Source organism: Sorex fumeus, unplaced genomic scaffold (genome assembly GCF_029834395.1).
Source record: "Sorex fumeus unplaced genomic scaffold, SorFum_2.1 ptg000063l, whole genome shotgun sequence".
NCBI lineage: Eukaryota > Metazoa > Chordata > Mammalia > Eulipotyphla > Soricidae > Sorex > Sorex fumeus.
In genome coordinates, this window is record NW_026606120.1 from 15307395 (window position 1) to 15451573 (window position 144179).

The 144179-nt window shown below is 45.1% G+C and overlaps 2 protein-coding genes and 2 pseudogenes across 2 annotated transcripts; 2 read left to right on the top strand and 2 right to left on the bottom strand.

Moving 5' to 3' along the window:
* Nucleotides 1–13940: 13940 nt before the first annotated feature.
* LOC130036141 (putative serine protease 47) lies at nt 13941–74147 on the bottom strand (annotated as a pseudogene).
* Nucleotides 74148–74555: 408 nt separating this feature from the next.
* LOC130036143 (NUT family member 2G-like) lies at nt 74556–81606 on the top strand. The gene is made up of 7 exons (XM_056128127.1): nt 74556–75073; nt 75653–75781; nt 76160–76262; nt 76693–76971; nt 77627–77743; nt 78158–78297; nt 81393–81606. Exons 1-7 carry the CDS (start codon nt 74556–74558, stop codon nt 81604–81606), a joined length of 1500 nt encoding a protein of 499 aa, XP_055984102.1.
* On the bottom strand, nt 81603–100657 carry LOC130036144 (putative serine protease 47). The gene is made up of 4 exons (XM_056128129.1): nt 100522–100657; nt 87922–88156; nt 86232–86493; nt 81603–81818 (listed from the first exon to the last, which is right to left on the bottom strand). The coding sequence occupies exons 1-4, from the start codon at nt 100655–100657 to the stop codon at nt 81603–81605; spliced, it is 849 nt and encodes a 282-aa protein (XP_055984104.1).
* An 8801-nt stretch (nt 100658–109458) lies between these two features.
* LOC130036145 (patr class I histocompatibility antigen, A-108 alpha chain-like) lies at nt 109459–117966 on the top strand (annotated as a pseudogene).
* The last annotated feature ends 26213 nt before the right edge of the window (nt 117967–144179 follow it).

The following is a 144179-nucleotide window of genomic DNA, read 5'->3' on the forward strand; positions in this document are numbered from 1 at the left end:
CACCCTACCTGCTGTCCAATCATTCTCGTCCCCAGACCTAATTTTTTATGTTTGCTTAACTCTTACACCTCCTGCCACCTTAGGTACCAACTGCACCATAATTGGGCATTCAGGTAATGATGATTTCATTACTCTTAGTCAACAAATCTGTTTCATTTACTGAAAAGTGCTGAAACACAGATATGGGTTTCTAATTCTTTTAGGAAAAGAAAAGCAAATTTATTTGAAAATAAATTGTCTTTCATTCATGTTGGGAACGGCATCTAGTTCATTCTGGAAAGCAGTGTCAAGATTCCTCAAAAAAGTAAACAAAGAACTTCCATATGACCCAGTGATTCTATTTCTTGGTATCTACCCCAGGAATACAAAAATATTAATTAAGAAATATACAGGCATACATATGTTCATTGCATTACTGAGGATAATAGCCAGGATATGGAAATAATTCAATTATCCAATAACAGATAATTGGATAAAGAAAATATGATATGTGTGTATACCTCCAGCCCAAGAACACAAAAAATATTAATTCAAAAATATATAGGCACACCTATCTTCACTGCTGAGTACAACAGCCAGGACATGGTAATAACCCAGTTATCCAATGACAGATGATTGGATAAAGGTTGATATATGACCGATTTGGCACAAAAACAATGAAAAAAAATCCTCAACAAAATCTTATGAAATTGAACAATCCATGTTCATGAATTGGAAGAATCAACATTGTCAGAATGACCTTTCTACCTATTGTGTGGAGTCAATGACATTGTTATACTATTACTGTTGCTTCTTTGTTGTTTCATTGAATTAAGCCCTTCTCCAAAATTTCCTTTTAATTTGTTTGAATTTAATTTGCTCCATCTTCCCAGCTTTTTTTTTTTTTTTTAAGGGAGCCCATCAGCAGTGCTCTCCTTTGGAAAGAGTACAAAAATCCTAACAGCAATTGTTCTAATTTGTGGATAGTATCTTTTCGTTAGACCTCTCCAAAACTTTTTGGAGAGGTTTTGGCTTATTCAGCCTAGGTGTTGTATTGTTATGTTTTCCAGGATTGACCCTGATTTTATTGCGAGATGATCTTCTTTGTCTCATGTCACCATTTTTATTGCGAAATCTACTTTACATAATATTAGTATTGCCATTTCAACTGTTTACCCCTTGCATTCCCCGTCTTGTTTCAGTTTTTAAATTTCAATTTCTACATATCTCTGCGTTTGAATTATGTAACCTGTAAGTAGCATATGGTTACATCGTGGTTTTTTTTTTTCTTTTTGGGTCACACCCAGCAATGCTCAGGGGTTACTCCTGGCTTTGCCCTCAGGAATTACTCCTGGCGGTGCTTGGGGCACCATAAGGGATGATTGAACCCAGGTGGGCCGCATGCAAGGCTAACGCCCACTGTGCTATCTCTCCGGCCCTCGTGGTTCTTTTTTAATATGTTGATCTCTGACTTTAAATTGGAATGATCAGTGTATCTACTTGATTTTAGTTTTGGTTTGGGGCCCACACCCGAGGTGTTCAGAGGCTACTCCAAATGTGGGGCTTCGGGGATCCCTCCCAGCAGCGTCAGAGGGACTGCGCGGTTCAGGGACCACACCTGGGAACTGAAATGCAGTGGACACCGCCCTCCCGGTGTAGACACACCCCGAAGTGCGCACCACAGTCAGGGGCTCCAGACACGGGTGCGGGGTGTAGAGCCAACAGCGCGGACAACAACGCAGGGCAGAGACCCCTCCAGAGATGCCACTACTTGTCTATGTGCATAAGGGACCAGGATGCTGCCCCACGAGGCCGGGTAACTGACCTGATGTCCGTTAAGGCTCCGCGCTTGGCAGTTGTGCACGTGACATCACGCTGACTTTGAGGGGGGTGGGGGTAGGAAAGCCTTGAAGGATTCTGGGAGACGTTGGAGGGCGATTGTACCGCGAGACTGGGCACGGGGCAGACTGCAAGAGGGCCCAGGAGCTCCTGCAAGAGAGCCAAGCAACGGACTGCTGAGGGTGCCCGGGAGCTCAGGCCCTTTCACGCGAGCCTCAGTGCTGGCCCTCAAAATCAGCGCTGGTGGAAGGAGTCCTCTCGATTTTAAAATGAGAAATGCCCGTCCCACGCAGCTATCGTGAGCGTTTTGGAGCGGGCTGAGGAAAAGACACTAGCCCTAAATGGGGACAATTACTATTATGATTTTTGGGCTCACTAGCAGTTGCAAAGGTCCCATAAAAGAACAATCCTGGCAAAAAACTCTAGACCCTATAAACATTCTTAGAAAGTACATGTCTCTGACTGTATTCAGAGTTTCCCCCAAAGCATTTTTGTACTTAGAGTATTACTGTGAAAAAACAGTATTTCTCTTACAGCATTTGTTTAACACTTGGAGTTTACTATGAATTCTCATGCAACTCGCTTTAAATTCATATTCTTGTTCTTGTTTTTTTTTTCAGGGACAAAACACTTTCTAAGTACCAACAAAAGTCCCTTTCAGAGAATGTTCACTAGGAGGAATGCTCCAAATCATTCCCCTCTTCCCACAAACCCTACTTTCTGTAGTAGCTCTACTTCTGCAATATTCAAGAGGAGAAATGTCTGCCATGAGATTTGGTCAAGCTCCTCTGAATCTGAAACACCTCCCTGCCTGTATTCTTACTGCAAAACAAAAAACAAACCCACAAACATGCTTCCACATCATTGGACATCAACGATGGAAGTAGATGAAGGAGAAGATTAGAAGATGAAAGTAAGGATCAACAAGTCTCTTTAGGGGGCTGGAGCGATAGCACAGCAGGTAGGGCGTTTGCCTTGCACGTGGCCGACCCAGGTTCGATTCCCAGCATCCCATATGGTTCCCCGTGCACCGCGAGGAGTTATTCCTAAGTGCAGAGCCAGGGGTAAACCCTGTGCAATGCCCGGGTGTGACCCAAAAAAGCAAAAAAAAAAAAAAAAACAAGTCTTTTTAAAGATTGCTACATAGATTCCATAAAGATAATATCACACACAATGATACTATGGATTCTAAAGAGCATGCATATGTGACGCCGTAAGGAAATACACTACACTTATTAAGGACTAGAGTGGCAATACAGGGGATAAGAGTCGACTTGCATATGACTGACTCTGGTTTAATCTCTGGCGCCATATGTTCCCAAGGTAATACAGGGAGTGATACTTGAGCACAGAGCCAGGTTTGCAATGCTGGAAATGACCCCAAAACAAACTAAATCGTGAAGAATTAACTAAATAACAAAAAAAATCACTGAGAATATGAAGATGTGATTTCTCCTTCAAAGCTTTGGCTTCCTATGTGGATCAGAGATTATGTTCTGAATTTTACTAAGAAGAAGTAGACTTTGTTGAAGTAGGTCAACAGGGAGTGAGAATTTAAAGAGGTTTGAGGGCCACACAACTAGACTGGTACTAGATTGGTGAGTAAAACATTGAGGTACAGTGAAGAGCAAGTTAAACCTGTGTGCTGAGAATCTGGAAAGTTGCTAGAAGAGGCCATGTCAGCTGTGCTACCAACTGACCAGTTTGAAGGAAAGCTCTGGTTCTGGCCGTCCAATCAGAGCCCTTCATGGAATGTTTCCCCAGCCAGGCCCTCCTGGCCCTCCCCTCCCCCACGGTGGAATGTCTTGGGTCCGACATTCTGAGGTTTGAATTCAAACTTCACCCTCACCCACTTGGATCCTGAGCATCTGCGTGAGCAGTTAACTCTCTCATCCTGGTCCTGACTTTTGCCATTGTGAAGGCTGATAAGCTGCAGGGGCCCTGGCCTCATCTACATGAACGATGTCAGAAACAGGTAAGCCTGTGAGGGTGTACTTGTATGTGGTGTGTGTGTATTTGAGAGGAAGTCTCAACCAACCTTAGATCCTCGGGATTCAAAGGGTCACACTCACTGGGGACTCCATCTTGTGAAGGTGTAAGAAGGGAGAGAGCCCTGGGCTACATGGATGTCTCACCTGTATATTGGGGAGAGCCCAGAAGAGCCTGAGCGGGTATTCAGGTTCGGAGATAATAACAATAATCATTATTATTTATAATTATTTGTTCTGTCCATGGAGGTGGGTCAGACTGACTCAGGGGAGAGTCAGAGTAAGGCAGCAGGCACATTGCTTCTTCATGTATGTGTCTGTGCATGATGGAGGGAACGGAGCAGTTTTTCATGTGTTTGTTGGAGTCTTGGTGGCTGAGTCATGATTTTAATGGTGACATAGGGAAGACCCAAGGATGCTGAGCCGCATGACATTGCCTCAACCCCACTGTGACTGTCTAAAGTATCTCAGCTAGGGTGAGCTAGACCTGATGGTGTGTAGTGTGTCCTGTGCCCATCACCGGGAGTGTGCAGTGTGTCCTGTGTGTCTGTCACTGGGAGTGTGTAGTGTGTCCTGTGTCTGTCACTTGGAGACCTGCTGGGGGCATCTCAGCAGAGATGGTCTGAGCCAGAAAATGATTGAGACTGTTTGTGTCCAGTTCTGCCATGAAATGTCCTCTCCGGAGCCGGGGCCTGACTCTCTCTCACTCCTCCCTTGGCCCAGGCAGCTGTCCTGGGTGGGCAGGGCTGGCAGACAGGCAACTTCAGCCTAGTTAGTAGGACTTGAAATTCCGAGTTGCTCTGGATTGTTCTCCCTTTAGAGGAAATTCACTCTTCCTGTCTAGCATCTCGTGGTGCAGTCCCAGCCTGCGTTTCAGCACTGAGGGAAAGACTGATTGAATTTCACATTCTCCGTCACAGACAGAGAACGTGTGTGTGTGTTTGTGTGTGTATGTTTGTGTGTGTGTGTGAGAGAGAGAGAAAGAGAGAGAGAGAGAGAGACAGACAGACAGACAGAGAGAGAGAGAGAGAGAGACAGGCAGACAGAGAGACAGCGACAGAGCCAGTGCGGCGTTGGGGGGCTGATTTTCCCAAGGAAACTCTGTGAAGGCCAATTTGTTAGAGAGCAGGTGGAGTGTAACAAGGCATAAAGACCATCTTCGGCAGTAGCAGGAATGTCAGGCCGCTGTCCTGACCATGATGTCCACAGGCTCTGGGTTCTCTCCTGCTACGCTCTCCTAGGCTCCTCAGCGCATGGATGGCTGCAGACGACATTGTCTCTCCTGGCAGCTGGCTGATGCCTGGTGTTTAGTGGCCCGTGTCTGTCCCTGGGAGCTTGTGGCAGGAGATCCACAGACAGTGTCACTTCATGTCCGATCTAACATGACAAGCAGTTCCAAGGAGTGTGATGGTGTATTCTCTGGCCTTTTCCATCCCTGCTGCCATCATGGGAACCCAGGGCCCCAGAACCACTTTAGAGATCCCTCTCCTGTCAAGGGGACTTCTGAGGTCAGGAGTGACTCGGTGTCTGGGACAGTGTGGCAGTACCAGCCAGTGTGAAGAGTTTGCTGTGGGTCTGATAGCACAGGGCCGGGAAGTGAGTGGTGTGCACGTATCTGAGCCCTGAGCTCTTCCTGAGTAGGAAATATCCCCGAAGAGTCTCGTCTCCTTAGTCTGGGAAGCAGGAGGGTCAGCACTGAGCCCCAGAAACTGCCTCTCCCAGCACAGTGTTTTGGGCTCAGGGTCATGATGAATAAGAATCCAGCCGGCAGGTGAGGAATTCCACCTGGGGTCGGAGACCGAATGCTGAGGACACTGCGTGCTGCCCTGTGCCTTGTAAAAGGGCCTTAACAGGGACCATCAGGACTGATGGACACTGGGGAGTAGAGGGACACGGGCTGCTACGCCTGTACATTCTCCCTCTCATCCCTCCTTCCTTCCATTTCCACAGCATCTCCAGTGCTGACCCCGGAGATGACCATGGACCTTGGGGTCTCTGGCTCTGCTTTCGGCGACTTCTTGCCCTTCCTCAATCCAGGACTCCCCCAGTCACCACCCTGGGAGCTGATCCAGACGCCCCCTCTGGTGACCTCGGCCATTGCTCCTCACAACCCTCTGGTGCTGTCACCTTTCCCCACAATGCCCGTGGTGGCAGGAACTGCTGGCCATGGCCCCTGCGACCCTGGACCTTGCAAGGTCATCATCCAGGTCAGTTCTGAAGGGAAGATTCTGGAGTCAGCCCAGAACCAGTCTGTCACCCAGACACAGGCTCCACCCAACCAGGGTGCAACAGAGGCTCCATCTGGGCATCCTGCACCCATCTACTTGGCATCCTCTGTGCCAAACACCGTTACAACCACCCCAGCTACTACTGTCACCCAGTCTGGTATGGGAGACCATCTGCCTCATGCTCCACCACCAGAGGCTCAGATAGTTCCCACTCTATTCTTATCCTCTGGTGGGATACAGCCCCAGTGGTTTTGTGGGGACAGTGATCCAGTCCCTGCTTGGAGCCAGGCCCCTCCTGAAGCCTCGCGCAGGCCCAACAGTGTCTATGAGAACTTCCAGCGCTGGAAGCTTTTGAAGGCTCTGACCCGGAGGTACCTTCCCAGGACTCCTGACACTGAAGTCCTTTCCTGCTTCCTCATGTGAGTCTTTCAGTGGTCATCGGGTTCATGGAGCTTCCCAGGAGGGGACTGGGGTGACCCCCAGGGTAGGGTCCATGGGACAGATGTTCTCAGGGATGCCATCCCGGGATTCTGGCTCAGGAGCCCGTAGTGACCAGCCATGTCCGAAAGTCTCACCTCAGTCATCTCATCAGGGTTGGTCCTGATATGTGGTCTGAGGGACAGACATTCTGTTCCTAAGACCAGACACAGCACAGATGTGCCAGGGTTCAGACAGGCCGTGACTTCTCGGCCTTGGCATCCCATGACATATCCCCAGAGCTGAGGGTATACGCCAGTACAGCCACCAGGGTAGGGTGTGGTATGCAGAGTCTACTCTGGGAGGGGAGACCAGGCCACCATTGGGGGTCATGGAAGTCAAGGTATGGGTGTGGGGCAGTGTGGGCTCCTGGCAGATGCAGACCCTGACCAAGCCTGTCCTTGCAGCCCGGTGTTTCGCACTCTGGCCCGCCTGAAGCCCACCATGAGCCTGGAGGAAGGCCTGCGCCTGGCCCTTCGGGAATGGCGGGGCACGAGCAACTATGACCGCATGATCTACTCCGACATGGCGGCCAAGTGAGTCAGGCCTGGGCAGAGAGTGGGGGTCAGGGTGGCTGCAGGCCCGAGCTTCAGGGGCTGCTCCCAGATGGCCGAGGGGCAGGGAGGGCTAGGCAGCCCCAGGAGACCCTTCCCCTGCAGAAACTTGTTCCTCCCGGAGCCCGGACACTTTTCCCCAGCCCACTCCGGGGCTCCTGACCACAGTCTGAGGGTCACAGTCCCTGACCTGCTGTGACCCTCCAGGGCCAATGTGGGGGATCGCTGGGGGTGCTGGGGTCCGTGTCCACCCCATTCTCTACCCTCCTGGGGACTGGGCCATGAGCATCCCTTGTCCCTTACTCATCCTGCTCAGTCCCGTTCAACCCGACTCATCAGGGTCTGTGTTCCCCACACCAGGTTCATGGAGTTCGAGGCCGAGGAGGAGATGGACGTGCAGAAACTGCAGTGGACGAACGGAGCGCAGGGCCTGCCACTCCCCGCCCCACCCAGGCCTGGGTCTCAGGGGACTCCAGGCCCACCGCCAGACCAGCAGACAGGTACGGACCCTGCTCCCAGCTAAGGGCCACAGGACCTGAGAAGGCCCTCGTGGGTTTTGACCTGCTAAGGAGCCTTCACTCTCCCGATGACCCCCAGACCTGTGCTCAGCGGCCCCCTGTTCACGGGTTTCTCCCTCTCCTAGCACATCCCATGCTGCCTCAGGCGTCAGACTCACCTTTGAAGTGGGGTCGGAGACCCTGGGGACACAGTTGGTCCCTCTTCCCATTGAGGGCCACCTCATCCCTCACGCAGCCACTGGATTCCAGGGCCCTGATCCAGCCCACTGGGACCTGTCCCCAACTCTGTGCTCAGTGCTGTGTGTCTGAGGGCATGGACGCGGGGTCCCCTCACATCCCTCTCTTCTTCCTTCCTCCTCAGCCTGTGTCCCCAAGAAGGCCAGACCCCAGGCCCAGGCAGCTCGCCCCAAGACACACAAACCTCAGCAGCCCCCCAAGTCCAAGGCCCCCGAGGAGATCCCTCCTGAGGCCGTGCAGGAGTACATGGACATCATGGACGAGCTGCTAAAGGCCCCCGACTCAGTCTGCAGGGCGCCCCTCGGCCGACGGGCATTGGACAGGGAGGAGCAGCAGGAGGAGCCTGGGACCTACCCTGACCCGGGGCTCTTGAGCTATGTGTACGAGCTGTGCTCCCAGGAGGACTTTGTCACCAAGGTGGGGGATTGGGTGCTGCTGTGGGGTAGGGAGGGTGCAGGGCTGCTTCTATCCAGGGCATGGCAGTGATGTGCAGTCTTTGCTTTGAGCTCTCTGTGTAAATGCACACCTGTGTTTGCATATTTCTGCTTGTGTTTGTACGCATGTGTGCACATGTCTCTCTCTGAACACAAACAGTGGCCCTTGTTTGTGCATTTCTGAGTTTGGTCAATGTGTGAATATCTCTGTGTGTCTACATTTGTGTGTAATGTGTGGGCGCAGTGCAGACACGTGCAGAATCATGTACATGTACCTAGAGGTGGAAGAGAGTGTATCATTTGTATCAGGTGTGTGCTTGAATCCATGTGTGCTCACATGTGCTACTCTGTGAGAGTAGGTATATAGTCCGTGTGCCTTTGTGAGTGCGGGTGTGTACATGTCTCTGTGTGTGTGTGTGTGTGTGTGTGTGTGTGTGTGTGAGCATTCCTGGCTTGTGTCTGTGTGAGACTGTGCAGCCGTCCAAGGCTGTGCAGCCGTCTAAGCCCCTGAACTGTGCTGGGGACAGGAGTGTTTGCTTCCTCATTCCCTCCTTTTCCCTATGAGTACCCTCACCCCTGCTTCCCTCTCCCAGGTTGAAGCGATCCTTCATCCCAGCTTCCTGGAGCTCCTGCTCTGCCCAGAGTCCCAGCTGGATCTCCTGGACCTGGCTGAGGAGCTGGAGAAGGAGGAAGGACTCACCCCCACACAGGTGAGGGCAAGTGGACCTCTGCAGGTTTGTGTCAGGGACCGGGGCGTTCAGGTAAGGAGGTGAGCAAGGACCCTGGGCAAACAAAAAGGAGTTTTCTGGGTTGGTTCAGGGAAGGAGACTCTACGGGGAGACGGTTACTAAGCCTGGGAACTCAGATAAGTGGGGCTGCATGGGTCAAGGAGGGGCGCCCCAGAAGCGAGTCCCAGCAAGTGCGATGCCCCCCAAGCCCCCTTCATGTGAGGCTTCAGGGAGAAGAGGATATGAATACTGGGTGAAGTCAGGATGATGGAGGGTGAGAAGGCTCTAAGGGAGCCACAGAGCTCAAGCATCTTCTGCTGAGAGGAGTAGGAGTCACTCTCTGTCCCACCCTGCACCCCCACATGCCCACACTGTCCCTTCTCCCCCCAGATTGTGGACAAGCGTCTGCAGGCCTCAAAGGCTAAGGAGGTCATGAAGGCTTGTCCCCAACACCAGGTGACAATAAAAGACTCCTGCCCCCCTGAGACTGACTCTGGACATGCCTCATGGCCTGGGCAGGCCGAGGCCACTGTGATGGCACCTGGAGCCTCTGCCCCCTCTCTGGGGAGACTGCAGTCCCCACCCCTGCAGGCAGGACCAGCGCCCTGTCCCAGCCTCACTGCCCCCACTCTGGACAGCAGGCCTCCCCGCATGCTGGGAGAGGCCCCTCCTGGCCGGGGGTCGCTTGGGGCATCAGAGGGCTCCAGTGAGGAGAAAGAGAAACTGACCAGCCAGGTCTTCCTCCAAGCCACTCACAACAGCCTGCTGCCCTGGGGCTTACCCAAGAGCCCTGGCCCTGACACTGGCCCCCACCTGCCTGGACGTCAGGGGTATCCCGAGCTTCCATCCACTCGCACAAGGGCCTTCAAGTCTAAGGCCCCTACCAGGAAGCATCCTCTGTGTGGGGGCCCAAGGCGGGGCACTGCTAAGAAGACCCCCTGTCCCAGGGAGCACCCCACGGTGTCTAGTGGCTCAGCTTTGACTGAGAAGCTGGAGGGCCCCTCCCTGCCCCCCAAGAGAAAGTTCCAGCCTGCCATGGCCCAGAGGAGGGGGAGGGGGCACAAGAGACAGTAGGATATCGGGGGGCTCCTCCTGACCACCTCCCAGGGTCTGGCTGCACCCAGAAGCCTTGTGTTCCCCATGATCTTCAGCTAAGACTGCTCTGGAATGGGGGGGGACTGTACCTAGAATGGGGGGTTTGACTGGAGCAGCCTCTTTGTGTCATTGTGTAAATAGTGAATAAAATTCAGTTCATTGGAAACATCTCAGTGTCTGTCCTCTCACTTGTGCTCCTTGGGAGGCCTGAGAGCAAAAAGGGTGAGGGGAATCACAGGGGAGGGGGGAACCCTGAGAGTACTGTGCTCCCTGGAGAGTGGAGGAGTCCTTCCCATCTGGAGGAAGATGTGCTCAGTCACCTGCAGGCCCACACCATCCTGAGGGCATAGACAAGGCTCACATCTTGCTGCATTAGCCTGGACCAAATAAAAAATTAAAGCTCATTGGGTATTTGCATATCATATTCTTCACTCACATAAAATGTACAATGCTTTGATTTGACATCATAGAATTTAAATGTTTTTGTAACCAGACATATTTGAACATTTGCCATCACTCTTAAAAAATATGTGGGAGGGATAGTACAGCAGATATGTCGCTTGCCTTGCCCATAGCCAATTCCCAGCACCCCATATAGCCCCCACACTGTGATAAATGAGTCTGTTCCGAGATCCAGGAGTAAGATGTGAGTATACCAGGTGTACCCCCAAAACCAAATAATCATATAATAATAATAAAGGGGGCCGATTTAATGTACTGATTTCATTGTTAAGTGTTTTACCATTTAAATATGGTCCTGGTACCTGTAGAGAAGGTGTTTGAGAACCATTCTTCATTTTCACTGACAAGATATTTGAAACTCAGGACCTTAGAGATTCTCAGGGAATTAGACTACTAGTTTTTAAAAACTAGTTACAACTCTAATTATTGAGAAACAGTAGGAAAACAACTCTTCAGTGTTAAACATTTTAATTCTCTGCACTTATCACTATTAACGGGCTGGAGCAATAGCACAGTGGGTAAGGCGTTTACCTTGTAGGCGGCCAACATGGCTGACCCGGGTTCGATTCCTCCGCCCCTCTCGGAGAACCCAGCAAGCTACCAAGAGAATCTCGCCCACTGGGCAAAGCCTAGTAAGCTCCCCATGACGTATTCAATATGCCGAAAACAGTAACAACAAGTCTCACAATTTGTTGTGAGACATTACTGGTGCCCGCTTGAGTGAATCGATGAACAACGGGAGGACAGTGCTACTTTTAATGAGGGCTGGAGCAATAGCACAGCGGGTAGGGTGTTTGCCTTGCATACAGCCGACCCAGGTTCGATTCCTCCGCCCCTAGTAGAGCCCGGCAAGCTACCGAGAGTATTTCGCCCACATGGCAGAGCCTGGCAAGCTCCCCGTGGCATATTCGATATGCCAAACACAGTAACAATAAGTCTCACATTTGTTGTGAGACATTACTGGTGTCTGCTCATGCAAATCGATGAACAACGGGAGGACAGTGCTACGGTGCTATTACTAATGAAAAGTTAAGTATAAAATGTGTTTCTTAAAATATTTAGTGAATTTGAATTCACGTAAAATTACATTGCAGAGAGGGAAGGGACGAACTAGAAATTACAAAAAGGCAGTGGCAGAGGTGTTTTGACACGTTAGTGGGGATGAAAGTGAATAACATGCACCCCCCAAACAGAATTATTAAAACAATTTGGGGGCAGTTGGGTCACACCCAGAAGTGCTCAGGCTCCTCATGGCTCTGTACTGAGGAGTCACTCTTTGTTTCTGTTTGTTTATTTGTTTGTTTTCTGTTTTAAGGAGAGGAAGCTTTTTGGGTCTCACACGGCCATGCACAGGGGTTACTCCTGGCTCTGCACTCAGGAATCACTCCTGGTGGTGCTCAGGTGACCATACGAAATTCTGGGAATCGAACCCGGGTTGGCAAACGCCCTACCCGCTGTGCTATTGCTCCAGCCCCACTGAGGAGTCACTCTTGACTGCTCCAGTGAACATACGCTGTCCCGGGGACCAAACTTGTGAGCTTACCCTGCACTGCTGCTAAACCCTGGCAGACGTCTGGGGCCTCCTGGGGCCTTATTGCCTCAGAAGGTGCCCGTCTGCTGGTCCATACAGGACTGCCCCTCTGTGGGTGCTGCGCCTGGGCAGAGGCCGGGGCACCTCGGCTGTGCTCCCCTGGAAGGCTATGTTGGCTGCTGGGCCTGCAGGAGGACAGGACACCCCCCTGAAAGTGGTTCTGGGCTGGGCATGTGTCTGGCAGCACATGGCCTTTGCGCCCCTCAGTACGCATGTGCAGCCATTGGGCTGGTTTCAGGGTCTCTCTTGGGTTTGGTGGGGGGGGTCTTCCCAAGGAATGCTCAGGAGGTCTGGGGGCACCATGAGGGATTCTTTATATTTTTAAAACATTCGGTACCATGATTTCTAATGCTACTGCGATAGGGTTTCATGGACAGAGTGTCTCTCCACCACACCAGCACCAGAGTGCCCACCGCCCTCTGCTACAGTGGTGGAGGTCCATGAACACAGTGTCCTACACACCAGCACCAGAGCACCCACTGCCCACTACACACTGCTACAGTGATAGGGGACCATGGACACAGTGTCCTACACACCAGCACCAGAGCACCCACTGCCCACTACCCACTGCTACAGTAATAGGGGACCATGGACACAGTGTCCAACACACCAGCACAAGAGCGCCTGTCTATCTGTCTGTCTGTCTGTCTCCCCCCCACCCCCTCTCACTTCCCTTTTAGGCAGTGTGGTTTGCAATACTGTTACTGAAAGGGTATCATGAGTATCCCTTTACCTCCTTTCAGCACTGCCCACTGCTACAGTGGTAGGGGTCCATGGACACAGTGTCCCTTCACCACACCAGCACCAGAGTGCCCACTGCCCTCCCCAGCCATGGCTCCAGTCCCCTCTCCCCCAGGCCATCTTCCCCTGCCACCCAGGAAACTCCACTCTCTAAACTCTTCCTTAGTTTTTATTGTCTCTGGCATTTATTATTTCCTTATTACAACTCTTTATATGCCACATCTGAGGGATAGATCTATGCACACCTATGTAAACTTCATCACTGGCATTTCTTGGCCAATTCAATGGCAATTCAGTGCCAGGGTGCCTCCAGGGCTGCACCCAATGATGCATGCTGAACATGCTCCCAAACAGCTCTAAGAGCTCCCAGACCCATGGAGGTCAGTTCTTTCAAAGGGGTGATTAACAGGAAAGAGATCACTGATATATACCCAAACCCAACAGGACTGGTGTCCTGATGAGAAGAGACACGGACTCACACAGAGGCACCCACACATGAAGTGGAGAGGCCTTGGGTGCGATCAGCCCTGCTGCCCCTGCATCTCAGACCTCCAGGTTCCAGAGATGTCTCCATCATTTGCGTTATGGGCCTGTCCTACCGTTTCTGAGAGATGGCAGAGATTGATCATCATCTGGGAAGATATGCTCACCTTCGACACAGAGGAGAGTCTACCAACGTGGACACAGACAACTCTTTTAGCAGGTGCCAGTGGCCTTAGTGGCCTGCCCTCCTGCCAGTCAGCCTTCCTGCCAGACCTCTTTCCTTGACCAGGGGTTCAGATGACCAGTCCACAGGAAGGGACATGCACCAATTTCAGAGCAAGGTGAGCCTTTATTTGGTTTTGCTTTGCTTTTCCAGGCTTGGGTTTGGGATCATAACAGATGGACAGAACCACAGAGATGGTGGCAAATGTGAGGCTCCAGTAAGAATGCTGAGGACTGGGGCAAAGAGCAGGGACAGAATGTTCTTCGGTCACTGCAGGTCCTGCCACAGGGCCTTAAGCACTAAAAGCAACATTAGCCAGAGCTGTAGAGGTCTGAGGGTTAATATCGATGAGCTGGAAACTGGCTAGGATTCATATAGAAATGGGACCTCAGGAGGAGCAGACAAGGAAACAGGAAGAGGCACAAGTCTCTGGATCTGGACGATCCACTTGATGAAATGGGCAACACTGGTGAAGACACTGAGGGATATGGGACGCTGGCAGTCCAGGCCCCAACTGGCCAACCCCAGAAGAACCCAACTCTTGGAGAAGTTAAAGACCAGAAGGCCTCCAGAATCACCCTAAAAAAAGAGAGGGCCATCAGTGTGGACAATTGAGGTGGGGCTCAGAATTCTAATTATAAGGGCAGGTTATTGGGCACGGCTGTTTGGGTGTTTTCAGTGGTCCCCTGGGATGATCCTGATGCCAGTGTCCTGATATAGTTCTAGAGTCAGCGGTCGGAACTACCATCCTGCACTAGGAAGCTCCAAATTGATCCTTGGGACAGTCACAGTTGGAAATCTATCAATCATGCAGTTAAACTTGGCCACTGGCCGAGGACCTTGTACTAACTCAGCATCAGAAGTGATGGTTAATGAATAAGGGCCGAGACACTGAGTCTGTGAGAGGCACTGGGTGTCTGAAGCCACTATAGACCCTAGGCTTTTCAGAAAGCTGATTACAGCAATATGCACCACCTAGAATCCTTACTCTCAGTCACTTCAGCCTCTGGGTTTCTTAAAAATGTTCAGACTCTTTGGAAAATGCTCCTACCTAGGTGTGGTGGAGAAACTCTATAATGCTGGGGCCTGAGGGGTGGGGGCCTCGTCACCACAAAGCATCCTGAAATAATTGCAGGGAAACCAGTGTGGGCAGAAAGCCTCTTACTGCATCAAAGGGAAAGGCTCATCTAGGCAGGGGAGTTGGGGAGCAGGAACTATAGCTCTGAGGCTCCTCTAACCACACTGCAGACAAATGCTCCCTGAGTACCCTTGTGTGATTCCTAGTACTGGAGCTTTAAGGCACACAGGCACATACAGAGAAGACCAGAAACCTCTCTCAGATTCACACGTGCAATCAAATCTCATAAGAGAAGGGAGCTGTCTAGAAGGGAGAGGCGTTGCTCATTGCTCAGCTGGGATTCCAAGCAAGAAACTGAAAATGACCTTGTGATCCTGGAGTCAAGGGAGCAGAGGGTACAAAGAGGAGGGTCCAGTGTGGTAGGAAAAGCAGAAGCATTGTGGGGAGCAAGGAAGGCAGTTAGGGATTATACTGGTCAGCCAACCATGGAGAAGTAGATCTGCAGCCGGGCGGGTCTTGAAGTACTATGAAGAAAAGACAGCACTGACTGAGAATTCAACAGAGGGGCTAAAAGAGAATGTCAGACATCATAGATGAAGGAAGAGTTCCAAAGACCTGAGATTTGGGAGAATATTTACAGAAAGGCACTATGAGATCTGTGGGTTCTAACCATTCTCACCAGGGGAAGATAAAATCAGGTCCTGGGGTCTTGTGATCCAGTTGTTAGCAGGGAGGAACAAGGAGAAGAGCAGAGAAGGCCAGTGGCCAATCCTATGACAGGAAACAGGGCCAACAGCCCTCCCTTATATTGGCGAGAAGAGTTGGGGACTCTTGCAGCCTGGGCAAGATCACAGCTGCCAAGGAAACAGACCACAGAGTGATGGGGGCAGAATGGAGACACAACTGGGTGTGGGGATTGAAGAAACAAAGGGTGAGTAGGGGGAGGAGACTCGGAAAAGGTAGAGCGAGGGATGGTGGCAGCAGATCAGAAGCTAATGGTATCTTCAAACATGTCACGCCACTGGCCAAGCAAGTGAAAACAGAGATAGACAAATGGGACGATCTTAAACTAAGAAGCTTCTGCACCTCCAAAGAAACAGTGACCAAAATACAAAGACAGTCTAACAGAATGGGAAAGAATATTCGCCGAACACACATCTGACAAGGGGTTGATATCAAGGATATACAAAATACTGGTTGAACTGCACAAGAAGAAAACATCCAACCCCATCAAAAATGGGGCAATGAAAGGAACAAAAACTTTCTCAAAGAAAAAATCTGAATGGCTAAAAGGCACATGAGAAAATGCTCTACACCGTTAATCATCAGGGAGATGCAGATCAAAACAACAATGAGATATCATTTCACACCACAGAGATGGGCCCACATCCAAAAGAACAAAAGCAACCGGTGCTGGTGCGGATGTGGCGAGAAAGGGACCCTCCTTTACTGCTGGTTGGAATGCCGACTGGTTCAACCCTTTTGGAAAACAGTATGGATGATTCTCAAAAAATTAGAAATTGAGCTCCCATTTGACCCAGCTGTACCATTCCTGGGAATATGTCCCAGAGAGGCAAAAACGTATAGTCGAAGTGACATCCGCACTTGTTTGCTCATTGTAGCACTCTTTACAATAGCCAGAATCTGAAAAAAACCCGAGTGCCCGAGAACAGATGACTGGTTGAAGAATCTTTGGTACATTTACACAATGGAGTACTATGTAGCTGTTGGAAAAGATGAATCATGAAATTTACATACAAGTGGTAATACATGAAAAGTATCATTTTAAGCAAAATGAGTCAGAAAGAGAGGGATAGACACAGAAAGATTGCATTCATCTGGGGAACATAAAATAACAAAATAGGAGACTAATACCCAAGAGTGGCCGAGATTAGTGCCAGGAATTTTGCTCCCTGACTTGGAGGCCAGCCACACGTGCTAGGGGAAAAGAAAGCTCAGATAGAGAAGGGAGCACCAAATAAAGGGTGTTAAGAGGATCCTCCCAGGATGGGAGAATCATGCTGAAAGTAGACTATAGACCAAACACAATTGCCACTCAATGCCTCTCTGGCAAACCACAGCACCCAAAAGGAGACAGAGAACAAAAGGGAATGCCCTGCTACAGAGGCAGGGTGGGATGGGGGGGGGTGGGGGATGGGAGGGATACTGGGACCCGTGGTGGTGGAAAATGGGCACTGGTGGAGGGATGGGTTCTTGATCATTGTATAACTGAAACCCAAACACAAAAATTTGTAAGTCTATAACTGTGCTTCAAGGTGATTCACTAATAAAGTAAATAAATAAATAAATAAATAAATAAAGGCCGTTAGGGGTTGGAAGGCATTTGTCTTTCACGCGGCTGACCCACATTCGATTCCCAGCATCCCATATGGTCCACCGAGCATCGCCAGGAATAATTCCTGAATGCAGAGCCAGGAGCAACCCCCTGAGCATTGCTGGATGTGACCCAAAAAGAAAAAGAAAGTAAGAAAGAAAGAAAAAAAGACAGACAGATGAAAGAAAGAAAGAAAGAAAGAAAGAAAGAAAGAAAGAAAGAAGGAAAATTCAAAATAATGGTGGTGGGAAGGTCTATGGAGGTGGGATTAGTGTTGGAATATTTAATGTAATAAATTATTGTGAACAAATTTATAAAAATAAAAAAAATTTAAAAGGCAAATAAATATTTCCTTTTCCCTAATCAGTATGCCATCAACATTTCACTAAAATATAAACATACTTCTCTGAACAAGTTCATGTTTATACTCAATGTTTATATTTCTCATTTAACTGAAAACCTCCACAAAGTTTTGCCCTGTATTCACCCTTTATCTCCATTCACCTAACAAATCCAAGAGGCAGATAGGAGACACAGGTTAGGAGAAGAACAAAACTTAGGTGATGGAGCTGAGATAATTTCAGGCCATGATCGTTCTTCCCCGAGGTTCTTCAAGAGCTTTTTTCTTACTTTTACGTGTTCCTTCTGGAGCAATAGCACAGTGGTAGGGCGTTTGCCTTGCACGCAGCCAACATGGCCGACCTGAGTTCAATTCCTCCGCCCCTCTCGGAGAGCCCGGCAAGCTACTGAGAGTATCTCATCCGCACGGCAGAGCCTGGCAAGCTCCCCGTGACGTATTCGATATGCCAAACACAGTAACAACAAAGTCTCCAATGGAGACGTTACTGGGCCCGCATGAGCAAATCGACAAACAACGGGAGGGCCTTTACTTTACTTTACGTGTTCCTTCTATGGCCATGGAAAAATTAAGGTATTTCACAGTAGAAAGAGAAACACTCAGACAAATTAATTTCACAAAGTCATGTCTGATCTACATCAAATTGAAATATTAGAACCAAGGGGCTAGAAGCTAACAGAAGTATGAAATACATGCTTCTCACAAAATCATTGCCAGTCATATCTCTGTCATGACATGTTCCCTGAGCATCAAGATAAAGCCTTACAGGCCCTTGAGCACAACCAGACGTGGCCCAGAGGTTTCCCCAGCATCAGTGGGGTGGCCTGCAGGACCGAACAACACTGCATCCTCAAACTGAGAAGGTAGGCCATACACCAATAAGAGGAGTTCTCTGGCCACCTGAAGAGCATTTTTGAGAAACCCTAAATCAATTAATTTATCAGTTAAATTTGGACACCCAAACCAGAGAAACTTTGAGATCCAGATTCCTGACTCCAAAAACCAAAGGACCCCAGAATTTCAGTATCTTCAACTTGAGTACATTTGAAGCTTTCAGAAGGACACATTTTTCACAAGAGGAACTAGAAGAGTCCAGCTCTCTGGAAATGAGGCACAGAGGGACAAGGTCCACTGGCCTCCATGCTAATTAGAGATTTTGATGAGCTAGAATCCCATTCCCCATCTCCCACCCACACCCACACCATAGCCACTCACTGTTCTCGGTGAGCTTTCCCCAGCCAGTTATCCAACAAGATGTGCCAAGGGGCAGCTCCATGCCAGGGGTTGGAAGGCAGACAGGAATGATATAGGAGCTGAAGTTCACAGGTTGGTGCAGTTGTAACACCGTTGCAAAATGGTGAGCTTCTTAAAGTCTGGATGGATGATAATGCAGCTCACAGTCACCCTCCTGGCATATTGGGTGTCCTGGTAGAGCTGCGTACTTCCCCCGAACCCCCAGTAATCTTCAGGGGCATGAGACTTCCTGCAGGAGGGAAAGTGACAGTCATTATCTTCTGCATATGGCAGCTTGCGCCTCTACACCATCATCTGACCCCCAGCACTGCCTTGTCTGCACCACCCCACACGACTCTCCCTTTCTGTCATCCCTTCTCTCTGGAGACCAGCGGCGGTTTTAAACAGAACTCAGCACACACCCATTACTGGAGGAAGGGATCACAGAGGTCTGGAGGCCCCCATGAGGCTAGACAATCCTGACCTTCCTTGGGCACATGCAGAGAGCCCTGACTCCGTCTTGGCTCTTGACCCGCCTTATGACCAAACTGCTCTAGCACCACTCCTTTCTCTCACTTCCTTCTTTTTTATTTTTTATTTTTATTTTTATTTGATTTTTGGGTCACACCCGGCAACACACAGGGATTACCCCTGGCTCTGCACTCAGGAATTACTCCGGGCGGTGCTCAGGGGACCATATGGGATGTTGGGGATCGAACCCGGATTGGCCACGTGTAAGGCAAACGCCCTACCCACTGTGGTATAGCTCCAGCCCCTCACTTCCTTCTTGGTACTCACCTGTTCTAAAACTGCACAAAATCATTGGTCAATGGGAGACCATGTGTGCAGGATGTCCTGTGTTCTGACCATGAGGGAGGAAACATCCCACCTTCCACTCCACCTGGAAATTCCTCCCCACACAGTCGGTGACCAAACTCTTGCTTCCACAAGCTAACCTATGCCGCAGGAGCCTACCCATCTGACTTCCACACTCCAGTGGTGTCAGCCCTGCTCATCCACAGGGGGAACTTTGGCTCTGACTAAATGGAGACACAGTGAGGTGGGTCAAGCCAACCTAATCCATAGTGAGTCTCAAGTGGGACACAGCACAGAGCAGATGCTTGTGGTTCTCTATGTACCGAAGATCCAGCTCCTGGTTACTGACCTTCCCAAACCTATAGGAACAGCCAACCAGACCCAGGACAGAGAGCAGCTCTGTTCTTCAAGGTCAGGGACTCCATATCTAGAGTCCATGCAGCTGGCCAATAGACATGTGGTGAGCAGAGACCCCAGGCCAGAGACATGCCGAACACCAGCATCTGCCCCTGCATCCCAGGTTCCAGCCTCTCTCTGCCAACCAGGATTGCAGGGACATTGAGGGAAGCCCTGGTGTGAGGTGACAAAGAGCCAGCTCTCATTGCACCTGGGAGGCAGGATGAACACTGCCATCTCGGGGGCATACCTGTGTCGGGGGAAGGCACAGGGATGAGGATGGAAGATGAGCAAAGTCAGGTGAGGAGTGAGGACAATACAGGAGAGGACAGGTCACAGGCAGAAAGACTTGGACTAGAACGACACAGATTATCCCAGCACACAGCCTTGAGGACTTCGGAGCTCTAATCTCTTAACCCTCTCCCCCTGCCAGCCCAGCTGCAAGGAGCCAAGAAACAACTCACTTTGTAAAGCAGTGGGCGGTAGAGAACACCCAGTGGGAATCAATGAGCACAGCTCCACAGGGATGAATGTCCCGGTACTGCAGGCTGGCCTGCCATGGCCACTGGCCTTCCACGGCCTCCTGGCCACCAGTGATCATCCCTACGCCCCTGGGCTTCCCGCACACTGTGGAGACCAGCCCGATACCGTGTGGGAAACAGGGAGGTCCCGTTTCCTCTCCGGTAGACCCTGGACCACTTCTCGGTGGGAAAGTCAGGAGCAGGGCTCAACCAGCCCCAGAGCCACAGGGCAGCTTGGGGTCTGATGTCCCTGCCCGCTGCCTGGGCAGCAGGAACCTGGACAGCAGAGCCGCGTGAGCAAGCCCCGTGGGAGGACGCGGAAAGGATGTGGTGGCCACAGCTGGTTCCAGCCGCATCCCGGCGACCCCATGCCCACAGCGCCCCCCCACCCCACTCCCACCCCGGGCCCAGACACCAGCTTTGTGTGAGGGGCTGTCCTAGTATCCCGCCTCCACCTCCCCGCTGTCTCGGGAGGGGCGGTGGTGGGCCGTGGGGCCTGGACAGGGCGGGCCGGGTGTCCCAACGCGTGGACGCAGTGGCTGGCTGCCTGTACGAAGACTGGGGAACACCGCGAGGAACAAACAGGCTGGGCCAGTCCACTCCAGGCTGTTCCCTGCCCAAGGCCATCCGCTCACCTGCGCCCAGGGCGCCCCAGGCACCTCCTGGGCCCGCGGGCTTTGGGGGCGGGACTTCCTATCAGGGGTTTCCTGGTTCAGTGCCAGGGCCAGAGTGGCCCCGCCCCTCTGTCCTCTGACCCACCCTGACAATGCCCCCTGACCCTAAGACATACATGACCTCTCTAATCCCACCCTCCTCCTTGGACACAGCTCTCTCCTGAGCCCTCCTTGACCTCGAACCTGCACCTGCAATGTCCCTGCCCTGGCCCCGCCCTGACCCCGCCCTAATCCCCTCGGACCCGAGCTCTCACACCCCACCTTGGCCCCACTCTGACCAGGTCAGGCCCTGGAGCGTTGGAGCAGGGTCCACGGAGCAGCTGAGTGCTTCTGCTCACTCAAGGGAGGGACCTAGGGACTCCAGGTGGCTTTTGGAAGAGATCTGGGCTGGAGAGGTCGAGCTCCGAGTTGAGTCGGGGCCTCAGGCGCAGCTGGAGCTGCGGGATGGATCCATCCTGAGATGAGAACGTTGGAGCAGAACGGGAGACCCCAGGAGCGAGCCGAGAGGAGGGACCCAGGGAAGCAGGATTGTACGGGGATGCTTCAACCCAGGAAGGGCAAGCCACACTGCTAGATAAGGGATAGGCTTCTCAGCTTGTTACAGAGTTCAACTGAGATAGAATTCATGTCATAAAATTCACCCATTAGAAGGGACAATTCCATAATTTTCAGTATCATTTAGAATTTTTCAGTAATGACTTTCACTGGAAATAATCTGAAAGATCCTTAGTGAGTGAATCATCAGGGAAAACAATATAATCCGTTGTAACAAATACTAAAGTCCAATATAAGAAACATTGATTCTATAACTGGATGTCAAGTGGATTTTGCTCAGTCATTTAGTCAGTAGTCATTTCTATAACATTTCATTTTCATAGCATGTATAGTCCCGTTTGGAGAATATCATTGTCAATAAGACGAAGTTATAAAGATGGAAAACTGTGGCATGGTGATCACTTACCATGAAAACCGTCTTACTCAGAATATGAGATTTAAATATTGATGAAGTTCAGTTTATTCATTTTTAAGCTTATTAATCTGGTGTTTTCTATCATCGCTAAGAATTTTACTTTTGCACCTTTGTCAAAACCAATTTTGTTTTTCTGTTTATGTGTCTGGGATTGGCAGAAATTTCTTATAAATTGCTAAGTCTGGAAATTAGATTCTTCCTCCTGGTTTGCTTGGCTTACTGTAGTATTTTTTTCCTCCCCTTTTGAAATCTACAATAATATATATGCTGATTTGGAGATTTTTCCAATTCGTTGTTGATTTTCTGTCGCAAAGCCTATTCCTTGTCGTGTGTAGTCAGTGATGTTTCTGTTCTTTACTTCATGTCCTCCCTGTGTCCATCTGAGCTCTCAGCTCCCTGAAACCCATTATAACACTAGTGAACAAGAGACAAGAAAATGTAATTCACATTTTCCTCTGCTGTGAAATGTCTCTTCTGTCAGATGAACCTACAGGAGAGATCAGAGGCAGCTGATGTCAGAAAGACCCTGTCTTTCATCTTCTCTGCTGAAACCTATGTTAAAACGCAAAGAAGTGGGGCTGGAGCAATAGCACTGCAGGTCGGGCGTTTGCCTTACACGTGGCTGACCCGGGTTCGATTCCCAGCATTCCATATGGTTCTCTGAGTAGCGCCAGGAGTAATTCCTGAGTGCATGAGCCAAGAGTAAACCCTGTGCATCGCTGGGTGTGACCCAAAAAGAAAAAAAGAAAAAAGCAAAGAAGAGCCAGAGATAGGCACAGAGTTAAAGGCTTGCATGTGACTAAATCGTGCTTTTTTTTTTTTATAATTTATTTATTTATTGAATCACTGTGGGAAAAGTTACAGAGCTTTCGGGTTTAGGTCTCATTCATGTAGATACCGAACACATTTCCCTTTACCAATACTCATTTTTAACCCCGAACCCCAATAGACCCCCACCTCCCACCCCTCCCAATTCTTGTGAGGCAGATGAGTTCTAGTTAATACTCTATCTACTTTGACTAGATAGATTATTTCGATAGAAGATGCACAATTATTGTTTAGAGTTTACGACCCACCCCCCACAATCAGACATGCTGAGACAGCGTTGTGAAATGATTTGCTTTCTACAACTTGGTTTAAGAATAGAATGATGTCGTGCGGCCGCTATTGCGGCCGCGCGGTTTTGAATTTCTGCTATTTTACTTATTGGCCCTGGAAGAATTTCTATTAAAAGTTAGCTAGTTAAGAGATTGGTTTCTGTGCCCTGGAGTCGTGGCCGTGCCGGAGAGCCGCTCGTGGGGGGTAGCTGGCGACCTCGGTGGGGCGTGGGGGACGGCCCACAAAGCCCCCCTTCCCATGAGGTCCCCGCCGCTCCCCCGAGCCCGGCTCAAACCTGCTTTCCACAAGGCTCCCGTGCGGCCGCCATCTTTCTTTCCAGAGAGGAGCGGGCGGGCCGGTCAATGCCCTTCCCCCTCCGGGCCGGCTTGGTGGCGCGGTTCAACACAAGTCCATTTGCTTTTCTGCTCCAAGCGGCTGGTTCTCTGTGCTAAGTCCTTGTGCCTCCGGGGCCGTGGCCGTGCCGGAGAGCCGCTCGTGGGGGGCAGCTGGCGACCTCGGTGGGGCGTGGGGGACGGCCCACAAAGCCCCCTAAATCGTTCTTTGATCCAGGAAACATTTATGGTCCTCTGAGCACTGCCAGGAATGATTTCTGAGCACAGAACCTAGAGTAGGCCCTGAGCACCACTGGGAGTGTTCCAAAAGCCAAATGGGAAGAGAAAAAAATAACAAAAAAAGTAAAGAGAGAATATCTCAGAAATTTACAGTCAAAGGCCCTTACTTTGTCATTTATGAGTTCCTAGAAAAAGAAGAATGCCTGAGATAGAATTTCTTTCTGCATCACATCCACCAGACACTTTAGGAATGAGATTCAAATAATTTGGGCTCCTATGTCATTTTAATTTTTGTTCATTTATAATCAAGGTCCTATCATTTCCTTCTGCTAATTTTTTCTTTCCGTCTCCATATTCTTCACATGTGACCTCAAATTGATTATTTGAATCTTTCTTACTTTTTCTTTTCTTTTTTTAAAAGTAGGCCTGTATCGCTTTGATCTTCCCTCATTCCCATCACTTTCTTTGCTGCATATCCTAGTTTATTTTTACTTTGTCTCCTGTTAATGTTCATACATCTTATTTATTTCCTCATTGTTTCAAGAGCTATTCAGAAGAATCTTGTTCTGCTTCTGTATAGTGTGATTCTTACTGTTTGCTTTTGGGTTGATTTTTTTTCCTTCATAACTTTGTAATGGGAAAAGATGCTTAATTTCACTTAAATGTTTATATTATTATTGATACTTTTGTAGAGATCTATGATTGAGTTGAACTGGACAACGATCCACATGCACTGAGAAAAATGTGAGTGTTTCCTCATAGGTTCGTTCATTCTCTTGAAGCCTTGCTAGCTTGTGATTTCTAAATCGCCTCTTTTTCCAATACCAGAAGGTGTCGCTGTGACCTTACTTCTGGGTTTCTTTTGGGTCCTGTTGGAGGAGGGGAAAGGCAAGCCAGAGACAACTTCCCTTAGCCATCCACAGCCCTGGGCACATGGACTATTCACCTACTCTCACAGAGAAGCACGTGTGAACACACATGGATTCATGCACACACCTGACATAAAGACACACACACTTCCACCTCTAGGTACGTGTACATGTATCTGCACATGTCCACGCAGATCCCACACTGTACACACAGATGTTGACACCCAGAGATGTTCACACATCGATCAAACTCAGAAATGCACAAACAAGGGCCAATGTTTGTACACAGAGACACAAATGCACATATGCACACAAACACAAGTAGAAATATTCAAGAACAGGTGTGCATACATACACAGAGCTCAAAGCAAAGATCACATGTCACTGCCAAGTCCTGACAGAAGCAGCCCTGCACTTTCCTACCCCACAGTAGCGCCCAAACCCCCACCTTGGTGACAAAGGCCTCCTGGGAGCACAGCTCTTCCACGTAGCTCAGGAGCACCGGCTCAGGGCAGTTCCCAGCTTTCTCGTGCTGCTCCTTCCTATCCGATGCCAGTCGGCCGAGATGGCCAACCTGGGTTCCATCTCAGTCATCCCAGATGGTACCTTGAGCACGGCCAGAGTAATTTCTGAGTGTGAAGGAATTACTGAGCACAGCCAGTGTGGTTTAAATCCAAAACAAAAGAATCTCAAAATAAAACAGCAATAAAACAGCAGGAGCAAACAAAGCCCTACTACCTTGTGGACATTTTCTTATGATGCAAAAGCAAACATAAAGTGTTTAGTTATTGAAAACTTTAGCCCTTGAACGTGAAGAAAGTCAGGTCAGTTGTAAATGGGGAAAATGGGAAGCTCTAACATATGTGAAAATACATACATAGAAAAGTTTCACCTTTGTTTCCCAAAACGGTTTAGAACGAACAATTAGGTTCCATCACTATTCCCTCATCAATAAATGAAACAGTATTCTTGACTTAAAATAATGAAAATAATCCTAAACTGACATCCAATTGTTGTGCAATTGGTAGCAGGGTTCGCAGGAGATGCAAGAATTAAGCAAATATCAACAAAGACATGTAAGGTTCAGTTGAACTTACAAAATTGACAGTGAAACTATGTTTTTGTATATTTTAATGCCTTAAAATATTTAAAATGTGCACTCATCATCTGTAATATTTTTGGACACAGACACTTCATTTATAGAGAACAGGTAGAGGTGTTCCAGCCATTGTCAGCTCACAAGTACATGGGTGTAATGATGCAATCCCAGATCTGTTTGAGTTTAAACATCATGATTACCAATTCCAAGAAAGCAGTAGGAGGGCCAGATGACAAGACATGGATTTCAGGTTGTTTACTTAAGGAAGCAGCCAGTGAGATTTTGGGTCCAGCAGGGCAGGCTACGCATGGTGACCCATGAAATATGAGGAACCTGTGGTGGTGGTGGTGCTGGTATCACGACTAAACTAATTCAGTATCCTTCATTCCACGAAGAATTTGTTAGGATGATAAATATCTGCTGTTGAAAGGGCAGAGCAAAGAGCAATTGGAAAGAAACTTGAGAAATCCCAGGGGGAAGAAAGACGGTGTACGGGGCAGACAAGGCATCAGCTCACTGAGTGTGTCTACTCTCTCCTGGGAGTAGCCAGTCATGGAAGCTTTTATGGATTCTTCTCCAGGACACAGAATGAGGGGTGTCCTTCAATTTCCCCACGAGCAGCTTCGGGAGCTTAAGTTGCTTTGTGTAGCTGAGGAGTGAAGGTCCAGTGTTGGTGTGTTTGAAAAATTAGGCACATGTGTAGTGTTCATGGGATGTAGTTTTCAGCATGTTATACGTGCATCGCACAACTAAGGGCATATATGTTTGTCATCAGTAACTCTCGACCTGGTTGCCTTTCCCCACCATTGTCCTCAGATCACTTTCAGTCTGCTTCCTTGAGTGAGGTTTTCTCAGTGTAATCAAAAATCAAGACTTTCTCTTCATTCAGGATTTTTTAACTACCTTCTTTTGTTTAAATAGCACGTTGAGATCATACAATATTTGTCCTTTCTCTGAATTATTTTGCTTGTCAGGATGCCCTCCATCCATCCATCCATCCATCCATCCATCCATCCATCCATCCATCCAAATCGCAGGAGTCTGCAAGATTTTACCTTTTCTTGTAGCTGAGTAGTGTTCTCTTGTGTGTGTTTATACTACAACTTTATCTGTTTGTGTGTCCATTTGGGGGTTTCCTGAGTATTGTACTTAGCACTGCAGTGAATATAGGAGTGCATATATCCTTTTGATTTTTCTATTAAGGGGTTTTGGAGGTAACATGCAAATGTGAAATCACTAGGTCTTTTGGAACCTATATTCTTGCTCCACTACCCAACTGCTGCCACAATCCAGGCCGCTTTCCACACGCTTGGGCCAAGCCTCACATATGAGCGAACATATTCCTGGACAACACATCATAAGACACTCCCATATGTGTATATATATATATGTATACATATATGACATATATATGTATATATATATATATATATATACACATTTCCACGAAGCCAACATGGCCAACCCAAGTTTAATTCCTCCACCCCTCTCGGAGAGCCCGACAAGCTACCCAGAGTATCTCGCCCGCACTCCAAAGCCTGGGAAGCTCCCCATGGCGTATTCGATATGCCAAACACAGTAACAACAAGTCTCACAATGGAGACGTTACTGGGCCTGCTCGAGCAAATCGATGAACAATGGGAGGACGGTGACATATATATATATATATATATATATATGTATATATATATATATATATATACACACACATATATATATTATATCTCAGAGAATCCGGCAATCTACTGACAGTATCCTAGTCTCCTGCCCACACTGCAGAGCCTGGCAAACTACTCATGGTGTATTCGATATGCTAAAATCAGTAAAAATAATGAGTCTCATTCCCCTGACCCTGAAAGAGCCTCCAATCGTTGGGAAAGACGAGTAAGGGAAGGCTGCTAAAATATCAGGGCTGGGAAGAATGGAGACGTTTTTCATATATATATATATGTATGTATATATATATATACTCACACACATATACGTATATATCAGTTATATTTAGTTATACATAGCTAAAATATATGTCTTTCTGACTCATGTGACTTGAAATTCATTGCTTTTTAATTTTTGCTTTGCATTTCTTAGATAACAAGTGACTAGTAATATCTTTTCAGATGTCTGCTGGCTTTACTTAGCCATTTTGGGAAAATGGATACTCATCTCCAGTTTTTTTTTATATTTATTTATTTTTTAATAGTGAGGCACCATGAGGTACAGTTGTAGACTTACACATTTTTGTGCTTGGGTTTCGATTATACAATGCTCAAACACCCATCTCTCCACCAGTGCTCATTTCCCACCACCACGGATCCCAGCATTGGGATTCATTGATTTTTAATTTTTGCTTTGCATTTCTTAGATAACAAGTGACTAGTAATATCTTTTCAGATGTCTGCTGGCTTTCGTTAGCCATTTTGGGAAAATGGATACACATCTCCAGTTTTATGTAATTGTTGAGTGTTTCTAGTTGAGCTTTATAACACTTTATGTATATATAATATTTAACCCTTTACCAAAAGCATGGCTTTCAAATGTTTTCTCCCATTTCATAGGAAGTGTTTTAATTTTAAGAAAGTCTGATTTTGATTTTAAGGAAGTCTGATTTTTTTGGCATGCATAAGCTTTCAGATGTAGGCCCATTTGTTTATTTCTGGTTTTATCTTATGTATTTTTTTCCTGAGTCAATCCTGTTTAGATTTGTTGGTGTACCATTGTTCACAGTAGCTGTATTCTTCTTTGTATTTTAATGTTGGTTTAAATGTTCACTTTTCAAGTTTTATCATTTTAGGCTATTTATTTATTTTTCTTCTCAATTTTGTTTATTATTCCAGAACCAACTGGTAGATTGGCTAATTTTCCCTTTTTCAAGGGCCTTTTTCAAGTTTTATCATTTTAGGCTATTTATTTATTTTTCTTCTCAATTTTGTTTATTATTCCAGAACCAACTGGTAGATTGGCTAATTTTCCCTTTCATTTGAGAATTTTCTTATATTTCTTTTTTTTAATTTTATTTTTATAAAGTAGTTCACAATATTTGATTACATTTAATATTTGATCACCAATCCCAACACCATTACACCTTCCCACTACCATATTTCGGATGTTTTCACCCCAAACCCCAACCCCTGCCCCAAAGCAGAACCAAAATAATTTATTTTGTGTTGTTTGTATGAATAAACCGCTGAAAATGCTCCGAAAAAGTTTCCTTAGAGAAAAGTGTGTGACAATTGTTGTATTTCACCCAGGACCCACTAAGTCCTTCTATAAGACATTATGAGATTATGAGCATGTTGTTAAAGGTTGAGCCTTGTGTGTGTGTATGTGTGTGTGTATATATATATATATATATATATATATATATATATATATATATATAGCTGGAGCGATAGCACAGCTGTAGGGTGTTTGTTTGCATGTGGCCACCCGACCGTCCCGAGTTAAATTTCTGCATCCCTCTCGGATAGCCCAGCAAGCTACCGAGAGTATCTCGCCCGCACAGCAAAGCCTAGCAAGCTACCCATGACGTATTAAATATGCCAAACACAGTAACAACAAGTCTCAAAATGGAGACATTACTGGGCCTGCTCAAGCAAATCGATGAACAACAGGAGGGCAGTGACAGTGAGATATATATATTCATTTATATTTATATATGTGTAAAAATATATTTCCCTCTGGGATTGGTTGCCTTCTACTTTAAACCCCATCAAATGTGGTGTGCCACTCTTGGAAGATGAGTGGTGTCAGGTATGAGATGCAGCCGCACGGTCCAGGAATAGGTTCACTCATGGGTGAGGCTCGGCCTGAGCATGTGAAGAGCGGCCGTGAGCATGGCACCTGTTGAGTTCTGGAGGTTTTTGGCTGCCACGGCTTGACGTAGACCTTCAAAGCTGTGAAATTTCTCTTAACTATGCAGCATGTCATGTGTTTTAGAAAGCTGTGTTTACATTTTCATTTGTTTCATTTTTTTCCCCTCTAATTGCCATTTAACTTTCTTTCTTGTGCCATTGGCTGTTCAGAGAGTTGTTTTATTTCCATGCATATATGTAGTTCTATTTTTTCTTTATGATTAATTTCTACTTTCTTGCCATTGTGTTCACATCAGTTACTTAGCATGATTTAGATCTTCTTAAACTTCCTAAGAAAATTTTTGTGGTCTGATAAAAAATTATCAGACCTAGCAAATGTCCCATGTGCACTTGAGAGAAGATTGTGTTGCATCGAATGCTATATATATATATGTGTGTGTGTGTACTAAATATGTATGCATGTATATTTTTCCTTCATTGCTTTAACTTTGATTTCTGATTCTCTAGCTCTGCTGTGTTGGTTGTCCTCTGGATTATTTGCACTCTGACTCTGTAGGTAGAGACCCCAGATAGATTTTTGTGTTCCCTTCCGCCCATTCCAGGCTTGAATGAGTCCTAAATACACCAAGAGACCAGCACCCACTGAAACCTAGCTCCCAAGTGGGTTGAACACCAAAGGAGTTTATGGATGTCTAAGATAGTTAAAATAATAAGCATAGTGTGTGCATAGTGTGACTCATGTGAAAACAAGAGAGAATTTTTCTCATTGGAAACCATCACTACTTCAGTCCGTAACATTTCAAGTCCTCATAAATGAGGATGATGAGTGACAGGTCTAACTTAAATCTTTGCAGATCATGTGTGCCTTCCCTGTTAACATAGAATTAATAACCAACAGTTCTAACCACTGCTTTGTTGGGGGAACAGTGTTTATTATTACAGTTGTTGCAATTCATACCACCAAAATGCCCAAGACTTTCCACCACTATCCATGTGCTACTTCCAGTTTCACCTCTTGTTTCATCCCAATCCTCCCCCAAGTGCATGGTAATCTCAGGTTTGCAATTCAAGGTCAAGGGGGTGCCATTATTTGACACTATCTATTTCCTTGTTTTCTGACTCCCAATATCACAGATGAGTGAGATTTTGTGATTTTTGTCTTAATCCCTCTTACTTATTTCAACTCCAGTCACAGATTTCATTATTTTTTAATAGCTTAGTGAAATTCCATTGTGTATGTCTGCCTGTGTGCACGTGTGTCCTAACTTCTTTATTCTTCCAACATTGACGTTTGCGTTGTCTCCATATCCTGGCTATTCTAATTAGTGTTTCAATGAACACAGGTATACATATATTTTTCCAAATTAATATTTTTTGGTTTTACGGGGCAATGCCAACAAGTGAAATCTCTGAATCATATGGAAATTATATTTTATTGCAATTTTTGACAAAGTGGAATAAAGTGGAATAATTTCCCCACAGACCACATAGAGTGGCAGGGTAAGCGTCATAGTTAGGATGCAAGGACCCGATGGAGCACGTCTATGCTTGAGCCCATTTCCGTGGTGTTTCACGTGTGACTTGTGGACATCATCTATTTCTCAGGTAATATCAGTTGTGTTCTTAGATTCGGCAATATTTATTTCCGTCACAACTTAACATACGGCATTCAACATTTTGGAATTAACTAGTATTGTTATAACTAGGGGCTGGAGTGATAGCACAGTGGGTAGGGCGTTTGATTTGCATGCGACCGACTTGGCAACCTGGGTCCAATTCCTCCACCCCTCTTGGAGAGCCCGGCAAGCTATCTCACCTGCACAGAAAAGCCTGGCAAGTACCCATGACGTATTTGATATGCCAAACACAGTCACAACAAGTCTCACATTGGAGACGTTACTGGGCCCGCTCGAGCAAATGATGAACAGTGCGAGGATCGTGCTACCCATTTTGGTGAAATCTCTGGAGTGTTTTCCCTAGAAGTTGAACTAGATCGTATCCTCAGTGAGGGATGCTTTTTCACATTGCTGCCAACAGTGGTTCTTTCTACTCTTTCTGACATATGCCATTCTCACTGGTGTGTGATAACATTTCATTGTTTTGATTTGCAATTTCCTGGTAATAGTTGATACTGAACATGTTTTCATACACTTATTGATCATTTGTATGTCTTCTTTGTAGATGGGTCTCACCTCACATTTTGTGATGTGATGATTAATGTTTTGTTGGGCTTTTGCTTGCTTTATACATCTTAACATTAGTCCTTCTTTTGATCTACGTTTGAAAATATTTTCTCCTGCTCAGTAAGGCAGTTTTAAAATTTTAGCCCACGTTTCTTTTGCTCTGTAATCACTTCTACATTTGCTTTCATCCCCTTTGTATTTTTATTTCTTTTACCAGTGAAGTCAAACTATTGCAGACACCCATGAGGTTCCTTTCCCAGACAGGTCTGCGTATGCTTTCGTGAATGTATTGTATGGATTCTGGTCCAATCTCAACATCTATAATCCACTTTGAATTAAGTTTAGGTGGATATGAGATACATATTTCTTTGTTTTTTTTACATTTTATTTTTCAGTTTTCCCAATATATTAGTTGAAGAGGACTTGCCTGCCCCACTTTATGTACCCAGCAACTTTGTCACAGATTTTCAATAAATATGTGAGTTATATCTGTGTGTTGTCAATTCTACCCCATTGCCCTGAGAGTTTGCTTTTCTTTCAGTAGATCACAATTTTGATCACTATGCTTTGCAACATTGTTTCTGACATTTTCTTTAATGTGCCCCCTTCCAATCTTGATTCTTCCTGTATCTCCCTATCTTATTGGTTAACCCTATAGTCTCATGCTATCCCCACAACCACCTCCTCCAGTTAACTAATTTTCACCCCGACCCCTTTGGGAATTGCTGGGGTCTCACTGAGAACCATACATTCTATAATGAGAAAATTTACTATAGTACAGTGTTAAGTCAGGAAATGCAATACTTCCCTCCTTTTTTCTTAGAATTGCTTTTAGTTCTCAGGGAGTTTTATGATTCTGTATTAATTTCACGAAAAAAATTTCTAAATCATTGATGAATGTCATCAGAATCTTGAACAACTGCATTAAATATGTATAATTTGGGTATTATCATTTGGGCAATGTTATTTTTTCAAATCCATAAACATGTAATATTTTCCCATTTCAGGATTTCTTTCCTTTTCCTTTGTAAAATGACTGATAATACTCGTGTAAGTTTTTTACATTTGTTGTGAATATTAGGTTGATTTCTAGGTTATTGGGTTTTTTTTGCATCACTCCCAGAGGAGCTCAGGTCTTACTGCTGGCTCAGTGATCGTGAGTGACACCCTTGGGGCTTGGGAAAACATATGGGTACTGAGGATTTGGGTTGGTTGCATGTTACTGAATCCATTCTGGATCTGTACTTTTGTTTGGGGAGGTTTGTTACTGGTTTTTTTTCATTTTAATTTTTTGTTTGGGGTCTACACCAGCAGTGCTCAGGGCTTACTCCTGGCTCTGTACACAGAGGTCACTCCTGGTGGAACTTGGGGGACCCTGTGTGGTGTTGAATATTGGATCCAAGTCAGCCTCATGCAAGAAAGAACCTTACCTGCTATACTATTGCATTTGTCTCTTTACTGTCCTTCTATAAATTCTATAATTCAGTGATTGTTTCTCTTCTGTTGTCAGTTAAATAGCTTACATTTAATTATTTAAAAATTTTCTTTTCTATATATAACCTCTTTTTTATTTGTTTGTGGGCCACATCCACAGGTGCTCTGGGTTCTGGGCTTACTCTGACTCTGACCAAATCCACTGCTGCTCTGGGCTTATTCTGACTCTGCATGCAGTGAACAATCCTGGCTGACTAAGCAGACCATATGAGGAACAGGGATCAAAAAGATCAGTCATGTGCAAACCTACCTGGTTTGCTATCTTTCTGAACTCCATCTCTTACTTATTAATGAGAACATGTGTATTGTCTTTTAAAAAATTGTTTTTATTGAATCACTGTGAGATACAGTTACAAAGCTTCCCTGTTTGAGTTTCAGTCATACAATGATCAGACACCCATCCCTCCACCAATGCACATCTTCCACCACCAATGTCCCCAGTATCCCCACTTCCTCACCCCTTCCCCTGCCTCTATGGCAGACAATCTCCCCTATATTCTCTTTTGTATTGCTAGTATGATTTGCATAAGATGTCATGTGGCCACAAGAGCGGCTGCATTCTCCTGGAATTCTAAAATTCTAGATAACTAGGGTGTGGAGAAATCTCTGTAGCAAGCTGCTCAATTCAGAGATTTTTTTTGTGTGTCTCTGGATCATGGCCATTAAGGAGCTTATGTAGCAGCCGGAGGCAGTTTGTGGGCATGACATCCAGAGTCCCATCAGAATGGGGGAAGAGAGGGATCGTCCCATCCACTATCTCTTGATGCCTGGAGTTTGTCATCTCTGAACCCACATACCTGTACTTCTCACTGGGTTCTGAAAGGTGACAGCCACCGGGGGGGGGGGGTGTTTAGGAGAAAGGTGGAGGGACAATGCCTGCCACCCTCCATCTGAGGCATCCCAGGTAATCTGGCCTGGCTTGAAGACTGGAGGCATCTCTGCAGTGAGCTGCTCTGTTCGGAGATTCTTTTGTGTCTCTGGATCATCGCCCTTGTTTCCATCTTTTCAAGAGAAATTGGCATTATGCCCTGCAGGGCATGCCCACTCTCCCACAGTGCACCACTGGCCTTAACTATGGCTTTTTATCTCTTTCAAGATTTATGGGCTGGAGCGATAGCACAGCGGGTAGGGCGTTTGCCTTACAAGCGGCCAACATGGCCGACCCGAGTTCGATTCCTCCGCCCCTCTCGGAGAGCCCGGCAAGCTACCGAGAGGATATGCCAGACACAGTAACAACAGAGTCTCCAATGGAGACGTTACTGGGCCCGCTCGAGCAAATCAACGATCAACGGGAGGGCCTTTACCTTTACCTTACCTTTACCAAGATTTATGGATCTCTGAAATAAGTCCAATAAATGAGCCTGTATAGCTGAGCCAGTGGTAGTTTGTGGGTGTGGCTCCCACATACCTAACTTTTGGCGGTTTACTTTCTTGGTAAACTTGGCCCCAAGTTGTTGGGGTCCGACCAAAGGCACAGCGGCAATTTGGGGGTATCAGGAAGTGTGAAGGCACCATCAGGCTGCTAATGCACTCACCCGAAGCTACAGGTTGACCTGCTGGCAGCACCATACTCCCCCCCACCCAACACGTGTGTCACTAATTCAATTTTGGCTTGTTCCATTCTAATGCTGAGTCTTACTATTGTATTCTTTACCTCTTCTTTTTAATTATTTATTTTTTCTCCCCTCCAGTCTTTTTGCAGGTTCATTGACTCTTGTGATGATTTCGTAGTTCAGTGATTATGAAGAGTATTTTGTTGCTTTAGGTCATGTCACTCAGTGTCAGAATTTATGAGGCACTTGAGAAGTGTTCTGGGCTTCTGGCCCTGTCCAGAGAATGGTCGAATTTCTTAATTTTTTCATTGTTACTAATGCATTTTGTGAAGTTTGGGTTTAACCCTGGGATCAAGGTGGTCTGAGCAGTGATCTACTGTTCCCATTGGTGTATCAGGCTAGTAAGGGTTAAATTGTACTTTTGCTCTGCTTCTGCTGTACCGCTTGAATTAAGAAATGCGTTTTCATGATGTATTCCTATAGTGACAGCAAAGTTAGAAATGTGAGCAGGAGCTAAGCACAGGTAACCAGGAGACAGCCAGAGGCAGGAACTCTGAGTGGCTCATTCTAGGAACCTAGCAAAGATGAATAGGTCATAAGTAATAAGTTATGGTTCAGAATGGAGTAGAAGGACCCAAGCCCACCTGTTACCCAGGTGGAGAAGTAGGCAAGGATCACAGAAACAATTAGTAAATTAATAGATGTCTCTATGGAACCTAAAACAATGTGTCTGTAACAAAGATTTCCAGCAACAAGAGTCCCACTCTAAGTCCCGTGTTGAGCCCATCCTGCCTCAGTGTACCTTAGTGTATTGTCATAACACAACCAATTGAGAAGCCCTATTTATTTGCTCTTCTTCTCTTTGGCCCTCGTGAGTGGTTTCAGGAATGTTCCTGTGTATAGTGCTCAGTGCCCCTGCTCTGGCTGCAGTTCCAGGAGATTGCCTGGTTGCAGTCTGTCTTGACATGAATTAATTCACTCTCCTTGTTTAATGTTCTAAAGTTTGTTTTGGTGTGATGGATTAATCGAACTGTCACATTTGGAGACCCTGGTACGATGTTAAGACAACTTGAACTCCTGACTTGGTGAGTGAAAGGAGACCTAGGTCCTTATAGAAGGTGCCCGAGGGTACCAGCCTTCCTTAGCAGCCCACAGACTCCAGGAGAAGTTTGGCAGGCGGGCGAAGGAACAATGAGATTCACTGAGAACAGGTACCTTCCCGAACACCTTCTTACCTGGACAGACTTCCAGGAAAGCCCTTAGCTCCTCTCCCAGGGAGAGTTTGGATTCCAAGTCCTTTTCAGAATGTGAGGAGTGAATTTCCCTTCTGGATGGAGTTTGACTCTCAGGTGCCAGGACTGGCCCCAAGCGGCCCACAGAGTGCCTGGTCTGAACAACGCTTTGACAACGGTTTCTCACTCAGTGGCCAGGGAGAGACTGATCACCTACTCAATGTAGGGAAGGGTTAATCAGCCACCCATGTATAGTTTTTGTCTTTTTTTGTTTGGGGAATTCCCAAGGATCTGGTATTCATTTCCCTGCTCACCATCTTTTTCTCTTTCCTGTTACCCCACTTCATCTGGTGAGCTGAGACTTTCTTTTCGTATCACTCTGCATGTGGAGGAGTGAGCAACTTTTCTGTCTTAGGAGGCTGGGATGAAATATTTTGGAGTTACTCATCTTTCTTATCTATCTTCAGGAGCTCACCATTATTTTACCAAGATTTCCATTCCCCAGGAAGCCAGGGGTTAATAACTTCCCTGTAAGAAAGCATAAGAGATCCCCGACAGTTTGATTTTTAGTGGCAAGAGAACCAAGAACTCCTTCTCTCTATTGGTGTCATACAAGTTGCTTTGGTTATTTCTCTGAAACTTGTTAGCTGACAGGTTCCTACATGGAACACTGAGAAATCCTTCTTAAAATTTTTTTTTTAATTTTATAAGGTAGTTCACAATAAATGATAGCACAGCGGTAGGTCATTTGCCTTATGCTCAGCCAGTCCGACCGAGCCGGGTTCGATTCCTCCGCCCCTCTTGGAGAGCCTGGCAAGCTACCAAGAGTATTCAATATGCCAAACACAGTAACAAGAAGTCTCACAATGGAGACGTTACTGGGCCCACTCGAGCAAATCGATGAACAACGGGAGGGCAGTTTGTTTGTTTTATTTAATATTCAAACACCAATCCCATCACCATTACACCTTCCCACCACCCAATTTGGGATGTTTTCATCCCAAATCCCAATCCCAGTCCCAAAACAAAACTGAAATAATATATTTTGTATTGTCTGTTATGAAAAAACTGTGAAAATGCTACAAAAAATATCCATAGAGGAAACAGTGTGAAGATTATTCTATTTTGGCAGGGACCATTAAGATATTCTTTAGGATATCACTAACAAGTGCTAATACAGAGGATTCCAACACTTGAGCTTTTGAGCTTTTGAGTTTGTTTTGCTTGAAAGACTGATAAGACCCAAGGAATAGGGTAAAAATGAGCTAACCTGAGATGTGAGATAAAATAACTAATTTTTGGCTTCCTCTGTCTGGAGAGAGAGGTGTCTTTTTTTTTTCAAATTTTTTTGAATCACCATGAGATCGTTACAAGTTTTCACATTTGGGTTACAATAACACAATGATCAAACACCTGTCCCTCCACCAGTGCACATTTCCCAGCACCAATATCCCTGATATAACTCCCTTTCCCACCCTCTCCCTGCTTCCATGGTGTTGGTGGCACCCACCGCCCTCCTTCTTCTTCAGCAGGCTGTAGCCCCTCCACCTTGTCACATAAGCTGCAGAAAGACTGCCACCTTGAGACTCCTTGCTTGCTGAGAAAAAGCCTCTATCAGAACTAGAAAAGCTGAGAATGGTTATGTACCACTGTCTTGGTTTTGTAATCACTTGTTCATGATTTATCTTTGCCAACTTGATGCCAAGAGAGCTCTTTCATGACCTCTTTCCCTAAGAGACAGACGGGGCGGAATGGCATTTGAGGGGGGGTGTGTCTGAAGGGACACTGGATGGTCTCAATAGGCCAACAGGTCTCCATTTGCCCTGGGGACCATTCTATCTTTCTTGGTCTACCCCGAAGTCTTATGGACATTTGTGGAAGGGGAGGGATCAGAGAAACAGCAAAATCAATCGATGGCCTATGAGTATGTATGTGTGTGCATGTGAATTTGCACATGTTTGCAGTCAGTTTGTCCAATTGTCTGTGTGTAAAAGGCTAGAAAGTTAGGGCGAGGATGAAAGCAGAAGTAGAAGTCCCTCAAGGAAAGCCGCATGTGAAGTCATGAGTATCAGCAGCTTCTAATTTAGATTGAAGAAAAGAAAGTAGACAAAATGTTAAAAATATTTAGAACTATTTCAGGTTTTTGGCAACTTAAACTTTAACGATTGCAGGTTTACTGGATTAAGACTCAACTTTGATGTTTAGTGTTCTCATGGAGAAAAATATATACTCTGAGGACTTCTTATGATTCACTGTGAGCAGATCTGGAGCCCGTGCTAATTAGAGATGGTCACTCTAAAATATCAGCAGCCTGCAAGTGTGCTTCCTTTGCAGTTTTTATTAACAAATGAAGACTAAACAGTTAAGATAAATCATTCTAATCAACTAAGTTCAATTATGTATTTTGTTGTTAGTTTGATTAGTATGTATGTCAAATGAACTAAATAAGCTTTAGTCTTTCTTGTCTTTCAGAAAACCAAGTTTGTTTTGAAAGTTTTTAATTGTGTTGAAATAAATAAATAGGTATTATTTTGTGGTAACTTTTGGAAAACAGGGCTTCCCAGAACTAAACTCTAAAGAAAAATTTGAATTGGAAGAAAATAAAAGGGGGTGATGGTCTGAGAAGAGTTTCTAAGACAATCCATGAAATTTGCTATTTATAAATTCAGACCTGTTAGGAGTTTCATGGGAGGCATTGTCATTTTAAAAAAGGGGTGGAGAGTTTAGAATTATGTAGCTATAAAATAAAGTTATGTGTTAACTAATTTCAGTCAGTTTCCCTTAGTTGAAAGGCAAACGTATAAACCAGAATTGACCATACTTAGAAATATTTTATTTTTGAGATTTTCTTGTAGTTTAAATTTTAGTGTTATTGAGTAAATTTAAAAGTAGCTCTGTTCCGTACTTTTCTCCACTCCTGACTGGAAGTAGTCTGCAGCTTAGGAATTCATTGTTTTCTACTTAAAAAGGAAAAAAGTACTAACCTTTTTAAGCTCATTATCTACTTAAAACGTTACTACTTAAAAAGTAGTAACCTTTTTAAGACCATGATCCAGAGACTCACAAATAAATTTTGGAAGAGAGCCAACATGCTACAGAGATGCTTCCGAACCCCAAACCACCATCCAGTTAAAAATGTAACTTCAGCTCTAGCACCCTATTTAAAAATTTAGAATTCCTGGGCATTTGATACTGTATGCCACTGATATACCAAGAGTAGCACAGCACATTTGATGGATGTAAGGTAGAAGGCCTCTGATGACATTGTTTTAATAACACCAAACATCAGCCAAGCGGCACAAATGCTGGCCGACTTTGACCGTGAGTGTGGAAAGGTAGGACTACAGCTGAATCTTACGAAGACAATGTTTATGAGAAACAGCCTTGTTCCTGACGCCCCATTCGCTCTCAATGGAACGACCATCTCCGAATGCAACAGCTATGTGTACCTAGGTCGAGAGGTCAACATGACAAATGACCTGGCACCCGAGCTGCGCAGGAGGAAGAGAGCGGCTTGGAACGCCTTCAAGAACGTCGAAGAAATAGCTAAGAGGACGAAGAACCTCCGGCTCCGGGCACATCTCTTTGATTCCACTGTTCTTCCTGCATTAACATATGCCTCAGAGACCTGGGCCCTATGCAAACAAGATGAGAACGCCATTCAGGTCTCCCAAAGAAGAATAGAAAGAGCTATGCTTGGAATATCACGTTTCACTCAAATGAGAGAACGAATCCGGAGTTCTGATATCCGTCGACGATCAAGGATCAGGGACGCTGTCTCATATGCCAAGGTGTCGAAAATCAGATGGGCTGGTCACGTAATGAGATTTAAAGACGACCATTGGACTAGAGCTGTTACTGATTGGATTCCACGGGATGTCAAGAGACTGCGTGGCCGCCCACCTACCAGATGGTCAGACTTCTTTGTCAAGATCATGAACGATCGGTTTGAGGCCCTCCATGTTCCCGGAGCGAAGAGATGCCATTGGGCTACACTAGCACGCGACAGGGACAAATGGAGACGTTACTGGCGCCCGCTCGAGCAAATCGACGACTAACGGGAAGTTAAGTGATTAAGTGATTAAGTGAAGGTAGAAGGCAACTGATGGTGATAAAAAAGTATATATATATGTATGTGTATATATATGTGTATATATGTGTATATATATATATATAAATATGTATATATATATGGGCTGGAGCAATAGCACAGTGGTAGGGCATTTGCCTTGCACACAGCCAACATGGCCGACCCGAGTTCGATTCCTCCTCCCCTCTCGGAGAGCCCGGCAAGCTACCGAGAGTATCTCGCCCGCACGACAGAGCCTGGCAAGCTACCCGTGACGTATTTCGATATGCCAAACACAGTAACAAGAAGTCTCACGATGGAGACGTTACTGGGCCCACTCGAGCAAATCGATGAACAACGGGAGGACCGTGATATATATATATATATATATATATATATATATATATATATATATATATAGGCACAAAAGGCTCAACCTGTAACAACATGTTAGTGATCTCCTAGGCAGTATAGCACTGTCCTCCCATTGTTCATCGATTTTCTCAAGCAGGCGCCAGTAACGTCTCCATTGTGAAACTTATTGTAACTGTTTTTGGCATATCAAATACATCACGGGGAGTTTGCTAGGCTCTGCCATGCAGGCAGGATACTCTCGGTAGCTTGCCAGGCTCTTGATAGAGGGAACCTAGAAAGGTAAGCAGAAATATCAGGAAAAAATGATTTTAGTCACTAGCAAAGAAAGATTAATTCAGTCTTAAGAAGAAAATAAACACATTACTGTGGACTGAGTTCACAAAAAGGCTCCAGTAGTAGAGAACATGCCTTACACGTGGGAGGCCTGGGCTCATTCCCAACACCTCCTGAAACCACACACTGCCGGGCCAACAGGTGCCTCCAGCACACGGTTTGAGTACCACTAGGTACCTGGGCAATGCCAGGGACGGTCCCCATAAAGAAACTGGTTATCACCAGCCCTACCTAGATCTTTCACAAAGGTATTTTCCCTTTTGTAGTTTAATTTTCTTGTGCATTTAAATAAAAGCACTTATTCTACGTAAAGGAACTAGAGAAATAAGAAAACCGGGGCAATGTTCATAACAAAAGGAGCCACAAACTACAAATGAATAATAGCAAATCACCAACAGTCACAAAACCTGCATGTAAATAGAGGTCTCAAAAAAGAAGAAGCCAGAGAGAATAAAAGGCTGCATCTGGTAGGGTCTGCCACCCCTTCAGAAAAGGAACTTTAATGAAAAATACAACCAGCCAGTTTGAGAACAGTTATTGGCACTGCAACAAGTGTACGCATCTCAAGATGACATAAGAAATATCCAGGATTAGAAAGACTTCAAAGAGTTGGTCTAGTCTAGCCTCATGAACAGTCAAAAGTGACCTACCAAAGATCCCGTCCCAGACAAGGGCTCACATGCTAAAGTAAAAGTGCTAAGGATAAAAACAAAACTGAATGGGATGGGGGGAATAAAGACAAAGAGAAGGCCCACAACAAAATATATGAAGAAAAAGAATGAGAGCATTTCAGAAAGCATCATTTCTAATACTCAATAATACCAACTAAACTAGGAAGCTGACCTGAACCTTGCCCCATTCTCAAAGTTCAATGCAAGTTACCTCCCATCAATATAAGGAACGAACTTCAGGGAGATGGCTAAGGGGACTGCTGTGCATGTTTTACATATGTGAGCCCTCGGTTCTATCCTTAGCAACACATGGTTCCCCAATCACTGCTGGGAGCTACCTGAACACTGAGCCAAGTACCATCAGTTGTGGCTCCAATAAATAAAGAAGTCAGAGGGGCTGGAGCAATAGCACAGCGGGTAGGGCGTTTGCCTTGCATGTGGCCTACCTGAGTTCTATTCCCAGCATCCCATATGGTCCCCCAAGCACCACCAGGAGTGATTCCTGAGTGCAGAACCAGGAGTAACCCCTTAGCATCGGCTGGGTGTGACCCAAAAAGCAAATAAATAAACAAATAAATAAATAAACAAGTCAGAGATTTACATTTGATGAGATGTAAGGTAGAAGGTTAACAGATCTTTTTATGTATTAGCTCACAAGGCTCAACCTGTAACAACATGTTAGTGATCTCCTATACAGGGGCTTAATGGCTGCAAGGTGAGATACAACAAATTTCACACACTTTTTTGGATAATTTTAAGTCTATTATTCATAATAAGCAATACAAAATAAATTATTTAGCATCTGCCTTTGGGGCAGGCTTGAGTGGTGGTGGGAAACTTCAAAATAATGATGGTGGGAAGGTGTAATGGTGGTGGGATTGGTGCTGAAATATAGAATGTAATAAAGTCTTGTGAAAAACTTTATAAAATAAAATTTTTTAAAAAATAATTGAGCAAGAAATTTGGGAAATTATTGTAATCAGTGTTACAGATTATATTGCTAATTATTTTGCAAATGACCTGAAAGTGCCCCCTCTTGGTGAACCCGGCAAGCTACTGAGAGTATTCAAGATGCCAAACACAGTAACAACAAGTCTCAAAATGGAGATGTTACTGGGCCCGCTCGAGCAAATCAATGAACAACGGGAGGACAGTGTGACAGTGTGACTTGAAATTGCAATATATGAAGATGATTTTATGTTGTGTCAGCTTTGTTACCATGTCCTAAACTAGTCTTGGTTTTTTATTTTGTTTTGTTTTTTTTTTTTTTTTTATGTATTTTTGGTTTTGTTTTTCCTGGCTTTTGGGATCACACCTGGCAATACCCAGGGTTACTCCTGACTCTGCATTCACGAATTACTCCTGGCAGGAGACCATATGGAGTGCCATAGATAAAACCCGGGTCAGCCACATGCAAGGCAAATGTCCTACTGCTGTACTAGAGCTCCAGCCCCAAATTCTTGCTTGTTTATAATCATCTAAGTGAATGCTTTAAACCCTTCAATATTTGTCTTCCAAGAAATTAAACTTTGAAGGCTGGAGAGTGTATCCCGGTTAATTTACAGTACAGAGCAAACTTTCTGCCTAGTTTACTCTGTATCATAAGATATTTAATTGTAAGTAAAATCATTGATCATTTGCAAAAGTTATTGTGCCTATGTTTAAGATTTAAGCTTTGTCACATTGTAAACTTGGTTTTGTCTCTTGATTTACCACAATGTTGTCTTGTCTGTGCATGTGTTAGAATTTGAGAAAATGTGATTCTTAAAGCAGGTTTCTAAATACGTTTATTATTCTACTATTAGAACTATGTTGTCAAATATCTGGTAAATGGCATGAGAGACCTTGTGACCAGGTTTTCATGTTATTTCATAACACCATTGCATGCGCTCCTTGTGGAAGGGGTTGCACTGCATGAGTAGAAGGGGACACAGCATTGTCCTGTAGCAAGCATTATGCTACCCTGTCTTTGACATGAGATGGCCTACTCACCCACAAGAAATAAGTTTTTTTCTACAAAATTCTAGTGTAGAATTTCTATGTAGTGTAGAGCACAAGAAACCCTTAGCAACAGCAAGTATTTTGACAGAGCCAAAATAGATTCTTACAAATATCTGCAAAGATCATTCTTATGGTACTTGTAGTTTTATACTTGATAAAAGTTTACATGGACAAAAAAATTAAAACAGGGCTTTTATATTAGAAATACAATAATTTAGCCCTTGCTAAAGGTATTCAGTAAGAAAGTGGAGATATTTTTTAAATATTTTTATTTATAAGTTAGTTCACAATATTTGATTACATTTAATATTCAAACACAAGCCCCGATCCCTGTCCCAAACACAACTGAAATAATATATTTCATATTGTCTTTTATGTAGTACTGCTGAACATGCTTACCAAAAAAAGTATTCATATAGAAAACTGTGAAGAAATATATATATGCATATATATATTTCCCTCTATGATTTGTTGCCTACTATCTGAACCCCATCAAATGTGGTGTGGTAATCATGAAGACTGGGTAGGGGGTGTCTTTTGATGTGTCCAGGAATATGTTCACTCATATGTGAGGCTCCGCCTGAGCACGTAGGGAACAACCTTGAGCGTGGTGGCAGTAGGTTGTGGAGTTTTTTTGGCTGCCTGAGCTGGGTCTCTTGGGGCGGGGAGGGCTCTCACCTGCCCCGCTCTAAGGCGTTCCGTGTGAAACAGCCTGGCACGGAGTCCAGTGGTACGGTTATGGGGGCCTCATGTTATGCTCCCTTTTGGGAGAAGCAGCCGTGGGATCTGGCCGTGGCCGATGAAAGTGGAGATATTTTTATTCCCAAGTAACTTGGTTATTTTTATTCCCAGATAACTAATAGTTGATTCTCTCTCTACTACTGCTTTGATTCTCTACTACTGCTTCGTCGTCTGTCATGAGAACTCCTGTCTTCTGAACACTTGTCTGTTGAAGAAATATAATTTGTCAAGAGTACAATCATGGAACAGATTCTAACTCAAAGGAACAAGTGATAAGACTTTATGGGACAGGAAAAGCTTAAACAATACCGACCTGAAGGTCTGTTGTATGGGAATATGACGGGATGTCCCCAGAAAAAATCACCCTGCTCTAAACTTTTACCCTGTTTCAGTTTTAGATGAAAGGAATTTGTGTATTACTTACTGTGTTTATGCAAAATAAGTAGCAGTATTTATCAGAAGTAAACGTAACCCATTATTTTGTGGATTATTTAGTGAATTACTAGTAGAGGAGAAGAGAAAGCAATGTTTCAGTCACTTCCCAATTTTTGTCATATTTAGAGCTTGCATTCACCAAGTGTGTGAGTGTGTCTTAGCAGGTTTACTTCAAGGAAACCCAGCAGACTCACCACTCAGGTTGAGGAAGCTACTCCTGAGGATTTCCAGGTGACTGAGAAGTTCTAGTGCTACCCCAGTCACATCCTGGGGACTATCTGGCCAGCAGTGCAGAAGCCAAGGAATGCCGTGTTGACCAGAGGTCAAAGTCTGTTCCCTCTGTGCAGTGAGCTGACACTGAGTTTGGCTGTTGCTGGTGGGCATTAGCTCTGCTGCTAGCACAGAGCTGGTGGCCACTGCTCCTAAGGATTGGGACTGGACAGAAAATACTTTATTAGAGGCCTTATTTATTTGGTACCCTAATTTTCAATAGATGTTGACTGGATTAGCATGACCCTTATTTCTTAGGTTCTTAATCAATGATAGCTCATTGGTCCGTGGTGCATATTTCGCAGGTGCTGAACCTGACTTTGATGTCGGCACTGCATCCCCCTCCCTCAACACTGGGAGCTAAATAGACTTAAGAGTCCCCTGACCACCTCAAGGTGAGATGCTGGAGGCCCAAAGAGCACTGGAGCACTCTAGGTGTGGCCTGGTGTTCCCCAGCACCATAAAGCCTGAACAGCTCTGCATTTGGGGGGTGGAAAAAGCAAACACTGTGTTTCAAATCCCTGAAGTTAGGCTGGAAAGGCAAACAAGGGTTTAGACATTTGCCTGGCATGTCACCAGCTGCAGTTTATTCCCAGGCACCACATATGCTCCCTGGAGAGTGCTCCTGAGCACAGAGCCAGGAGTACCACCTAAGCAAGGTAGAAGTGGACCCAACACCACCCACCTAAAAAAACTGAAATAGACACAGTGGATTTCAGTACAAGGAATAATACTAGATATAGTTAAGCCGGCATGTTGGAAAATGACCAATTAATGGAGACAGCAATTTGAATATAAAAAAATGTTAAATATTTATTGTTAAATTTTATTTTAGCCACTGTTTGATCCTGCACAGCAGAGTCTGGCAAACTTCCCGTGTCGTACTCAATATGCCAAATACCAGTAACAATGATGGGCCTCATTCTCCTAGCCCTGAAAGAGCCTTGAATATGGCTCTTTTAAAATCTCAGGGCTGGGAAGAAGGAGACGTTACTGGTGCCTGCTCGAGGCAATGATGAACAACAGGATGATCGTGATCGTGACTGTTTGATAATTTTACAAGATTTTTCAACAGTAAGGTTTCATACATAGAACATTCCAACACATATCAACAGTTTCCCCACCTGATAATGTCTCATTTTCTAATTTTTAGCTTTTTATTGAATATTCATGAGACAGACCATTACAAAACTGTTCATGATTGGATTTCAGTCATATTATGATCTAACACCCTTCACTCTACCATTGTACTTTTCCCACCACCAATGTGCCCTGTTTCCTTCCATCTGCCAATGTATACCCCCTCCAGCCTCCCTCTATGGCAGACCCTTTTCTTCTCTCTCTCTCTCTCTCTCTCTCTCTCTCTCTCTCCTTTTGTGCATTATGATTTGCAATACAGATACTGAGGTCATCGTGTTTGTTCAGGGCATTCAGTATTTTTATTGGGAAGGTAAGGATGGAGTAGCTTTTTTATTTTAATTTTTTAAATTTTTATTAGTGAAACACGATGAGGTACAGTTGTAGACTTACAATTTTTTGTGCTTGGGTTTTAATTATACAATGTTAGAGTACCCATCCCTTCACCAGTGCCCATTTTGCACCTCCAATGCTCCCAGTATCCCTCCCACCCCCCATTCCCCCCCCCCCCCCCCCATCCCACCCTGCCTCTGTGGCAGGGCATTCCCTTTTGTTCTCTCTCTCCTTTTAGGTGCTGTGGTTTGCAAAAGAGTCATCGAGTGGAAATCATGTTCGGTCTGTAGTCTATTTTCAGCATGCATCTCCCATCCTGGGAGGATCCTATCTTAGTTTAAGATAGTCCCATTTGTCTATCTCCGTTTAACACCTTTATTGGTACTCCCTTCTCTATCTGAGCTGCCTTTTCCCCTAGCATGTACGGCTGGCTCCCAAACCATGGAGTGAACCTCCTGGCACTTATCTCGGATATTCTTGGGTGTTAGTCTCCTATTTTGTTACTTTATGTTCCCCAGATGAGTGCAATCTTTCTATGTCTGTCCCTCTCTTTCTGACTCATTTCGCTTAGCATGATACTTTCCATGTATGTATGTAAATTTTATGACTTCATCTTTCCTAACAGCTACATAGTACTCCATTGTGTAGATGTACCAAAGTTTCTTTAACCAGTCATTTGTTCTCGGGCACTCAGGTTTTTTCCAAATTCTGGCTATTGTAAACAGTGCTGCAATGAACAAACAAGTGTAGATGACACTTCAACTATACTTTTTTGCCTCTCTGGGATATATTCCCAGGAGTGGTATAGCTGGATCAAATTGTAGCTCTATTTGTAATTTTTTGAGAATCGTCCATACTGTTTTCCAAAACGGCTGAACCAGTCGGCATTCCCACCAGCAGTGGAGGAGGGTCCCTTTCTCTCCACATCCGCACCAACACCGGTTGCTTTTATTCTTTTGGATGTGGGCCAGTCTCTATGGTGTGAGATGATATCTCATTGTTGTTTTGATCTGCATCTCCCTGATGATTAATGATGTAGAGCATTTTCTCATGTGCCATTTTGCCATTCGGATTTCTTCTTTGAGAAAGTTACTGATCATTTTGTTGCCCCATTTTTTGATGGGGTTGGATGTTTTCTTCTTGTAGAGTTCAACCAGTACTTTGTATATCCTTGATATCAACCCCTAGTCAGATGGGTATTGGGAGAATATCCTTTTCCATTCTGTAGACTGTCTTTGTATTTTGTTTATTTCTTTGAGGTGCAGAAACTTCTTAGTTTAAGATAGTCTCATTTGTCTACCTGTTTTCACTTGCTTGGCCAATGGCATGACATCTTTGAAGATAGCATTAGCTTCGATGTCGTGGAGGGTTTTCCCAACTTTGTCTTCAATGTACCTTATGGATTCTGGTCTGATGTTGAGGTCTTCAATCCATTTTGATCTTACTTTTGTACATGGTATTAGGCAGAGATCTGAGCCCATTTTTTTGCCAGCACAATTTGTTAAAGATGTTTTCTTTGCTCCACTTCACATTTCTTGCTCCCTTGTCAAAGATTAGATGATCATATGTTTGGGGGAGATGTCAGTATATTCAACCCTATTCCATTGGTCTGCAGCTCTGTCTTTGTTCCAGTACCATGCTGTTTTAATTATTACTGCTTTGTAGCAGAGTTTGAAGTTAAAGAGATTGATTCTTCCCGTTTTCTTTTTTCCCAAGGATTACTTTAGCTATTCTTGGGGGTGGAGTATCTTTTTTAACTGGGTGGCAATTTTTGGGCATGGACATGAATGCCGAGGCCTTCGAAAAGGAGGTGAGAAAGGTAGTCCATTCAGACCCCGAGAAAGCTTGGAGATTTCAGTCACAAAAAACCACATACCTGAATTTTCCGCAGATCATATCTCAGTGAGATCCATCCTGAGATGGTGATGTCTAGCCCAGAGCACGGTGGTGATTTTGGATTGTGGCAGCAAGCAGTTGGCAGGGGTTCTACTGGGGTGGGCATCAGGCTGACCCTGATGTAATATATTACATATATCCCTCTGATTTACTATATTTATTGTTCAGCTACATACAGGTCCAAGAGATTAACTGTGGCTTTTTAAAAAGTTGTTTTAATTGAGTTACCATTAGATAAGAGAAATACAAAATTGTTCGTAATTGCGTTTCATTCATATACTGTTCCAACACCCATCACTCCACCACTGTAATTTCCCTGCACCAGCGTCCCCAGTTTTCTTCCCACCCTTTCAAGCCATACCCTACCCCAGCCTGCCTCTATAGCAGGCACCTCTCTTCTCTCAATCCCTTTTGTTTTCTCATTTTAGGCACAGATGCTGAAAGGTTATTACATATATCCCTTTACCTGCTAACAAGATTTAGTTCTTGTTCAGAGTGATAATTTTTAACTAGTGTTGTCATAATGGATTCTCCTTTATTTTAACTACCATCCCGTACCATTAACCAACCATTGATCAATCCTCCTGGCCTGTTTTCCCTGGCACTGGGCATTAGTGTCATACTACTGTCTACATATTTATATATATTTCTATTTTTATATATTTTATATATGTATACATATATATCTCACAAATAAATGCAGTAATTCTATATCTGTCCCTTCCTTCTAATTTCACTCAGTATGATACTCTCCAGGTCTCTCCATCTATAGGCAGATTTCATGACCTCACTTTTCCTAACAGCTGTATAGTATTCCATTGTGCAGATGTACAATTGTTTCTTTATCCATACGTCTGTTCTCAGGCATTCAGGTTGTTTCCAGCTTCTGGCTATTGTGAATAGTGTTGCAATGAACACAGAAGTGCAGATGTTGTTTCTGCTGTGTGTCTTTTTTTTTTTTTTTTTTTTTTTTTTATTAGTGAAACAACATGAGGTACAGTTATAGATCTACAAATTTCGTGCTTGGATCTCGGTCATACCACGATCAAATACCCATCCCTCCACCAGTGCCCATTTTCCACCACCAGGATAATATCCCTCCCCCCCATCCTCCCATCCCCCCATCCCCCCCTGCCACTGTGGCAGGGCATTCCCCCCTGTTCTCTCTCTCCTCCTGGGCGCTGTGATCAGCCAAAGAGGCATTGAGTGGCGAACATGTTCAGTCCAGTCTACTTTCAACCTGCATCTCCCCTCCTGGGAGGATCCTCCAAACACCCTCCACTTGGCGTTCCCCTCTCCATCTGAATTGTCCTTTCCCCTAGAATACCCAGCTGGCCTCTAAGTTATGGAGTAATTCTCCTGGTGTTGTGGGTATTAATCTCATATTTTATTATTTTATATCCCCCAGATGAATGCTATCTTTCTATGTCTATCCCTCTCTTTCTGACTCATTTCGCTTAGCATGATACTTTCCATATTGTACCACTTGTATGTAAAGTTCGTGATTTCATCTCTTTTAAGAGCCACATAGTACTCCATTGTGTAGATGTACCAAAGTTTCTTTAACCAGTCATCTGTTCTTGGGCACTCAGGTCTCTTCCAGTTTCTGGCTACTGTAAAGAGTGCTGCAATGAACAAACAAGTGCAGATGTCCCTTCGGCTACACGTTTTTGCCTCTCTGGGATATATTCCCAGGAGTGGTATCGCTGGGTCAAATGGGAGCTCAATTTCTAATTTTTTGAGGAACGTCCATACTGTTTTCCAGAAGGGCTGAACCAGTGGACATTCCCACCAACAGTGAAGGAGTGTCCCTTTCTCGCCACATCCGCGCCAGCAACGGTTGCTTTTGTTCTTTTGAATGTGGGCCAGTCTCTGAGGTGTGAGATGATATCTCATTGTGGTTTTGATCTGCATCTCCCTGATGATTAATGATGTAGAGCATTTTCTCATGTGCTTTTTTGCCATTCGGATTTCTTCTTTGAGAAAGTTTCTGTTCATTTCATTGCCCCATTTTTTGATGGGGTTGGATGTTTTCTTCTTGTGGAGTTCTACCAGTATTTTGTATATCCTTGATATCAACCCCTTGTCAGATGTGTATTCGGCGAATATTCTTTCCCATTCTGTAGGCTGTCTTTGTATTTTGGTCACTGTTTCTTTGGAGGTACAGAAGCTTCTTAGTTTAAGATAGTCCCATTTATCTATCTCTGTTTTCACTTGCTCAGCCAGTGGCGTGTCATCTTTGAACATACCATTAGCCTCAATGTCATGGAGGGTTTTGCCAACTTTGTCTTCAATGTATCTTATGGTTTCTGGTCTGATATTGAGGTCTTTAATCCATTTTGATCTTACCTTTGTACATGGTGTTAGGCAGAATTCTGAGCCCATTTTTTTGCATGTAGCCGTCCAGTGATGCCAGCACAATTTGTTAAAGAGGCTTTCCTTACTGCACTTCACATTTCTTGCACCTTTATCAAAGATTAGATGATCATATGATTGGGGGGTGATGTCAGTGTATTCAACTCTGTTCCATTGGTCTGCAGTTCTGCCTTTGTTCCAGTACCATGCTGTTTTGATTATTACCGCTTTGTAGTAAAGTTTGAAGTTCGGGAGGTTGATTCCTCCCATTTTCTTTTTCCCAAGAATTGCTTTAGCTATTCGTGGGGGTTTATTATTCCATATAAATTTCAGGAGTGTTTTCTCCATTTCTTTGAAGAATGTCATGGGTATCCTTATAGGGATTGCACTGAATTTGTACAGTGCTTTCGGTAGTATTGCCATTTTGACAATGTTAAGTCTTCCGACCCATGAGCAGGGGATGTCTTTCCATTTCCTCATGTCCTCTTTTATTTCCTGAAGTAGCGTTTTGTAGTTTTCTTTGTACAGGTCCTTTACTTCCTTAGTTAAGCTGATTCCTAGGTACTTGATTTTCTGGGGCACAATTGTGAACGGGATTGTTTTTTTCATGATGCTTTCTTCTCTCTCACTGTTTGCATATAGGAAAGCCATGGACTTTTGTGTATTGATTTTATAACCTGCAACTTTACTATACAAGTCTATTGTTTCTAGGAGTTTTTTGGTGGAGGTTATTGGGTTCTCTAAGTATAGTATCATATACTTATACTTTGGACTTCGAGGGTATATTCCCAGAAGTGGTATTGCTGGGTCAAATGGGAACTCAATTTCTAGTTTTTTGAAAATTGTCCATATTGTTTTCCAAAAAGGTTAGAACAGTTGGCATTCCCACCAGCAATAAATAAGGGTCCCTTTCTCCCCACAGTAGTGCCAGCACTGGTTGTTCTTGTTCATTTGTATGTGTGCCAGTCTCTGTAGTGTGAGATGATATCTCATTGCTGTTTTGATTTGCAACTCCCCGATTATTAGTGATGATTTTTAGAGCATTTTTCATGTGCCTTTTGGCCATTAGAATTTCTTCTTTGAGAACGTTTCTGTTCATTTCTTCTCCCCATTTTTTAAGTTAACTGTGGCTTCTGATCTCTTTTGAGATTTATTGCTAGCTCTCTGAAGCATCGCCGATAAATGAGCTTGTATAACTGAGCCAGAGGTGGTTTGTGTGTGTGTGTGGGGGGGGGGACTCTGGTGTTTACAAGAGTATAGGGAAGTGGGGGGTAGCCCATCCAGAACCTGAGAAAGTCTGGAGATTTTAGTCACAAAACCCACATATCGGAATTTTCCTGGGATACAGGTGGACATGCTAGGGACACCTGACCCACAGGTCTCATTTTCTAAACCATTGTCCCTGGATCCTCTCTCAGCCCTCTCCTCTTTTTTTCTCCCCAACCCCACAGGTTTCTCTACTATGTAGCTCCATTTCTTGGATCAATTCATCACTGTATCACTGTCATCCTGTTGTTCATCAATTTACTTAAGCGGGATCCAGTAACATCCCCATTTGTCCCAGCCCTAAGATTTTAGAAGCCTCTCCTTCCTTGTCTTTCCCAATGCTGCCATATTGGAGACTCTTTCAGGGTCAGGGGAATGGTACCCGTCATTGTTACTGTTTTGGGCATATCGAATATGCCACAGGGAGCTTGCCAGGCTGTTTAGCTTGCTAGGCTCTGTTTGGATCATTTCATAGGTTATTAACTTGATCCTTTGTTATTCCCTTACTGTGCTTCTGTTTTATCCCACAAATCAGTCAGATCATTCTGTGTCTGTCTCTCTTTGACTGACCTTTAGGAGAGAAGTAGTGATGTCTACACTCCAAAGCCACCACCCAGTTAAAAAAGGTATTCCAGCCTTATCTTCCCGATAAAAATACTGAACACCCTGAACAAACATGATGACCTCTTAGCACCTGTACTGCAAACCATAATACACAAAAGGAGAGAGAAAAAGAAGAAAAGTGCCTGCCATAGAGGCAGACTGGTATACTGGTGGTCAGCAGCGGGCGAGGGGGTTGGTGGGGGGTGGTGAGAAGGAAACAGTGGACACTGATGGAGAGATGTGTGTTGGATTCCTGTATGACTGAAACCTAATAGTGAACAGCTTCGTAATGGTCTTTCTCATGGATTTTGAATTAAAAGTTATGTACAATAATCTTCAGGATGCTTTTCCATGCATATAATTTCTTCTCCCCATTTTTTAAGTTAACTGTGGCTTCTGATCTCTTTTGAGATTTATTGCTAGCTCTCTGAAGCATCGCCGATAAATGAGCTTGTATAACTGAGCCAGAGGTGGTTTCTGTGTGTGTGTGGGGGGGGGGACTCTGGTGTTTACAAGAGTATATGGAAGTGTGGGGGTAGCCCATCCAGACCCTGAGAAAGAAAGAAAGGGAGTTCAAGATGCCGCTCTGTCTAACGTTCATTGATTTAAAGAAGGCCTTTGATTCTGTTGAGACAGAAGCGGTCATGGAAGCCCTAGCCAATCAGGGCGTACAAACTCAATACATCAGGATCCTTCGTGAGCTCTATTGCGGATTCACTACCAAAATCTCACCATTCTACAAAGAAGTAATCATCCATATCAAGAGAGGGGTTCGCAGGGTGAAACCATTTCACCAAAACTCTTCAGTGCCACCCTCAAGAACATCATGCGACGACTGGAATGGGAAAACATGGGAGTGAAGATAGATGGTCGGCAACTACACCACCTCCGCTTTGCTGATGACATCGTTCTAATAACACCAAACATCAGCCAAGCGGCACAAATGCTGAACGACTTTGACCGTGAATGTGGAAAGGTCGGACTACAGCTGAATCTTAAGAAGACAATGTTTATGAGAAACAGCCTTGTTCCTGACGCTCCATTCGCTCTCAACGGAACCACCATCTCCGAATGCAACAGTTATATATACCTAGGTCGAGAAATCAACATGATGAATGACCTGGCACCTGAGTTGCGCAGGAGGAAGAGAGCGGCTTGGAATGCCTTCAAGAGCATTGAAGAAATAACTAAAAGGACAAAGAACCTCCAGCTACGAGCACATCTCTTTGATTCCACTATTCTTCCTGCATTAACATATGCCTCAGAGACCTGGACCCTACGAAAACAGGATGAGAACGCTATTCGGGTCTCTCAAAGAGGAATCGAAAGAACTATGCTTGGAATATCACGATTCATTCAAATGAGAGATAGAATCCGGAGTTCTGATCTTCGTCAATGCTCAAGAATCAGGGACGCTGTCTCATTTGCCAAGACATCAAAAATCAGATGGGCTGGACACGTAATGAGGTTTACAGACAACCGCTGGACTAGAGCCATTACTGATTGGATTCCACGGGACATCAAAAGATCACGTGGACGCCCACCTATAAGATGGTCAGACTTCTTCGTCAAGACCCTAAATGATCGGTTTGAGGCTCTGCATGTTCCTAGAACGAACAGATACCATTGGGCTACGCTAGCACGCAACCGGGATGAATGGAGACGTTACTGGCACCCGCTCGAATAAATCGATGAATGACAGGGATTAATGATTAAGTGAAGTGATAATTCCAGCAACATACCCATGACTAGTGAACCTCCCTCCCTCTCCTAATGTTCTTAGTACCCTCCCTTTTAATTTTGCACCCCACCCAAATAACGCATAAAAGTGGGACTAGTTCTCCCACTGTGTAACCTTTGGACCCTGATGATAATTTGCTGTGTATCTTTACACCCCACACATGAAAGAGATCATTCTGTATTTATCCCTATTCTTACTGACTTCACTCAACATAATAGCCTCTGGATCACAGAAAACTGCACAATCAAGAATATACTTTAGATTCTAAGACAGAAAAAGGTAAAAAATAAAAGGATAAACACATATAGAATATAAAGTGAATATTGAAGAGAGCTTGCATGCCGATGCTAATATGTCATAGAGAATTAAAATTAAACAGTGACTTGAAATGAAGAACACCTTGTAACACAATTTAAAATAATTTCTTTTCTATCAGAGAACCAAAAATATTGTTTTATCTGATCAGTGCTGTGCACTGTGCCCACCACCAGAATATACCTTGATTCCAAGAGCCCCTCTCACCCCCCCCCCCCCCAGCACCCTTGGTATATCACTGCTATGCCACTGATTCAGAGAATCCAGTGACATTAGGTATTATGGTCCAAGTAGGGAAATAGACAGTACACGTCATCTCCAGGGCTACAGTGAGAACCCTATAGGGGATCCATGAGACCACCAAGCCGAAGGTTGCGGAGGTATCTCTTTTAATTCCTGCTCTCAGAATGATTGAAGGTCAGACCATAAGGCCTAAACTAAGTGCTAAACTATGATGCTGTTGAATCACGATAGTAAACAATCCTTGCCTCCACCAGGCAATATGGTGGTGCCCTCTGGGGGAGTGCTGGACGATTTGGGGCTCCTGAGAGGTATATAGGCTTCATGGGCCATATTCGTAAGTTGTAGCTTAGACAACAGAAGGGCACACAGAGTGCACAGAGTGCATTTCTTGCTTAAATGGGTGAAACAGTTGAGAGGAGCAGCCACAGCTGCGGCTCTGGGAGATGAAAATGCAAACTCAGAGTCCCTGGAAGATGAGCAGGTGTGCGACTACTGCCACAGGAGCATCTTTCCAGACCTTCCCTATCACACAGCTATGAAGATTGCGGAAATCAAGATGGAATGCTCCATCTTCTACACACACAAATGTGATAAGAGACAAAAATCGCTTTATAAGTGGTCTAAGACTTATGGTTTGGTGTACTTTCTGCACTAGCCATGAGTTTTAATTATTCAGGGCTGTCATAATGAAGTGGCACATGCTTGAGGGCTTAAAGAAATAGATTTTCTCACAGTTCTATAGTTCCTTGTGCTCAAAGTAAAAGCCACTGTGTTGGCAGGTTTTCTCCATCCCCCCCCCCTTCCCACGTGTCTCCAGAAGGTCTCTTGGCTGTGTGTGCTTTTTTTAAAAATATTGTTTTCATAAAGTTCACAATAATTGATCATATTCAAGATTTCAACACCATTCTCAGCACCATTACACCTTCCCATCACCATTATTTTGAATTTTCCCACCGCCATTCAAGCCTGCCCCACAGGAAGATGCTAGATAATTTGTTTTGTGTTGCTTGTTATATGTGTGTGCATTCTGCTGCCTCTCCTTATCCTAGAAGAAAATTATACTTATATATACTACTTAGGACACCTCACAATGACTCAAAACATTTACCTACTAAAGACCCTGACATGTAAAAAGTCATGTCATGGGGACTATCTTCAACACAATGAATTGGGTTTGGAGGGAAGGAGTGAATCCTCTGGTCTCTCAAAATTCATATTTTAACTATAAATATTCACCTTGTCAGTCCCACTCCCAAGATGTAACTCCACATTGAAAATCTCATTTAAATACTCTAAATCAAGCGTAGTGAGACTAGAAAAACATTTTATCCTAAAACAAAAAATCCGGTTCAGATAATGTCTGAGTCACTTACTACAGTGGCAGTACAGGCACAGAATTCTCATTCACATTCCTAAAGTGGAAAGAATCAATGAACGCAAAGTAAACTTATGACCTAAAGTGGAAAATTTGAGGATTTCCAATAATCTTCCTGAATGCTGTGACACCTGGTTCTGTGGGTTGGGGCTGGGGTGGCAGTGGATCCTGGTGCCCTGAGATTATCTGAGAGACCTACTGGTACCTTCTGCTCTCTGAACATGCTGAGTCACACCTGCCTGCTGACCTCTGGGTCATCTTTGTGAGACATTATTTCTTCTTGACGGGTAGCATGCTCTCCTCCCCTTGCAGGTTCCCAGAAATCTGCCAGTCTGCCGTCAAGTACTGTCCTGCCTTCAGTCCAACCTGGAAGAGTGTGCTGAGATGGTTCATTCATTCCAAACGAGACTTTATTTTTTTTTCTTAGAGTTGTGATGCAAGGATTGAACTGAGGACCTTTGTGTGACCTCCCCAACACTGAACTAGTCTTTCTGGTCTCTGTTCAGCCATGCCATTGTTCTTCAGAATAGACTTTTTGCTTTCCACAATATGGGCAGGGATGCTAACTAGTCCCTTCAATATCTTCTTCCTCTCATGTTATACTTCAACAAAGAAGGGGAAAACAGGCCTCACCTTTAACAGCCTGCCTATCTTTTCATCTAAATATTTTCACTTATGTCACAAGTTCATTCTTCTGTGTAACACAGGGACTCACAATTTGGCCAGTTTCTTCAAAACCTTTAAAATGAGGATTATGTTTCCTGAATTTTTCAGTAACATCCAATACTAAACTAGAATTACTTTCAATGTTTACTTTCTTACCAACATACTCTTAAAGGCAATCCAGAACTATTAATGAAAATGCCTTAAAACTTTTCCAGTCTCTACCTTACTTGTAATTCCAAAGCTACCTATTCTATTTTTAGGAGTGTCTTATAATGTTATCTGCCTCTCAGTTCAAGAATTATATCTTCTAATAGAGTTTCCATGGCAAAACAACACATGGATCTATGAATTGAACAGAATAAATGAATTTTTTCATGTTTGTGGAGACTGGCAATCCATGATCACGGTGCCAAGGGCTTGCTTTCTACTACAAATATTTCCTTGGCATGCAGACAGATGTCCTTCTCTGTACATGTGGCAGATAGAGCAAGTGAGCTATGGTGTGTCTTACTTTTGTATGGACACCACCTGATCAAAACAGCCCAATTTTCATTAAGTCTTCCCTACAACTATATTCAATAATGTCAATGTTGAGCTTCTGCTGTAAACGTTTGGGAGAAATCCAATGCATAAAACATTGTGCTTTGAATCCTGCAGAATTTACAGGGTTGCTCTGACCTTCCCTCCATCCCCTTCATGAATATGAAGATGAAAGAATCACTAGGAAACGTCCCACTGACCTGAAAAAAATGGAGAAACAATTGCTTTCTTTCAATGTTTGTGAGAGTTTTCTAAGTTTCAGTCCTTAATTTACTGTTTATTTTACTTTATTTATGATGATATTTTATATTAACAACATGGGATTGAGGTAATTATTAAAATTTGTAATTAGTAAAAATACAAATAAAAATTATGTAAACCACTTCACACCTGAACATGTATCTTTATTTGGCTACCACCAACCTTGTAAGAGGTATGGGCGAGTCACTGGGTACTGAGTTCTCCAATGCTGGTCTGTGTGAGAGGAGAGCACTAGAAAAGCCTTCATCATCATCTCTTCCAAAAGTCTGAAGCTAGTCCCATTCATCCCCACCTCTTAGACACATTAGTTTAAAACCCTTCATCATGAAGCTCCATCCTTTCAGCTAATCAGAAGCCAGAACATAGTTCAAGTCCATCAGCTTCAACCCTTGTCAGCAGTGTTCCACTCATAGATCTGGAACACCCAAATTGGCAGGAAGGTTGAGGAATCACCACTTGTTTCTCTCTCTGATATCCAGAACCCAAACGTCTCAGAGTCTGATTGCTCTTGAGGCCTAAAATGGTCATGTCCCCTTGCCTGCCGTGACCGACCACTATACGATTATTCTCCCTAAGCTCAGAAATATTCCTGTGGTAAAGTATAGAGGCAATAAACATTCATGAATTTCTTATTAAAGTCTACTTTTTTTTGCTTAAGGGCCACACCAGCAATGCTCAGATTCTATCCTGGCTTTGTGCTCAGGTATCACTTCTGGCAGTGCTCAGAGGACTACATGCACTGCTGGGCATCCACCTGCAAGGCAAATGAGCTACCCACTATACTATCTCCCTGGCCCCCATTCTGTCCACTTTTTTAAAAAAGGAAGCAAGAACACACAGTAGCAGTTTTTTCCCCGTCTTTATTACATTGAAGGTAATGAATTATATGCACTTTTTTACTCTTGTGTTTTAATGTAATAACATTTCCTTAAATCACCACATACTAATTCATTTTCTTCACCCTCATTTTTTTATCAGATTCATTTTACTCTGTTGTGTGCACACACCAGTTTATTCAATAAGTTAATTCACGTAGCATCTAGATCTTACTCTTTAAGAATTTTTATGCTCTAATGGGTTCTCCAGCTTCTGGGACTACAGCTCTTTTCAATTTAGGGGGAAATGTGTATAAGGTGATCCTAGAATACCTTACTGGACCTGATAATAGGGAAGTGTAAAAAAACATGATGGAACAGTGGAGATATTTCAAAGGAGTTTTGACACACTGGCCAAATCTGGGAACAATTAGCACTAAACCAAACAGTAAGCAAACGACTTTGAACAACTGGGGGCACAGAAAGAAACTTGTAATTCTATAATGAAATTATACAAACGAATGAAATCTCTATTTGGTCGGATAAAAACAACAACTGTTAGTTTGACATTTTTCTCTTAACATTAACATCTTACATAACTGCATTTATCAAAATTGGCATTAATTTGAGATGACAGTACGGGTAACTTCAGATGCAATTTGTATTCGCAAGTTGTCCTTGACCAGATTTGAGATTTCAGATTGCAGTCAATCATATTGTTTAAATCTCTTTCGATCTGTGATAGATTCTTGGTGTACATCTTTGTGATCTCAGTATTTGAAGAGAAACCATGCTGCTGGACCCCGTGTCAGGCTGTTTCATTTGGGTCGCCCCAGAAGGGGGTGGAGTGAGACCCCTCCCTGCCCCAAGGGACCCAATCCCAGCAGCCAAAAACCTTGAAAACTCAACTGCCACCATGCTCTCAGCCACTCTCCACATGCTCCAATCAAGCCTCACCCACGAGTGAGCCGCCCCCAGAAAACCCAGGTATGCGGGACTCTGTGACTGAGAACTCTGCGTTCAATGGGACCAGGAACAAGGATCCTTCACCCATATCCCCCTGTCTCTGGAAAATCAGCAGTCTCACCCATAAGCCACCTCTGGCTGGCACCAGATAATCTCCTCATCAGTCACCACACAGTCACATGTGCTTCTCTCCCAGAAGGGAGCATAAAATGACACTCAACATAACCATGCCGCCAGACCCATGCCAGGCTATTTCATTCGGAGCACCCCAGAGGGGGGCAAGTGAGACTCCTCCCCATCCCGTCAGCTAAAAACCTCCAGAACTCACCCTCTACCATGCTCACGGCCACTTTCCACATGCTCGGGCAGAGCCTCACCCACGAGTGAACCTATTCTTGGACTGTGCGACCACAGATGCATACTTGACACTTCATACCACACAACCTACCCATACTCCAAGAGTACTGCACCACATTTAATGGGGTTCAAAGTAGGGGACAACAAATCTTAGAAGAAAATTTTTTATAATTTATTTATTTATTGAATCGCTGTGGGAAAAGTTACAAAACTTTCAGGTTTAGGCCTCTGTCATGCAGATATCAATCACATTTCCCTTTACCAATACTTATTTTTCACAACAAAGAACCCCAATAAACCCCCACCCCCAACCCCCTAATGCCTGTGGGGCAGGTGAATTCTAGTTAACACTCTATCTACTTTGACTAGCTTCATTGTTTCGATAAAAGTTGCACCATTATTATTTAGACTTTACCCCTAACCTCCCCCCCCCAAAAAAAAACAGCCATGCTGAAAAAGCATTGTGGAATGATTTGCTTTCTACAGCTGGGTTTAAGAGTTAAATGATGTTTTGGATTTGTTTTGTTTTTGTTTTGTTTTGTTTTTGTTTTGGATTTGATGTTTTGGATTTCTGCTATTTTATTTATTAACCCTGGAAGTATTACTACTGAGAGTCAGATAATTACGAGATGGTTTCCGTGCTTCTGGGGCTGTGGCCATACCGGAGAGCGGCTCGTGGGGGGCAACTGGTGACCTCGGTAGGGCGTGAAGGACGGGCCGGAGCGCCCCCCCCTCCCATGAGGTTTCAGTCGCGCCCCCACCCAGGCTCATACCTGCTCTCCACCAGGCTCCCGTGCGGCCGCCATCTTTCTTTCCAGAGTGGAGAGGGCAGAAGTGAGCAACACCCTTTCCCCTCCGGGCAGGCAAGACGGCACGGATTAATGCATAGTCCATTCGCGTTTCTGCTCCAAGCTGCTGGATTTCTGTATTAAGTCAAGAGGAAAATTTTTTACACACACACACACACACACACACACACCCACACAAGGCTCAACCTTTATTTTTATTTATTCTATCTATTTATTAATTTTGTTTTTTGGGTATCACCCGGTGATGCACAGAGGTCACACCTGGCTCTGCACTTAAAAATTACCCCTGGCGGTGCTCAGGGGACCATATGGGATGCTTGGAATTGAACCCGGGTCAGCCTCTTGCAAGGCAAACGCCCTATCCGTTGTGCTATCGAACCAACCCTAAGGCTCAACCTTTAACAACATGTTATTGATCTCTTTTAGAAGGACTTAATGGCTCCTCAGTGAAGAACAACAATCTTCACAGTCTTTCCTCTAAGGAAACTTTTTTTGTGCATTATCAGCGGTTTTTCATAACAAACAATACAAAATATATTATTTCAGTTCTGCTTTGGGGCAGGGGTTGGGGTTCAGGATGGAAACCTCCAAAACATGGTGGTGGAAAGTTGCAATGGTGGTGGGATTGGTTTGAATATTAAATGTAAGCAAATATTGTGAACTACTTTATAAAATAAAAAACATATTTAGAGAGAATATGTCAGGTATTTGATAGAGGGCACCAGATTTGAGATTATGTGATGTCTTTTCATTACTAGATTTTCATTATTGAGTTTGGGAGAAATATCACAGAAGTGACTTTCTAAGACCAAGAGATACAAGACATGAGCATATAATAGGCTTAGCTATGGAGCTAATCTCAAAGAGGCACCAAACTGCTGAATAATCCTAGTTCTACAGTTCCTGGAGCACATATGCAAATGTGACACCTCCAAATCTCACAGTGCTAACAGCCCAGTAGGAGCACAGCAAAAATGGGAAGGTTGCTGAGAAGCCCACAAAGGTCAATGAGCAAAGACAATAAAACAGAAGACTCAACTGACATATCCCTGCTTAGTAAATCCTCAGAGTATGACTTAGCAATACCATTGTGGGATATAACAATTTTCACAAAATTTCTGTTATTGGGATATTTTTTGATACTTTGCCATTTTGTTCTAACAAGCAATATAAAGTCAATTATTTTGTGCCTTCTCAGGGGGCAGCCTTGGGATGAGTGGGAAACTGAGAACATAGGTTGTGGGAAGGTCATACTTGTGGTGGGATTGGGGTTGGACCATTAAATTCCTGAAACAACTGTATTATGAAAAACTTTATGAATTGCAGTGTTTAAATAAAGCTTAAGATGCTAAAAATACTTCAAATAAATGAGATACCTGAGAGAATTCCATTTCCAATTCAACCTGAAGCCAACTGTTCATAGAGAGCTTCACAGATTTCACATACTTGCTTCACAGACACTTCTTAGGACACTGTTAACCATGAATCTATGAAGAATAGATCAAGCATCTTATAGAATCAAAAAGATATGAGAAAAAACAAGAAATAAAGTAGGGATCAAAGTACACTAAGTGGGGACTGGAGCAATAGCACAGCGGGTAGGGCATTTGCCTTGCACTCGGCCAACCTGGGTTCGATTCCCAGCATCCCATATGGTCCCCTCTGCACCTCCAGGGGTAATTCCTGAGAGCAGAGCCAGGAGCAACCCCTGTGCATTGCTAGGTGTGACCTAAAAAGCAAAAAAAAAAAAAAAGTACACTAAGTCACTACATCTACTTTACTAACTGTAATATAACTTTAGTCTGATAAATAGAAACAAATAGTTTTAAGCAAAATGAGGAGATATATATATCCCAAAAGAAAGATTGAGATAAAACATCAAAAAGTGAACAGAAATGATCAAAATTCATAAAATTTATTCATAAAATATCAATAAAAATTTCAAATGCCCAGATAGTATCTGTCAAAAACAGGACAAAAATGAATATAGGAAGAACATCAATGCAGATACAAAAATAATAAAGTGTCAATCATAGATCAATGCTGATGAAGAATAACTAAACAACAGAGGGTTTAACAGCAGACAAAAAGAATGGATAGGTAAAAGGAATGAATAGGTGATTTCTAAAGAAAGTGTCAAAGGAAACCACCTAAATAAGGCACCAAAGGTAGTTAAAAATATATTGGGTGGTGACATGTGGTAACTTAACACTATTGTAAACATATGACTTCAACTGCTCTAATTTAAATTTATGTTTCCACATATATATGCATCAATATAAATATATGTAGTTTGTATGATATTTGGGAACACATAAGGGCCCCACATTTACACAGTAGGGACCTCTGGGGCAAAGAAAAATAACTATGAAAGTACTTGGTGGAAAAAAGGATGGAAAGGTTTCCCTGAACAGGAGAAGGAAACAGACACTTCACCCTTAAGACACACACACAAACTGAGGGTAAATGAGGGAAAAGATGTTTTATTCAAACAAGCAAATCCCACAAATAGCTAACATTAAATTATATGAAACAATTTTAAAACGCTAAAATTAGAACAAGGAAATCATTATACATAAAGGGGATAGTAATTACATAAATAGAAATATTTGGAATTTTTGTCTTTTTGGGTCACACCCTGCTATGCTCAGGGGTTATTCCTGGCTCTGCACTCAGGAATTACTCCTGGTGGTGCTCAGGGGACCATATGGGATGCTGGGAATCGAACATGGATCAGCCATATGCAAGGCCAACGCCCGACCCGCTGTGCTATTGCTACAGCCTCTATTTGGAAATTTTTATTTTTGCAATTGTATATTTTTATATGTTAATCATCAAAGCACTTATAGAGGAAAACTAAATATATTAATAGTTAAGAGCTTCAACAATGATCAGAGAATCATAAAATATATTTAAAACACTGTAGCACTGTGCTACCATTGTTCTTTGATTTGATCATGCAGGCCCAGTAACGTCTCCATCGTGAGACTTGTTACTCTGTTTGGCACATTGAATACATCACAGGTAGCTTGCCAGGCTTTGCCGTGAGGGCGAGATACTCTCAGTAGCTTGCCAGGCTCTCTGAGAGGGGTGGAGGAATCGAACCTGGCTCGGCTGGGCCGGCTGCACGCAGGAAAACACCCTACCGCTGTGCTATTGCTCCAGCCCGATTTAAAACACTAAAGAACAAAAATACACGTGTAAACTGATATAGTACACATACACGCACACACATATATAATGCTATATATATATACATATATATATATGGCATTCTATGCATCACAATCTTCTCAAGTGCATTTGAAATACTTCCCAAGACTGACCACACATCAGACCACAAAAGATTCTTAGAAATTTCAAGAAGATCAAAATTACGTCAAGTATCTCATCTTAACACAGTGGCAAAAAGTATACATAAGAAAATAAAAATTGGAAGTTCACATACACATGTAAATGAAACCATTCTTCAGAACAGATAATGGAACAAAAAGGTGAAGTAGAAGTTAGGAAAATATATTGAGACAAATGAAAATGGAAACAGAACACTGAGATGCTGTACAGTGAGAAAGTTTATATGGGGCAGGAAAGATAGTACAGTGGGTAAGGTGCTTGTTTGTTTTACTTGCAAAAACCTGGATTTGAATTCCTGGCACCACATATAGTCCTCCGATCTTTCAAGAGAAATCCCTGCGCACAGAGCTAGTAGTTAGTCCTCAGTACTGCTGGACTAACTAATGTATGAAGTCTCCATCATATATATGTTCATTGTATGATGATGAACTGTCACTGTCACTGTCCTCCCGTAGTTCGATTTGCTCAAGCAGGCCCAGTAACGTCTCCATTTTGAGACTTGTTGCTACAAATATTTACAATTACAAACATTTTTGCCCCCCCCCCCGCCAAAAAAGTGTGTAAACTCAAAAAAGGGGCACAGCACAGCGGCGGTGGCTCTATATCTCCCTGCCACCCACGTTCGGTAGTCTCACGCAGCTTCCCCCACCCTGGGGAGGTCGATGCCGATGGGCAGGCAAGGGAAGGAAACGAGGGCCAGGCTGGTTGGTCTTAGTCACAGTTTATTCCAATCCTCTCTCCATGCACACCAGTCTCTCTTCTCTGCCTCTGCCCCCAGTCTCTCTTCTCCGCCTCTGCCCCTGCTTCTTCCTTCCCCATGCCACTTCATTCTCCTTCTCCGTCCCCCTTCATCCTCCTTTTCTGGAGTCTGGATTCTGATGCTGATCTCCTTTCTGCTCCTTCTGATCCCCCAGCCCACTCTTACAGTCTAGTTAAATCCCAAAGCATGAGGGGTTGGGGTAACAATTACACATAGGTGCGGTCACAATCAATAGGGGTAGAATTCTTTCCCTCAGGGAAAGCTGCTCCTAGGACAGATCCTCTCTCAGCAGGACGACCCACCCTAGAGTGTATGGATACAGTAAGAAATATCTTAAACTTACAGAATTGCTCTCTTAGGGCCATCTCAATCTCAGACTACAATGCTCAGGCCCATTAGTCTTTCCCATCCCTAGCAGGTTCCTAGGCTCGTCATTACTTTTGGATCATGACAGCATTTGTCTATGATCAAACTCTTAACTTATAGTTAAGAATCGTGGCACTTTGGCCTGGCCCATTTCGATGCCAGGGTAGCTTACCTCTTGCCCTGGGGCCATTGAGTTCCTCGTCGGGACCCTGCTTTTGGGGTGTGAGGAACTAAGGGCAACTGAGGCTTAAGTCGAGAAAGCAGATGCCCGGGAGTGAATAATATTCAAAGCCAACTAAATCCTAAGTTACAAAGCATAATGTTTACAGTCTTCCTGTAGCCATACAAAAAGGGCAATATTTCACGCATACATATAAAATCATAGATTTCTGAGGAATCTAACCTTACAAGTTAACAGAGTCTGATTAGGGGGAAAACTGATTAACTGGTTGGGGAGGAGAGCATAGGGAAAAATTTACAGATAAACGCAATGGAATGGAAATGCCTCAGGAGCACTGGGATGGGAGCACTGTGATGGGTGTAACCAGATAAACCTAAGCTCCTTGTGGAGAAAGGGAGAAAGGACAAGGCAATGTCATCCTACAAAAAGAAGTTCACATTGGAGTATGTCATACTGAGTGAAGTCAGACAGAAGGAAGGGACAGATACAGAGTGATCTCTCTCATATGTAGGCCTGAAAGATACACAGCAAGGTAGCAACAAAAGGCCAAAGGCAACACAATGGGAGAACTGATCCAGACATTGAGTTGGTGGGATGGAGGGGGAGGGAGGTGATGATGTTAAAATGTTAAAGGTGGTGTTAAAATTATGCGCATCCAAAAACTCGTTAACACTATTGTAAAGAACTTTAATAAATGAAAATCACTTGATCACTTGACAGCCCGTTACTCATCGATTTGCTCAAGCAGGCGCTAATAATGTCTCCATTTGTCCCTGTCACGTATAGGCCAATGGCGTCTGCTTGCTCCAGGAAAATGAAGAGCCTCCAACTGATCATTTAGGGTCTTGATGAAGAAGTCTGACTATCTCATAGGTGGCAGCCATGCGATCATTTGACATTCCATGGAATCCAACTGGTAATGGCTCTAGTCCAGCGGTCATCTCCAAATCACATTATGTGTCCAGCCCATCTGATTTTCGATGCCTTGGCAAACGAGACAGCATCCCTGATTCTTGATCGTTGATGGAGGCTGGAACTCTGGACTCTTTCTCTCATTTGAGTGAAGCGTGATACTCCAAGCATAGCTCTTTTGATTGCTCTTTGGGAGACGTGAATAGTGTTCTCATCCTGTTTTTGTAGGGCCCAGGTCTCTGAGGCATATGTTAATGCAGGAAGAACGGTGGAATCGAAGAGATGTGCCAGAGCTGGAGGTTCTTCATTCTCTTAGCTATTTCTTCAACGCTCTTGAAGGTGTTCCTAGCCACTCTCTTCCTCCTGCGCAACTCAGATGCCTGGTCATTCGTCATGTTGACTTCTTGACCTAGGTACACATAACTGCTGTATTCGGAGATGTGAGTTCCCTTGAGAGTGAATGGAATGTCAGGAACGAGTCCATTTCTCATAAACATTGTCTTTGTGAGATTCAGCTGCTGTCCAAACTTTCCACACTCATGGTCAAAGTCAGCCAGCATTTGTGCCGCTTAGCTAATGCTTGGTGTTATTAGAACAATGTCATCAGCGAAGCAGAGGTGGTGTAGTTGCCGAATGTCTATCCTTACTCCCATTCCTTCCCATTTCAGTTCCTCGCATGAAGTTCTCAAGGGTGGCACTGAAGAGTTTCGATGAAATGGTATCACCCTGCAGAACCCCTCTCTTGATATCGATGATCACTTCCTTGTAGAAAGGTGAGATACTGGTAGTAAATCCATAATACAGCTCATGGAGGATCGAACGCCCTGTTTGGCTAGGGATTCGATGATCGTTTCAGTCTCTACCCCCACTACCTCCACTACCCAGCTACCGTCATGCTCCAGGCCACTTTCTGGACCTCACATCATAAGACACTTAATACCCATCTTCCAAGATTACTGCACCATATTTGATGGGGTTCAAACATGGTTTGAACAATGGGAACACCTGCAAGTGTGATTAGAGGCTGCCCTAAAAGCCTCTATCCCTCTCACAGACCCCGGCAGGCTACCCAGAGTATCCTGCCCGCATGGCAGAGCCTGGAAAGCTATCCATGGCATATTTGATATGCCAAAAACATAAATACAATGGTTCTCATTCCCCTGACCCTGAAAGAGCCCCCAATATGGCAGAGTTAAATCAATTAAAATAACATTTTAAAAAAATAAAATACAAAAATAAAGGTCCACATTAGCAAGCAACAAAATTTTCAAATAAAAGGGAAAAGACTGACCAACCCAAACATTGGTTCTGGAAAGATAAACAAAATTAACTAGGGGTAAAAGAGACACTGTCTTTCCACTGCCCTCCCGTTGTTTGTCGCTTTGCTCGAGCGGGCCCAGTAACATCTCCATTTTGAGACTTGTTCGTACTGTGTTTGGCATATTGAATACATCACAGGGAGCTTGCCAGGCTTTGCTGTGCAGGCAAGATACTCTCAGGAGGTTGCTGGGCTCTCTGAGAGGGGTGGAGGAATCAAACCCAAATCAGCCGGGCTGGCTGCACACAAGCCAAACACCCTACCACTGTGCTATCGTTCCATGGGGAAAAGAGAAATGACCTTAAATGATAAACTTTTTTTCCCCTTCTTTTTCATGTAGGAGTACTACTATTTACCCAGCCACTGATCAGCTGACTGAATTGGGCATGAACTCCACCTTACTTTTTCTTTTTTTATTATTTACATTGTTATCCATTGAATCATTGTGAGAGCAGTCACAAAGCTTTTGGGTTTAAGACTCGGTCACAAAATGAAACACCCATACCCTCACCAGTGCCCATTCTCCACCACCAAATACCCCAGTATACCCCCATACCACACCCTCCCCTTACCTGTGGGGCAGATGATTTCCACATTAACTCTCTCTCTACTTTGGTCACATTCAACATTTTGACACCAGACCCACCATTATTATTTGGGATTTTACCCCAACACTCAGATCTGCTGAAATGACAAACTTTAAGTGAAAACAGGAGACATTTAAATCAGTAACGGAAATGCAAAGGAAAATCAGGCTACTGAGAACAACTCTACACCAACAGATATTGAAAAATAGATTATGGGTGAAAAAAGGTTTTTAAAAGATCCATTACTTCTAAGTTTAATCAGTCAGTCATGAAAAATCTCCCAGCAAAGTGAAGCCCAATAAAAGGTAGCTTCGATGATGAATTTTACCAAATATTTGGTGAGACCTGAAGCTTTACTCCTGTTGCTCAAACGCCCAGCTCTCAGTTCCACCAGCTTCCACCAAAAAAAATCATCTTGGAGTGAAGATCTCAAGATTAGACCAGCATCTACAAAACACACTGAAGAAAACATATAAAACTATTTTGGATAGGGACTTCAGAAGTGTTATTAGTGATTCCACTGGACAAAGAAATCAAGAGCAGAAATAAACAAATGGGACCACACCAAACTAAAAAGCTTTTGTATGGCAAAAAAAAGAGAAAAAGGCTAAAATTAAAAGATATCTTATTGAGAGGTAAAAAAACATTTGTAACCTATGCTTTTGATGAAGAAATTGATATCCAAAATATATAAGACTAAAAAACCAATAACTCCATAAAAATAAAGATTGGTCTATAGTTACTGATGGCAACATGTATGTCCTTAGGGGTGATGCTACATGGAACACAGGATGAAAACCATATCGCATGAATACTGTATTTACATGGAAACTACATGGAACTACATGGAACTACATGGAACACAGGATGAAAACCATATCGCATGAATACTACGCCTGTACGTCATTTGCAAACACACCCACACTGAACTTTACTTCCCCCAGTACACAGGCACCGTAAACTCCTAAAGAGGCTCAGAAGGAATATGAAGGATGCTGACGCTTCACCCTCACCCTTTTCTGTGTCCTGAAGGGGAAGCAGTAAAAGCTTCCGTGACTGGCTACTCCCAGGAGAGGATCAAACTGCAGTCTTCTCTGTGCCCATACAGCATCTTCCTCCTCGCTGAGGTTTCTCAAGACTCTTTCCAATTGCTCTTTGCTCGCCCTTTTGATAGCAGACATATCCTCCCCTGACAAAGTCCTGGTGGGGTAAAGGAACCAGAAGTAGCATTGTCCCGGTACCAGAACTGCCAACACTATGGGTTCTTCTTGTTTGATGGGTTCGATGTGCTCACCTCTAATCCAGCAGATTGCTTCCCCAAATAAACAACACAAAATCCTTGTCTCTACCCACTAGCCTTTCTAGTGCTCTCTTTGAAACTAAGGTGCTTGAACTTTCAGAGGTCTGGGATTGCAGCATCTCACTCATGTGCTTGTGTGAAGCAAGGACTGAAGCACCATTGGTCTCTGAAAAACAAGTATCTGTGTCAAACAGTATCCTGGAAAAAGAGCAAACACTTTACAAACTAAAAAAATACACCAAAAGTGTAGTTCCATTGTCAATTTAATTTGCTCAACTAAATCTGACCTTTTTGGATCACACCCAGTGATGTTCAGGGGTTACTCCTGGCTCTGCATTCAGGAATCACTCCTGGCAGTGCTTGAGGGACTGTGTGGGATGCCAGGGATTGAACCTGAGACAGCAGCACTCAAGGCAACACCCTACCTGCTGTCCAATCACTCCGGTCCCCAGATTTAATATTTTTATGTTTGCTTAACTCTTACATCTCCTGCCAACATAGGTACCAACTGCACCATAATTGGGTATTCAGGTAATGATGATTTCATTACTCTTCCTCAACAAAACTGTTTCATTTACTGAAAAGTGCTGAAACACAGATCTTGGTTTCTAATTCTTTTAGGAAAAGAAAAGTGAAGCTCTGAGGAGATGTGTTAGCACTAGTACATATTTTCCCCATGTACTGCTGTGACCTGAGACACTTCTTGCTCTAGGAATAAGGATTTCAAATTAGGAACAACTTTTGGCTGGCTTTTGCATCACTCCAAACTGGCTCACAAGGCAGCAGAAGTTTGTTTTGGTTTGGTTTTAAGCCACACTGGCTGTGCTCAGTAATTCCTTCGCACTCAGGAATTACTCTGGCGGTACCATCAGGAATGACTGTGATGGAACCCAGGTTGGCCACGTGCAAGGCAATCACCCTACCCCGCTGCACTATCGCTCTGGCCCCAAGCAGCAGTTAGATTGGTCCCAGGAGTCCTTTATCTCCCTGGCGCTCAGCATCCAGATCCAGAAACGACCTGGCGCAGGTGTGCGGCAGTGCCCACAGCCTGGGGGAGACGCGCCCCTGCAGAGAGCTGGACAGGGCCACACACCACTCTGTTGATCCCGACACAGGCATGGGTGCGAATATCCCAAAGGTGTAATGATTCCCTTTTGGGGCATCATTACAAAAGGTGTAATGATTCCCTTTTGGGGAATCATTACACCCATAGCCTGTAGGACGTTGGCGGCTGCAGACCCCGCGAGAGATGCAGGTGCGCGTGCGTGTCCGTTACCTCTAACTGCTTAGAACTGACCCAGGACAGCCCCGACGCGCGCGCACCTACTGGCCACGGTGGGTGGTAACGTCCGCCAGTCACGCGCAAGCGTCTCCATAATTATTGGTGGCTTTTCAGGACACAGCAAGGAAGCAAACATAAAGCCTTGATTGATGCCCGAGGACAAAGTTCAATATCAAAATCCATCTCATGAGGAATCCTTGGCTGAAAATCAAGTCTAGGTTCTTCGTGACCGAAGTGGAAGTCCCAAGAAATGTCTCGACTTTCCTGTGTTTCCTGTGTCCAACATCGTTTGGGGAAGGATGTTCCTGATGTTGATAGAATTCTTATGACTTGGATATCCCTACTGAACCAATGTAGAGTGCACAGAGCAGCTGCTGGGAAACGTCCAGAGATCGGTGTCTGCAAAGGCAGCCTCGGTGCTGCAGAGAATGGAATGATCTGACGGCTATGGACGGAGCAGGTCATTCCCTCCATAGCGACCAAACAGTGCAATGAATGTTGGATTTAAATGCATAATCCCAAAACCTTTCAGACTGAGAGTTTGGGAAGATCTTATAAATTGTTCCAAAATTAGACTGAAAACTCTCTTTCTTATAAACACTGGAGGAAAGAGTGTAGAGGAAATCTGAATTCAGGGTTTCCCAAACATGGAAAAAATTATGTAGAAGGTAACTTTGTTGAGGATCTGAATATTGAAGTCAGTTGCACATCCATTCTTCTCCACTTCCTAATTCAGACCTCCCTATTCCATCGGCCACTGAATTGCCAGGCAGTGTAAGGATTCAGTTAGGAACGGCAGAAGTTTATGCTGTGGGGATGGAGTCTCCTAAAGGAGAGAGAAGCCGTTTAAACAATATAAAGAAATCACTGCACATGCCAGCGGGTAGAACATACATGTACTTTTAACCAGAGAGGAAAACAATTATGAGTTCATAAAAATGGGATCCTTTTTGGGTTTCAGCAAATAGTGCATGTCTAGAAATATGTTAACAACAGAATACCAGTTCTGTGTGGGAGAGAGCATTGTACTAATCAGAGAAAGTTGAAGGGAACACCCAGCACTGCATTAAACACACATCATTGAGCCTTTGGCAAAACTTAGCTTTGAACAATGAAAGATATTCCTCAATTCAACATTATATTTAGGAGGCAGATCATCCATAAAATGAATAGCAAATGCAAAGAAGTAAGTTTGAGTCTGGTCATTGTCTCAACTTGAGGCTTCATGGCTATTCCAGGAAGGATAAGAGCTTCCAGTAGAAAGAAACTTTGAAAATGTTGTCAAACCTGCTAGACAAATCTACATTACTTTCAGTCCTAGGGACTGGACCCTAATGAATGATCAGGAAACAAACAAACAATAAAGCAAAACCCACTGCATTTGCTGGGGGAAACTCCTCTCAAATTGTGACCTCCAGGGTTCACAAATCACTAATGACTGAATTTTTCAAAGAAAGAGTAGCCTCTGTTGAAGGAGGTCAACAGGGAGAGAGGAAGGAGAGAGATTTGAGGGGCACACAACTAGACTGGTGGATAAAGTATTGAGATCCAGCAAAGACCAAGCCAACCTGTGTGCTGAGAATGGGGAAACTTGGTCTAAGTTGCTAGAAGAGGCCATGTGAGCAGCGCTGCCACTGACCAGTTTGAAGGAAAGATCTGGTTCTGGCCCTCCAGTCAGAGCCCTTCATGGAATGTTTCCCCAGCCAGGCCCTCCTGGCCCTCCCCTCCCCCACTGCAGAATGTCTTGGCCCAACATTCTGAGGTTTGAATCCAAACCTCTCCCTCACCCACTCGGATCCTGAGCATCTGCGTGAGCAGTTCACTGTCTGATACAGGTCCTGCCTTTTGCCATTGTGAAGGCTGATAAGCTGTAGTGGCCTCTGGCCTCGTCTACGGGGATGGCGTCAGAAGGAGGTAAGCCTGTGAGGGTGTCTGTGTATGTGAGAAAGTCTCTGCCACCTTGAAAGCCTTTGGGTTCAGAGTTATCCTGACTGGAGACACCAAGTTTTGAAGGGGTAAAAGAGGAGAAAGGACTGGGCTTCATAGATAGCTCACCTGCACAGCAATGGGAGCCCAGGAGGACCTGAGGGGACTGGGAGGGCATCCGTGGAGGTGTGGCAAATGACAGGGGGAAGGTCATGGGTATGGACAGAGGGAGGTAGCAGGCATATTGTTGCTTTGTGTGTGAGTGTCCCTGCTTGTGGATGGGGGAACAAGGCCATTTGTCGTGTGTATGGAGGGTCTGTTTGGTGGTGGCACAGGGAACACCGAGGCATGCTGAGTCCTTGTCCCCTCCTGTGCTCTAGAATAAGTTTAGAAGGATTTGGACTTGGGCTGAGCTCAACCTGATGTGGGCAGCTCAGCAGAGATGGTCCAGCCTGAACCTTGTTGAGTGAGGTTGTCTGTGTGCACTTCTGCCATGATGCGTCCACTCCAGAGCTGGGCTACAAGTGGCTAACTGCCACAGTCAGAGCCTGACCCCCCTGCAGATGGGAACTCTCTCCTGGCTGAGTCCAGTAGCTGTCCTGGGTCAGCAGACTGGGAGACAGGTGACTTCAGCGTAGTTATGACTCAGACTCTTGAGTTGTTCTGGATTGTTCTTTTGGTGAAGTTTGTTCTTCCATGGTCTGGCATTTCATGGGGGACCAGTCTGCATTTCAGCTCTGAGGTGAAGAATGATTGGTAATCACATCCCCCCTCATACCCTAGAGGGGGGTAGAGATGAATGTGTGTGTGAGAGAGACAGAGAGAGAGAGAGAGAGAGAGAGAAAGAGAGAGAGAGAGAGGGAGGAAGGGAGGGAGAGAATGTGTGGGGGTGTGTGAGGGGGTGTCTCTATGTCTGTGGGTATGATTTGTTGGGTTTTCCTGAGTAAAGCCTGTGAAGGTCTGTTCCTTGAGGGGAGGTGGAATGTGCTGAGGCAAAATGATAGCATCCTCAGAGCAGTTGGAGCCTCAGGGCCTCTGTCTTGAGCGTGATGCACACAGACTCTAGGGCGTCTCTAGGACCAGTCTCTGCCTGAATTCCTCGTGTGCAAGTATGGTTGCAGACAATTTTCTCTCTCCTGGCACCTGGTTTATGCCTGATGTTTAGGATCCTGTCACTGGGATAAAGTCTTAGATTATTTAGAAGATGTCACCAATTTTCAATCTACCATGACCACCAGCTCCAGAACTCTGGAAACCTCCCAGGTCTGACTGGTGAAATCTCTGACCTTTTCCATCCTTGCCATCGTCCCTGATGGAACTGGCGTAACTCATGGAGCCCAGGACCACTTTCCAGGCCACTCTCGTGGGAAGAGAATGTTGGAGGTAGAAACTGTGACTAAGTGTTCGAGAGACAGGGTGGCAACACCTGCCAGTGTGGAGGGTTGACTGTGGGTTTACTGTGCACAGGCTAGGCAGTGGGTATTGTGCTCCTGTCTGGGTCCTGGGCACTTCTTGGGAAGAACACATTTTCAGAGGTGTTTGCCTTCTTAGTGAAGCAGGAGGCCCTGATGAGCCTACAGCCTGAGTAGACAGTCTGTCCTTTAGACTCTGTTGTCATGGGACCCTGTAGGTGCTGAGCACCTGTGGTGCGGCTGGTCCAGTCTCTGTGACTGACCCTGCAGGGTCTCTTGCCGACAGACCAGTGTGTCCAGGTACATGTTGGGAAGCTCCAAAGAGGCTGGAGGGCAGGGTGTGAGAGGTCAGTGTGCTCAGCACAGAGGCCATCCCAGGACACAAGGACCCTGGCCTTAGGATCTCCACAAAGCATAACCCAGTTGGAGGGGAAGGATGGCCTGTGTCAGCAACTCAGGGCTGAGACAGGGCATGCTGCCTCATTCCCATCAAAGGGCCTGATCTAGAGATGGTTGAGCCAATGAGGCACCGCTGCTCCCTGTACCATCCCCCTCTCATTCCCCCTCCCTCCTCTCCTCGGTGTCTTCAGGGTCTTGCCCTTTCTCAATCCAGGGCCCCCCCAGCCACCACCCTGGGAGCCGATCCAGATGCCCCCTCTGGTGACCTCGACCAGCGTTCCCGGCAACCCTCTGGTGCTGTCACCTTTTCCCATGATGCCCGTGGTGGCAGGAGCTGCCGGTCCTGGCCCCCACAACCCTGGACCTTGCAAGGTCATCATCCAGGTCAGCCCTGAAGCAGGGCTTGTGGAGTCATCCCAGAACCAGCCTGTCATCCTGACACAGGCTCCACTCAACTGGGGGACCGCAGAAGCTCCTACTGCGGTGGCCGGGCATCCTGCACCACTCTACTTGGTGTCCTCTGGGCCGGAGACAATTATGCCCACCCCAGCTACTACTGTCACCCAGGCTGGGACAGAAGACCATCGTCCACAGGCTCCACTGCCAGTGGCCCAGGTGGCCCCCATCACCCTCCCATCCAGCAGTGGGACACTGACCCAGTGGGTTTGTGGGGACAGTGGTCCGGCGGCCACCCGGAGCCAGTCACCGCCTAAAAGCTCCAGAAACCCCAACAGCGTCTACGAGAACTTCCGGCGCTGGCAGCGCTTCAAGGCCCTGGCCCGGAGGTACCTTCCTCAGACTCCGGACACTGAGGCCCTTTCCTGCTTCTTCATGTGAGTCCCTCGGGGGTCCTAGAGCTAATGGGAGTTTCCCAGGAGGGGACTGGGGTGACACCCAGGGTAGGGTCCATGGGAGAGCTGGAGGAAGGATGAGGACCCTGTCCCCAGGGATAGCACATACAGGAATCACCCTCAGTGCATCATGGCCTGTAGGACCGGTGGCCACACTGCCCAGCACCTCAGCACAGCCCCACTCACTGGCTGTACTCAGGAATGCCATCCTGGGGTTCTGGCTCAAAGGCCCGTAGTGACCAGCCATGCCCTAAGCCTCACCTCAGTCCCCTCATCAGGGTTGGTCCCGACCTGTGGTCTGAAGGACAGACATTCCGTTCCCAAGACCAGACACAGCACAGATGTGACAGAATTCAGACAGGCTATGACTGCTCGGCCTTGGCGTCTCATGACGTATCCCCAGAGCTAAGAGTGGATGCCAGCAGGGCCACTGGACTGGGGTATAGGAGGCATAGTGCACTCTGGGAGGGGAGATCAGGCCGATATCGGGGGTCAAGGCATGGGTGTGGGGCGGCGGGGGCTCCCGGCAGACGCAGAGCCTGACCGAGCCTGTTCTTGCAGCCCGGTGCTGCGCACACTGGCCCGCCTGAAGCCTACCATGAGCCTGGAGGAAGGCCTGCACCGGGCCCTGCAGGAATGGCAGGGCAAGAGCAACTATGACCGCATGATCTACTACGACATGGCGGCCAAGTGAGTCAGGCCTGAGCAGAGAGTGGGGGTCAGGGTGGCTGCAGGCCCGAGCTTCAGGGGCTGGTCCCAGATGGCCGAGGGGAAGGGAGGGCTTGGCAGCCCCAGGAGACCCTTCCACTGCGGAAACTTGTTCCTCCCGGAGCCGGGACACTTTTCCCAAGCCCACTCTGGGGCTCCTGACCACAGTCTGAGGGTCACAGTCCCTGACCTGCTGTGACCCTCCAGGGCCAATGTGGGGGATCGCTGGGGGTGCTGGGGTCCGTGTCCACCCCATTCTCTACCCTCCTGGGGACTGGGCCATGAGCATCCCCTGTCCCTTACTCATCCTGCTCAGTCCCGTTCAACCCGACTCATCAGGGCCTGTGTTCCTCACACCAGGTTCATGGAGTTCGAGGCCGAGGAGGAGATGGAGGTGCAGAAACTGCAGTGGACGAACGGGGTGCAGGGCCTGCCACTCCCCGCCCCACCCAGGCCTGGGCCTCAGGGGGCTCCAGGCCCACCGCCAGACCAGCAGACAGGTACGGACCCTGCTCCCAGCTAAGGGCCACAGGACCTGGGAAGGCCCTCGTGGGTCTTGACCTGACAGGGAGCCTTCACTCTCCCGATGACCCCCAGACCTGTGGTCAGCGGCTTCCTGTCCACGGGTTTCTCCCTCTCCTAGCACACCCCACGCTGCCTGAGGCGTCAGACTCACCTTTGAAGTGGGGTCGGAGACCCTGGGGACACAGTTGGTCCCTCCTCCCGTTGAGGGCCACCTCATCCCTCACACAGTCACTGGATTCTAGGGCCCTGATCCAGCGTACAGGGACCCGTCCCCAACTCTGTGCTCAGTGCTGTGTGTCTGAGGGCATGGACGCGGGGTCCCCTCACATCCCTCTCTTCTTCCTTCCTCCTCAGCCTGTGTCCCCAAGAAGGCCAGACCCCAGGCCCGGGCAGCCCGCCCCAAGACACACAAACCTCAGCAGCCCCCCAAGACCAAGGCCCCTGAGGAGATCCCTCCTGAGGCCGTGCAGGAGTACATGGACATCATGGACGAGCTGCTAAAGGCCCCCGACTCAGTCTGCAGGGCGCCCCTCGGCCAACGGACAGTGGACAGGGAGGAGCAGCAGGAGGAGGCTGGGACCTGCCCTGACCCGGGGCTACTGAGCTATGTGTACGAGCTGTGCTCCCAGGAGGCCTTTGTCACCAAGGTGGGCCTGGGGTCTGGCCTTCTTGGGGACACAGGCTGAGGAGGAAGGAAGAAGAGAGGGATGTGAGGGGACCCCGCGTCCATGCTGCTGTGGGGTCGGGAGGGTGCAGGGCTGCTTCTGTCCAGGGCTTGGCAGTGATGTGCGGTCTCTGCTTTGAGCTCTGTGTGTAAATGCACACCTGTGTTTAGATATTTCTGCTTGTGTTTGTGCGCATGTGTGCACGTGTGTCTCTCTGTGTACAAGCATTGGCTCTTTCTGTGCATTTTTGGGTTTGGTCAATGTGTGAACATCTCTGTGTCTACCTCTGTGTGTACTGTGTGGGCTCTGTGCAGACACGTGCAGATACATGTACATGTACCTAGAGGTGGAAGAGTGTGTGTCTTTGTGTCAGGTGTTTGCATGAATCCATGTGTGTTTACATGTGCTTCTCTGTGAGAGTAGGTGAATAGTCGGTGTGCCTTTGTGGGTGAGGGTGTGTTTGCATCTGTGTGTGTGTGTATGTGTGTGTGTATGTGTGTGATTTCTCCCGGTGTGGGTCTGTGTTTGACTTTGTGCAGCTGTTCAAGCCCCTGCACTGTGCTGGGGACAGGTGTGTTTGCTTCCTCATTCCCTCCTGTTCCCTACGAGGACCCTCACCCCTGCTTCCCTCTCCCAGGCTGAGGCGATCCTTCATCCCAGCTTCCTGGAGTACCTGGACTCCCCAGAGTCCCAGCTGGATTTCCCGGCCCTGGCTGAGGAGCTGGAGGAGGAGGAAGGACTCACCCCCGCACAGGTGAGGCAGATGGGTCTCTGAGGTCCATGTGGGGCCCAGGGGAGTAATGCGAGGGATTCCTGTAAGTTAGTGGGCAGCAAATCTGGACAAACAGGAGGCATATTTCACATGATTCCTGGGAAAGAGACCCTGCAGGGGACACAGTGGACAGGGCCCAGGGCACTCAGAGCAGCAGGTGGGTCGTGAGTCAGGAGGGGCGCCCTAGCGCCCTGGGTCTTGGTCACTTGGTGGCCTCCCTGCCCATGTCATGACCAGGCGTCTCCCTCTGAGTCCTCAGGTGAGAGGAGGACGTGAATATGGGGTGAGGACCCTTAGTGGGACAGAGATCTGGTTTTTCTGTTTCGGGAGGAATCAGGGTCACTCTCTGTCCCACCCTGCACCCCCACATGCCCACAATGTTCCTTCTCTCCCCAGCTTGTGGAAAAGCGTCTGCAGACCCCGCAGGACAAGGAGGTCATGAAGGCTCGTCCCCAACACCAGGTGTCCCTAAAGGACTCGAGTCCAGCTGAGAGTGCAGCAGGCTACTGCACCCCAACACCTACCTGGGGCCACAGGTCAGGGACCAGCGCTGAATCTGAGACTGACTCTGGACACGCCTCACGGCCTGGGCGGGCCGAGGCCACTGGGATGGCACCTGGAGCCTCTGTCCTCTCTCTGGGGAGCCTGGAGTCTCCACCACTGCAGGCAGGACCGGCCCCCTGTCCCAGCCTCACTGTACCCACTCTGGACAGCAGGGCTCCCCGCATGCTGGGCGAGGCCCTTCCTGGCCAGGGGTCGCCTGGGCCAGCAGAGGGCTCTAGTAAGGAGGAAGAGGACCTGACCAGCCTGTCCTTCCTCCTAACCTCTCACTACAGCCTGCTGCCCTGGGGCTTACCCAGGAGCCCTGGCCCTGACACTGGCCCTGACACTGGCCCCCACCTGCCTGGAGGTCAGGGGACTCCTGAGCTCCCATCCACTCGCACAAGGGCCTTCAAGTCTAAGGCCCCTACCAGGAAGCATCCTCTGTGTGGGGGCCCAAGGCGGGGCACTGCTAAGAAGACCCCCTGTCCCAGGGGGCACCCCACGGTGTCTACTGGCTCAGCCTTGACTGTGGAGCTGGAGGGCCCCTCCCTGCCCCCCAAGAGAAAGTGCCAGCCTGCCATGGCCCAGAGGAGGGGGAAGGGGCACAAGAGACAGTAGGATATCGGGGGGCTCCTCCTGACCACCTCCCACGGTCTGGCTGCACCCAGAAGCCTTGTACTCCCCATGATCTTCAGCTAAGCCTGCTCTGGAATGGGGGGGCTGTACCTGGAATGGGGGGTTTGACTGGAGCAGCCTCTTTGTGTCATTGTGTAAATAGTGAATAAAGTTCAGTTCATTGGAAACATCTCAGTGTCTGTCCTCTCACTTGTGCTCCTTGGGAGGCCTGAGAGCACAAAGGGTGAGGGGAATCACAGGGCAGGGGAGAACCCTGAGAGTACTGTGCTCCCTGGAGAGGGAGGAGTCCTTCCCATCTGGAGGAAGACGTGCTCAGTCACCTGCAGGCCCACACCATCCTGAGGGCAGAGACAAGGCTCACATCTTGCTGCATTAGCCTGGATCAAATAAAAAATTAAAGCTCATTGGGTATTTGCATATCATATTCTTCACTCACATAAAATGTACCATGCTTTGATTTGACATCATTGAATTTTAATGTTTTTGTAACCAGACATATTTGAACATTTGCCATCACTCTTTAATAAATAAGTGGGAGGGATAGTACAGCAGATATGTCGCCTGCCTTGCCCATAGCCAATCCATGCACTCGATTCCCAGCACCCCATATAGCCCCCACACTGTGATAAATGAGTCTGTTCCGAGATCCAGGAGTAAGATGTGAGTATACCAGGTGTACCCCCAAAACCAAATAATCATATAATAATAATAAAGGGGGCCGATTTAATGTACTGATTTCATTGTTAAGTGTTTTACCATTTAAATATGGTCCTGGTACCTGTAGAGAAGGTGTTTGAGAACCATTCTTCATTTTCAGTGACAAGATATTTGAAATTCGGGACCTTAGAGATTCTCAGGGAATTAGACTACTAGTTTTTAAAAACTAGTTACAACTCTAATTATTGAGAAACAGTAGGAAAACAACTCTTCAGTGTTAAACATTTTAATTCTCTGCACTTATCACTATTAACGGGCTGGAGCAATAGCACAGTGGGTAAGGCGTTTACGTTGTAGGCGGCCAACATGGCTGTCCCCTGTAAGGCTATGTTGGCTGCTGGGCCTGCAGGAGGACAGGACACCCCCCTGAAAGTGGTACTGGGCTGGGCGTGTGTCTGGCAGCACATGGCCTTTGCGCCCCTCAGTATGCATGTTCAGACATTGGGCTGGTTTCAGGGTCTCTCTTGGGGTTGGTGGGGGGTCTTCCCAAGGAACGCTCAGGAGGTCTGGGGGCACCATGAGGGATTCTTTATATTTCTAAAACATTCGGTACCATGATTTCTAATGCTACTGCCATAGGTTGTCATGGACAGAGTATCTCTCCACCACACCAGCACCAGAGTGCCCACCGCCCTCTGCTACAGTGATGGAGGTCCATGAACACAGTGTCCTACATACCAGCACCAGAGCACCCACTGCCCACTACCCACTGCTACAGTAATAGGGGACCATGGACACAGTGTCCTACACACCAGCACAAGAGCACCTGTCTGTCTGTCTGTCTCCCCCCCCACCCCCTCTCACTTCCCTTTTAGGCAGTGTGGTTTGCAATACTGTTACTGAAAGGGTATCATGAGTATCCCTTTACCTCCTTTCAGCACTGCCCACTGCTACAGTGGTAGGGGTCCATGGACACAGTGTCCCTTCACCACACCAGCACCAGAGTGCCCACTGCCCTCCCCAGCCATGGTTCCGGTCCCCTCTCCCCCAGACCATCTTCCCCTGCCACCCAGGAAACTCCACTCTCTAAACTCTTCCTTAGTTTTTATTGTCTCTGCCATTTATTATTTCCTTATTACAACTCTTTATATGCCACATCTGAGGGATAGATCTATGACACCTATGTAAACTTCATCACTGGCATTTCTTGGCCAATTCAATGGCAATTCAGTGGCAGGGTGCCTCCAGGGCTGCACCCAATGATGCATGCTGAACATGCCCCCAAACAGCTCTAAGAGCTCCCAGACCCATGGAGGTCAGTTCTTTCAAAGGGGTGATTAACAGGAAAGAGATCACTGATATATACCCAAACCCAACAAGACTGGTGTCCTGATGAGAAGAGACACGGACTCACACAGAGGCACCCACACATGAAGTGGAGAGGCCTCGGGTGCGATCAGCCCTGCTGCCCCTGCATCTCAGACCTCCAGGTTCCAGAGATGTCTCCATCATTTGCGTTATGGGCCTGTCCTATCGTTTCTGAGAGATGGCAGAGATTAATCATCATCTGGGAAGATATGCTCACCTTCGACACAGAGGAGAGTCTACCAACGTGGACACAGACAACTCTTTCAGCAGGTGCCCAGTGGCCTCAGTGGCCTGCCCTCCTGCCAGTCAGCCTTCCTGCCAGACCTCTTTCCTTGACCAGGGGTTCAGATGACCAGTCCACAGGAAGGGACATGCACCAATTTCAGAGCAAGGTGAGCCTTTATTTGGTTTTGCTTTGCTTTTCCAGGCTTGGGTTTGGGATCACAACAGATGGACAGAACCACAGAGATGGTGGCAAGTGTGAGGCTCCAGTAAGAATGCTGAGGACTGGGGCAAAGAGCAGGGACAGAATGTTCTTCGGTCACTGCAGGTCCTGCCACAGGGCCTTAAGCACTAAAAGCAACAGGAGCCAGTGCTGTAGAGGTCTGAGGGTTAATATCGATGAGCTGGAAACTGGCTAGGATTCATATAGAAATGGGACCTCAGGAGGAGCAGACAAGGAAACAGGAAGAGGCACAAGTCTCTGGATCTGGACGATCCACTTGATGAAATGGACAACACTGGTGAAGACACTGAGGGACATGGGACGCTGGTAGTCCAGGCCCCAACTGGCCAACCCCAGAAGAACCCAACTCTTGCAGAAGTCAAAGACCAGAAGGCCTCCAGAATCACCCTAAAAAAAGAGAGGGCAATCAGTGTGGACAATTGAGGTGGGACTCAGAATTCTAATTATAAGGGCAGGTTATTGGGCACGGCTGTTTGGGTGTTTTCAGTGGTCCCTTGGGATGATCCTGATGCCAGTGTCCTGATATAGTTCTAGAGTCAGGGGTCGGAACTACCATCCTGCACTAGGAAGCTCCAAATTGATCCTTGGGACAGTCACAGATGGAAATCTATCAATCATGCAGTTAAACTTGGCCACTGGCCAAGGACCTTGTACTAACTCAGCATCAGAAGTGATGGTTAATGAATAAGGGCCGAGAGACTGAGCCTGTGAGAGGCACTGGGTGTCTGAAGCCACTATAGACCTTTTCAGAAAGCTGATTACAGCAGTATACACCTCCTAGAATCCTTCCTCTCAGTCACTTCAGCCTCTGGGTTTCTCAAAAATGTTCAGACTCTTTGGAAAATGCTCCTACCTACGTGTGGTGGAGAAACTCTATAATGCTGGGGCCTGAGGGGTGGGGGGCGCGTCACCACAAAGCATCCTGAAATAATCTCAGGGAAACCAGTGTGGGCAGAAGCCCTCTTACTGCATCAAAGGGAAAGGCTCATCTAGGCAAGGGAGTTGGGGAGCAGGAACTATAGCTCTGAGGCTCCTCTAACCACACTGCAGACAAATGCTCCCTGAGTACCCTTGTGTGATTCCTAGTACTGGAGCTTTAAGGCACACAGGCACATACAGAGAAGACCAGAGACCTCTCTCAGATTGACACGTGCAATCAAATCTCATAAGAGATGGGAGCTGTCTAGAAGGGAGGGGCGTTGTTCATGGCTGGCGGCAGAAGGCTTTGCTGAGCTGGGATTCCAAGCAAGAAACTGAAAATGACCTTGTGATCCTGGAGTCACGGGAGCAGAGGGTACAAAGAGGAGGGTCCAGTGTGGTAGGAAAAGCAGAAGCAATGTGGGGAGCAAGGAAGGCAGTTAGGGATTATACTGGTCAGCCAACCATGGAGAAGTAGATCTGCAGCCAGGCGGGTCTTGAAGTACTATGAAGAAAAGACAGCACTGACTGTGAATTCAACAGAGGGGCTACAAGAGAATGTCAGACATCATAGATGGAGGAAGAGTTCCAAAGACCTGAGATTTGGGAGAATATTTACAGAAAGGCACTATGAGATCTGTGGGTTCTCACCATTCTCACCAGGGGAAGATAAAATCAGGTCCTGGAGTCTTGTGATCCAGTTGTTAGCAGGTAGGGAGCAGGAGTAGAGCAGAGAAGGCCAGTGGCCAATCCTATGACCAGGAAACAGGGCCAACAGGCCTCCCTTATATTGGCGAGAAGAGTTGGGGACTCTTGTGGCCTGGGCAAGATCACAGCTGCCAAGGAAACAGACCACAGAGTGATGGGGACAGAATGGAGACACAACTGGGTGTGGGGATCGAAGAAACAAAGGGTGAGGGGGAGGAGACTCGGAAAAGGTAGAGCGAGGGATGGTGGCAGCAGACCAGAAGCTAATGGTATCTTCAAAGATGTCACGCCACTGGCCAAGCAAGTGAAAACAGAGATAGACAAATGGGACGATCTTAAACTAAGAAGGTTCTTCACCTAAAAAGAAACACTGACCAAAATACAAAGACAGTCTACAGAATGGGAAAGAATATTCGCCGAACACACATCTGACAAGGGGTTGATATCAAGGATATACAAAATACTGGTTGAACTCCACAAGAAGAAAATGCCCAACCCCATCAAAAAAGGGGCAATGAAAGGAACAAAAACTTTCTCAAAGAAAAAATCTGAATGGCTAAAAGGCACATCAGAAAATGCTCTACACCATTAATCATCAGGGAGATGCAGATCAAAACAACAATGAGATATCATTTCACACCACAGAGACGGGCCCACATCCAAAAGAACAAAAGCAACTGGTGCTGGTGCGGATGTGGTAAGAAAGGAACCCTCCTTCACTGCTCGTTGGAATGCCGACTGGTTCAACCCTTTTGGAAAACAGTATGGATGATTCTCAAAAAATTAGAAATTGAGCTCCCATTTGACCCAGCTGTACCATTCCTGGGAATATGTCCCAGAGAGGCAAAAACGTATAGTCGACGTGACATCTGCACTTGTTTGTTCATTGCAGCACTCTTTACTATAGCCAGAATCTGAAAAAAACCTGAGTGCCCGAGAACAGATGACTGGTTGAAGAATCTTTGGTACATTTAGACAATGGAGTACTATGTAGCTGTTGGAAAAGATGAATCATGAAATTTACATACAAGTTGTAATACATGAAAAGTATCATTTTAAGAAAAATGAGTCAGAAAGAGAGGGATAGACACAGAAAGATTGCATTCATCTGGGAAACATAAAGTAACAAAATAGGAGACTAACACCCAAGAGTGGCCGAGATTAGTACCAGGAATTTTGCTCCATGACTTGGAGGCCAGCCACACGTGCTAGGGGAAAAGAAAGCTCAGATAGAGAAGGGAGCACCAAATAAAGGGTGTTAAGAGGATCCTCCCAGGATAGGAGAAGCATGCTGAAAATAGACTATAGACCAAACACAATTGCCACTCAATGCCTCTCTGGCAAACCACAGCACCCAAAAGGAGAGAGAGAACAAAAGGGAAGGCCCTGCTACAGAGGCAGGGTGGGATAGGGGTGTGGGGGATGGGAGGGATACTGGGACCCGTGGTGGTGGAAAATGGACACTGGTGGAGGGATGGGTTCTTGATCATTGTATAACTGAAACCAAGCACAAAAATTTGTAAGTCTATAACTGTACTTCAAGGTGATTCACTAATAAAATAAATAAATAAATAAATAAAGGCAGTTAGGGGCTGAAAGGCATTTGTCTTTCACGCGGCTGACCCACATTCGATTCCCAGCATCCCATATGGTCCGCCGAGCATCGCCAGGAATACTTCCTGAATGCAGAGCCAGGAGCAACCCCCTGAGCATTGCTGGGTGTGACCCAAAAAGAAAAAGAAGGTAAGAAAGAAAGAAAAAAGACAGACAGACGAAAGAAAGAAAGAAAGAAAAAAAGAAAGAAAGAGAGAAAGAAGGGAAAATTCAAAATAATGGTGGTGGGAAGGTGTATGGAGGTGGGATTGGTGTTGGAATATTTAATGTAATAAATTATTGTGAACAACTTTATAAAAATAAAAAAATTTTAAAAGGCAAATAAATATTTCCTTTTCCCTAATCAGTATGCCATCAACATTTCACTAAAGTATAAACATACTTCTCTGAACAAGTTCATGTTTATACTCAATGTTTATATTTCTCATTTAACTAAAAACCTCCACAAAGTTTTGCCCTGTATTCACCCTATATCTCCATTCACCTAACAAATCCAAGAGGCAGATAGGAGACACAGGTTAGGAGAAGCACAAAACTTAGGTGATGGAGCTGAGATAATTTCAGGCCATGATCGATCTTCCCCGAGGTTCTTCAAGAGCTTTTTTGTTACTTTCACGTATTACTTCTGGAGCGATAGCACAGTGGTAGGGCATTTGCCTTGCACGCAGCCAACATGGCCGACCCGAGTTCAATTCCTCCGCCCCTCTCGGAAAGCCCGGCAAGCTACCGAGAGTATCTAGCCCGCACAGCAGAGCCTGGCAAGCTCCCCGTGACGTATTCGATATGCCAGACACAGTAACAACAAAGTCTCCAATGGAGTCGTTACTGGGCCTGCTCGAGCAAATTGACGAACAACGGGAGGGCCTTTACTTTACTTTACGTGTTCCTTCCATGGCCATGGAAAAATCAAGGTATTTCACAGTAGAAAGAGAAACACTCAGACAAATTCATTTCACAAATTCATGTCTGATCTACATCAAATTGAAATATTAGAACCAAGGGGCTAGTAGGTAATAGAAGTGTGAAACACATGCTTCTCACAAAATCATTGCCAGTCATATCTCTGGCATGACATGTTCCCTGAGCTTCAAGATAAAGCCTCACAGTCCCTTGAGCACAACCAGATGTGGCCCAGAGGTTTCCCCAGCATCAGTGGGGTGGCCTGCAGGACCTAACAACACTGCATTCTCAAACTGAGAAGGTAAGCCATACACCAATAAGAGGAGTTCTCAGGCCACCTAAACAGCATTTTTGAGAAACCCTAAATCAATTAATTTATCAGTTAAATTTGGACACCCAAACCAGAGAAACTTTGAGATCCAGATTCCTGACTCCAAAAACCAAAGGACCCCAGAATTTCAGTGTCTTCAACTTGAGTAACTTTGAAGCTTTCAGAAGGACACATTTTTCACAAGAGGAACTAGAAGAGTCCAGCTCTCTGAAAATGAGGCACAGAGGAACAAGGTCCACTGGTCTCCATGCTAATTAGAGATTTTGATGAGCTAGAATCCCATTCCCCATCTCCCACCCACACCCACACCATAGCCACTCACTGTTCTCGGTGAGCTTTCCCCAGCCAGTTATCCAACAAGATGTGCCAAGGGGCAGCTCCATGCCAGGGGTTGGAAGGCAGACAGGAATGATATAGGAGCTGAAGTTCACAGGTTGGTGCAGTTTTAACACTGTTGCAAAATGGTGGAGCTTCTTAAAGTCTGGATGGATGATAATGCAGCTCACAGTCACTGTCCTGGCGTATTGGGTGTCCTGGTAGAGCTGCGTACTTCCCCCAATCACCCAGTAATCTTCAGGGGCATGAGACTTCCTGCAGGAGGGAAAGTGAGTCATTATCTTCTGTATATGGCAGCTTGCGCCTCTACACCATCATCTGACCCCCAGCACTGCCTTGTCTGTACCACCCCACATGACTCTCCCTTTCTGTCAGCCCTTCTCTCTGGAGACCAGCGGCGGTTTTAAACTGAACTCAGCACACACCCATTACTGGAGGAAGGGATCACAGAGGGCTGGAGGCCCCCATGAGTCTAGACGATCCTGACCTTCCTTGGGCACATGCAGACAGCCCTGGCTCCGTCTTGGCTCTTGACCCGCCTTATGACCAAACTGCTCTAGCACCACTCCTTTCTCTCACTTCCTTCTTTTTTATTTTTTATTTTTATTTTTATTTGATTTTTGGGTCACATCCGGCAATGCACAGGGAATACCCCTGGCTCTGCACTCAGGAATTACTCCGGGCAGTGCTCAGGGGACCATATGGGATGTTGGGGATCGAACCCGGATTGGCCACGTGTTAGGCAAATGCCCTACCCACTGTGGTATCGCTCCCGCCCCTCACTTCCTTCTTGGTACTCACCTGTTCTAAAACTGCACAAAATCATTGGTCAATGGGAGACCATGTGTGCAGGATGTCCTGTGTTCTGACCATGAGGGAGGAAACATACCACCTTCTACTCCACCACCTGGAAATTCCTCCCCACACAGTCGGTGACCAAACTCTTGCTTCCACAAGCTGACCTATGCCCACAGGAGCCTACCCATCTGACTTCCACACTCCAGTGGTGTCAGCCCTGCTCATCCACAGGGAGAACTTTGGCTCTGACTAAATGGAGACACAGTGAGGTGGGTCAAGCCAACCTAATCCATAGTGAGTCTCAAGTGGGACACAGCACAGAGCAGATGCTTGTGGTTCTCTATGTACCGAAGATCCAGCTCCTGGTTACTGACCTTCCCAAACCTATAGGAACAGCCAACCAGACCCAGGACAGAGAGCAGCTCTGTTCTTCAAGGTCAGGGACTCCATATCTAGTGTCCATGCAGCTGGCCAATAGACATGTGGTGAGCAGAGACCCCAGGCCAGAGACATGCCGAACACCAGCATCTGCCCCTGCATCCCAGGTTCCAGCCTCTCTCTGCCAACCAGGATTGCAGGGACATTGAGGGAAGCCCTGGTGTGAGGTGACAAAGAGCCAGCTCTCATTGCACCTGGGAGGCAGGATGAACACTGCCATCTCGGGGGCATACCTGTGTCGGGGGAAGGCACAGGGATGAGGATGGAAGATGAGCAAAGTCAGGTGAGGAGTGAGGACAATACAGGAGAGGACAGGTCACAGGCAGAAAGACTTGGACTAGAATGACACAGATTATCCCAGCACACAGCCTTGAGGACTTGGGAGCTCTAATATCTTAACCCTCTCCCCCTGCCAGCCCAGCTGCAAGGAGCCAAGAAACAACTCACTTTGGAAAGCAGTGGGCGGTAGAGAACACCCAGTGGGAATCAATGAGCACAGCTCCACAGGGATGAATGTCCCGGTACTGCAGGCTGGCCTGCCATGGCCACTGGCCTTCCACGGCCTCCTGGCCACCAGTGATCATCCCTACGCCCCTGGGCTTCCCGCACACTGTGGAGACCAGCCCGATACCGTGTGGGAAACAGGGAGGTCCCCGTTTCCTCTCCGGTAGACCCTGGACCACTTCTCGGTGGGAAAGTCAGGAGCAGGGCTCAACCAGCCCCAGAGCCACAGGGCAGCTTGGGGTCTGATGTCCCTGCCCGCTGCCTGGGCAGCAGGAACCTGGACAGCAGAGCGCTCGTGAGCAAGCCCCGTGGTACGACGCGGAAGGGATGTGGTGGCCACAGCTGGTTCCAGCTGCATCCCGGCGACCCCATGCCCACAGCGCCCCCCACCCCACTCCCACCCCGGGCCCAGACACCAGCATTGTGTGAGGGGCTGTCCTAGTATCCCGCCTCCACCTCCCCGCTGTCTCGGGAGGGGCGGAGGTGGGCCGTGTGGCCTGGACAGGGCGGGCCGGGTGCCCCAACCGCGTGGACGCAGTGGCTGGCTGCCCGCACGAAGACTGGGGAACACCGCGAGGAACAAACAGGCTGGGCCAGTCCACTCCAGGCTGTTCCCTGCCCAAGGCCATCCGCTCACCTGTGCCCAGGGCGCCCCAGGCACCTCCTGGGCCCTCGGGCTTTGGGGGCGGGACTTCCTGCCAGGGGCTTCCCGGTTCCGTGCCCAGGGCCAGAGTGGCCCCTCCCCTCTGTCCTCTGACCCCACCCTGACACTGCCCCCTGACCCTAAGACATACATGACCTCTCTAATCCCATCCTCCTCCTTGGACACAGCTCTCTCCTGAGCCCTCCTTGACCTTGGACCTGCCCCTGCGCTGTCCCCGCCCTGGCCCCGCCCTGACCCCGCCCTAATCCCCTCGGACCCGAGCTCTCACACCCCACCTTGGTCCCACTCTGACCAGGTCAGGCCCTGGAGAGTTGGAGCAGGGTCCACGGAGCAGCTGAGTGCTTCTGCTCACTCAAGGGAGGGACCTCGGAACTCCAGGTGGCTTTTGGAAGAGATCTGGGCTGGAGAGGTCGAGCTCCGAGTTGAGTAGGGGCCTCAGGCGCAGCTGGAGCTGCGGGATGGATCCATCCTGAGATGAGAACGTTGGAGCAGAAAGGGAGACCCCAGGAGCGAGCCGAGAGGAGGGACCCAGGGAGGCAGGATTGTGCGGGGATGCTTCAACCCAGGAAGGGCAAGCCACACTGCTAGATAAGGGATAGGCTTCTCAGCTTGTTGCAGAGTTCAACTGAGATAGAATTCATGTCATAAAATTCACCCATTAGAAGGGACAACTCCATAATTTTCAGTATCATTTAGAATTTTTTAGTAATAACTTTCATTGGAAATAATCTGAAAGATCCTCAGTGAGTGAATCATCGGGGAAAACAGTATAATCCGTTGTAACAAATACTAACATCCAGTATAAAAAACATTGATTCTATCACAGGATGTCAAGTGGATTTTGCTCAGTCATTTAGTCAGTAGTCATATCTATAACATTTCATTTTCATAGCATGTATAGTCCCGTTTGGAGAATATCATTGTCAATAAGACGAAGTTATAAAGATGGAAAACTGTGGCATGGTGATCACTTACCATGAAAACCATCTTACTCAAAATATGAGATTTAAATATGGATGTTAAGTTTATTCATTTTTAAGCTTATTAATCTGGTGTTTTCTATCATCGCCAAGAATTTTACTTTTGCACCTTTGTCAAAACCAATTTTGTTTTTCTGTTTATGTGTCTGGGATTGGCAGAAATTTCTTATAAATTGCTAAGTCTGGAAATTAGATTCTTCCTCCTGGTTTTCTTGGCTTACTGTAGTATTTTTTTCCTCCCCTTGTGAAATCTACAATAATATATATGCTGATTTGGAGATTTTTCCAATTTGTTGTTGATTTTCTGTCGCAAAGCCTATTCCTTGTCGTGTGTAGTCAGTGATGTTTCTGTTCTTTACTTCATGTCCTCCCTGTGTCCATCTGAGCTCTCAGCTCCCTGAAACCCATTATAACACTAGTGAACAAGAGACAAGAAAACAAAATTCACATTTTCCTCTGCTGTGAAATGTCTCTTCTGTCAGATGAACCTACAGGAGAGATCAGAGGCAGCTGATGTCAGAAAGACCCTGTCTTTCATCTTCTCTGCCGAAACCTATGTTAAAACTCAAAGAAGTGGGGCTGGAGCAATAGCACTGCAGGTAGGGCGTTTGCCTTACACGTGGCTGACCCGGGTTCGATTCCCAGCATTCCATATGGTTCTCTGAGTAGCGCCAGGAGTAATTCCTGAGTGCATGAGCCAAGAGTAAACCCTGTGCATCGCTGGGTGTGACCCAAAAAGAAAAAAAGAAAAAAGCAAAGAAGAGCCAGAGATAGGTACAGAGTTAAAGGCTTGCATGTGACTAAATCATGCTTTGATCCAGGAAACATTTATGGTCCTCTGAGCACTGCCAGAAATGATTTCTGAGCACAGAACCTAGAGTAGGCCCTGAGCACCACTGGGAGTGTTCCAAAAGCCAAATGGGAAGAGAAAAAAATAACAAAAAAAGTAAAGAGAGAATATCTCAGAAATTTACAGTCAAAGGCCCTTACTTTGTCATTTATGAGTTCCTAGAAAAAGAAGAATGCCTGAGATAGAATTTCTTTCTGCATCACATCCACCAGACACTTTAGGAATGAGATTCAAATAATTTGGGCTCCTATGTCATTTTAATTTTTGTTCATTTATAATCAAGTTCCTATCATTTCCTTCTGCTAATTTTTTCTTTCCGTCTCCATATTCTTCACATGTGACCTCAAATTGATTATTTGAATCTTTCTTACTTTTTCTTTTCTTTTTTTAAAAGTAGGCCTGTATCGCTTTGATCTTCCCTCATTCCCATCATTTTCTTTGCTGCATATCCTAGTTTATTTTTACTTTGTCTCCTGTTAATGTTCATACATCTTATTTATTTCCTCATTGTTTCAAGAGCTATTCAGAAGAATCTTGTTCTGCTTCTGTATAGTGTGATTCTTACTGTTTGCTTTTGGGTTGATTTTTTTTCCTTCATAACTTTGTAATGGGAAAAGATGCTTAATTTCGCTTAAATGTTTATATTATTATTGATACTTTTGTAGAGATCTATGACTGAGTTGAACTGGACAACGATCCACATGCACTGAGAAAAATGTGAGTGTTTCCTCATAGGTTCGTTCATTCTCTTGAAGCCTTGCTAGCTTGTGATTTCTAAATCGCCTCTTTTTCCAATACCAGAAGGTGTCACTGTGACCTTACTTCTGGGTTTCTTTTGGGTCCTGTTGGAGGAGGGGAAAGGCAAGCCAGAGACAACTTCCCTTAGCCATCCACAGCCCTGGGCACATGGACTATTCACCTACTCTCACAGAGAAGCACGTGTGAACACACATGGATTCATGCACACACCTGACATAAAGACACACACACTTCCAACTCTAGGTACGTGTACATGTATCTGCACATGTCCGCGCAGATCCCACACTGTACACACAGATGTTGACACCCAGAGATGTTCACACATCGATCAAACTCAGAAATGCACAAACAAGGGCCAATGTTTGTACACAGAGACACAAATGCACATATGCACACAAACACAAGTAGAAATATTCAAGAATAGGTGGGCATACATACACAGAGCTCAAAGCAAAGATCACATGTCACTGCCAAGTCCTGACAGAAGCAGCCCTGCACTTTCCCACCCCACAGTAGCGCCCAAACCCCCACCTTGGTGACAAAGGCCTCCTGGGAGCACAGCTCTTCCACGTAGCTCAGGAGCCCCGGCTCAGGGCAGTTCCCAGCTTTCTCGTGCTGCTCCTTCTTATCCGATGCCCGTCGGCCGAGATGGCCAACCTGGGTTCCATCTCAGTCATCCCAGATGGTACCTTGAGCACGGCCAGAGTAATTCCTGAGTGTGAAGGAATTACTGAGCACAGCCAGTGTGGTTTAAATCCAAAACAAAAGAATCTCAAAATAAAACAGCAATAAAACTGCAGGAGCAAACAAAGCCCTACTACCTTGTGGACATTTTCTTATGATGCAAAAGCAAACATAAAGTGTTTAGTTATTGAAAACTTTAGCCCTTGAACGTGAAGAAAGTCAGGTCAGTTGTAAATGGGGAAAATGGGAAGCTGTAACATATGTGAAAATACATACATAGAAAAGTTTCACCTTTGTTTCCCAAAACGGTTTGGAACCAACAATTAGGTTCCATCACTATTCCCTCATCAATAAATGAAACAGTATTCTTGACTTAAAATAATGAAAATAATCCTAATCTGACATCCAATTGTTGTGCAATTGGTAGCAGGGTTCGCAGGAGATGCAAGAATTAAGCAAATATCAACAAAGACATGTAAGGTTCAGTTGAACTTACAAAATTGACAGTGAAACTATGTTTTTGTATATTTTAATGCCTTAAAATATTTAAAATGTGCACTCATCATCTGTAATATTTTTGGACACAGACACTTCATTTATAGAGAACAGGTAGAGGTGTTCCAGCCATTGTCAGCTCACAAGTACATGGGTGTAATGATGCAATCCCAGATCTGTTTGAGTTTAAACATCATGATTACCAATTCGAAGAAAGCAGTAGGAGGGCCAGATGACAAGACATGGATTTCAGGTTGTTTACTTAAGGAAGCAGCCAGTGAGATTTTGGGTCCAGCAGGGTAAGCTACACATGGTGACCCATGAAATATGAGGAACCTGTGGTGGTGGTGGTGCTGGTATCACGACTAAACTAATTCAGTATCCTTCATTCCACGAAGAATTTGTTAGGATGATAAATATCTGCTGTTGAAAGGGCAGAGCAAAGAGCAATTGGAAAGAAACTTGAGAAATCCCAGGGGGAAGAAAGACGGTGTACGGGGCAGACAAGGCACCAGCTCACTGAGTGTGTCTACTCTCTCCTGGGAGTAGCCAGTCATGGAAGCTTTTATGGATTCTTCTCCAGGACACAGAATGAGGGGTGTCCTTCAATTTCCCCACGAGCAGCTTCGGGAGTTTAAGTTGCTTTGTGTAGCTGAGGAGTGAAGGTCCAGTGTTGGTGTGTTTGAAAAATTAGGCACATGTGTAGTGTTCATGGGATGTAGTTTTCAGCATGTTATACGTGCATCATACAACTAAGGGCATATATGTTGTCATCAGTAACTCTCTACCTGGGTGCCTTTCCCCACCATTGTCCTCAGATCACTTTCAGTCTGCTTCCTTGACTGAGGTTTTCTTAGTGTAATCAAAAATCAAGACTTTCTCTTCATTCAGGATTTTTCAACTACCTTCTTTTGTTTAAATAGCACGCTGAGATCATACAATATTTGTCCTTTCTCTGAATTATTTTGCTTGTCAGGATGCCCTCCATCCATCCATCCATCCATCCATCCATCCATCCATCCATCCAAATTGCAGGAGTCTGCAAGATTTTACCTTTTCTTGTAGCTGAGTAGTGTTCTGTTGTGTGTGTTTATACTACAACTTTATCTGTTTGTGTGTCCATTTGGGGGTTTCCTGAGTATTGTACTTAGCACTGCAGTGAATATAGGAGTCCATATATCATTTTGATTTTTCTATTAAGGGGTTTTGGAGGTAACATGCAAATGTGAAATCACTAGGTCTTTTGGAACCTATATTCTTGCTCCACTACCCAACTGCTGCCACACTTCAGGCCGCTTTCCACACGCTTGGGCCAAGCCTCACATATGAGTGAACATATTCCTGGACAACACATCATAAGACACTCCCATATGTGTATATATATATACATATATGACATATATATGTATATATATATATATATATATATATATATATATATATATACACATTTCCACGAAGCCAACATGGCCAACCCAAGTTTAATTCCTCCACCCCTCTCGGAGAGCCCGACAAGCTACCCAGAGTATCTCGCCCGCACTCCAAAGCCTGGGAAGCTCCCCATGGCGTATTCGATATGCCAAACACAGTAACAACAAGTCTCACGATGGAGATGTTACTGGGCCTGCTCGAGCAAATCGATGAACAATGGGAGGACGGTGATATATATATATATATATATATATATATACATATATATATATACACACATATATATTATATCTCAGAGAGTCCGGCAATCTACCGACAGTATCCTAGTCTCCTGCCCACACTGCAGAGCCTGGCAAACTACTCATGGTGTATTCGATATGCTAAAATCAGTAAAAATAATGAGTCTCATTCCCCTGACCCTGAAAGAGCCTCCAATCGTTGGGAAAGACGAGTAAGGGAAGGCTGCTAAAATCTCAGGGCTGGGACGAATGGAGACGTTTTTCATATATATATATGTATGTATATATATACTCACACACATATACGTATATATCAGTTATATTTAGTTATACATATCTAAAAATATTGTCTATCTGACTCATGTGACTTGAAATTCATTGCTTTTTAATTTTTGCTTTGCATTTCTTAGATAACAAGTGACTAGTAATATCTTTTCAGATGTCTGCTGGCTTTCGTTAGCCATTTTGGGAAAATGGATACACATCTCCAGTTTTATGTAATTGTTGAGTGTTTCTAGTTGAGCTTTATAACACTTTATGTATATATAATATTTAACCCTTTACCAAAAGCATGGCTTTCAAATGTTTTCTCCCATTTCATAGGAAGTGTTTTAATTTTAAGAAAGTCTGATTTTGATTTTAAGGAAGTCTGATTTTTTTGGCATGCATAAGCTTTCAGATGTAGGCCTATTTGTTTATTTCTGGTTTTATCTTATGTATTTTTTTCCTGAGTCAATCCTGTTTAGATTTGTTGGTGTACCATTGTTCACAGTAGCTGTATTCTTCTTTGTATTTTAATGTTGGTTTAAATGTTCACTTTTCAAGTTTTATCATTTTAGGCTATTTATTTATTTTTCTTCTCAATTTTGTTTATTATTCCAGAACCAACTGGTAGATTGGCTAATTTTCCCTTTCATTTGAGAATTTTCTTATATTTCTTTTTTTAATTTTATTTTTATAAAGTAGTTCACAATATTTGATTACATTTAATATTTGATCACCAATCTCAAAACCATTACACCTTCCCACTACCATATTTTGGATGTTTTCACCCCAAACCCCAACCCCTGCCCCAAAGCAGAACCAAAATAATTTATTTTGTGTTGTTTGTATGAATAAACCGCTGAAAATGCTCCAAAAAAGTTTCCTTAGAGAAAAGTGTGTGACAATTGTTGTATTTCACCCAGGACCCACTAAGTCCTTCTATAAGACATTATGAGATTATGAGCATGTTGTTAAAGGTTGAGCCTTGTGTGTGTGTATGTGTATATATATATATATATATATTTATATATATATATATAGGGCTGGAGCGATAGCACAGCAGTAGGGTGTTTGTTTGCATGCGGCCCACCCGACCGTCCCGAGTTAAATTTCTGCATCCCTCTCGGATAGCCCAGCAAGCTACCGAGAGTATCTCGCCTGCACAGCAAAGTCTAGCAAGCTACCCATGACGTATTAAATATGCCAAACACAGTAACAACAAGTCTCAAAATGGAGACATTACTGGGCCTGCTCAAGCAAATCGATGAACAACAGGAGGGCAGTGACAGTGATATATATATATATATATATTCATTTATATTTATATATGTGTAAAAATATATTTCCCTCTGGGATTGGTTTCCTTCTACTTTAAACCCCATCAAATGTGGTGTTCCACTCTTGGAAGATGAGTGGTGTCAGGTATGAGATGCAGCCGCACGGTCCAGGAATAGGTTCACTCATGGGTGAGGCTCAGCCTGAGCATGAGAAGAGCGGCCGTGAGCATGGCACCTGTTGAGTTCTGGAGGTTTTTGGCTGCCAGGGCTTGACGTGGGCCTTCAATACTGTGAAATTTCTCTTAAGTATCCATCATGTCACGTGTTTTAGAAAGCTGTGTTTACATTTTCATTTGTTTCATTTTTTCCCCCTCTAATTGCCATTTAACTTTCTTTCTTGTGCCATTGGCTGTTCAGAGAGTTGTTTTATTTCCATGCATATATGTAGTTCTATTTTTTCTTTATGATTAATTTCTACTTTCTTGCCATTGTGTTCACATCAGTTACTTGGCATGATTTAGATCTTCTTAAACTTGCTAAGAAAATTTTTGTGGTCTGATAAAAAATTATCAGACCTAGCAAATGTCCCATGTGCACTTGAGAGAAGATTGTGTTGCATCGAATGCTATATATATATATGTGTGTGTACTAAATATGTATGCATGTATATTTTTCCTTCATTGCTTTAACTTTGATTTCTGATTCTCTGGCTCTGCTGTGTTGGTTGTCCTCTGGATTATTTGCACTCTGACTCTGTAGGTAGAGACCCCAGATAGATTGTTGTGTTCCCTTCCGCCCATACCAGGCTTGAATGAGTCCTAAATACACCAAGAGACCAGCACCCACTGAAATCTAGCTCCCAAGTGGGTTGAACACCAAAGGAGTTTATGGATGTCTAAGATAGTTAAAATAATAAGCATAGTGTGTGCATAGTGTGACTCATGTGAAAGCAAGAGAGAATTTTTCTCATTGGAAACCATCACTACTTCAGTCCGTAACATTTCAAGTCCTCATAAGTGAGGATGATGAGTGACAGGTCTAACTTAAATCTTTGCAGATCATGTGTGCCTTCCCTGTTAACACAGAATTAATAACCAACAGTTCTAACCACTGCTTTGTTGGGGGAACAGTGTTTATTATTACAGTTGTTGCAATTCATACCACCAAAATGCCCAAGACTTTCCACCACTATCCATGTGCTACTTCCAGTTTCACCTCTTGTTTCGTCCCAATCCTCCCCCAAGTGCATGGTAATCTCAGGTTTGCAATTCAAGGTCAAGGGGGTGCCATTATTTGACACTCTCTATTTCCTTGTTTTCTGACTCCCAATATCACAGATGAGTGAGAATTTGTGATTTTTGTCTTAATCCCTCTTACTTATTTCAGCTCCAGTCACAGATTTCATTATTTTTTAATAGCTTAGTGAAATTCCATTGTGTATGTCTGCCTGTGTGCACGTGTGTCCTAACTTCTTTATTCTTCCAACATTGACGTTTGCGTTGTCTCCATATCCTGGCTATTCTAATTAGTGTTTCAATGAACACAGGTATACATATATTTTTCCAAATTAATATTTTTTGGTTTTACGGGGCAATGCCAACAAGTGAAATCTCTGAATCATATGGAAATTATATTTTACTGCAATTTTTGACAAAGTGGAATAAAGTGGAATAATTTCCCCACAGACCACATAGAGTGGCAGGGTAAGCGTCATAGTTAGGATGCAAGGACCCGATGGAGCACGCCTATGCTTGAGCCCATTTCCGTGGTGTTTCACGTGTGACTTGTGGACATCATCTATTTCTCAGGTAATATCAGCTGTGTCCTTAGATTCGGCAATATTTATTTCCGTCACAACTTAACATACGGCATTCAACATTTTGGAATTAGCTAGTATTGTTATAACTAGGGGCTGGAGTGATAGCACAGTGGGTAGGGCGTTTGATTTGCATACGACCGACTTGGCAACCTGGGTCCAATTCCTCCACCCCTCTTGGAGAGCCCGGCAAGCTATCTCACCTGCACAGAAAAGCCTGGCAAGCTACCCGTGACTTATTTGATATGCCAAACAAGTCACAACAAGTCTCACATTGGAGACGTTACTGGGCCCGCTCGAGCAAATGATGAACAGTGCGAGGACCGTGCTACCCATTTTGGTGAAATCTCTGGAGTGTTTTCCCTACAAGTTGAACTAGACCGTATCCTCAGTGAGGGATGCTTTTTCACATTGCTGCCAACAGTGGTTCTTTCTACTCTTTCTGACATATGCCATTCTCACTGGTGTGTGATAACATTTCATTGTTTTGATTTGCAATTTCCTGGTAATAGTTGATACTGAACATGTTTTCATACACTTATTGATCATTTGTATGTCCTCTTTGTAGATGGGTCTCACCTCACATTTTGTGATGTGATGATTAATGTTTTGTTGGGCTTTTGCTTGCTTTATACATCTTAACATTAGTCCTTCTTTTGATCTACGTTTGAAAATATTTTCTCCTGCTCAGTAAGGCAGTTTTAAAATTTTAGCCCACGTTTCTTTTGCTCTGTAATCACTTGTACATTTGCTTTCATCCCCTTTGTATTTTTATTTCTTTTACCAGTGAAGTCAAACTATTGCAGACACCCATGAGGTTCCTTTCCCAGACAGGTCTGCGTATGCTTTCGTGAATGTATTGTATGGATTCTGGTCCAATCTCAACATCTATAATCCACTTTGAATTAAGTTTAGGTGGATATGAGATACATATTTCTTTGTTTTTTTTTACATTTTATTTTTCAGTTTTCCCAACATGTTAGTTGAAGAGGACTTGCCTGCCCCACTTTATGTACCCAGCAACTTTGTCACAGATTTTCAATAAATATGTGAGTTATATCTGTGTGTTGTCAATTCTACCCCATTGGCCTGAGAGTTTGCTTTTCTTTCAGTAGATCACAATTTTGATCACTATGCTTTGCAACATTGTTTCTGACCTTTTCTTTAATGTGCCCCCTTCCAATCTTGATTCTTCCTGTATCTCCCTATCTTATTGGTTAACCCTATAGTCTCATGCTATCCCCACAACCACCTCCTGCAGTTAACTAATTTTCACCCCTGGCCACTGTGGGTATTGCTGGGGTCTCACTGAGAACCATACATTCTGTAATGAGAAAATTTACTATAGTACATTGTTAAGTCAGGAAATGCAATACTTCCCTCCTTTTTTCTTAGAATTGCTTTTAGTTCTCAGGGAGTTTTATGATTCCGTATTAATTTCACGAAAAAAATTTCTAAATCATTGATGAATGTCATCAGAATCTTGAACAACTGCATTAAATATGTATAATTTGGGTATTATCATTTGGGCAATGTTATTTTTTCAAATGTCGGGGCTGGAGCGATAGCACAGCGGGTAGGGCGTTCGCCTTACAAGCGGCCAACATGGCCGACCCGAGTTCGATTCCTCTGCCCCTCTCGGAGAGCCCGGCAAGCTACCGAGAGTATTCGATATGCCAGACACAGTAACAACAAAGTCTCCAATGGAGACGTTACTGGGCCCGCTCGAGCAAATCGACGATCAACGGGAGGGCCTTTACCTTTACCTTTTATAAACATGTAATATTTTCCCATTTCCAGGATTTCTTTCCTTTTCCTTTGTAAAATGACTGATAATACTCGTGTAAGTTTTTTACATTTGTTGTGAATATTAGGTTGATTTCTAGGTTATTGGTTTTTTTTTACGTCACTCCCAGAGGAGCTCAGGTCTTACTGCTGGCTCAGTCATCGTGAGTGACACCCTTGGGGCTTGGGAAAACATATGGGTGCTGAGGATTTGGGTTGGTTGCATGTTACTGAATCCATTCTGGATCTGTACTTTTGTTTGGGGAGGTTTGTTACTGGTTTTTTTTCATTTTAATTTTTTGTTTGGGGTCTACACCAGCAGTGCTCAGGGCTTACTCCTGGCTCTGTACACAGAGGTCACTCCTGGTGGAACTTGGGGAACCCTGTGTGGTGTTGAATATTGGATCCAAGTCAGCCTCATGCAAGAAAGAACCTTACCTGCTATACTATTGCATTTGTCTCTTTACTTTCCTTCTATAAAATTCTATAATTCAGTGATTGTTTCTCTTCTGTTGTCAGTTAAATAGCTTACATTTAATTATTTAAAATTTTCTTTTCTATATATAACCTCTTTTTTATTTGTTTGTGGGCCACATCCACAGGTGCTCTGGGTTCTGGGCTTACTCTGACTCTGACCAAATCCACTGGTGCTCTGGGCTTACTCTGACTCTGCATGCAGTGAACAATCCTGGCTGACTAAGCAGACCATATGGGGAACAGGGATCAAAAAGATCAGTCATGTGCAAACCTACCTGGTTTGCTATCTTTCTGAACTCCATCTCTTACTTATTGATGGGAACATGTGTATTGTCTTTTAAAAAATGGTTTTTATTGAATCACTGTGAGATACAGTTACAAAGCTTCCCTGTTTGAGTTTCAGTCATACAATGATCAGACACCCATCCCTCCACCAATGCACATCTTCCACCACCAATGTCCCCAGTATCCCCACTTCCCCACCCCTTCCCCTGCCTCTATGGCAGACAATCTCCCCTATATTCTCTTTTGTTTTGCTAGTATGATTTGCATAAGATGTCATGTGGCCACAAGAGCGGCTGCATTCTCCTGGAATTCTAAAATTCTAGATAACTAGGGTGTGGAGAAATCTCTGTAGCAAGCTGCTCAATTCAGAGATTTTTTGTGTGTGTCTCTGGATCATGGCCATTAAGGAGTTTATGTAGCAGCTGGAGGCAGTTTGTGGGCATGACATCCAGAGTCCCATCAGAATGGGGGAAGAGAGGGATCGTCCCATCCACTATCTCTTGATGCCTGGAGTTTGTCATCTCTGAACCCACATACCTGCACTTCTCACTGGGTTCTGAAAGGTGACAGCCACCGGAGGGGTGGGTTTAGGGGGAAGGTGGAGGGACAATGCCTGCCACCCTCCATCTGAGGCATCCCAGGTAATCTGGCCTGGCTTGAAGTCTGGAGGCATCTCTGCAGTGAGCTGCTCTGTTCGGAGATTCTTTTGTGTCTCTGGATCATCGCCCTTGTTTCCATCTTTTCAAGAGAAATTGGCATTATGCCCTGCAGGGCATGCCCACTCTCCCACAGTGCACCACTGGCCTTAACTATGGCTTTTTATCTCTTTCAAGATTTATGGGCTGGAGCGATAGCACAGCGGGTAGGGCGTTTGCCTTACAAGCGGCCAACATGGCCGACCCAGAGTTCAATTCCTCCGTCCGGCAAGCTACCGAGAGTATTCGATATGCCAGACACAGTAACAACAAAGTCTCCAATGGAGACGTTACTGGGCCCGCTCGAGCAAATCAACGATCAACGGGAGGGCCTTTACCTTTACCTTACCTTTACCAAGATTTATGGATCTCTGAAATAAGTCCAATAAATGAGCCTGTATAGCTGAGCCAGTGGTAGTTTGTGGGTGTGGCTCCCACATACCTAACTTTTGGCGGTTTACTTTCTTGGTAAACTTGGCCCCAAGTTGTTGGGGTCCGACCAAAGGCACAGCAGCAATTTGGGGGTATCAGGAAGTGTGAAGGCACCATCAGGCTGCTAATGCACTCACCCGAAGCTACAGGTTGACCTGCTGGCAGCACCATACTCCCCCCCACCCAACACGTGTGTCACTAATTCAATTTTGGCTTGTTCCATTCTAATGCTGAGTCTTACTATTGTATTCTTTACCTCTTCTTTTTAATTATTTATTTTTTCTCCCCTCCAGTCTTTTTGCAGGTTCATTGACTCTTGTGATGATTTCGTAGTTCAGTGGTTATGAAGAGAATTTTGTTGCTTTAGGTCATGTCACTCAGTGTCAGAATTTATGAGGCACTTGAGAAGTGTTCTGGGCTTCTGGCCCTGTCCAGAGAATGGTCGAATTTCTTAATTTTTTCATTGTTACTAATGCTTTTTGTGAAGATTGGGTTTAACCCTGGGATCAAGGTGGTCTGAGCAGTGATCTACTGTTCCCATTGGTGTATCAGGCTAGTAAGGGTTAAATTGTACTTTTGCTCTGCTTCTGCTGTACCGCTTGAATTAAGAAATGCGTTTTCATGATGTATTCCTATAGTGACAGCAAAGTTAGAAATGTGAGCAGGAGCTAAGCACAGGTAACCAGGAGACAGCCAGAGGCAGGAACTCTGAGTGGCTCATTCTAGGAACCTAGCAAAGATGAATAGGTCATAAGTAATAAGTTATGGTTCAGAATGGAGTAGAAGGACCCAAGCCCACCTGTTACCCAGGTGGAGAAGTAGGCAAGGATCACAGAAACAATTAGTAAATTAATAGATGTCTCTATGGAACCTAAAACAATGTGTCTGTAACAAAGATTTCCAGCAACAAGAGTCCCACTCTAAGTCCCGTGTTGAGCCCATCCTGCCTCAGTGTACCTTAGTGTATTGTCATAACACAACCAATTGAGAAGCCCTATTTATTTCTCTTCTTCTCTTTGCCCCTCGTGAGTGGTTTCAGGAATGTTCCTGTGTATAGTGCTCAGTGCCCCTGCTCTGGCTGCAGTTCCAGGAGATTGCCTGGTTGCAGTCTGTCTTGACATGAATTAATTCACTCTCCTTGTTTAATGTTCTAAAGTTTGTTTTGGTGTGATGGATTAATCGAACTGTCACATTTGGAGACCCTGGTACGATGTTAAGACAACTTGAACTCCTGACTTGGTGAGTGAAAGGAGACCTAGGTCCTTATAGAAGGTGCCCGAGGGTACCAGCCTTCCTTAGCAGCCCACAGACTCCAGGAGAAGTTTGGCAGGCGGGCGAAGGAACAATGAGATTCACTGAGAACAGGTACCTTCCCTAACACCTTCTTACCTGGACAGACTTCCAGGAAAGCCCTTAGCTCCTCTCCCAGGGAGAGTTTGGATTCCAAGTCCTTTTCAGAATGTGAGGAGTGAATTTCCCTTCTGGATGGAGTTTGACTCTCAGGTGCCAGGACTGGCCCCAAGCGGCCCACAGAGTGCCTGGTCTGAACAACGCTTTGACAACGGTTTCTCACTCAGTGGCCAGGGAGAGACTGATCACCTACTCAATGTAGGGAAGGGTTAATCAGCCACCCATGTATAGTTTTTGTCTTTTTTTGTTTGGGGAATTCCCAAGGATCTGGTATTCATTTCCCTGCTCACCATCTTTTTCTCTTTCCTGTTACCCCACTTCATCTGGTGAGCTGAGACTTTCTTTTCGTATCACTCTGCATGTGGAGGAGTGAGCAACTTTTCTGTCTTAGGAGGCTGGGATGAAATATTTTGGAGTTACTCATCTTTCTTATCTATCTTCAGGAGCTCACCATTATTTTACCAAGATTTCCATTCCCCAGGAAGCCAGGGGTTAATAACTTCCCTGTAAGAAAGCATAAGAGATCCCTGACAGTTTGATTTTTAGTGGCAAGAGAACCAAGAACTCCTTCTCTCTATTGGTGTCATACAAGTTGCTTTGGTTATTTCTCTGAAACTTTTTAGCTGACAGGTTCCTACATGGAACACTGAGAAATCCTTCTTAAAATTTTTTTTTAATTTTATAAGGTAGTTCACAATAAATGATAGCACAGCGGTAGGTCATTTGCCTTATGCTCAGCCAGTCCGACCGAGCCGGGTTCGATTCTTCCGCCCCTCTTGGAGAGCCTGGCAAGCTACTGAGAGTATTCAATATGCCAAACACAGTAACAACAAAGTTTCCAATGGAGACGTTACTGGGCCCGCTCGAGCAAATCGATGAACAACGGGAGGGCAGTTTGTTTGTTTTATTTAATATTCAAACACCAATCCCACCACCATTACACCTTCCCACCACCCAATTTGGGATGTTTTCATCCCAAATCCCAATCCCAGTCCCAAAACAAAACTGAAATAATATATTTTGTATTGTCTGTTATGAAAAAACTCTGAAAATGCTACAAAAAATATCCATAGAGGAAACAGTGTGAAGATTATTCTATTTTGGCAGGGGCCATTAAGATATTCTTTAAGATATCACTAACAAGTGCTAATACAGAGGATTCCAACACTTGAGCTTTTGAGCTTTTGAGTTTGTTTTGTTTGAAAGACTGATAAGACCCAAGGAATAGGGTAAAAATGAGCTAATCTGAGATGTGAGATAAAATAACTAATTTTTGGCTTCCTCTGTCTGGAGAGAGAGGTGTCATTTTTTTTTCAAATTTTATTGAATCACCATGAGATCGTTACAAGCTTTCATATTTGAGTTACAATAACACAATGATCAAACACCTGTCCCTCCACCAGTGCACATTTCCCAGCACCAATATCCCTGATATAACTCCCTTTCCCACCCTCTCCCTGCTTTCTTGGTGTTGGTGGCACCGACCGCCCTCCTTCTTCTTCAGCAGGCTGTAGCCCCTCCACCTTGTCACATAAGCTGCAGAAAGTCCGCCACCTTGAGACTCCTTGTTTGCTGAGAAAATGCCTCTATCAGAACTAGAAAAGCTGAAAATGGTTATGTACCACTGTCTTGGTTTTGTAATCACTTGTTCATGATTTATATTTGCCAACTTGATGCCAAGAGAGCTCTTTCATGACCTCTTTCCCTAAGAGACAGACGGGGCGGAGGGGCATTTGGAAGGGGGGTGTCTGAAGGGACAGTGGATGGTCTCAATAGGCCAACAGGTCTCCATTTGCCCTGGGGACCACTCTATCTTTCTTGGTCTACCCCGAAGTCTTCTGGCCATTTGGGGAAGACGAGGGATCAGAGAAACAGCAAAATCAATCGATGGCCTATGAGTATGTATGTGTGTGCATGTGAGTTTGCACATGTTTGCAGTCAGTTTGTCCAATTGTCTGTGTGTAAAAGGCTAGAAAGTTAGGGCGAGGATGAAAGCAGAAGTAGAAGTCCCTCAAGGAAAGCCGCATGTGAAGTCATGAGTATCAGCAGCTTCTAATTTAGATTGAAGAAAAGAAAGTAGACAAAATGTTAAAAATATTTAGAACTATTTCAGGTTTTTGGCAACTTAAACTTTAACGATTGCAGGTTTACTGGATTAAGACTCAACTTTGATGTTTAGTGTTCTCATGGAGAAAAATATATACTCTGAGGACTTCTTATGATTCACTGTGAGCAGATCTGGAGCCCGTGCTAATTAGAGATGGTCACTCTAAAATATCAGCAGCCTGCAAGTGTGCTTCCTTTGCAGTTTTTATTAACAAATGAAGACTAAACAGTTAAGATAAATCATTCTAATCAACTAAGTTCAATTATGAATTTTGTTGTTAGTTTGATTAGTATGTATGTCAAATGAACTAAATAAGCTTTAGTCTTTCTTGTCTTTCAGAAAACCAAGTTTGTTTTGAAAGTTTTTAATTGTGTTGAAATAAATAAATAGGTATTATTTTGTGGTAACTTTTGGAAAACAGGGCTTCCCAGAACTAAACTCTAAAGAAAAATTTGAATTGGAAGAAAATAAAAGGGGGTGATGGTCTGAGAAGAGTTTCTAAGACAATCCATGAAATTTGCTATTTATAAATTCAGACCTGTTTGGAGTTTCATGGGAGGCATTGTCATTTTAAAAAAGGGGGGGAGAGTTTAGAATTATGTAGCTATAAAATAAAGTTATGTGTTAACTAATTTCAGTCAGTTTCCCATAGCTGAAAGGCAAACGTATAAACCAGAATTGACCATACTTAGAAATATTTTATTTTTGAGATTTTCTTGTAGTTTAAATTTTAGTTTTATTGAGTAAATTTAAAAGTAGCTCTGTTCCGTACTTTTCTCCACTCCTGACTGGAAGTAGTCTGCAGCTTAGGAATTCATTGTTTTCTACTTAAAAAGGAAAAAAGTACTAACCTTTTTAAGCTCATTATCTACTTAAAACGTTACTACTTAAAAAGTAGTAACCTTTTTAAGACCATGATCCAGAGACTCACAAATAAATTTTGGAAGAGAGCCAACATGCTACAGAGATGCTTCCGAACCCCAAACCACCATCCAGTTAAAAATGTAACTTCAGCTCTAGCACCCTATTTAAAAATTTAGAATTCCTGGGCATTTGATACTGTATGCCACTGATATACCAAGAGTAGCACAGCACATTTGATGGATGTAAGGTAGAAGGTAACTGATGTTGATAAAAAAGTATATATATATATGTATGTGTATATATGTGTATATATATATATAAATATGTATATATATATGGGCTGGAGCGATAGCACAGTGGTAGGGCATTTGCCTTGCACACAGCCAACATGGCCGACCCGAGTTCGATTCCTCCTCCCCTCTCGGAGAGCCCGGCAAGCTACCGAGAGTATCTCGCCCGCACGACAGAGCCTGGCAAGCTACCCGTGACGTATTCGATATGCTAAACACAGTAACAAGAAGTCTCACGATGGAGACGTTACTGGGCCCACTCGAGCAAATCGATGAACAACGGGAGGACCGTGATATATATATATATATATATAGGCACAAAAGGCTCAACCTGTAACAACATGTTAGTGATCTCCTAGGCAGTATAGCACTGTCCTCCCATTGTTCATCGATTTTCTCAAGCAGGCGCCAGTAACGTCTCCATTGTGAAACTTATTGTAACTGTTTTTGGCATATCAAATACATCACGGGGAGTTTGCTAGGCTCTGCCATGCAGGCAGGATACTCTCGGTAGCTTGCCAGGCTCTTGATAGAGGGAACCTAGAAAGGTAAGCAGAAATATCAGGAAAAAATGATTTTAGTCACTAGGAAAGAAAGATTAATTCAGTCTTAAGAAGAAAATAAACACATTACTGTGGACTGAATTCACAAAAAGGCTCCAGTAGTAGAGAACATGCCTTACACGTGGGAGGCCTGGGCTCATTCCCAGCACCTCCTGACACCACACACTGCCAGCCCAACAGGTGCCTCCAGCACAGGGCTTGAGTACCACTAGGTACCTGGGCAATGCCAGGGACGGTCCCCATAAAGAAACTGGTTATCACCAGCCCTACCTAGATCTTTCACAAAGGTATTTTCCCTTTTGTAGTTTAATTTTCTTGTGCATTTAAATAAAAGCACTTATTCTACGTAAAGGAACTAGAGAAATAAGAAAACTGGGGCAATGTTCATAACAAAAGGAACCACAAACTACAAATGAATAATAGCAAATCACCAACAGTCACAAAACCTGCATGTAAATAGAGGTCTCAAAAAAGAAGAAGCCAGAGAGAATAAAAGGCTGCATCTGATAGGGTCTGCCACCCCTTCAGAAAAGGAACTTTAATGAAAAATACAACCAGCCAGTTTGAGAACAGTTATTGGCACTGGAACAAGTGTACCCATGACATAAGATGACATAAGAAATAGGCAGGATTAGAAAGACTCCAAAGAGTTGGTCTAGTCTAGCCTCATGAACAGTCAAAAGTGACCTACCAAAGATCCCTTCCCAGACAAGGGCTCACATGCTAAAGTAAAAGTGCTAAGGATAAAAACAAAACTGAATGGGATGGGGGGAATAAAGACACAGAGAAGGCCCACAACAAAATATATGAAGAAAGAGAATGAGAGCATTTCAGAAAGCATCATTTCTTTTTTTTTTTTTTTTTTTTTTTTTTTTTCCCCCTTTATTTTATTTTATTTTTTTTTAAAGTTGTAGATTTACAATTTTTTGTGCTTTGGTTTCAATTATACAATGATCAGATACCCATCCCTCCACCAGTGCCCATTTTCCACCACCATGGATAATATCCCTCCCACCCCCATCCCCCCATCCCCCCGTCTCTGTGGCAGGGCAATCCCCTGTGTTCTCTCTCTCCTTTTGGGTGTTGTGGTCTGCAAAAGAGGCATTGAGTGGCAAACATGTTCAGTCCATAGTCTACTTTCGACATGCATCTCCCCTCCTGGGAGGATCCTCCAAACATCCTTTATTTGGTGCTCCCTTCTCTATCTGAATAGCCCTTTCCTCTAGGATACCCGGCTGGCCTCTAAGTTATGGAGTAATCCTCCTGGTGCTGATCTCAGCTATTCTTGGGTATTAATCTCATACTTTGTTACTTTATATCCCCCAGATGAATGCAATCTTTCTATGTCTATCCTTCTCTTTCTGACTCATTTCGCTTAGCATGATACTTTCCATATTGTACCACTTGTATGTAAATTTCATGACTTCATCTTTTCTAAGAGCTACATAGTACTCCATTGTGTAGATGTACCAAAGTTTCTTTAACCAGTCATCTGTTCTTGGGCATTCAGGTTTCTTCCAGTTTCTGGCTATTGTAAAGAGGGCTGCAATGAACAAACAAGTGCAGATGTCACTTCGACTATACATTTTTGCCTCTCTGGGATATATTCCCAGGAGTGGTATTGCTGGGTCAAATGGGAGCTCAATTTCTAATTTTTTGAGAATCGTCCATACTGTTTTCCAGAAGGGCTGAACCAGTGGACATTCCCACCAACAGTGAAGGAGTGTCCCTTTCTCGCCACATCCACGCCAGCATCGGTTGCTTTTGTTCTTTTGAATTTGGGCCAGTCTCTGAGGTGTGAGATGGTATCTCATTGTGGTTTTGATCTGCATCTCCCTGATGATTAATGATGTAGAGCATTTTCTCATGTGCTTTTTTGCCATTCGGATTTCTTCTTTGAGAAAGTTTCTGTTCATTTCATTGCCCCATTTTTGGATGGGGTTGGATGTTTTCTTCTTGTGGAGTTTAACCAGTATTTTGTATATCCTGGATATCAACCCCTTGTCAGATGTGTATTCGGTGAATATCCTTTCCCATTCTGTAGACTGTCTTTGTATTTTGGTCACTGTTTCTTTGGAGGTGCAGAAGCTTCTTAGTTTAAGATAGTCCCATTTATCTATCTCTGTTTTCACTTGCTCAGCCAGTGGCGTGGCATCTTTGAAGATACCATTAGCTTCAATGTCATGGAGGGTTTTGCCAACTTTATCTTCAATGTACCTTATGGTTTCTGGTCTGATGTTGAGGTCTTTAATCCATTTTGATCTTACTTTTGTACATGGTGTTAGGCAGAGTTCTGAGCCTATTTTTTTGCATGTAGCCGTCCAGTGATGCCAACACAATTTATTAAAAAGGCTTTCCTTACTCCACTTCACATTACTTGCACCTTTATCAAAGATTAGATGAGCATATGATTGAGGAGAGATGTCAGTGTATTCAACCCTGTTCCATTGGTCTGCAGTTCTGCCTTTGTTCCAGTACCATGCTGTTTTAATTATTACTGCTTTGTAGTACAGTTTGAAGTTCGGGAGGTTGATTCCTCCCAGAAAGCATCATTTCTAATACTCAATAATACCAACTAAACTAGGAAGCTGACCTGAACCTTGCCCCATTCTCAAAGTTCAATGCAAGTTACCTCCCATCAATATAAGGAACGAACTTCAGGGAGATGGCTAAGAGGACTGTTGTGCAGGTTTTACATATGTGAGCCCTCGGTTCTATCCTTAGCAACACATGGTTCCCCAATCACTGCTGGGAGCTACCTGAACACTGAGCCAAGTACCATCAGTTGTGGCTCCAATAAATAAAGAAGTCAGAGGGGCTGGAGCAATAGCACAGCGGGTAGGGCGTTTGCCTTGCATGTGGCCTACCTGAGTTCTATTCCCAGCATCCCATATGGTCCCCCAAGCACCACCAGGAATAATTCCTTAGTGCATGAACCAGGAGTAACCCCTGAGCATTGACTGGGTGTGACCCAAAAAGCAAATAAATAAATAAATCAGTCAGAGATTTACATTTGATGGGGTGTAAGGCAGAAGGCTACAGATCTTTTTATGTATTAGCTCACAAGACTCAACCTGTAACAACATGTTAGTGATCTCCTATACAGGGGCATAATGGCTGCAAGGTGAGATACAACAAATTTCACACACTTTCCTTTAAGGAAGTCTTTTTGGATAATTTTAAGTCTATTATTCATAATAAGCAATACAAAATAAATTATTTAGCATCTGCCTTTGGGTCAGGCTTGAGTGGTGGTGGGAAACTTCGAAATAATGATGGTGCAATGGTGGTGGGATTGATGCTGAAATATTGAATGTAATAAAGTATTGTGAACAACTTTATAAAAATAAAATTTTTTAAAAATAATTGAGCAAGAAAATTGGGAAATTATTGTAATCAGTGTTACAGATTATATTGCTAATTATTTTGTAAAGTACCTGAAAGTGCCCCCTCTTGGTGAGCCCGGCAATCTACCGAGAGTATTCAATACGCCAAACACAGTAACAACAAGTCTCAAAATGGATATGTTACTGGGCCCGCTCGAGGAAATCAATGAACAACGGGAGGAGAGTGAGACAGAGTGACCTGAAAGTGCAATATATAAAGATGACTTTATTTTGTGTCAGCTGTGTTACCATGTCCTAAACTAGTCTTGGTTTTTTATTTTGTTTTGTTTTGTTTAATGTGTTTTTGGTTTTGCTTTTCCTGGGTTTTTGGATCACACCTGGCAATACTCAGGGTTGCTCCTGACTCTGCATTCAGGAGTTACTCCTGGCATTGCTCAGGGGACCATATGGGGTGCCAAAGATCAAACCCGTATCAGCCACATGCAAGGCAAATGTCCTACTGCTGTACTAGAGCTCCTGCCCAAAATTCTTGCTTGCTTATAATTATCTAAGTGAATGTTTAAACCCTTCAATATTTAATTAATATTGAATATAAAGTTTAATAGAAATTAAACTTTGAAGGCTGCACAGTGTATCCCGGTTAATTTACAGTACAGAGCAAACTTTCTGCCTAGTTTACTCTGTATCATAAGATATTTAATTGTAAGTAAAATCATTGATCATTTGCAAAATTTATTGTGCCTGTGATTAAGATTTAAGCTTTGTCACATTGTAAACTTGGTTTTGTCTCTTGATTTACCACAATGTTGTCTTGTCTGTGCATGTGTTAGAATTTGAGAAAAGGTGATTCTTAAAGCAGGTTTCTAAATACATTTATTATTCTACTATTAGAATTATGATGTCAAATATCTGGTAAATGGCATGAGAGACCTTGTGACCAGGTTTTCATGTTATTTCATAGCACCATTGCATGTGTTCCTTGTGGAAGGGGTTGCACTGCACGAATAGAAGGAGACACAGCATTGTCCTGTAGCAAGCATTATGCTACCCTGTCTTCGACATGAGATGGCCTACTCACCCACAAGAAATAATTATTTTTCTACAAAATTCTAGTGTAGAATTCCTATGTAGTGTAGAGCACAAGAAACCCTTGGCAACAGCAAGTATTTTTACAGAGCTAAAATAGATTCTTACAAATATCTGCAAAAATTATTCTCATGGTACTTGTAGTTTTATACTTCATAAAACAGTTTACATGGATAAAAAAATTAAAACAGAGCTTTTATGTTAGAAATACAATGGTACATAATTTAGCCCTTGCTAAAGGTATTCAGTAAGAAAGTGGAGATTTTTTTAAATTTTTTTATTTTATAAGTTAGTTCACAATATTTGGTTACACTTAATATTTAAACACCCTTCCCACCACCATTACATCGTACCACCACCAAATTTAGGATGTTTCTATCCCAAGCCCGATCCCTGTCCCAAACACAACTGAAATAATATATTTCATATTGTCTGTTATGTAGTACTGCTGAACATGCTTACCAAAAAAAGTATTCATATAGAAAACTGTGAAGAAATATATATGCATATATACATATTTCCCTCTATGATTTGTTGCCTACTATCTGAACCCCATCAAATGTGGTGTGGTAATTATGGAGACTGGGTAGGGGGTGTCTTTTGATGTGTCCAGGAATATGTTCACTCATATGTGAGGCTCCGCCTGAGCACGTAGGGAACAACCTTGAGAGTGGTGGCAGTAGGGTTGTGGAGTTTTTCGGCTGCCGGAGCTGGGTCTCTTGGGGGGGGGGGGGGAGGGGGCTCTCACCTGCCCCGCTCTGAGGCGCTCCGTGTGAAACAGCCTGGCACGGAGTTCAGTGGCACGGTTATGGGGGCCTTATGTTATGCTCCCTTTCGGGAGAAGCAGCCATGGGATCTGGTCGTGGCCGATGAAAGTGGAGATATTTTTATTCCCAAGTAACTTGGTTATTTTTATTCCCAGATAACTAATAGTTGATTCTCTCTCTACTACTGCTTTGTGTCTGTCATGAGAACTCTTGTCTTCTGAACACTTGCCTTATGTTATGCTCCCTTTCGGGAGAAGCAGCCGTGGGATCTGGTGGTGGCCGATGAAAGTGGAGATATTTTTTTATGGTAATACATATAGTTTATTCAAGAGGAACATTTAAATAATATATGAAACTGCAGCAAATTCTTATTTGCCATTTAAATCTTTTACATAGATTTGGAAACTGGGCTGTTGATTGATGTTACGGTGTTATGGTCTAGTGATTTTTTAAAAATTTTTTAAATTTTATTTAATTTTTAATTTTTTTTAATTTTTAGTGAAACACCATGAGGTACAGTTGTAGATTTACAATTTTTTGTGCTTGGGTTTCAATTATACAATGATCAAATACCCATCCCTCCACCAGTGCCCATTTTCCACCACCATGGATAATATCCCTCCCACCCCCATCCCTCCCATCTCACCCTGCCTCTGTGGCAGGGCAATCCCTTGTGTTCTCTCTCTCCTTTTGAGTGTTGTGGTCTGCAAAAGAGGCTTTGAGTGGCAAACATGTTCAGTTCATAGTCTACTTTCAACATGCATCTCCCCTCCTGGGAGGATCCTCCAAACACCCTTTATTTGGTGCTCCCTTCTCTATCTGAGCTGCCCTTTCCCCTAGAATGCCTGGCTGGCCTCTAAGCTATGGAGTAATCCTCCTGGTGTTGATCTCAGCTATTCTTGGGTATTAACCTCATATTTTGTTTCTTTATATTCTTCAGATGAATGCAATCTTTCTATGTCTATCCCTCTCTTTCTGACTCATTTCGCTTAGCATGATACTTTCCATGTTGTACCACTTGTATATAAATTTCATGACTTCATCTTTTCTAACAGCTACATAGTACTCCATTGTGTAGATATACAAAAGTTTCTTTAACCAGTCATCTGTTCTTGGGCGTTCAGGTTTCTTCCAGGTTCTGGCTATTGTAAAGAGTGCTGCAATGAACAAACAAGTGCAGATATCACTGCGACTATACATTTTTGCCTCTCTGGGATATATTCCCAGGAATGGTATTGCTGGGTCAAATGGGAGCTCAATTTCTAATTTTTTGAGAATCGTCCATACTGTTTTCCAGAAAGGCTGAACCAGTCGACATTCCCACCAACAGTGAAACAGTGTCCCTTTCTCACCACATCCGCGCCAGCATCGGTTGCTTTTGTTCTTTTGGATGTGGGCCAGTCTCTGAGGTGTGAGATGGTATCTCATTGTGGTTTTGATCTGCATCTCCCTGATAATGAATGATGTAGAACATTTTCTCATGTGCTTTTTTGCCATTTGGACTTCTTCTTTGAGAAAGTTTCTGTTCATTTCCTTGCCCCATTTTTTGATGGGGTTGGATGTTTTCTTCTTGTGGAGTTCAACCAGTATTTTGTATATCCTTGATATCAACCCCTTGTCAGATGTGTATTCGGCGAATATCCTTTCCCATTCTGTAGACTGTCTTTGTATGTTGGTCACTGTTTCTTTTGAGGTGCAGAAGCTTCGTAGTTTAAGATAGTCCCATTTATCTATCTCTGTTTTCACTTGCTCGGCCAGTGGCGTGGCATCTTTGAAGATACCATTAGCTTCAATAGCTTCAATGTCATGGAGGGTTTTGCCAACTTTGTCTTCAATGTACCTTATGGTTTCTGGTCTGATGTTGACGTCTTTAATCCATTTTGATCTTACTTTTGTACATGGTGTTAGGCAGAGTTCTGAGCCCACTTTTTTGCATGTAGCCGTCCAGTGATGGCAGCACAATTTTTTAAGACACTTTCCTTACTGAAAGTGGAGATATTTTTATTCCCAAGTAACTTGGTTATTTTTATTCCCAGATAACTGATAGTTGATTCTCTACTACTGCTTTGATTATCTCTCTACTACTGCTTCGTCGTCTGTCATGAGAACTCTTGTCTTCTGAACACTTGTCTGTCGAAGAAATATAATTTGTCAAGAGCACAGTCATGGAATAGATTCTGACTCAAACGAAACAAGTGATAAGACTTTATGGGACAGGAAAAGCTTAAACAATACCGACCTGAAGGTCTGTTGTATGGGAATATGATGGGATGTCCCCAGAAAAAAATCACCCTGCTCTAAACTTTTACCCTGTTTAAGTTTTAGATGAAAGGAATTTGTGTATTTCTTACTGTGTTTATGCAAAATAAATGGCAGTATTTATCAGAAGTAAACGTAACCCATTATTTTGTGGATTATTTAGTGAATTACTAGTAGAGGAGAAGAGAAAGCAATGTTTCAGTCATTTCCCAATTTTTGTCATATTTAGAGCTTGCATTCACCAAGTGTGTGAGTGTGTCTTAGTAGGTTTACTTCAAGGAAACCCAGCAGACTCACCACTCAGGTTGAGGAAGCTACTCCTGAGGATTTCCAGGTGACTGAGAAATTCTAGTGCTACCCCAGTCACATCCTGGGGACTATCTGGCCAGCAGTGCAGAAGCCAAGGAATGCCGCGTTGACCAGAGGTCAAAGTCAACAGACTGTGCAGTGAGCTGACACTGAGTTTGGCTGTTTCTGGTGGGCATTAGCTCTGCTGCTAGCACAGAGCTGGTGGCCACTGCTCCTAAGGATTGGGACTGGACAGAAAATACTTTATTAGAGGTCTTATTAGAGTAACTCCTGAGTACAGAGACAGTGAGATTCACTGGGTGTGACCTCTGGACCTCCAAAAGATATCCTGTTCGCATTAATCTGTTGTTAATATTGTTCCCGTTGAAATCATTTTCAGGCTTGAACTCTGCAGGAGAGATATTACAGAAGGTAAGGCGCTTTGCCTTGCATATGGCCAACACGGGTTTGATACCCGGCACCTCATATGTATGGTCCCGTGAACCTGCTAAGAGTGATCCCTGAGCACAGAGCACAGAGCCAGGAGTTACAACTGAACACTGCCTGGTTTGGCCAAAAGCCAAAATAATAATAATAATAATAATAGTAGTAATAATTCATCACCATCAACAATATAAGGTTTTAACTCAGATTCCTCCCAGGGCAAACACTGACAGGCATAACCTGAACGCCCAGAAGCATCTCTGGGCTCCTCAGGAACTTGTAAGATTTAGCGAGATCCTGAAAGGAAAACCATGGAAAATCCTGAGTCAGTCTCAGCCCTGGACACGGGGAGATAGTGTGACAAAGATCAGGTGAGGGAGCAGGTGAGAGGGGGAAGTCCCAGGTCCCAGGTGTGGCTCCCAGTGTCCCCAGGGTGGTGTTGGGGGCAGGAGGTCAGTCCTGGGGATTCCTGGTCTCAAAATTTCACTTCTCCCTCAGCAACCTGTGTCAGCGCCTTCTGCCCGGATTCTCGTGACGCGTCCCCAGTCCTCATTCCCATTGGGTGTCGCTGTCTAGATCAGCCAATCGGCGTCCTCGCGGCTCCCGGTTCTACACTGCGGGCAATAGTGAGGGAGTCAGAATCCACTTGATTCCTTCGGTGTGTGGGAGCTGCGGCCCCTCCTGCTGCTGCTCTCGGGGGCCCTGGCCCTGACCCAGACCCGGGCGGGTGAGTGCGGGGTCGGGAGGGGAGTTCGTTGCGGGGAGAAGGGTGGGAACTTCCAGGCGTTGCTGTGCAGGACCCCCGAGAAGGAGTTTCCCCGGTTCCCTGCCCGGATGCCCCCCCAGATGTTCGTCCTTGTCCCCCCAAACTTCAACTCCGCCCGCGCCCCTAAGTCTCGCCTTCTCGGTCCCTCCCCGCTTTCCTGTCTCGCTCCCCCCTTCCAGCTCCCCCCATCACCAAGGCCCAGGGCGCGCGGGGCGGCGGGTCGGGCCGGGTCTCACCCCTTCCCCTCCCCCAGGCCCCCCGTCCATGAGGATTTCCAAACCGGCGTGTCCCGGCCCGGCCGCGGGGAGCCCCGCTACATCGCCGTCGGCTACGTGGACGACACGCAGTTCGTGCGCTGCGACAGCGACCCGGCGAGTCCCAGGATGGAGCCCGGGCGCCGTGGGCGGAGCAGGGGGACCCGAGCCCTGGGAGCGGGAGACGCGGAACACGAAGGCCTCCGCACAGACTTTCCAGGGAACCTCGACGCCGCGCTCGGCTGGGACGAGCCGGCACAGGGACCGGCCGGGTCGCCCGAGGCGGGTCCGAGCGTCCCCGAGGCTGAGGACCCGCCCCGACCTTGACCTGGAGGCGCCGCGGGGACCGGGCCGGTTCCGTTTTCGGTTCGAGTCTAATCTGTGCGGGGCTGGCCAGACCCTCACACCAGGGCATGCCCGGCTGCGACGTGGGGTCCCACGGGCGCCTCCTGCGCGGGTACCGTCAAGCCGCCTACGCCGGCGCCCACTACCTCGCCCTGACCGAGGACCTGCGCTCCTGGACGGCGGCGGCGGGCTCGCAGGCTTGGCGAACCCAGCCAAAGTGGGAGCAGGAGGGTGGGTCTGAGCACTGGAGGAACTACCTGGAGGGCAGGTGCGTGAAGTGGCTCCTTAGACACCTGGAGCACGGGAAGGACACGCTGCTGCGCGCAGGTACCGGTCCCTGAGGGTGAGGACCCCTGGCCGCCCCTGGGGGGGGCGACTCCCCACAAGGGGGGACACAAGGGGGTTCAGTGTCAGAACAGCGCCCCTTCCTCAGTCGGGAGAGGGACGGACCCCCTGGTTTACATGTTCTCCACCGGAGAGACTTGCCCTCACACCCACCCTGCGTCCCCGGGACTGTGAAGGACCCGAGTGTCCCTGGGGGAGGGGCGACCTCCTCTGAAATAACGATTGTGGGTTCCCTGGGACCCGGCAGCCATCTGTGAACTCGCTCAAAGATGCTCTTAGCTCTGACTCCTGCTTCTCTCAGCCTCTCACCCTCCTCCCAGGGCAGGACCAGAGTCAGTGTGTCCGAAAGACCCTGACCTCCTTCCCAAACCCTGTTCTAGAACTTTCCAAGCAATAGGATTTTATCCAGTTTCTCCAAGTCTGTGTCTGGATTTTTACCTCCTATTCCAAACCAATGATCCTGTTCAACCCCATTGTGGAAGTGACCCAAAGTGTGAATTTTCTCATTTTCCCTCCTCAGAAGCTCCCAGGACACACGTAACCCACCACCCCTGCTCTGACCATGAGGTCACCCTGAGGTGCTGGGCCCTGGGCTTCCACCCTGCCGAGATCACCCTGACCTGGCAGCGTGATGGGGACGACCTGACCCAGGACACAGAACTGGTGGAGACCAGGCCTTCAGGGGATGGAACCTTCCAGAAGTGGGCAGCTGTGGTGGTGCCTCCTGGAGAAGAGCAGAGATACACGTGCCGTGTGCAGCACCAGGGGCTGCCGGAGCCTGTCACCCTGAGATGGGGTAAGGAGGGGGACGGGGCACAGAGACTGTTCTCAGGGGAATCAGGGTTGGCCCCTCTGGGGAACTGTTGAGGGTCAGGCTGAGGCTGGAGGTCAGACCCTCTCCTTCTTTCCTTTCCAGAGCCCCCTTCTCAGTCCACCATCCTCACTGTGGGCATCATTGTTGGCCTGGCTCTCCTTGGGGCTGTGATCACTGGAGCTGTGGTGGGAGCTGTGATCAGTAGGAGGAAGCGCTCAGGTAAGATGGGGGAAGCAGGTGATGGGAATCTGTCCGACCTGGCAGGTCTTGAGTCTTGTCCCCCTTTAGGCTTCCCCCTATATTAGTTCTCCTGCCCATTAGCAGGAGCACCGCCCGCCCCCGTGCAGTTGCTCACACTCCCCCTGTGTGTGCCGCTCTCAGGTTTGCTCACGAAAGACACTTTCACCTCCATAAGCGGGGGATGAACATGGGTCCCAGTGTCCCAGGTCACAGGGACTGTCCTGCTGAGCACACACCGCCAGGAGAAGGCTCCTCAGTCGTGGAGCATTTTCTTCCTGCGTGTTTCCTGGTCCTGCCCTCACTGTTCAGAGTTCTGACGCTTCCCTGGGATCCGGACCTAGAGAGCTGCTCTGTGGCCTCAGGACCCAGTGCTCTTCCTGATCTTCCCTGGGATGTTTCCTTCCCCCAGGTGAGAAAGGAGGACAGCACACTCAGGCTGCAAGTAAGTGGGCAGGCCTGGGGCCCTGGAATCCTGGGGATAGGGATTGGGAGCTATTGCACCCCTAGGTCCTCCTCTAGTCCCCACCCCTGTGACTCTGACCTTGCCCTGTTTGTTCCTCCCCAGACAGCGACAGTTCCCAAGGCTCTGATGAGTCTCTCTCGAATCCTAGAGGTGAGACTCTGGAGGCTGGAATGGGTGCGATTGGGCAGAGGGGACAGGATTAGGCTTGGCGGTTCTTTGAGAGGGATGCTGGGAGCTTGCTCAGGATGTCACCACTTCTGTGACTCACCTGAGTCTCTTCATTCTTTCTCTTACAGTGTGAGACAGTTGCCCTGCTGGGTTTCCTCACATCCTGATATTGTGATTCAAGAACTGCTGATTCTCTTTCTGCCCTGGGACCTGAGTGTGTCTCTGTCCTGCCACTTACGGTGATGGGAGAGACTGGCCCACCCCTGCCCACTGGGCCCTCCCCACACTGACCTGCATTCTCTTGCTGATGCTCTGGGCTGTGCCAGCAGAGACAGGAGTCAGCCATCTCCATCTGTGTTAGCTTCTTGTTTTTCTGAATGAATGTTTCTCCCTTACTGAAATAAGCATCTGATTTGCATTTTTCTAATTCCTGTTTTGTGGGATTGAGGGTTAATAAAGGAAATCCCTGAAGTTTGAGAAGGAATAAATGGAAATCCTGAGACCTTCCATGTGTTTTCTGTTTTGATTTGAATCTGTCCCAGATGTGACAGGAGAGGCTAGAGGGTATTGGGGGGGTGGGGGGGCGGGAACATACCTGTGCCCAGTCTGTCTCTGTCTCAGCCACTGTGGGTTCTGATGTGGCCACTCCTCTGTCTGGGTCATCTCTCCTGCTCCTTGTCCTGGTCCCTCAGTCGTACCACATCCCACGGGCCCTTGGTCACAGGGACTCAGGTCACACCCAGGCTCATCCTGTCCCAGGACCATGAGCAGCGAGGGCTTCTGTGCTGGTCAGTCTAGGCTCAGGCCTGGGTCTGCTCCTCAGCCCCATCTGGGTGTTTCTTTGTTGCTTCTGTGCAGGAGGCTGCCTGATCTCTTGTCCACACATTCATAGCTCATTCTCTCAGTGTGTGTCCCCATCTCTGACTCTCAGGAGGCATTTGCCTCTCACTGTCCCCTCAAGACCAGCCTGAACCCTGCACACCGTAGCCTCTGTGATATCAAGAGATGAGTTTTCAGACTTGTGATGTTAGTATTCAGCCATCCCACCTACTCTAAAACTTAGGGGTTAGAAAATGGGATCTTGAACCCAAGATCCTCTTCTAAGAGAGAAAGTGCTGTGTGCTGTGGGGTGCCAGTGTGGGAGAGTGAGAAGCACTTGTGAGAAAAGTGGAGGTGACATCGATGTCACTTGGAGTAGACATTGTAACTGCTATAGCACAGCATGTCGGTTGATGTTGCATGAATAGGACAGTGTCTCTACTATAGTCTACACTGATCTACCCACTGTGCAGATATGGCGATGATATTTTGGGGTCTATCATAACAACAGAGAATTAAAATCAGGCAAAACTAAACCACAATGCCCAAAAGTAAAGAGAGAGTATGGGGGAAATTGTCTGCCATAGAAGCAATGGGAGGGTTGGAAAGGGGAGACATTGGTGGTAAGAATGGTTGCTGGTGGAGGGATGGGTATCTGATCATTTTATGACTGAAATTCAAATATGAAAGCATGGTTTGTTTGCTTTGTTTTTTATAAGGTAGTGCATTACATTTCAATGTTTAAATATTACAATATTTCATTACATTTCAATATTTAAATATTACAATATTTCATTACATTTAATATTCAAACACCAATCCCACCACCATTACACCTTTTCACTACCATATTATAGGTGTTTCTATTCTGAATTCCAATCCCTGCCCCAAAGCAAAACCGAAATAATATATTTTGTATTGTTTGTTATGAAAAACCAATGAAAACACTACAACAAAAGTATCCTTAGAGGAAAGAGTGCAGAGATTGAAACATGAAAGCTTTGAAACTGTATCTCATGATAATTCAATAAAAAAGAAAAAAATAAGAAAATCAGACAAAATTTACCAGCCTTTGAGATTTAATATGAAGGGACATACTTACGGCTGAAAATATAACCAAAGCAAATGTCCTGGTTTGAAATTGGTAATCTGTGGGGAATGGGACCCACTTATAAGTGTGTGGGGACTCGAACAGTGACTGTTTTCCTTGCCCTGTGAGTGTGGCTCCACAGGAAGGTGACCTTTGAGGAAATATGGAATGATGTGAGGGTCTGTCTGTGTGGATATCTGGGGCCATGCAGGAAATGTCAGTGGAAATGCACCAGGGCAGGCGCCAGTCTGTGTCATGGAAGAGTACACAGCAGTGTGGCTGGAGCAGTCACTGAGATGAGGTCCTGGTGCCCTCAGGTCACGAGGCTGCTATGACTCTGGAAGATTTGCCTTTTATCTAAGAGGGGCAGCTACAGGCAGGTTTGAATGAAAGTTCAGGCTGGTGCGATTGTCTCTGGGTCATCAGTCTGGCTGCTGTGCAGATGGACAGGTGAGGGGACAGTGAGCTGCAGGGAACTGGGAAACTGGTGCAGATACTAGGGTAGAGATGTTCGGGGCTTTGGGACGTGAACAGGTGAAATAACGGAGGTGACTGGATTCTGCAGGCATTTGAAGCTGGACTTTAACAGCATTTCCCAATTTATGGAATCTGGGTTTGATCCTGGCACCCTGTGTGGTCCCCCGAGCAATGCCAGGACTGATTCCTGAGTGAGAACCAGGAGAAAATTCTAAGCACCACCTCAAAACAGAAATATAGTAAGAATAATAACTGTCAAAATAGAACTGAAGATTTTGTCTATAGAACAGAACTTACTTGGAGGGGGAGGGGTCTTTGCGACATGGCAGAGGGAAGCGGGCTCTCTGGTGGTGGGTGTGGAGTGGGAGTGATATTATATATGAAAAGTATGAGTAGCAATATTGTAAACCCATGTACCTAAATTAAAATGCCAAAAAAGGGGGTAGGCTAAAAATGTTTAAAATATTCTTTAAAAACATAAGGGGGTATGGTGCCGCCAGCTGGTCAATCTGTACCTGTGCGGCGAGTACATCAGCAGCCTGATGACACCGTCAGACTTTCAGATACCCCCAAATTGTTGCTGTGCCTTTGGCCAGACCCCAAAACTTGGGGCAAAGTTTACCAAGAAAGTAAAGGGCCAAAAGTTAGGTATGTGGAACACACCCACAAACCACCTCTGGCTCAGCTATATAATTGGAGGCATGGCCTCTCTGCTTCTCGAGCGAACTGCTTAACGGCCATGATCCCAGAGACTCAGAAACGAATCTCGGAACCCAAAAGTTTTTGGCAGAAATGCATCCTGTTCCTGGAGTAGGTTACTGGCGCTGGGCCACTCCAGGTGGAAATAGGTTTTGTGCCTTGGCCTGTTCCCTTTGGCGGCCCGGTGGCCACCATCCTCTAGAGGCCACTGGACAGTCAGGTTTGGGCCTGCAGTGACAAGACACGCCAGGCCTCACCAGATGGGGGTGGAATCAGCCCTTTCCTCCCCATCCCAGCGAGATGCCGAGTCGCCACCTACAAACAGCCTCTCTGGCTGCTGATCAAGCTAATTAATGGCCATGATCCCAGAGACTCAGAAACAAATCTCAAAACCCAGCGGCTTTTGGCAGAAATGCATCTGGACCACATACAAGGTGGCTGGCACCTCAGAGCTTCTTGGAAAGCCAGATATGAGCTGGCGGTGACAGGGCAACTGCAGTCTCATGGGAAGGGGGGCGGTACCGGCTCGTCCTTCACACCCTACCGAGGTCACGAGTTGCCCCCCACAAGCAGCTCTTCGGTACAGCCATGGCTCCAGAGGCAAAAGAACTTAATCCAGAGCCCGGCAGCTTGCAGCAGAAAAGTCAATGGACCATGCATTAAACTACAGTGCCATGCTTCCCCGGGAGGGAAAGGGTGTTGCTTCCTTCCACCTCCCCCCGCCCACCTCCCTGGCAGCAAGGTGGCCGCCACCTCAGAGCTTATGGGAAAGCCAGGTATGAGCCGGTGGTGATGGGGTAACTGCAGTCTCATGAGAAGGGGGACGGTACTGGCTCGTCCTTCACGCCCTACCGAGGTCACAAGTTGCCCCCCACGAGCGGCTCTCCGGCACAGCCATAACACCAGACACACAGAAACCAATGTCGTAATTATCTGGCTCTTTGCAGAAATCCAAAATCAAAGGCCGCGATTCTGCAATTCTGACCATAGTTTGATCAGCTATTCTAATTGTTGGGGGGGAAATTCTAAACAATAATAGTGCATCTTTTGTCGAAACAATGAATGTAATCAATGTAGAGAAGAGTTAAGTGGAAATAATCTGCCTTACAGGCATTGGGAGGGGTGGAAGGGGGGTATATTGGGTTTCTTGGTGGTGAAAAATGAGTACTGGTGAAGGGAGAGGTGTTTGATCAATGTATGACCGAGACTTAGACCTGAAAGCTTAGTAACTTTTCCCACAGTGATTCAATAAATAAATGGAAGAAGAAAAAAATAAAATTATGCAAAAAACCCATAATGTAAGGCCTTCTCCCCCACTCTAATGAGACCCTGAGTTGCTGCCCACTAATGGCTCCTCCGGCTACTTACTGAGCTCCTTAACGGTCATGATTCCAGAGGCACACAAACCAATCTCAAAACCCAGCGGCTTTTGGAAGAAATCCCTCCAGACTTAATCGTTGAAATAGCTGGCCTCCCATTGTTCATCGATTTGCTCAAGTGGGCCCAGTAACGTCTCCATGGTGAGACTTGTTGTTACTGTGTTTGGCATATCGAATCATCACGGGTAGCTTGCCAGGCTTTGCCATGTGGGCGAGATACTCTTGGTAGCTTGCTGGGCTCTCCGAGAGGGGCAGAGGAATCAAACCCGGCTCGGCCGGGCTGGCTGCATGCAAGGCAAACACCCTACCGCTGTGCTATCACACAGCAGTGATAGCAGCCACCCGACATCATTCGCTCTCCATAATCAGCAATTGAAAACAAATTATTTAATGATGCCTTTTCAGCAGGTCTTAATTGTTGGGGAAAATTCCAAATAATAATGGTGGATCTCTTGTCGTAATATTGAATGTGATCAAAGTGGAGAGAGAGTAAAGTGGAAATCATCTGCCCAACAGGCAGGGGGAAGGGTAGGATGGGGGCATACTGGGATTCTTGGTGGTGGAAAATGTGCACTGGTGAAGGGATAGATGTTTGATCATTGTATGACCGAGACTTAAACCCAAAAGCTTTGTAACTGTTCACACGGTGATTCAATAAAAATAAAGAAATAAAAGAATCTGAGATGAATTCTAACCTACTTAAATAACAAATTTTAAATTTGTCTTCAAGTACAAGTATTTATATGCACTAGTTTTGGTTAAATTTGCATATATTTATCTGATCCCTGAAATGTATATGTAGATACTATTTTATGGAACTTATTGCAGACTAATAAAAAACAGTTTTAGGAGTGATAAAAAAAACATAATGTAAGGGCCAGAGAGATAGTTCAGGGGGTAGGGTAATTTTCTTGCACACACCCCACCCAGGTCTGATCTCTGGTATCCCGTATAGTTCCCTGAGCACACCAAGGAGTTATGAGTTATGAGTGCAGAGCCAGAGTAACCCCTGAGCACTGCCAGGTGTATCCCCAAAACAACAACAAATACCACCTCACAATACATGAAGAACAGCCGTGCAATCGCTGTTCTATATGAAGGGACAGGGACCAGGGAGTCTCCTAATTGTGCTCTGCGGCTCAGGGGCCCCTCCCAGACATAACAGTTCAGTCTAGCAGATAGCTCAATTCTAGGTCCAACAACTCAGTGTTTCTGGGGCCCTGAGGTGTCTCAGACCACCAGAATCAGCTTGGGGGCTCCCAAGGCGACAGCCTGGGGTCAAGGTGCATTTTTTATGTTAGTCACTCTCTAGCACAAAACCCAGTAACGAGCACAGCTTGTTGGAATTTAAGAAGTTTATAGAAGGGGTTGGAGTGAGAGCACAGCGGGTAGGGCATTTGCCATGCACGCAACTGACCCGGTTCAATTACCAGCATTCCATATGGTCCCATGAGCATCGCCAGGAGTAATTCCTGAAGGCAGAGCCAGGAGTAACCCCTGTGCATCACCGGGTGTGACCCAAAAAGACAAAAAAAAAAAAAAAGAAAGTTTTTAGAAGCTTTTGCTCAAGATCGGGCTGGAGCGATAGCACTGTGGTAGGGCGTTTGCCTTGAGTATAGTCAGCCCGGCCAAGCAGGGTTCGATTCCTCTGCTCCTCTCAGAGAGCCTGACAAGCTACCGAGAGTATCTCGCCCACACAGCAAAGCCTGGCACGCTACCCGTGATGTATTCAATATACCAAAAACAAACACTGTAACAAAAAGTCTCAAAAAAAAAATGGAGACATTACTGGGCCCGCTCGAGCAAAATCGATGAACAGGAGAACAGTGTTTATTTGTTTGTGTTTGCTCAAGAAGGATAGAAAAAGATAAGAAGGAAAACCCTTACAACATGTATAACTTATATTCTATCCCCCTTTACCAGAGGGGAATAGAACTCTCACTTCAGTGGTTCATTTAAGTTCTTTTTGTTTTATTGCCTATTAAATGTTCCTGGTATCATATATGATGAAAAGGGGATATGCTTTGAGGAAATAAGAGATACATGAGTGGCAGAAATATAAATTTCCCAGTAAAAAGAGGAATAAGTGGTAATCTTTGCAAAGTTTTCTCCTTTCTTACTAAAGTAATATAAGGCATATTTCATATTTTAAAAATATTTTCACATCGTTCAATAAAAAATTTGTTCAATGTATTATAAAAAGATAATAATAGCATCTTTACTCTCAAGGATGGCTAATAAAATAGTAAAGAGAGCTTCAATTGGGCTAAATATAAAAATTTTATTCTAGTTCTGTGTATATTTTGATAATTACTTTAAAAACAGCAGATTTGTATAGGTAATTAAATACACACTGCAATCTCAAGAAGAGGACTTTCTAATGGTCTGTATCTTGAAGAAATTTATGTATTTCGTGTCTTTTTATAGCAAGGTTGAGAAAAACAAGTGAGTAATGTGTGCTTTCAAATAATTTTGTTACAAAATACTTTAATAAAGCCTTTAAAAGAATGTTACTGTATGTGTGTACAGATACATATGATTTTTGAAATATAGAAGATTAAGGATCTTGTCTTTATCTTTTAAGTGTAGAGACCATTTTTTCCTGACCACACATATATTATCACTACAATGCTTTTGAATCTTTTGAATTGAACTGATGTCTCTTTAAGTAACAGAATGCAAGTTTGACATTGTTACTTTATTATCTTCAAATAAGCAACCTGAAGGTGTGTTATACTCTTTAGTCTCAACAATAATTTGTTCAAGTTGTACACTTGAATAGGCAATTCAAGTTGTACACTTGAATAGGCAATACTTGAGAAACATGAAATTAGCTAGAATAAGGTATATTCCTTAATTTCTGCCTTAATTTTACCTTCAAAGCATTATTAAATATTTCCATTTCATTTGGAAAGATACTTGTGCCTTTTACATGTTTTGCTGCTTGGTTGATCTTAGGTCTTCTGTACAGATAGTTTTGGTTGATATTAAAAAACATAGGTATGAAATATAAAAGATAACTTGACAAAAATAAAAATAACAAGTGCAGTGCAGGTGGGTCTTAAGCACTCTGATGATGGAGGAAGTACAGTCATTTTTAGACTGAAACCATAAGAATTAGCATTATTGTAACAATGTTGCCTTAACTACAGACAAAAAAAGACAACAAAAAAATGTTTGGTCAACTTTATGGGCACACTGAGCAGGATGTTGCCCAAAATAGGTTGAACCTAATGCCAGGGCCTCTCACGGCAGATTCCTGTCCCTTTTTCCTCTTCAGTGTGAACTCTCAGTCCAAAGTGCTGGATCCTCAGTTTCCTCCAGAAGCCAGAGCACTTCAACCACTAGGGAAACCTGCGAGTGCTTTAAGCTCCAGGAGAAAGCGCCCAGGAGAGTCCCTGGAGAGATGGGACATCTAGAGAGAATAAGCTCCCACCTGACATTAGGAGGAGCAACGTTTCCTTCCTGCTCTCAGTACATGTGATGAAAGTTTCTTCAGCTACTTCTCTTCCCACTTCGGGGAGCTTCTTCACGCTCAGACAGGAACAAGTACCGTTCTACTGTCACTCCTGGCAGTTTGCTTCACTGTTCGGTCCTGAAAAATTAATACAAAATAAAGAAAGTAAAGAGACAGAAAGTCATGGCTGTCAGAAAATATTGGAATTTGAGCTAACAAAGATTTTACAAATCATTCTAATTATACAGATGAAGGAAAGTCAATTGTGAAGGTTATTAAGGCAAGTAGGTGATAAAACACGGATGTAAACCTAGGACTTCTGACCCAACCACGATTTTCAGGAGTATAAACAGAGGCTGGAGATGTGGGAAAGCAGCTGGAGTGTTGTCTCTTCTTGACACTTTCCATCATAGACGCATAGAGATCAAATGGAGATTCGGCCACTGGAGTGACAGGTCTCATACAGGTGGCTCCGTCCTACAGTGCGTGTAAGTTGATTGGTCACAAAGTTTAAGCTACAAATTGGCAACAACTCTAATAATCTTTCCTCAAAACCCCTTAGCTAGAAATAAAATTAGAACAGCATATGGAACCGGGAGCTCCAGGACCATAGATGATATTTTTTATCCAAGCCTACTAAGGTATGAAAAAGGTAGGAAAAAATTCATTTACGGAGTTCAAACAACACTAATAAACTCCTTAGGGTCTGCATTCTGTTCAATGTCCCATGGAACAACTTTCCCCCAGGAAGAATAGCCAGAAGTCATTGACAATGTCAACTAGGAACAGTAATTTGCATGGGGTGATCAGTTCTCTGCCTCTGCCGGGTGTGAGCAGCACAATACTTTGGAGGGTCCCTGTTCAGCAGTGGGAGCTGGTTGGGTGAACCAAATGTCTTAATACAACTCAGAGCTGGAGGGGGCTCCCTCACTCAGCATCACTCAGTCTCCCCTGGTGTGCACATCTCCTTGGGGTCGCAGACAATGGCTGAGCATCTCTCCCCTCCAAATCTCAGTCTCCAAGCTCTATCTCAGGGGCAGAGATCTGAACCCCCTCTCACAACAACTCTGCCTCCATCTGACATTTTCTAACACTGGAGGAGAGGCTCCCGAATGCTTCACCAATAACAGTCTTTGTTCATTTCCTACCTCCTGTCAATATGGTACTAACAACAAACAAGATATATATGATTGGTCATTTATGTTCATACAGTGTTATAGGTATTTTTAATATTAGCATGAAATAGACGGTATAACATCATTTGGGGGGCAAAGCAGCAGGGAGGGTGTTTGCTCTGCATGGAACTGATCCGAGTTCAATCCCCAGCACCCCACATGGCCCCCCAAGCCCACCAGGAGTGATCCCTGAGTACAGGGCCAGGAAAAAGGCTGAGCACCATTGGGTGTGGCCCCCCAAAACTACAAAACCAAGAAAGAAAGAAGAAAGAAGAAAGAAAGAAAGAAAGAAAGAAAGAAAGGAGGGAAAGAAGGAATAAGGAAAGGAAGGAAGGAAGGAAGGAAGGGAGGGAGGGAGGGAGGAAGGAAGGAAGGAAGGAAGGAAGGAAGGAAGGAAGGAAGAAGAAAATCAATATCATCTGAAATTAGAGAAAATAAGCTACAAACTGAAACTGAGATCCTAGACTGGGCTTGCTGTTCCCGCAGAGATGATATAACTCTAGCTAAGAGGAACCAGTTTACCATCTCTGATGATTCTCCTTAAAATTTTTTTCTATTTATTAAAGAACAATGATTTATAAAGTTACTGTAGTTAATATTTTATCACCAATCTCTTCACCAATGTCAGCTTTAGTTCTCCTTTGGAAACAAGGCATTTCTTTCCTTCGGAACAAAAACCACTGAAGATATATTTACTTATAATCTTAAATTTTACACTGAGATTCAAAAATAGGCCCATAGTCATCTGGCTAAAGGAGAATCATCAGAGATGGTGAATATTAGTACAGCTGATAGGGTGTTTACCTGACATGCAGCTGACCAAGGTTCAACCCTCAGCACCGCATATGGTCCCCCCGAGTCCTACTAGGAGTAAACCCTGAGCATGGCCAGGTGTGGCACCAAAATAAACAAACAAAATAGAATGTTTCACACAAAGCTGCAGAGCAGCCCATAGTGTTCTTTCTAAAGAAGCAGTGAGGGAAAGAGTAAAAGAAAACTTTTGACTCTCTGGGGAGTAGTTTGGGGAATGGCAAGAAAATGCAAAACCCAAAAATAATATAAGGACATGGTGGATGGTATTAGGCACTTTGGGGGTGGTGAGATGCAGTAACTGTACATTAACACTAGATGTATCACCTTAACTACAGCAATAAATGTTTGTATGTATAAAGTAAAACATGTGTCTTCAATGGGAGAACCTGAGGAATGTGCCTAATTAGGTGGTGAGGGTGACAATTGTTAGTAATGACCAAGTGACCCCTTCACTCCCTGATGTGCTGTTGAGAATGGCACGCCTAGCCTCTGCCACCACAACCAAACAGAGGGGCTTTCGGCTTTATGGCCACACGGGGGCGCCGCTGCTCTGCTCGCTCCTACTTGCAGGGGCGGGGCTGTGGTCTGACTCAGGCTGTGACGCTAGCCTGGAGGAGGACACTCGGGACAAGGTGCCTTCAGAGCAGTCCTGGTGTCAGGCTCGGGAGCCGGGCGGAGAATTGCGGAAGGGAAACCTCTGGGACCTTGTGCTGTGTCTAGGTTCCATCATGGCCCCAGAACCTCGTGATGCCAAACCGAGAAACTACAAGGTAACTCCCTTCCACTCCCTGTTCTTTTTCTTCTTTTTTTTCTTGTCTTGTCTTGTCTTGTCTTGTCTTTTTTGCTTTTTGGGTCTCACCCAGCGATGCACAGGGATTACTCCTGGCTTTGCACTCAAGTTTTACTCCTGGCGGTGCTCGGGGCACAATATGGGATGCTGGCAATTGAACCCGGGTCGACCGCGTGCAAGGCAAATGCCCTACCCACTGTGCTATCACTCCAGCCAGCCCCCCTGTTCCTTTTCTTTTTTTAATTTAATTTTTATTCATTCATTTATTTATTTTTTAAATTTTATTGAATCACCCTGAGATACAGTTACAAGCTTTCATGTTTGAGTTACAATCATACAATGTTCAAACACCCATCCCTCCACCAGTGCACATTTCCCACCACCAGTCTCCCCAGTATACTCCCCCTTTCCCACCCTCCCCCTGCCTCCCTGGCAGACAATTTGTTCCATACTCTCTCTCTCTCTACATTTAGGCATTATGATTTGCAATACAGATACAAGCCCAGTATTTCTTAATATAAATAACATTTTTTATGGAATTGGCTGTATTTTTCAAAACTAAAAATGAGAGAGAGAAGTGATTTTTTTTACAAACACTTTTATTTTTTATTTTATTTTATTTTATTTGCTTTTTGGGTCACACCTGGTGGTGCACACGGGTTACTCCTGACTCTACACTCAGGAGTTACTCCTGGCGGTGCTCAGGGAACCATATGGGATGCTGGGAATTGAACCCGGGTTGGCCGCGTGCAAGGCAAACGCCCTACCCGCTGTGCTATCTCTCCAGCCCCTACAGATACTTTTAGACTTAAAATTTTTGTGCTTGAGTTTCAGTTATACAATGATTGCGTACCCATCCCTCCATTAGTATCCACTCTCCACCTCCACTAATCCCAGAATCCCTCCCACCAACCCCCATCCCCCCCATCTCACCCTTCCTCTGTGGCAGGGCACTCCCCTTAGTTCTCTCTCTCCTTTTGGGTGCTGTGGTTTGCAAAAGAGGAACTGAGTGGCAATCATGCCCGATCAGTGGCACTGTGGTATGTGTGTGAGCCTTGTGTCTGACAGACCTGTCCGGAATAGACACGGGCCGCAGCCCTGGGGGACGCCCCGGAGGTGGATGAGGGCCAGGGACGCCTGGAAGCCTCTTTTGTGGTAGCCTCGGAGAGGCTACATCTGGTGTGTCAAAGAAGGAATCATCCTCCGCTCTATTACTTCTCTATTCTTCTTTCCTTGCGCTTGCGTCATTCTTTTTTGTAGGTTGGATCACGCTCGTCTTTTTTCTCTTCCGAGAGACACCATCTTTGGAACCATGGGACAATCTCCGTCCATTCCTCTCTCACTCACTCTCTCCCACTGGTCAGAAGTCCGCTCTCGTGCTCAGAATCTTTTTCTGATTGTTAAAAAGCCTAAATGGCAGACCTTTTGCTCTGCAGGATGGCCGACCTTCCAGGTTGGTTGGGCCCCCGAGGGATTGTTCCACTCGCTGCTTATCTTCCAGGTCTAGGGAGTCATCTACCAGCCTGCTCCCCGGGGGCACCCGGACCAGGAGCCTTAGGCAGGAGTCCCGGGGCGGGAGGAGGGGCCCCCACTGACTCTGCTCCTCCTCTGCCCCTGAACCCCGAACTCTCTAATGCCACTCCCGGGCCAGCATTGGCCTTTCCCTACTTCCGATCTCTTCAGTTGGAAGAACTAAACCCTCCAGAGGTGAAATATCATGTGCACGCCCTTTGGGCATATTCGGGAGTCCCAGGGTGACTGTTGAATGTGGTACGCAACCGTGTGAAAGAGTGGACCGGTCCAAGCGAGTGCCAAAGTGTGATCTGTGCGTGTGTCCATAGTGTGTGTATTTATTATCTTTCTCCTAATTCTGTTTATTAAGATTGTTTACGCCCTCTCTTCTCTGGAAAGAAGGATGGCGGCCGCATGGGAGCCTTGTGGACAGCAGGTATGAGCCGGGGGTGTGGGGGCGACTAAAACCTCATGGGAAGGGGGGCATTCCGGTCCGTCCTACACGCCCTACCGAGGTCACCAGTTGCCCCCCACGAGCGGCTCTCCAGCACGGCCACAGCCCCAGAAGCACAAGGGCTTAATGCAGAACCCAGCAGCTTGGAGCAGAAAAGTGAAAGGACTATGCGTTAATCCAGGCAATCATTTCTGCCCAGAGGGGAAAGGGTGTTGCTCCCTTCCGCCCTCCTCCCTCTGGAAAGAAAGATGGCGGCCACATGGGAGCCTTGTGGACAGCAGGTATGAGCCGGGAGTGTGGGGGCGACTAAAACCTCATGGGAAGAGGGGCGTTCTGGTCCGTCCTTCACGCCCTACTGAGGTCACCAGTTGCCCCCCACGAGCGGCTCCCCAGCACGGCCACAGTCCCAGAAGCACAAGGACTTAATGCAGAACCCAGCAGCTTGGAGCAGAAAAGTGAAAGGACTATGCGTTAATCCAGGCCATCAAGTCTGCCGGAGGGGAAAGGGTGTTGCCCCATTCGCCCTCTCTTCTCTGGAAAGAAGGATGGCGGCCGCATGGGAGCCTTGTGGACAGCAGGTATGAGCCGGGGGTGTGGGGGCGACTAAAACATCATGGGAAGGGGGGCGTTCCAGTCCGTCCTTCACGCCCTACTGAGGTCACCAGTCACCCCTCACGAGCGGCTCTCCAGCATGGCCACGGCCCCAGAAGCACAAGGACTTAATGCAGAACCCAGCAGCTTGGAGCAGAAAAGTGAACGGACTATGCGTTGATCCAGCCCATAAAGTCTGCTGGAGGGGAAAGGGTGTTGCCCCATTCGCCCTCTCCTCTCTGGAAAGAAAGATGGCGGCCACATGGGAGCCTTGTGGACAGCAGATATGAGCCAGGAGTGTGGGGGCGACTAAAACCTCATGGGAAGGGGGGCGTTCCGGTCCGTCCTTCACGCCCTACCAAGGTCACCAGTTGCCCCCCACGAACGGCTCTCCAGCACGGCCACAGCCCCAGAAGCACAAGGGCTTAATGCAGAACCCAGCAGCTTGGAGCAGAAAAGTGAAAGGACTATGCGTTAATCCAGGCAATCATTTCTGCCCAGAGGGGAAAGGGTGTTGCTCCCTTCCGCCCTCCTCCCTCTGGAAAGAAAGATGGCGGCCACATGGGGGCCTTGTGGACAGCAGATATGAGCCGGGGGTGTGGGGGCGACTAAAACCTCATGGGAAGAGGGGCGTTCTGGTCCGTCCTTCACGCCCTACCGAGGTCACCAGTTGCCCCCCGCGAGCGGCTCTCCAGCAAGGCCACGGCCCCAGAAGCACAAGGACTTAATGCAGAACCCAGCAGCTTGGAGCAGAAAAGTGAACGGACTCTGCATTGATCCAGGCCATCAAGTCTGCCGGAGGGGAAAGGGTGTTGCCCCATTCGCCCTCTCCTCTTTGGAAAGAAAGATGGCGGCCACATGGGAGCCTTGTGGACAGCAGGTATGAGCCGGGAGTTTGGGGGCGACTAAAACCTCATGGGAAGGGGGGCGTTTTGGTCCGCCCTTCACGCCCTACCGAGGCCACCGGTTGCCCCCCGCGAGCGGCTCTCCAGCACGGCCAGGACTCCAGAACACAGAAACCAATTTCTTAACTATCTGACTTTCAGTAGAAATACTTCCAGGGTCAATAGGTAAAAGAGCAGAAATCCAAAACCAACATTTAATTCTTGAACCCAGCCGTAGAAAGCAAATCACTTCACAATGCTTTTTCAGCATGTCTGATTTGGGGGGGGGGTAAACTCTAAATAATAGTGGTGAATCTTTCATTGAAACAATGAATCTAATCAAAGCAGATAGAGTGTTAACTAGAATTCATCTGCTTCACAGGGACGGGGAGGGGTGGGGGGTGGAGTTTTATTGGGGTTTTTCATGGTAAAAAATAAGTATTGGTAAAGGGAAATGTGTTTGATATTTGCATGACTGAGACATAAACCTGAAAGCTTTGTAACCTTTCCCACAGTGATTCAATAAATAAATTAAAAAAAAATAATAATAAAAAAAAAAAGATTGTTTAATACGGGTCAGAATTGATCACTTCTCTGAGATCCACAGGAAAGCTCAGGATCTGGGCTTGATGATCAAGAAAGGTAAATTTGACACTTATTGTTCATCAGAATGGGCTTCCTTCAGTGTGGATTGGCCCCCATGAGGTTCCTTCTCTCCAAACCTTGTGGCTCAGATAAAGGAGGTAATCTGTGGAAGACCTGCTGTGAAGGTATGCTCCCTTGGAAATCTCTAGGGGGACTGGGGGAGGAATGTGATAACCTGTGTGTGAATGCGTGTGTGTATGAGCACCCTGATAGGTCCTCCCATCAGGCTTCAGAAGGCTGAACCACTAAGGCCAGGCAAGCATCTGAATGGTCTCTGCAAAGAGGCACCCCTCCTTTGTCTGTTTCCTCCTTTGTCACCATCCACTATGGGAGGGACAGGAGGAAAGCCCACTAGTGAGAAGATTGGGAAACTAAGGCAGAGCAATTTCCAGGCAGAGAGGTCAATTGAAATGTTAATGAAGGCAGTTCAATTGTAAGGCAGAAAAAAAAAAGGGTAAAGGGACAGAAGCCACAAGCCAGCAAAAAGTGGGAAAAGTAGAAAGCTAAGAAAGGCAGAACTGTTTTTTTAAGGAGCAGAGTTTTTAAGACCACAGCACGAAGTTCGACTCGGGCACACAGCTGTGGGTCTGTCCAATGCCAGGCCCGCCCAGGTGGACATGAGCCTCTGAATAAAGGCCAAAGTGATAGACCTGGGGAGAAGTTTTGCCAAGGATCCCTCCTTTTTCATAGATTATTGCTTGCAATTAGGAAAACATCTGAGGAGCTTCCAACTAGGTAGTTTTAGATAAGGAGATCTTGTTCACCTCTGTAAAACACCATGTGGCCTGAGTATAGTGGGGAAAGATAGCCAGTGAATGGCAGTTTGCATTACCAGATCATTTTGCAGTCAGATCTTTGCAGGTAACAAAAGAAATAGGAGAGTATCAAAGCAGAGGAGGCAGGAAAATGCAAGATCTTATGATTAACTGTTTGACATCAGAAACAAAGAAGCCTATCCCCATGTCTGATAAGATACTAGCTCCCTGCCTCAGAATTAGTCTTGGCCAAAATATGGTAACATCTTTGTCATAGTTTATTTTGCCGGCTTATATTAACAAAAGCGCTTTCTTGACCCATTTTTTACAAGCAGGAGACTGGCTGGTCAGGCTGGGAAATGGGGAGCAGAGTTCCCAATCAGCCCTTCAGGTTTCTTCGCCCTTCCTTTCTCAGTCCATCAGTTTCTCCCTGCCATTTTTTTGAAGAGTCAGATTGATGGATCAACTACAGATGTGTGCACATGTACGTGTGGTGTTTTAGTCAGTTCATTGTCTTGTTTGTCTGTCTGTCTGTCGGTGTCTGTCTATCTGTCTGTCTATGTGGAACACTCGAGGGTTGGAACCAGGCTGAAATCAGAAGTAGAAATTCTAGAGAAGTTAGTGATATGCAACCCAGTGATTTAAGAAATTCAGTTGTTTTGGGAACCTGTTAGACAAGGGTTAATCCTTATCAGAAGGTTGAGCCTACAGAGAAAGCAGAATTCTCAACCTAAATTTCTTGTTAGAAGAACATTGATGATTATATTATTAACAGTTGAAATCCTTTTTGAACTTAAGAATCTGTGCTATCTAGAAGAGCTATGGAACTAGAGCCTGAAACTAAACTGAAATAGAGTTCAGAGAAAGCAAGAACTTATCTTACAAGCCTCAGCTAACTTTTATGAAAAATTTGTAAGAGGCAGTTCCCTTTCCTCACAGAAACCTTGCTGGTCTTAGATATGCTGATCTCAGGTGCTAGCCAGGCCTGATCTTTGGGATGTAGATTTGTAGCTCTAGCCAGGCTAGTCTTTGGTATACAAAGCTCAGATACTTGTCTTTGGGATGCAGATTCCAAGCTCTAGCAGACTGGTCCCAAGTGCTCTTAGCTTGTGAAAGTACTTGTGAAAGGTTTAAATATTTTCTTATGCTAATATCAAAGTTTGGTTAAAAAAAAATCCAAAGGGCTTTTTCTGTTTCTGAAAGCATGTTTGTATTCTCATGGAATTGTTAAAAGTATCTGGTGTAGAAAGCTCATGATTTTAAATAATTAAGGTACAAGAACTATTGAAATTGAGCCAAAGAAGGTTTTATCATGTTTTATAAAAATTGATTGTTTATAGGTCTTATGCTGTTATGTTAATGTACATATTTGTATCTGCATTGGATTAGAATATTTGACCTAGAAGGAGTTAAAATAACTATGACACATGAAAACAGGTTCAAAAAGTATGGTTTAGTTTAAACATGAGTTTCTGGAGTTATAAAATTGGTTGCAAAGTTTGTCCTACCAGTGCTCTATATGATCTCTGAGACTCTTGGTAACTCAAATTTCTAGAACTACTAAGAGTTATAAAATGGGTTCACCTCAGATGTCAGCCTTCTGTAATAGTTTCTGAGAATGGAGAATTGCATGGAAAATGTGGGAAATTTTACTAACTATGTTGTTAATCAGCCTGTCTATTGCTTAAAAGTGCATGCTATTATTTTGATAATTTTATTTTATGCCAAGCTTTGTCTCCAGGTATCAACTTAGTCCTGACCTTCAGAGAGCTTTGTCCTCAAGTGTGAAATCCTTTCTGTTTCATGGTAATCCATGAGTGTTTGATCTTTATATCTGTGTTTTCCTAGAAATCAGAATTCTAAGATGTCTCTTGATTAATTTCTAATGTGAAGTGAACTTTTGCCCAGTGAATGTATGTTGTAAGAACTTTAGTTGTGAGCATCTCTAAAGCCTTTTACATACCTATAGAACTGATATAATGCTTTTGAAATGGTACTGCAGAATATTTTTGTCAATGTTAAATGAGATGATTGGTAACTGGTGTTCCAAACTTGGGAGATCATATTGTGCTAAGTCCAGTATAGATGTATGTCAAAAGTCAGAAAGATAATGGATGGAGATATCGTCAGTGGGAAAAGGGAAAGGAATTCTGTTAAAGTGAAGTTGATTTTTAAATGAATGAAAGTTACAGAATGTATGTAAAGGAATGTGCAGGGGATTTGAGGTTGTGTTTTAAGAAAAGGAACTGATCAAACTGTGTTGTTATAAAAAAAAAACCTTTAAAGTACACCTGCAGATTGTTCTAGTGCCTTTTTGGTAAGCTCTTATGGAAAAGATATTGGACAGATTGTCCAGACTCCTGGTACAGTGCTCTTAGAAAATGGGAAGTCAAGGTTTAAAAATATTGCTAAATTGTATCCTTTATCGCTACAGATTTAAGCTTCTTGTGACTAGGACCCACAGCAAATGGGTGCATTACACCTCGCTGTGTGTAAGGTGAAAAGCTTGCTTTTCTCTTCTTTTTTACCTTCAGATGTTTTTGATGCTTCATGGCACTACATTGGTTTGCATAAATACAGATAAGTCTTTCCTCTCTGTAATAGGATCTACCCCTCATGCAGACGGGAAAAACCAGCCATGGGACCCCAAAGCCCTCTTCCAGGGAAACAGTCAGGGGATCTGTCTAAATGACAGGAGCAGGGGCTTCACAGGTACTGTTTCAAGTACCCTACAAACCTCAGGGCGACCCTAGAGGCATGCTGGCTCAAGAAAAGACTGGAAATCATCACTGCTATGGAGAATGAGGAATCCAGGACTCTGCAATGACTATCTCAGTCTGGGCCTACTCTCAGTGTCAAGGAAAAACCTGGAAATCAGGATTTCTCCCAGCCCTGAAGAAGGGATGGGATGGATTCCTTTCTGCCAGGACATCTCTGTGGAAAACGAGGACCAAATCCACAACCCGAAGGCTCGAGGCCATCCATACAGTTCATCATGGGTTATCTTCTGGCCAGGCCTGGGTAGCTCTGATGTGCCAGATAAGATTAATGCCACTTTTGGTGTGTCTCCTGTCTTTAGCCGATCCCCAGGACTTCTCAGTAAATAATTGGGTATCCCAAATGGAGATTTCTCTAATCTTATTGTGATTATGCAAAAGAACAAGCCAGGCTTGTTAAACTATCTTGCAACGTTTTAAAATGAAGGTGGAGAGAAAACCTTGTTTCTGTAACTTGCTTTTTGTAAGAATCAGATACTAATTCTACAGAGGTGATTGAATAAATGCATCCTAATCTTGATCTAAAAGGTACCCCCTTTGGGGAAATTTAGATAAAACTTGGTTTACTGTCTGTAGGTAAAACAACCTAATCTGTAAAGGAACTCAATGTTATACATGCGGTCACTAGTCTGATCCGAGCATTGAAAGCCAGAGCTTTACTAGGGTGAAGCTCATCTCAAAGTGCAGAATTGCTTTCCCCCGGTCTGAATTGGCCAAAGTGTCGAGAAAGGCATCTAAACTGGTTAAAATAGAGTAGATTAATATCTAGTTCTAAAATACTGTGAATTTTCTTTCTATACTTTATTGCATCTCATTTTCTGTGAACAGTCATTTGGAGAGAACAAGAATATTATCAGCTCATAATTTCTGTTGCATCATGGGATTAACAACTCCTGGACCAATGCAATGGAATATTATTAAAGGGTTATGTTTAACACTAGTGAGAACCATCTTCCATGGGGAGGAAATGAACAGCAAGTAAGGTAGAAAATAATTCAGAACTGTGCGTTCTGTGCCATTAATGAACCTAGTGTAAATCCTGAGCCTCCTCTCCTAACACCTGTTCAGCATCAAGGAACTTAGAGGTGAATCGGCAGCTTGACCTTATGCAAATGATCAAGTGTTCATATGTTGAAGGTATAAATATCTGTTGGTTGTCATTGATAGCTTCAGTGTATGGGCAGAAGCTTTTCCAATCTGTACTGAGAAAGCCAGAGAATGGCTTGGTGTTTCTGGGTCCATTAGAAAAATCTGGACACAGGAAGTCATATTATCAACCAAACCTGTTTGTAGAATTAATCCTTTTCATTGTTTTAATGATAGAGATGGGTATGGCATTATGTTGCTTTGGTTTCTGTTGCTTTAACTCTTTTTAAGACCTCATCGAGAAATCTCTCACATCCCCGTTCGAGATAGTCTCCCAAAACCTGAGAGAACTCGACCTTCGACCTGTTGTTCCTCAAGAACAGAGGGCTTTGCTCTGATCTGGTGGAGGGATGCTGTTTCTACGCAGACCACACTGAGGTTGTCAGAGACTCTATAGCCAAGCTATGGGAAGGCCTTGAACGACGTCAGAGAGAAAGGGAGGCCTGGGAGAATTGGTTTGAGTCTTGAAGATCCTCCTAATTCTGGGCAACAAGACCGGACTCTACCCACTGAGGAAAGCTGCTCTTAACCACGGGTCCTTGAATAAGGCCCCGATCCCCCCACGATCTCTAGGATTAGAGATGCTCATTAAAAGAAGTGGGGAATGAAAGAATCCATATTAGGGCATCAAATTTTTGCGTGCTTCAGCTAACTTGCAATATTGCTTTCTGTAAAACTGCTTGGCTGCTTTGCACCTGGGGGAGAGGGGACTTGGAAAATGAACAGGGCATAACTTCTTTCTAAACCAAGTGTGACAGGATTCAGGTGTATTTACTGTTCCTGAAATGTATTGTCTCAGTAAAGCACCCTGCAGACTTGGGTAAAGGATAACTCAGGATGCAGTGGTTGGGGGAAATTGCCCTTTCCTGGAGTGTATTGTCTCACTAAAGCACCCTGCAGACTTGGGTAACTCAAAAGGAGGATGGTCAAGGGAGATTATCTAAGGCTTAATGATTCGGGCTACAACCTTGCTTGTGCTGACAATCCATGTACGTAAATGCTTGTCTTTGAATCTATAGGCTAAGGAGTGAGGTACTTTTAAATGGATTGGTTAAGAAAGTATATGTTGTTACAAATCTATTGGCTATGAAATGTGCGGGCCTTGCTGTAATGGCCAGTGAAGGCCTATATAAGATCCCCTTTGAAAAAGCTCGGGGATCTCAGCCACTGCCCACTCTGGGTTATGCTGTGGAGCCCCAGCATGCTGGTCTAAATAAACCCCGTTTTTACTCCTGCAGGAATTGTGTCTATCTGGTCTCTCCGGGCCTCCCAGGGCTAGGGAACTCCCGATCCCAACAGTTGATCACCATTTCCTTTGAGTTGCAGAAGCTTCATAGTTTCATGCAGTCCCATTTGATTAGCTTGGTCAGTGCTGTTTCATCTTTGAAGATGCCTTTAGCTTCAATGTCATTAAGAGTTCTCCCTATATTTTCCTCCATGTACATTAAGGATTCAGGTCTGATATTGAGGTCTTTGATTCATTTTGACCTAACTTTTGTGGAGGATGTAGATAGAGGTCTAAGTTCCTTTTTTCTTGCATGGAGCCGCTCAGTTTTCCCAGCACCACTTGTTGAAGAAGCTTTCCTTGATCCACTTCCTATATCTTGTTCTTTTATCAAAGGGTCAAATTATCATATAATTGAGGGTTTCTGTCAGGATATTTAACTCTATTCCATTGACCTGATATTGTTGGGATCGGGAGGCCTTCCCATAGCTTGGCTATAGAGTCTCTGACAACCTCAGTGTGGTCTGCGTAGAAACAGCATCCCTCCACCAGATCAGAGCAAAGCCCTCTGTTCTTGAGGAACAACAGGTCGGAGGTCGAGTCCTCTCAGGTTTTGGGAGACTATCTCGAACAGGGATGTGAGAGATTTCTCGATGAGGTCTTAAAAAGAGTGAAAGCAACAGAAACCAAAGCAACATAATGCCATACCCATCTCTATCATTAAAACAATGAAAAGGATTAACTCTACAAACAGGTTTGGTTGATAATATAACTTCCTGTGTTCAGATTTTTCTAATGGTCACAGAAACACCAAGCCATTCTCTGGCTTTCTCAGTACAGATTGGAAAAGCTTCTGCCCATATACTGAAGCTATCAATGAGAACCAGCAGATATTTATACCTTGAACATATGAACATTTGATCAGTTGTATAAGGTCAAGCTGCCAATTCACCTCTAAGCTCCTTGTGAAAGAATCCATATTAGGGCATCAAATTTTTGTGTACTTTAGCTAACTTGCAACATTGCTTTCTGTAAAACTGCTTGGCTGCTTTGCACCTGGGGGAGAGGGGACTTGCAAAGTGAACAGGGCATAACTTCTTTCTACAAGATTCAGGTGTATTTACTGTCCCTGAAATGTATTGTCTCAGTAAAGCACCCTGCAGATTTGGGTAAAGGCTAACTCAGGATGCTGGTGGTTGGGGGAAATTGCCCTTTCCTGGAATGTATTGTCTCACTAAAGCACCCTGCAGACTTGGGTAACACAAAAGGAGGATGGTCAAGGGAGATTACCTAAGGCTTAATGATTCCAGCTATAACCTTGCTTGTGCTGACAATCAGTGACACAAGCACAGTGGTGTGCAAGCACAGTGACAGTGGTGTGCAGCACACTGTTGTGTGTGCGAGCCTTGTGTCTGACAGACGTGTCGGGAATAGACACGGGCCGCAGCCCTGGGGGACGCCCCGGAGGTGGATGAGGGCCAGGGACGCCTGGAGGCCTCTTTTGTGGTAGCCTCGGAGAGGCTACATCTGGTGTGTCAGGAATCATCGGCCGCTCTATTACTTCTCTATTCTTCTTTCCTCTCCAAAAGGCCTTGCGCTTGCGTCATTCTTTTTTTGTAGGTTGGATCACGCTCGTCCTTTTTCTCTACCGAGACACCGTCTTTGGAACCATGGGACAATCTCCGTCCACTCCTCTCACTCACTCTCTCCCACTGGTCAGAGGTCTGCTCTCGTGCTCAGAATCCTTTTCTGATTGTTAAAAAGCCTAAATGGCAGACCTTTTGCTCTGCAGGATGGCCGACGTTCCAGATTGGTTGGCCCCCCCCCCCGAGGGATCGTTCCACTCGCCGCTTATCTTCCAGGTCAAGGGAGTCATTTACCAGCCTGCTCCCCGGGGGTACCCGGACCAGGAGCCTTAGGCAGGAGTGCCAGGCCGGGGGGAGAAGGGGCCCCCACTTACTCTGCTCCTCCTCTGCCCCTGAACCCCGAACTCTCTATTGCCACTCCCGGGCCAGCACTGGCCTTTCCCTACTTCTGATCTCTTCACTTGGAAGAACTAAACCCTCTGGAGGTGAAAAATCATGTGCATGCCCTTTGGGCATATTTGGGAGTCCCAGGGTGACTGGTGAGTGTGGTGCACACCCGTGTGAAAGAGTGGACCGGTCCGAGCGAGTGCCTAAGTGTGATCTGTGCGTGTATCCATAGTGTGTGTATTTATTATCTTTCTCCTAATTCTGTTTATTAAGATTGTTTAATACGGGTCAGAATTGATCACTTCTCTGAGATCCACAGGAAAGCTCAGGATCTGGGCTTGATGATCAAGAAAGGTAAATTTGACACTTATTGTTCATCAGAATGACCTTCCTTCGGTGTGGATTGGCCCCCACGAGGTTCCTTCTCTCCAAACCTTGTGGCTCAGATAAAGGATGTAATCTGTGGAAGATCTGCTGTGAAGTTCTCCTCCAGGCAAGCATCTGAATAGTCTCTGCAAAGAGGCACCCCTCCTTTGTCTGTCTTGTGTCACCATCCACTATTGGGGGGATGGGAGGAAAGCCCACTAGTGAGAAGATTCTGGGAAACTAAGGCAGATCAATTTATAGGCAGAAAATCCTTTTCCCCACCCAGTCTCAGCTAGAGGTCAATTCAAATGCTAATGAAGGCAGTCCAGATGTAAGGCAGAAAGAAAAAAAAAAGGGGTAAAAGGCAGGTAAGAAGCCTAAGAAAAGCAGCAAGCCAGCAAAAGCAGGGAAGATGTAGCAAGCTGAGAGAAGGCAGAACTGTTTTTTTTTTTTTTTTTAAGGAGCAGAGTTTTTAAGACCACAGCACTAAGTTTGGCTCAGGCACACAGCTGTGGGTCTGCCCAAAGCCAGGCCCACCCAGGTGGAGATGAGCCTCTGAATAAAGGCCAATTTAAGGGAGGTTAGAGTCCCCTTAGGAGAGGCAAAAGTGATAGACCTGGAGAAAAGTTTTGCCAAGGAACCATCCCTTTTCATAGATTCTTGCTTGCAATTAGGAAATCATCTGAGGAGCTTCTAACTAGGTAGTTTTAGATAAGGAGATCTTATTGACCTCTGTAACACCATGTGGCCTGAGTATATTGGGGAAAGATAGCCAGTGAATGGCAGTTTGCATTACCAGAACATTTTGCAGTCAGATCTTTGCAGGTAACAAAAGAAATAGGAGAGTATCAAAGCAGAGGAGGCAGGAAAATGCGAGATCTTATGATTAACTGTTTGACATCAGAAACAAAGAAGCCTATCCCCATGTCTGATAGGAAGGTACTAGTTCCCTGCCTCAGAATTAGCCTTGGCGAAAATATGGTAACATCTTTGTCATAGTTTATTTTGCCGGCTTATATCAACAAAAGCGCTTTCTTGACCCATTTTTAACAAGTGGGAGACTGACTAGTTAGGCTGGGAAATGAGGAGCAGAGTTCCCAATCAGCCGCCCTGGGAGCTGTCCCTTCCTTTCTCAATCCATCAGTTTCTCCCTGCCATTTTTTTGAAGGGTCAGATTGATCGATCAACTACAGATATGTGCACATGTACGTGTGGTGTTTTCGTCAGTTCACTGTCTGTCTGTCTGTGTCCGTCTGTCTGTGTCTGACTGTCTGTCTGTCTGTGTGTCTGTGTGGAACACTTGAGTGTTGGAACCAGGCTGAAATCAGAAGTAGAAATTTTAGAGAAGTTAGTGACATGCAACCCAGTGATTTAAGAAATGCAGTTGTTTTAGGAACCTGTTAGACAAGGGTTAATCCTTATCAGAAGGTTGAGCCTACAGAGAAAGCAGAATTCTCAATCTAAATTTCTTGTTAGAAGAACATTGATTATATTATTAACAGTTGAAATCCTTTTTGAACTTAAGAATCTTGTACCGTCTAGAAGAGCTATGGAACTAGAGCCTGAAACTAAAGTGAAATAAGAGTTCAGAGAAAGCAAGAACTTGTCTTACAAGCCTCAGCTAACTTTTATGAAAAATTTGTAAGAGGCAGTTTCCCTTTTTCTCACAGAACCTAGCAGGTCTTAGATACGGAGATCTCAGGTGCTAGCCAGGCCTGATCTTTGGGTTGCAGATTCCCAGCTCTAGGCAGGCTAGTCTTTGGTACGAGAGTGGAGAGAGGATTGGAATAAACTGCAACTAAGATCAAGCAGCCTAGCCATAAGGTTTCCTTCCTTTTCCTGCCCATCTCCATCTACCTCCCTGGAGTGGGGGAAACTACAGAACGCTGGCGGTGGGAAAGATAGATTGTTGCCATCCTTTTTGTGCTCACACAACAATTCAAATATTTTCTTATGCTGATATCAAAGTTTGGTTAAAAAAAATCCAAAGGGCTTTTTCTGTGTCTGAAAGCATGTTTGTATTTCTGTGGAATTGTTAAAAAGTATCTGGTGTAGAAAGCTCATGATTTTAAATAATTAAGGTACAAGAACTATTGAAATTAAGCCAAAGAAGGTTTTATCATGTTTTATAAAAATTGATTGTTTATAGGTCTTATGCTGTTATGTTAATGTACATATTTGTATCTGCATTGGATTAGAATATTTGACCTAGAAAGAGTTAAAATAACTATGACACATTAAAACTGGTTTAAAAGTAATGGTTTAGTTTAATCATGAGTTTCTAGAGTTATAAAATTGGTTACAAAGTTTGTCCTACCAGTGCTCTATCTGATCTCTGAGACTCTTGGTAACTAAAATTTCTAGGGCTACTTAGTAATAAGTTGTATTGAATTAGTCTCAGATGTCAGCCTGACAATTTGAAGCCATAGCATTGCTTGTCTAGTGCTTGAAAGTGCATGCTATTATTTTGATAATTTTATTTTATGCCAAGGTTTGTCTCCAGGTATCAACCTAGCCCTGACCTGAGATGCTTTCTGTTTCATGGTAATATATGAGTGTTTTAATCTTTTTGTATTTGTGTTTTCCTCTAAATCAGAATTTTAAGATGTCTCCTGGTTAGTTTCTAATGTAAAGTGATCTTTTGCCCAGTGGATATACCTTGTAAAAGCTTTAATTGTGAGCATTTTTAAGCATTTTGAATATCTATGGAACTGATCTAATGCTTTTGAAATAGTACTGCAGAGTACAGTTTTGTCATGTTAAGTGAGATGGTTGGTAACTTGTGTCTAAATTTGGGAGATCACATTGTACATTGTACTACTATAGATGTATGCCATAAGTCAGAAAGATAATGGATGGAGATATCGTCAGTGGGAAGAAAGGAAAGGAATTCTGTTAAAGTGAAATTGATTTTTAAATGAATGAAAGTTACAGAATGTGTGTAAAGGAATGTGTAGAAGGTTTGAGGTTGTTCTAAAGAAAAGGAACTGGTCAAACTGTTATAAGAAACGCTTTAAATCACATGCAGAATTCTTCTAGCACCTTTGTGGTAAGATCTATGGTAAAGATGATTGATGGATTATCTGGACTCCTGTTACAGTGCTCTTAAGATCATTGAATTTTTCAAAAGTTGCAGAAATCAAGGGTTTTGACATGGGATTAAAAACATGTTAAACGGTATGCTTTATCTCTACAGATTTTAGCTTCTCTGACTAGGACCC

Excerpts from the sequence above, each read along its gene's own strand:
- LOC130036143 (XM_056128127.1), top strand. The coding sequence starts at position 74,556 with ATGCCCGTGGTGGCAGGAGCTGCCGGTCCTGGCCCCCACAACCCTGGA. Across the intron at positions 76,972-77,626 it reads AGGAGGCCTTTGTCACCAAG|GCTGAGGCGATCCTTCATCC; the intron begins GTGGGCCTGGGG and ends TCCCTCTCCCAG. Across the intron at positions 78,298-81,392 it reads ACACCTACCTGGGGCCACAG|GCTTGGGTTTGGGATCACAA; the intron begins GTCAGGGACCAG and ends TTGCTTTTCCAG.
- LOC130036144 (XM_056128129.1), bottom strand. The coding sequence starts at position 100,657 with ATGCCTCCAGACTTCAAGCCAGGCCAGATTACCTGGGATGCCTCAGAT. Across the intron at positions 86,494-87,921 it reads ACCGCCCACTGCTTTCCAAA|GAAGTCTCATGCCCCTGAAG; the intron begins GTGAGTTGTTTC and ends TCCCTCCTGCAG. Across the intron at positions 81,819-86,231 it reads CTGGCTGGGGAAAGCTCACC|GGTGATTCTGGAGGCCTTCT; the intron begins GAGAACAGTGAG and ends CTCTTTTTTTAG.